We start from the raw sequence: 114,334 nt of genomic DNA, 5'->3' as shown, positions 1-114,334 counted from the left end.
CCATTTTGTTGTGTTGTGTGTATTTAATGTCCTCTATTGTATTCATAGTACTGTTCCATTGTTTGTATTAATTGCCCTTTCCACTTTATTGTATTTATTCTATTTCATTCTACTGCATACTGGCATATGGCTAGAATAGCAATAAAAAATCTCTAAACTAAACTCTAAAACTCTAAAAACATACCAGATAGACACCGGGATGTCAATCAAATGTACTCCTTCAGTGTGAGGTCCGTAGAAGGAAACAAATTCCACTTCACTATGTAATTGTATATGCTACATATATCAAAATATATTAATGTAGAAATGAAAGCAGCTGTAATCCAGATCACATATTTCAAAATAGTGGGCCTCAAGTCAGTCTGGGATTCCACATTCCTGTCATCATACAGTTAAGAATAACGAGATAGCTATATTTCTCACTGCTCGAGGAAAGAATTTGGGTTAGGGTTAGGGTATATAAGTGATGCTGGTAAGTGTCATTTTGTTGATTGTGGGGGGGAAAAGTGTTACTCTGAGGGTTAGTTCTTTCTTGTTCTCTTTATTATTATTATTATTATTATTATCATTATTATTATTATTATCCCACTTCCGACAGGCTTTAAATCAGGCATTGGACTTCCCATATGTAAAATTCCCCTGGAATTCCTTTGAAGATTGAATTTGAATTCCCTGGAATTGTGAGGCTATAACACTGTGCCATCCTGCCAATGGCAGTGTTATGGCCTAATAATTCCAGGGAAACCTGCCAATGCAATTTTAGGACATCTTATGGGCTTTATTCAAATTTTTATAACGGTGCCATATGCACTTCAAGTGAAATTCTAGACTTTAAGTGTCTTCCACGGCAGTCTAAGTGGGAATGTCCATGTATATTCATGGAGGACCATCTATAACCTATGATTACCATAGCAGTAATTTCCACACCAATACCTCAACCTCACTACAACAATACAGATTAGCATGACGTAGTATGTAAGGAATAAAACATGATAAGGAATGTGTGTTTACCATCTTTACATCTGTTACCACCCCAATCCAATAACGCCATGTCCTGAGTGATTTATTCCTCTTATATCAAGTCTTATAATTGTTTTATGTAGTAAAGAATAACCCGTCATACTTTTGATCCATTTATAGTTACATTTAATGTCTGCAAAACAAGTTCCTGCTGGTGTGGTATAAAAGCTGTTAACTCTACATAAGGCAGTTAAGTAAAACTGAAAGTTTATTTAATTGTAAATGTCGTATATAAAAGCTTATGAATATGTTAAACATACATGAAAAACAATATTGTTTACATTTCATAATTTTTTTTAATACAATTTCTGACCTTAACCTAACAAATTCTTATCAGTTAACTAAATGCTGAAACATGTGGCCTTAAGAGAAGCCATACTGAGTAGTGGTTCTAGTTATGGAGTGCTCAGCACCCTGGTTGCATATTTTTTTTTTTTTTTAAAAAGAAGAAAAAAGAAAAAAGAGAAACAATTTCACTCATATACTCAAGTACACGAAACGCTATACAGACTGGAATCATAAATGAAAGACCTTTGGAAAGTGTGTAGTGTAACATTCCAGAGACGTCAAGTGCACTGTGATTCAATATCATACTAAAATAGTTTACTTTTCAACCTTAAATGGACATATATTGTGGAATTTTGACATTCTTTTATGCAGGACTAGAAGGTATAATAATCAGACTGATGACAACCTACTGGAAAATGGCTGTAAGTGTTTTCCAAATTTGAAATACAGGTATGTAACGGAGGTTTCAGAGGTTCAATGGAAAGGAAAGACTTTCACAACTTTCCAAATGTTATACATGTCATACATTTAAACAGGCATGGGTGCTCATTGGATTGAAACCAATTAATGGAGACTATAGGGTTAAGGGCTGGTAAATATTCATTCATTCATACTTAACATTTCTTCTCATGAACTACTAGCCTACGACTGACGCATATGCATATTCTGTGGATAATTTCCTTTCTCTGTTAATCCTGAGCTGTAGCATACATACAAAGTCCATTACCCTCCATAATACAACCATTTTCATTCTAGTCTATGGAAATTTTTATAGATACACAGACGTACAGCTGTGTAGCTGGTTTGACTCCCTGGCAGTACTTAGGCAAAATTCTCTAGTTTGGAAAGAATTACACAAAATTCCCTAGTTTTTGAGCTTCCTAGGCAGGATCTTCCCATTAACAGGTTTTTGGACCTGGGTGGTATCTTGCTGTGGATGTGGGAGCTCTGGTTCAGGCTCATGAAACTGTTTGAGAAGCACCGTCTGATCCTTGGTCTCCCGTTTGGCCAGCCTCAGCAAACGCTTCAGGTTCTTCACTTTGTCCCTCAGATGGTTGTTGGCTTTCTCAAGAACCTTAACCTTCTGAGAAAGTGTTTTAACCTTCTCCTCTTCCTCAAAGAGAGCTCTCTGCACTGTGGAGCACAGGAGCTGTGAGACAGGAAGAAGAGTAGATGTAAACATTATGTAATAAAAAAAAAAAAAATGAAGCAAGTGAATCACCAAATGTGAACTGCAAATGCTCACATCAACTACAAAATAAACTAACACTACATAGGATTATGTAAACAAAACTGGGCAATTTAAAAACCCAAAGACAAATGGCAGACTATGATGCAAATGATAACTGAATAAAACCCAATGTGTACTTTTATATTAATATAATCACTGACAAGGTGGTGTGATACAGCCCAGCATGAAATGGAGTTACTAGTACCACCCTGAACTTGGTTTTCTATAACAGCACATGTGTTTTATTCCTCTTACACCACAGCAATTGACCAATGCTAACCAAATGTTATTTATTAACGAATAACACATTCTATTTTTTATCCATTACATATAATGTTGTGGAACATCAGCAAAACAAATAAGTTCCTGTTATCGCGTATGTTAAGACAGCTATCAACAGTTGTTTCATCACCAAACTCTCTTTTCTCTCTCTCTCTTGACGTTAATAATAAGAAAAAAAAAACGGCAGTTTGTCATGTTACAGAGAAACTACAAAGCGCAAATCATTGTGTCCTGAAGACTTTCGCATGTTGGAAACCGTAACATTACAGTTCAAACAGGATTTACTGCAAGTTCGGTTGGTAGTATTCAGGATAGGACTTTATGGCTGCTCATTTTGGCTGGCCAATATTCATGCATCTTAACCTAAAACTGAATTTCCATTATGAGGGTTAACCAATATTATGAGATGTCGTTTTTTTGCCTGTGAGGTGCAATTAATGAAATGCTTTTAATAAATGGCATTATTTTATGTTTTAGTGAAATATTTGCAATCCAAATCCCCAGGCAGCTTCATGACATCATGTCTCTAACAGAAATTAAATCTGGAATTATGTCTCAATTTTTATTGCAGTGTTTGCCTTTATAGGCATCAAGGTCATCTGAATACAGCACCTTAAGCACTTTGGTTAGTAAAAGGTTTTATGAATAACTACTGACAGTATTTCTGTTTTACTAAACTAGCATGGGAATTGTGGTATTGTGGGAAATCTTGATGAAGCGAGCAGGTTTTCCTAATTTACATGTATCTGTCTCTAATTATGAACAGTCTTTGTTTGAGTGAGTGCAAGTCACTGCTGGCTTTGATAACCAATTTGACCACAACTATGGCAGCTCTCCCTAATTGTCTGCGGCTACGGAATGTTCCGTACTTCAGGGAAAGCACAGCATCTACACACATTTTTCCAACCTTCTCACAGCCTGATCTAAATGCATCAAAACTGTATTTTGTTTTAACTGGCATTTGTGCAAGAACGAGAATTTAAGAAGTAGAGGATTGAAATTTGGACTTTTTTTTTTGGTAAGTATGGTCATACAATCATGATCGTTCCAGCAGTAATACAGCGCTACTTCCTTTGACCTTTTTAAATTACCTTATGTTTCCAAGCAGCTCAATTAGCATAAAAATACATGCAGCTATTCTGTAAAAATAGACGTAAGACATCTGGTAAAAAGCAGCCAAACATTGTTCAGTTGAAACCACTGCCTGAAACAGGGCTACTATAACATTAAATATTCATTAGATCACTGTAACTGATCAGCAGATAACATTGCTGCACCAGATCAGAGTATGCAGAATGTATTAGTAGAACAGACCACTGTGGTAGCTCAGATTATTATTTCATCATAATTGGTTGAATGAGTACATCAGATTACTACACTAGACTGTGCAGATCAGATTAGTATATAACATCACTGTGCCAGATCAGATTATACTGACTACATTAGTAAAACACCTTACCGCTGTAGATCATAACGTGTAGATAACAGTAGATCACATCACTGTAGTAGATCACATTCATAGATCACATCACAGTGTTAGATCACATTATTTGATCTCAAATCACTGTGATAAATCAGATTATGTAGATCACATTAACACTGTAGATCAGGATGTGTGTATAACATTAGTAGAATACATTACTCTGGTAGCTCAGAACATGTAGATCACATTGGAAGACCACATCAATGTGGTAGATCAGAATGTATAGGAAACATTATTATATAAATATTACTGTAGTAGATCAGAATTTGTAGGTCACCTCAGTAGATCACATCACTGTGGCAGCTCAGAATAGATTGCATTAGTAAATCACATCACTGTGACAACTCAGAATGTGTAGGTCACATCACTGTGGTACAGAAATATGTAGAAATATGTGTCGATCACATTATTTTAATCTCCCATCACTGTGCTAGATCAGAAGCTGTGGATCACATTTGTAGATCACATCACTGTAGTTGATCAGAATGTGCAGATCAGATTCATGGATCACCTCACTGTGGAAGATCACATTATTTGATCACCCATCACTGTGCTAGATAAAATATGTAGATCATATTATGTGATCTCCGATCACTGTGCCAGATCAGAAGGTGTAGATCGCATCACTGTAGTAGATCAGAATGTGCAGACCACATTCATCTAACACATCACTGTGTTAGATCACATTATTGGATCTCACACATAATAATAATGATAATAATAATAATAATAATAATAATAATAATAATATGTTGATCACATTAGTAGATCACATCACTGTGGTAGATGAAAATATTTAGATCACATTAGTAGATCATGTCACTGTGTCTCATCAGAATATGATTACTTTAGTAAATCACATCACTGTGATAACTCAGAATATGTAGGTCACATCACTGTGGTATGTAAAATATGTAGAGCACATCACTGTAGTAGATTGGGCAGACCACATAGATCACATCACTGTTAGATCACATTATTTGATCTCATATATACTACTACTACTACTAATAATAATGATGATAATAATATGTTGATCACATTAGTAGATCACATCACTGTGATGGATCTGGATATGTCAATCACATCAGTAGATCACATCACTATAGTAGTATATAAGGTGTAGATTATATTATTACATCACATCACTGTGGTAGATCACATTATCACATTACTTTACTGTTCTAGAGTAGAATGTGTAGATCACATTAATAATAATAATGACTGTTAAAAATAATAATATCATCTTGCATGGTTTTATGACACCAGTGATATGTAGATGACTGCAGCAGATTAGCATAAATGTTGGCCTTTCATATGCAATTGTTTAATATATACTGCAAATCTAGGTGAAAACATTTTTAGAGTAAGGTGAACTTTAAACCTAGTCTCACATGATGCAATGGCCATTCCTACACTCAGAGATTTCCTTTATAGCTCTATCTGTATTGCAACCATATGGGTTTTTGTGTAGCCATGATGTGAGCTATGATCTGGAGTATTATGATATAAATATGTGACTTGGATAAATGTGAACCATATGTAGGTGGATGAAGCAGTGTGCTTATAGCATTCTGGTCAATGTGTGGTATGGCCAAACTACACAACACCACTATGCAATAACAAAAGTATAGAAGACGATAGACAACAGCTGCATATGTGCACACGTGTATATCTCCGAAACAGTATCTAATTCCCTGTCCCAAACTCAGCTAGGTAACTGTCAATTGTCATACCACTATGCTAGATCAGAATATGTAGCTCACATTAGTAGATCACATCACACTGCTAGCTCAGAATGTAGATCACATTTGCAGATCATTTGCAATGTAGTAGAACAGAATGTGCAGATCACATTCATAGATTACATTACTGTGGTAGATCAAATTATTTGCTCTCATCACAGTGCTAGATCAAAATATGTAAATTACATGAGTAGATCTTGTTGCTGGAGATCAGATTATGTAGATCACATTAACATAATATACCAGGATGTGTAGATAACATTAGTAGAACACATTACTGTGGTAGATCAGAATATGTAGAGCACATTGGTAGATCACACCACTGTGCTAGATCAGAATATGTATGTCAGAAAGTGTAGATCATGTTGTTGTAGTAGATCAGAATGTGCAGATCACATTCATAGACCACATCACTGTGGTAGAGCACATTATTTGATCTCACGTCACTGTGCTATATCAAAATATTAGTAGATCACATCACTGTGGCAGATCACCCGGATGTGGTAGATCAGGATATGTTGATCACTAGTAGATCAGATCAGATCAGAATGTGTAAATTATATTAATACATAACATAACTGTGGTAGAACAGAATTTGTAGATTATATTAGTACATATCACTGTTACAAGGTTTTATGTCAACAGTGATACGTAGATGACTGCGGCAGCTACATTTTTTCTCTCCGAAACTATTGGAGGCCAGTATATTTGTTTCTGCTGTAGACTGAAGACATTTCGGTTTGAGATCAGAAGAATATGAGAAGAGAGTTTAGATTTTCAGCTTTTATTTCCTTGTATTTATATGTAGGTGTTTAACATCATGGAACATAGCACATTTTGTATCAGACAACCAAATTTGTAGGTGAGCAAAAAGGGAGAAACCCCCTGAAACAAACAACACAAATCAACTATAAGAAGAGAAGCCTGGAAAAGCATCATAACAGATGATACCAACAATTTGGTCATGTTAACTAGTCCAGGAAATCCCAAATTCTCGTTTAATATTCATCTTTTGATCTCAAACCCAAATGTCTTTGGTGTAGAGCACAAACAAATGGATCGGCCATGCCGTTCTAATACTTTCTGTATATTGTAAATCTAACTGAAAACTTTTTAGAGTTATCTGAATTTTAAATTTAGTGGTTATACCTATAATCCAAGATTTCCTACATGGCCCTTTCTGTATTGCTACCATCTGGGTTTTTGTGTAGCTATGATGTGAATCTAGAGTATTATGATATAAATATGTGACTTGGATAAATTTGAACCATATGTAGGTGGTTGAAGGAGTGTGCTTGCAGCACTGTGGGTAATGATCAGACTACACAACAACACTGTACGATAATAAAAGTATGGAAGACGACAGACAACACAGCTGCATAAACACACATCTGTATATCAGTGAAGCAGCATCTAATCGCCTGTCTCTCATATAGAGTATATGGACACTGTCCACTGCACTGGAAACAAGGCCTTTTTGTACAAACACAGCTGGGTAATTTTCTGTGCCATGCACTGCTGCTGTGCACCCAATCTGTTCAGTGACCTTCATGACAACCTGTCTCACAGGTATGCAAACATTTCAGAAAACATTCTTTTTAAATAGGAAGCTATTTCCACTGGCGATAGACATTTCTCTGTGCTTATGTACTTTCCCCTCCCTTTTTTTATTAGAAGGACTGTGGAAACGCCATTTGAAACTTAAAAAAGGTAGCAAATACTTTCAGATTTTTGTCATCAGTATCAATTAAAGCAACTTGGACGTGATTAAAAGTTTAAACAAGGGACAAGAGACATGCACTCAAAACTTCCTCAAAACTTGGCTCCGACTTCAACAAAAATATGAATGTAATTACATATGAAAGCAAATGATGTCTGCTGTTCCCCGTCCTTCCATACGATCGCTGATACAAACCGAGACCAACTCATTAACGTAACCTAATCCGCTCTCATTGCTTTGCCATGACAGAAAACTTTCACAAGAGCTCAGGACCAGATTGAACCCAGCTCCCTAGTAAAAAAAAATCCCAAGGTCATTGGAAGGAACACCATGATTTAAAAAAAAGAGGAAAAAAAAGACAGCATAGGACATTAGAGCATGTGGCTTAGTGTTGAGGTAGCAAAGTGATGCTGGTGGATCTGAGATGAAGCGTTGCAAAATTACACAAAAATGCACAACTACAGCATGAACTAATGTAAGCGAAAGAATGCAGGTAAGTGCCTGTAGTATGAGGTTTGAATATATACAGTGCATCCGGAAAGTATTCACAGTGCTTCACTTTTTCCACATTTTGTTATGTGACAGCCTTATTCCAAAATGGATTAAATTCATTATTTTCCTCAAAATTCTACAAACAATACCCCATAATGACAACGTGAAAGAAGTTTGTTTGAAATCTTTGCAAATTTATTAAAAATAAAAAACAAAAAAAGCACATGTACATAAGTATTCACAGCCTTTGCCATGACACTCAAAATTGAGCTCAGGTGCATCCTGTTTCCACTGATCATCCTTGAGATGTTTCTACAACTTGATTGGAGTCCACCTGTGGTAAATTCAGTTGATTGGACATGATTTGGAAAGGCAAACACCTGTCTATATAAGGTCCCACAATTAACAATGCATGTCAGAGCACAAACCAAGCCATGAAGTCCAAGGAATTGTCTGTAGACCTCCGAGACAGGATTGTATCGAGGCACAGATCTGGGGAAGGGTACAGAAACATTTCTGCAGCATTGAAGGTCCCAATGAGCACAGTGGCCTCCATCATCCAAAAACGGAAGAAGTTTGGAACCACCAGGACTCTTCCTAGAGCTGGCCGCCCGGCCAAACTGAGCGATCAGGGAGAAGGGCCTTAGTCAGGGAGGTGACCAAAAACCCGATGGTCACTCTGACAGAGCTCCAGCGTGTCTCTGTGGTGAGGGGAGAACCTTCCAGAAGAACAACCATCTCTGCAGCACTCCACCAATCAGGCCTGTATGGTAGAGTGGCCAGACGGAAGCCACTCCTCAGTAAAAGGCACATGACAGCCTGCCTGGAGTTTGCAAAAGGCACCTGAAGGACTCTCAGACCAAGACAAAGACTGAACTGTTTGGCCTGAATGGCAAGCGTCATGTCTGGAGGAAACCAGGCACCACTCATCACCTGGAGAATACCATCCCTACAGTGAAGCATGGTGGTGGCAGCATCATGCTGTGGGGATGTTTTTCAGCGGCAGGAACTGGGAGACTAGTCAGGATCAAGGGAAAGATGCAGCAATGTACATAGACATCCTTGATGAAAACCTGCTCCAGAGTGCTCTGGACCTCTTCCAACAGGACAATGACCCTAAGCACACAGCCAAGATAACAAAGGAGTGGCTACCGGACAACTCTGTGAATGTCCTTGAGAGGCCCAGCCAGAGCCCAGACTTGAACCCGACTGAACATCTCTGGAGAGATCTGAAAATGGCTGTGCACTGACGCTCCCCATCCAACCTGATGGAGCTTGAGAGGTCCTGCAAAGAAGAATGGGAGAAAAGCCCCAAAATAGGTGTGCCAAGCTTATAGCATCATTCTCAAAAAGACTTGAGGCTGTAATTGGTGCCAAAGGTGCTTCAACAAAGTACTGAGCAAAGGCTGTGAATACTTATGTACATGTGCTTTTTTTGCTTTTTTATTTTTAATAAATTTGCAAAGATTTCAAACAAACTTCTTTCACGTTGTCATTATAAGGTATTGTTTGCAGAATTTTGAGGAAAACAATGAATTTAATCCATTTTGGAATAAGGCTGTAACATAACAAAATGTGGAAAAAGTGAAGCGCTATGAATACTTTCCGGATGCACTGTACGTAACAATGATTTAAGAGAATAACATACTTCTATGAGAAGGGTGGCAGACTCAGATTGATTGTTCATTACTTCAAAAGCTCCACAGACCATGACCCAGACATAAACTGTAAGGTCCCCCCCCCCCCCCCCCCCCTAAAAGCTTTATGGAGTGCCCATGTTGGATCAACATACAACCAGCATGTGATATGTCTCTGCAAGCAAAAGCCACAGGCATGAACATCAGACAAATTCAGAGACTTGAGTTCCACCCTGTCCTGGTTTTGTTAGTCATCTACAACCCACAACCTCTCATTCCTCATCTCGAATAGAAACCTGGTCATGAAAGGATGCTCACACAAGCTCAGGCACATGCATGCGCTCAGAGGTATTGAAGTTAGCATGTTGCATAGAATGCACATCTCACCTGGAATCTGATCAGCAAAGTGTCTTAGAGATTAAACCTTTTTCATGCCTTTAACGAGACATAGAATAGTAAAACTTTATTGGCTATATTGTAATTAATCTACTTAATCAGGCATGTTGTAATAAATTAACTCGAGCATGTCAATGGGAATGCTGATTGAGAAACTGTTGATTTAGGTGCAACTGCTGTTAATATGGATAAAAAAATGATGAAATAATTCACGTGGACAAATTTTGACATTTGCTACTTATATAGCTAGTTCTGCAAACGAACCTTTCTGAACTGAAATATGTTTCTGCATGATTCTCAACGAGAAGTGCAATTCTAGGATTCTGATATTCTAGTAAATTGCATTCAAATGTTCATTCCTACTCCACTGAACGAAGTCCTGCTTACCTCTACATTTATAACCCATGGAAAAATGAATTTACTGCTACCTTTGAAAGAACTGAAAGTTTACAAGGTGAAATTAATCACATCTGGGTCTGTCTCATCACTGGAGGTAAACGTTATTGCGGCATTTAAACACGTGCCTCTTGTTTAAACATGTCGTCTCTTCACTCCACCGATCTCCGTCAATGCTAGCAACGATTTGGAAATAATTGTGCATTCATTTACTCAGTGCTCTTCTGTTATTAAAGTCTTTTTCTTAGGTCATTTAAACCTTTTTAAGTTGTCCACTGTTGTCTATACTGAGTGTGTAAGTGCTCTTCTCTGTTTTGATGATGATGTGAACGTGCAGGAATCTGCTCAGGAATCCAGTATCTGATTACAAATCGAATTAATTAGGCGTATAGTATTTCCATTTCAATGTGGCATTTACTTATCCAAAAACATCATCAAACTGTGAGGAAATCACACTTAGCTAGCAAGGTTTTAGACATTGTAAGAGCGAGACCGCGAAGTGCATTTCAAAGAGTATGTCGAACTCAGTGTGGGATGAGGTAGGAGTAGGCAATTATGGCTTTGAATGATATAGACTCAATTTTCCTGAATGACATGAGATCATCTTAACTAATTAGAGAGACTAGATTATATGTTTAAGGTAAACGTGCATGTGGGTTTTATTATAGCTTTTGTGCTCCAGTGCATTTCATACTCATAATTACGGGGTTGAATGTTTGACAAGGGCTTACCCGGCTGTCCTCCTGCGCCTCCCACTCGGGGGTATACGTGTGGACCTGTGTCCCGGCTGTACAGTTGGAGAACTGGAAGAGGCTGGCAAACATGCGGTGGTTTTCCGGTGTGTCAATGAAAATGGGGTCCTGGAAATTCACTCCATGAGGGATGATGTTATAGTTTTCATCCATCCTTTAAGTGGGTGGGGGGGAAAAAAAAATAGCTTAGACATGGGTGTCAGATCACAATGGTGGAAGTCAACTAATAATACCTATGAGGTAAACATAGGTGTGTGTGTTGTTTGTTCCGTCTCCACAGCAACTGATTTTGTGACTCTCTCATAATGTAGGTCATATGGTAATTCATGCATGTCTATTAAGGATTTTTATTTATTATCATTTTTTACATTTTTTTTATTGGTGGCACACTTTATGAAGAAGAAAATAATCCTAGGCATTATTAACATGATGTCATAACATGTCAAAGCCAATCAGATTATAGTATCTTTCTTCTTTCTTTTTTGGATGTCCATTGAGCTAGCTGTGTATAAATACTGATTTAGTCCCAAGCTGTCCTTTTTAAAGAAACATTTCGCACGCACACCCAAGTAGACTTTCTCAGCATCAGGGAAATGAGGAAAGTCTGTTATCAAAGTTCTTAATGTGGCTGGATAAATATTAATTCCAAAACCATGGTTACATTGGCACAAGATAGAAAAAACGAGAAACTCTTTTTATTTTTCCCTCGATTAAGGTCTGACTCTTTATATTCTTCCTGTGAGTTTTGGCAGGCGGCCATGAACAGACACCGGGAAACTCGCCCTACATTTGTGTGTCTCTATGTGTGTGTGTGTGTGTGTGTGCTCTGTATGATGACAAGGATGACAGTGTAATCATTAAGAAATGCACTAAAAAAAGATAAGCATATGGTTTTCCTATTCAGGTCATTTGCTAATATTGAACCACAAACATATTAGTGTGAGCTCTGTACAAATACGATCAAATGTGCTTACTTTTAGGAAAATGTATGACGTTTTTTTTTGCGACAGTTAAATCTGTACTGTCTTACTTTGTCCTTGGCAGATGACATCTTACCTCAACTGAGAAAAATGAAGCATACTGTGAGATCTAATTGTCATGTTCAGTATCGGTATCATCTGTGTTTCTGTTCGACATACTTTGAAAATATTTTCAGAGAAACTCTTTATTCTGTGGTATGAGCAGCCATGCATGGTCTATTCATAAATCAGCTATCAAATACAATGGAGTCCAAAAGGTATCACTTTCCAGTCCACCTGACGCACATGTGACTAAGTGACTATGTGTGTGTGTTTGCTAGAAATGTTTATGCATCCGGATCCTGTTTGAGCTCTGGAGGAGCATCAAAAGCTCTAAGGTTATAGCTTAATGTTTTTAAAGTCAGTAATCCATAGTTTGGTTGGCAAAAGCTCAGACTGAATCCCAAATGAATCCATAGTTATATACAGAGTTTGGTCTTCAGCCAATTGAACTTGAGTCTTGCAGGCTTCTGGGTCGTTCAATGCTAGATTCATACATTTGCTAATTATTTAAGGAATAAAACACTTGAGGGTATACTATTATAGGAAAATAACGAATGGACATTATTTATTATGTTTCCTCTTATACCACAGCTATTTGCCAATAATTATTATTTATTAATAATTAAAGAATGACATCGTACCTTTTATGCTTTTATTTTTCACATTTAATGCTGTGGAATGTACACAAAACAAGTTCCTGTTATCAACTATGGCACCTGTAAACCTTTATTCTCTCAAGAGCTTCACACAAAACAAAAAAAGTAAAAAAACAACAACAAAAAAAACCCCCACAAAACGTTAACATGTTAACGACCCCATAAAGTGTAAACTCCTTCAATCCGGAAGACTCTGACATGGTGGAAAACTTAAAAAGCTTTAAACAAGACCTCTGACTGCTACAAAGCGCTGACACTGGAGACTCCTTCCAAAAATGCTACAGTGTATACACAGTCGGGTCCAAAAATATACGGTCAGTGACACAATTTGTGCCTCTGTACACCACAACAATGGATTTGAAATGAAGCAATCAAGATGTGACTGAAGTGTAGACTTTCAGCTGTAATTCAAGGAGATTAACAAAAATAGTGCATTAACCATTTATGAATTACAGCTATATTTTTTATGAATTACCCTCCATTTTCGCAGGCTCAAAAATAATTGGACAAACGAAAATAATTATAAATATTAGGACTATTTTTAATACTTAGATGCAAATATTTTGCAGTCAATGACTGCTTGAAGTCTGGAACCCATGGACATCACTAAATGTGGAGTTTCCTCCCTTGGATTGCTTTGCCAGGCCTTTACTGCAGCCACCTTCAGTTGCTGCTTGTTTGTGGGTCTTTCTGAATTCAATTTTGTCTTCAGTAAGTGAAAAGTATGTTCGATTAGGTTGAGGTCAGGTGACTGACTCGACCTTAAGAACATTTCATTTCTTTGCCTTAAGAAGTTCTTGGGTTGCTTTCGTGGTATGTACTATAAAGCACCATCTTATCAGTTTTGTAGCGTTTGACTGAATCTGAGCAGAAAGTATAGCTCTGTACACTTGCTGCTACTTCTATCAGCTTCTGTGATCATCACATCATCAATAAACACCAGTGACCCAGTTCCATTGGCAGCTATACATGCCCATGCCATAACACTGCCTCCATCATTTTGGACAGATAATATGGTATGCGTTGGATCATGACCCCTTACTTTCCTTCTATATACTCTTCTCTTCTGTTATGTTACTCTTGGATTTGTCTGTCCAAAGAATCTTGTTCCTGAAGGTTTTCTAGCAACGTATAATCTGGCCTTTCTGTTCTTGAGTGTTACCAGTGGTTTGCAGCTTGATATAAATCCTCTGTATTTACATTCATGAAAGCGTCTCTTGATTGTAGACTTTGACAATGATACGTCTACCTCCTCGAGAGTGTTCTTGACTTGGCTAGATGTTTTGAAGAGGCTTTTCTTCACCAAGGAAAGAATTCTGTGCTCAGCCACTTTAATTATCTTCCATGGTCTTCCAGGCTTTTTGGTGTTGCTGAACTCGCCAGTGCATTCCTTCTTTCTAAGAATGACCAAATTGTTGATTTTTACCACTCCTATGTGGGGTGTCCATCTTGCTATCCCTATTAGAACAAGCACATGAATATAAACCTTGAAAGCACTGAATCAATATTACAACTTCTAAAATGAACTGATAAGCTACATTAAACATGGCTATGATGTGTAAAAAGTCAAGATGATACCTAGGTTTAAAATTTGTTCCTACTCTTAACATGAGAAATATGTGTCAGAGCATGTGCCATTGATTTACTCTGAATAAAGACACGTGGAAGGGGCTGTAAGAATTCTCACATGACTCACTTACAAAAAAAAAGGTTCTAGACATTGTGAGCCAAATTATCTTGACAGACAACAGTTGAAAAGCTCAAGTACAAATACATCTGTTTGTAGAACAATTTGAAAGATAGAGGATGCTGAAAGAGAAAGACTTCTTAACGTTGATTAAAGAACTAAATTCTTCAGTTAGGGATGTTCAGTGTCTTTGTGAATGGTAAGTATTCAGTAAGCATATGCCTTATTAGAAGAGAAAGTTGGGTCGCCAATGGGGTTTGGATGTATTTAATGTTTTGATAAGATGCCACTGGACTGGATTTTTGGTCTGCAGCTTGGTGTAATCACCATCTGTATTACATATGCTGCAAAGGATGATGACAAAATGTGTTGCGTGACAAATAATATTGTTTACTTAAATCCTGCTTTTTCCTTTCCAAAATCTATTAGAGTTTCACAAACCTAATTCCATGAATGCTAGATTGAAAACTGTCTTTTCAGGTATGCGCTGGTAAAGAACTCTTCCTGATGCGGGTCATGGCCTCAAATTCCCTTAAAACTCTCAATCATCACTCCCAATGACCTTGCACCCTGCTATATATATATATATATATATATATATATATATATATATATATATATATATATTTCCTCTTGGAAAGTCCTGCCAGGTTAAAAGTTGTTTATCTGAGCATCCATGCTGATTCGATTAACATTTCCACGCTGTGCCTCTCTGGCTTCTACACTTTTTTGATGGTTTCACTTGTGAGATTTGTCCTGTCAAACTCAATCCAGCTGGATGCTTAGGTCAGTGTTTGGCATTTTAGTTCACACACACACACACACACACACACACACACACACACACACAATATTTTAGACATTACAAATGTAATTGGCTGCTCAGTTGTTCATTATTTATTAAGGCATGGTTATTCCACAGTGCTACTGAATTCTCCAATCTGATAGGTCAGAAAGTGTTGATCAATTTTCTGAAACAGCAACCCTGACAGTAGTGCTTGGTTTAATTCAGATCAGATCATTCGATCATTGGCGACATTTGTATATAAGTCTCAAAATAAGACCCAAAGAAATGTCAATGCCAGTAAAGAACAGCAACAATACTATCAATTTATGGTTAGCGTTAGGCTTTTGAACTGTGTGTATATCAGAAGAGGCATGACTACCAAATTCTTTAAGGTTCAATGCAAGAGTCATTTTTAGATAAGGGAAAAAACATGAGTCTTAACAGCCTATGCAATATATTATTGTTTCAATAATGAATAAGATTGCTCTGTGAATAAACTTAGTTGAGTTACCATGATGACCATACCAAGACAAAGCCACCCTAAAATCTAAATCTGCCCACAATTTAAACTTCCAGGACACCTTTTATCCCGCAGTCATGGTGGAGTTCTTGTCCAACCTGAAGCAGAGTTGAATGTTTAGCTGTCCAGAACATACATATGTCTCATTCTGGAGGTATACTCCCCCCCTTCTATCTCTTGGGTCCCATCTGGAGCACCATGTCTGGTGATTGATTGGTGGCAGGCTTTGCCAACTGAAGTTTGGAGTGTTTCAGGAAATGAAGAACCCAAGAGATCGAGAGAGAGGGAGAGATGGAAATCTTTCCACACTGGTTTGCTGATTCAGCGCCGACATGGCCTTAATGGGGTGAAATGTTGAAAACAATGCATTGTTTTATTCAACGAGTTCACCCCCTTCCTTTAAAACTCCTTGGAAAGGGTTCTGTGTACAAGAACGGTATGTAGAGTAACTTTGAGAAGCCCTTGGGTCTTCTCCACTATCTCACTAAAGAAAAGCATCCCTTTGGACTGTCTGATTGTTTACACTACATGACCCTTTCAGATTCAAGGGGGAATCGAGAATACGAAAGATCAAGAGTGCCTTTGTGGTCTCCTTATGATATCAGAACATGGATGATTAAGAGGTCACAATATAATATGCATTCCTTGGACTTAAATCTCTGTTGATCTTGGGCTGGAACTCAAGTGCAAACCTGGGATTTAGCTGTGTGACCAAGCTCACCATAAAGAAAGGAGGAATTGCTTGAAGAACAACCAGAGAACCTGGCTCCAAGGCTAGTTTGGCTGAGAGAAAGTGGTTCATGCATTACTCTGTCAAAAATAATGAGTAAAACAGTTGTCATTTCAGTCCTCTTACCACATCGGCCCCCAAGGTTTTACTTGGCTGAGGGCTTGGCTATGGGTTTGCCGGAGGTGATGTGGCTTGGAATTCCTTTGATGGAGGTATAAAGCAAGTGCAGTGTTTGTTATCTGCAAGGTGTTGAAAATGCAGGGGATCTTAACCTGCCTGCACAAGCCTGTTTGTTTAAACGCAATTATTTGATGTAGCTTGGGTGGTGGTTGAGTGGCACAAACATTATGATGCGGGTACGAAAGCTTATTGCATAGATTCTTCCCCAGGAAAGACAAGCAATTGACTAAAACATGGGACTTTGGTTCGTACTCATTATACCACTGATTACAAGCATTTCAATTGAGTCCTGCCAATTCTAAGCTTGACTTAGACTCTAAAGCCAAATCCTGCAGTGCCTGCTCAGCTTAATTCAAACCACCAGAAACATTACGATGGAAAATATGACATCAGATTATATTTGTGCTTCCTCTTGATGCAATTCCTTGTTTTGTGAAGCCTTTAGGCTGTCAGGAGCTGCTTGTACTCTGTTATTAAATTAACCGGAATGCCACAGATATTTTCTTTTTACTGTGCTCTTTATGATCGTGAAAGGATCTATATTAATGTGTCCCTTATCTTTATGACATCCAGGGGAAGTTATTTTAAATTGATCCAGCTGTTATAGTCAGGCTAGAAACTTTGCTTCATCCCAAAACTACCAGTTCTGTGTATACAGAGCAAAAAACACAGCAGTTGTCAAAATCAAGCGGGAGGCCAGGTTTAAGGTCCTGCTTCTATGGCTTAGTGCTTCCTGTAGATACAATGACGGGTGATCAAAGAAGAAATCTGAGCCGCTATTACTGTATCTACTCTGGATTGTTTTTGTTGCATTTCTGCAATTTCGGACCAACTGAGAAAATAAATCCCCCCCCCACAGTGTCACCTGTTGCTCTCATATGACGATTTATACAGAACCTTCATGCCTTGCTGACATACTAACCTGATTTAAGTTCTATGAACATGCTACAGTTACATAGTTTAATTGCAGGGATAAAATACCTAACAGTACAGCACATTTGGAGAATGCATCAGCATTTCCTTAATGACTTGAATACTTGGCTTCCATGAATCTGAAGTCACACAGCCGACTGAGATTTTCATGTTATATTAATGTGAAACATTGGATGTTTCACATACAGCTGTTTTTCATGCACATCGAGCACAGCTGCATTTTTACACTCAAATCAAATGGCTGATAAGCTTCAGTAATTTCAATATGTGTTTGCCATAAAAAACAATGGAGAAGTTTGAGAGACACTAGGCAGACTGTTACATGTGGGAGAGAAGTATCACTCACTTTGAATTATTGGACCTTTGAGTGGATCTACGATGCTGAACACAACAAAACAGTCTGGTTGTTAAGATACACAAATATCCACTGACAAAATGTACATCATTTCCAACAAGCCTGTGAGAACTGAATCACTATAGCTATGACTGAAGACCTAAAGGAATAACTTGCATATACTTGGTTTCTTTCTGTCTCTTCTAGAGATGTTTATAGATGTTTGCTCTCTTAATCCAATTAATACACTCTATAAGGCATAACAAGGTTCTTTGGCTTGGTTCTTTGGCTTGTTCCCCTGTGGGTAGAACTTTACAACAGAGAGTTCCTCTTTCATGAAAGGTCCAAGTAGAATCTTTTGAAGATTACAATCTCTAACCAGCCAAAGAACACTTGAAGAACTCCTTTTTTTTTCTCCTAGGTATATATAGAGTCAAATTTTGCATTGCACAAACTGATAATTCCTATGTAAGGAGCACAAAACATACATAAAAACACTCAAGTATCCTTCCCACTATGATTCTTTCTGTTTTCATTTAAAAAATAGTCCAGGTTGAAGCTTTTGAGAAGCATAGAACCAAAAGCCATCTAAAGAACACAGGAGGAAGCCTTATTTCTAGGTGGATAGTATGGAGTTACTGACCACTGACCATCAGTCAAATCAGCATTGCACAAACTGTTAATTCCCCAGACAAGGATCCATATAAGGAACACAAAACATACATTAACAAGCAAAAATTTCCTCCCACACCCTCTTTTGTCTTCTTTTCAATTGTGAAAATGGCCCATTTAGAACATGTAGAGAAGGGTAAAAACATTAAACATTCAAATAAACCTTGAGGAACTCCTTATTTCTAGGCAGGGGTCACTACTGGTCAATGGTGGTGATCTTAGTACATTTGGGAAATATCCTTCACACCCTCTCTCTATGTTTGTATCCAGGAAATGGGCCAAGTAGAACCCTTTCAGAAAGGTAGAACCATTTCCCATTCAAAGAACCCTTGAGGAACTCTTATTTCTAGATAGGGGTCACTAATGGTCAATGGACATCAGACAGAGCATTGCACAAACTGATAATTTCCCTGATAAGAATGCATATGAGGAGCACAAAACATACTTTAGAACACTCAAATATCCTTTCCATCCTCTCTTTCCAAGTTTCTATCAAGGAAATGGCCCATAGAAGACCCCTTCAAGAATGGTAGTACAATCAACCATCCAAAGAACCCTTCAGGAACGCTTTTTCCATGTAGGTATATCTAATGGATAATGTGCATCATTCAAAGCTTTGCACAAAACTAATGATTCCCATGACAAGAACCCATATAAGCAGCACAAAATATAAAGTCAGTCAAATAGCCCTTCCTGACTCTCTCTCTCTACATTTCCATTTAGGAAATGGTAGAACCATTTGAAAAGGGTAGAAATATTGAATATTCAAATAACCTTTGAGGAACCTTTCTGGAAAGGTATTTTAATCAATGGCACAAACATATAAGCATTGCACAAACATATAAGTATCATGATGGAACCCCACACAAAAGAACAACACCTTCTTCATCTTCATCTTCCCTCTCTCTTCACTCCCTTCCAGCATCAGGCGGGCTGGTCATACTCCCACACAGCTGCTTCAGTTTAGTTGCTTGACCTCCTGTCACTTCTCTGCCTGTTGGATCGCAGTCACTCTAAACAAACCAAACCTCATGCTGGCCAGATACAACTAATTAATGCTGATATATGCTGTACTCCAACAATGGGGTATGGGTTCTCAACTTCAATCATAGAGGCTCTCTGTACTGCAGAGTTTCAAGTTTTCACTAACACACCCGATCCAACTTACAGGGGACGTCATGATTAGCTCATGACTTAGGTTAGGTGTGCTTGGAAGCAGGGAAAACCTGACACTGTGCAGGGAAGTGGGGTCCAGTTACTAGATTTGTGAACCCCTGCATTACAGTACAGTCAATTGTAGTGAAATATCATTATGGAACTTTTCCAGACTATATGGGTTGAGTGCTTCAAGTGGGGAAAAAAAAATCCAGTCATGGCGTTCCTCAGCCCTGCAGAACTTTGGATTCAATCTTACACTAAAGAAATACTATGTTATGTACAATGTTTTTCTGTATTGTGAAAAGAACAGAAAAAGGGTTTAAACTGTCTAGGGAAATTGCTGTTCACATTTCATCAATAAACCAAAAATATGTGCCCAAGTACTGCATATTCAAACTACTGTTTGAATCCAACAATAAAGGTTTTATAATGAAACAGACATGTCTTACCGGCGCTGTTATTTTATCTGACTTCCCAACACATTATCAATTTCAGTTATCTACATTTTTACTACAGTGGTTACCCATGGCCATAAATCCCTCCCTCTGGAAAAGTAGTCCCACCTTTCAAAAAGATGAATTCTACAGATTTAGTGCACGAAAGTTTACTGACATTCGAACAACTGCCCCTAGACTTCCATTATAAGTGTGCTTCCAGATTCATGTTCATTCCTCAGGGAAACTTTTTGAACTTCATGTCTCTGGTGAATGAACATACACTGTAGATGCGATAGAGATTAAGCTGAGAAATGCTGGAGTATTCCTTTAACACACCTGATTCAACTCATCTGTTCATTATTAACACTTCCACAAATATGACTAGATTAAATATATTTGGCGCACACAAAACTATAGTTTGACACTTGTGGTGTCTATCTAACGACTCATGAACAAGACCAATATAACAGGAATCTGGAGAACCCTTGGTCTCCCATCAGCTCCTCTTTATGTCATTAATCCATGACTCCCCCAAAGACTTTCATTATGAACTTGTTGAAATTCTCATCTGTAGTAGCATAAATTGACCCGGACTATAGATGTGGTAGATTAAGAGATTAAGTTGAGAGACGCTGCAGAATTCCTTTAAAACACCTGATTCAACTCATCAGCTAATTATTAAGGCTTCCACAAATGTTTGTAGAGCTGTGGCTCACAGAGCACCACACTTGTCTGAGCAATTGTAAAATCTATCTATGGAGCATCAAGCTTTTGATGTGATTCCATGCAAAACCTGTAAACTATACATGAAAAGTTGGATCATGAATGTGAAACACGTGCGCAATGGACTGGCACTGGACATATTTTGCTATCTGGAGTCCCCTTGGTTCCTGGTCTAGAACACCTTTATTGCACTCTGACATCATATCTTTTCTTTACCTCAAAAAGAAGTAGTAGTTGTTATTCTCCACCACGCTGTATGAGTAGCATGGAAAGTAGCCGAGTCCGGTGACGTTGAAGCGCGAGCCGGCGGGCACCTCCAGCATGCTGCCCCACGCCTGGTCGCACAGCAGCTCGATCTCAGCCGAGAAGAAGAGCCCGGTTTCGTGCTGCCATGGCAGGTAGTTATACGCGCCTGCGTGCGCGTCCTCGTGAACAGCGAGCACCCTGGCGAAAACGATGATCTCGGCCAGCTCCGCGCGGCACGCTTCTGTCTGCGGTCTCCAGTCATGGGGAAGCTGGCATCCGCGCGCCGCGATCACGCACAGCGCGAGCAGAGACACGAACGCCGCAAGAGCACGCATCGCGAGGAACCGTGTCCAGGGCGCGCGAGCCTCCAAAAGCAGCCCTAATACTCGAAACCAGGTCTAATTACAGCATGCATCCATGTGCATGGAAACGCTTTGTGGGTGAAGAAAGTTATTGCAACAAAGATGTCACAGTGTAACGTTTTAACCTACAACATCAGTGCATGTGTGTATGTGTGTGTGGCTGAATGCTGATTTCAAACTGCTGCTTTTCTTTTCTCCATCCTGTTCCGTGATGTGCATTACGCACGGCTCGTTTGGACTCTGGGTTGCCAGATCTGATTTACAATCTCAATTCCAACACAGGTTTATAACCCGCCCCGGTTCACTACACTAGACTATATCCCAGACCACAATGTGAGCTAACTTTGACAAATGCATTAATGAACCAACCAAACACACAAAACACAGTAAGCGAAATGAATCCAGTGCGTCTTTGCATGCCAAGCTGCTTGCTACTGTAAAACTGCATTTGATTTTATCATGCATGCATTTTCTTACACTTCTGCAATACATAAGTAAAAAGCAATGACGTAATACACGACAACATTCATGAAACACTCTCCTAAATATAAATGTCTGTGTTTAAGAACTCAGTGTGTGCTCAGTTTCTGTGCAACTCTCAAGGCCATTCATTCCAGATGTGTGAACAATCCGAACAAAAGCGTTATGATGACCACCCATCATATCATGTAGGTTTATATTCGATTTTAAACTGAGATTAGGGCTAGGTTTTATAAAACTTAAGAGATACCTTGAATTAGTGTGGTGCATTTACATGAATAAACAGAAAGTGAGGGAGACGGTTAAAAGTCCTGTTTTATAATGACATGGGGGCAAAAAAAAGTGGCACCATGTAAACATCTTGAGAGTTGTAAAGAGAGGTCTGTTCCTTGCTACTAAATGAGCAGACATATAAGGACATTATTTGATTAGCTTTAGAGTTCCTCTAGTCAAGGAATTTGGCCAAAATACACGATATGGCCAAATGTTTGTGGACACCTGACGATCACACCCACGTGTGGTTCTTCCCTGTTGCCACTGACACTGTTGGTGCAAAGTCGGAAGCACACAATTGTATAATATGTAATTGTTTGCTGTAGCATTACAGCTTCTCTTCACTGGAATTAAGAGGCTCAAAGATGTTCCAGCATGACAGTGCCCCTGTGCACAAAGTGAGCTCCATGAAGACATGGTTTGCCCAGGTTGGAGTAGAAGAATTCAAGTGTCCTGCACAAAACGTTTACCTCAACCCCAATGGACACCTTTGTGATGAACTGGAACGTCGACTGTACCCCAGGACTCCTCACCCAACATCAGTGCCTGACCTCAAAAATGCTCTTGTGTTTGAATGAGCAAATACCCACAGCCATGCTCCAAAATCTAGTGGAAAGCCTTCCCGGGAGAGTGGAGGTTATTATGACAGCAAAGGGGGACTAAATTTAAATCCCAAAACCTTCTGCTATCTAGTAAAGAGTGGTTGTGTCCCACTTTCTACAGGTAGTAGGCTGGACAAAGCTTGGCTCAATGCCTTTAGAAATGAATGAGATATTTCTCTTCGGGAAAGAGGTTAAAACTATACACTCTATACATTGATCAATACTGTAAGATGGCCACATTATTGTTGTTCAAGTCTCACACGTAATCACACAACCCTGGATATAAGTAAGCTACTATTAATAACATTTAAAAAAAAGAAGAAAAAAAAGGGTCGACATCTCCAAACGTAGCACTGTGCAATGCAGAATTCAGTATTGCAGTATTGGAACATAATGTGGTGGTGCTCCACCTCTTTTCATTTTGTCCCTCCTCAGTTAGTTATAATTGGCCTTCCTGATGATGTGAATCAGGTTTGTTTGGAGCAGGGGGTCAGGGCTGGAGCAGGACCTGGCACCACGAAACATTCATCACTAAAAGTTGTGGGCTAATCAGATTTACCAACTGGCAAATCAGTCAAAATGTAGGCGTAAATTCGGCTGTACATTTTCACTTAACATGACTGGGCAAGCATAGTTTAGCCATGAAGTCTCTGAGGAATGTTGTCTGTTAGTACTTCAACCTTTGACACATGACTTTCTGGCCATACATAGTACTGGAGACTGTGGAGTAAACAACAAAACAACAACAACAGCAACAACAACAACAACAACACACACACACACACACACACACACACACACATGAGAGAAGCTCAGATTTGAACCTCATGTTAAGCAATGAGAGCTGCTTGAAGGGTCACTACTGTTCCTTGTTTACTCCCAAGGCTAATTAGGTAATACTAAAAAAAACACCTGCATGTCTGGGAAAAGTGTGAGTTATTCATATTATGGATGTGTTTAGGATTTAAATATTAGTCCTCATACCCCCCCCCCCCCCCCCCCCCTTTACACCACCAGCAAATAAAGACATTCCCCAAGGATGGGAATTATTGATGCTAACAATACTAATGAGCGCTCTTGGGTGGCCAGGAGAATTTTTCTTTTTGTTAAACATTTTACTGCCATCTAGTGGTGTTTAATCAGTTCAAAGAAATGTTCTTTGTTGCTGGGGTGGTACCAGCAAGAGGACAGGATTGTGGATGTTTTGTACCTTTAATATACTTTTATAGAATTTATCCTTAAGGTCCAGTTCTGTAACATAAATTATTATGAAAGGTTTCCAAGTAAAATCCAGGTTCATATTAAAACATGTCAGCTTGATGGTACCACCCCAGTGACAAGAAAAGGTCCATTTTGGTTTATTTCTGAGACTCCTTTATTGTATTTATCCACATTAAATTAAATGTAATAGTTGTAAGTGTCTATATACTGTAGGCATTTATTTAGGTATAACATTACAAGAATGCTTAATAGATCAATTCCATAGGATTGCATATGCATTGCTTAGTAAAGCTAATTCAACTAGAAGTAGTAGACCTAGTAGTCAAATACAATTTCCTTATCAGGTGCAGTATAGTATAAAGGCAGGGCTGTTTCTAGTTACAGTATAAGCAACTGCTTAAGGCCCCCAAGCCACTAGGTGGCCCTGTAAGAATGCAATATAACTGCAATGTACTTCAGTAAAAAAATAGTGGATGTATTAGAAATTTAAAAAATCCACATACCCCCTCAGCACAGATTTATACATTATTTATTCTTTACACTTTTTTTTTTTTTGATTATTATTCCTGAACTATCCATTCACAAAGCACACTACATGTTTGGCCGAGCTGGTAAATAACTATAAGAAATAATTAATAAATATAATAACTTTGATAATGGTGGGTTGTGATTTCCACCACTGTAACAAAATAACAATAAAAATGAAAAACAAACAAATACGGTCCCCTGTATACAGTGCCCTACACTAATATTGCCACCCTTGGTAAATATGAGCAAAGAATCCTGAAAAATTGTCTTTATTGTTTAACCTTTTGATCTTTTTTTCAAAAAAAATTCACAAACATACTCTGCTCTCATGGATATCAATCAATTGCAATCACAGCACAGGTTTATAAAAATAAATCTTTGTTAAATATAGGTGTGCAAGAATTATTGGCACCCCTATGAATTCATATGAGAAAAATATATTTGAAGTATATTCCCATTGTTATTTTACATTCTTTTTAGTACACCTGGGTGACTAGGAACAGGAAATTGTTCAACCATGACTTCCTGTTTCACAGGGGTATAAATATGAAGTAACACATAGTCCAAATTCCCTTAGTCATTCATAACAATGGGTAAGACCAAGAAATATAGCTGTGATGTGCGGCAAAAGGTTGTTGAGCTTCACAAAATGGGAAGTGGCTATAAGAAAATAGCACAAGCATTGAAAATGCCCATTTCCACCATCAGGGCAATAATTAAGAAGTTCCAGTCCACTGGAATTGTTATGAATCAACCTGGAATTGGTCGTATATTTATATCGTCTCAAAGCACTGTGAAGAGGATGGTTCGAGTGGCCAAAAAATCTCCAAGGATCACAGCTGGAGAATTGCAGAAGTTAGTTGTGTCTTGAGATCAGAAAGTCTCCAAAACTACAATCTGAAGTCACCTACATCACCACAAGTTGTTTGGAAGTGTATCAAGAAAAAAGCCTCTACTCTCATCCAAAAACAAACTCGAGTGTCTTCAGTTTGCCAGACACTACTGAAATGGGATCGGGTCTATGGTCAGATGAAACCAAAATAGAGCTTTTTGGTAATAAACACCAGAGGTGGTTTTGGTGCACGCAGAGAGGTAGCCATATGGAAAAGTACCTCATGCCCACGGTTAAATATGGTGGTGGCTCTTTAATGTTTTGGGGCTTTTTTTCTGCCAGAGGACCTGGACAATTTGTTAGGATAGATGGCATCATGGACTCTATCAAATATCAACAGATATTAAATGAAAACCTGACTGCCTCTGCCAGAAAGATTAAAACGGGCCGTGGTTGGATCTTCCAGCAGGACAGTGATCCAAAACATACATCAAAATCAACACAAAAATGGTTTACTGACCACAAATTTCAAGGTCCTGCTTTGGCCATCCCAGTCCCCTGACTCGAACCCATAGTAAACCTGTGGAGTGAACTGAAGAGGAGAGTCCATTAGCGTGGACCTCGAAATTTGAAGGATCTGGAGAGATTCTGTATGGAGGAACGGTCTCAGATCCCTTGCCATGTATTCTCCATCCTCATTATAGGAGAAGACTCAGGGCTGTTATCTTGGGAAAGGGAGGTAGCACAAAGTATTTTTTTTATAATTGTTGCACACCTATATTTAACAAAGAGTTTTTTTGGATAAACCTGTGTTTGTTTGCAATTGTTTTATATCCATGAGAGAAGAGTATTTTTGTGACTTAAAAACAAAAGATCAAAAGGTTAATCAATAAAGACATTTTTTCACACTCTCCTTTCCTCATATTTACCATGGGTGCCAATATTAGTGGAGGGTACGGTATGCTTCATGGACTGCTGGGGGACCCAGGCCCCATGTTCAGAACCATGGATATAAACAACAGTGTGCAAAAAATGCAGGTGTTTTATTTCTTCCACAGTATTGCTTTCACAGCCCTGGTTTTCCATAGGCTGCTCCTGTCCTGCCTCCTTGCTTGGCTCATTCCTCAAATCGTTGAAGTGTGTCGGCTCCCACGCTTCGGCCTGGCATCGCCTCATAACCTGCTCTAGTGGTCCTCTAAATGAGCTCAGCATTCTGTCACTCAACCCGTGCGAGACCACAGATGCGTTCATCCTCCAGGAAAATCTGCACGACATGCAAAACCCCAAAATGCTGACTTCTCAGCTACAGAACCGGGTCATTGTGTAGTCGAAGGATTCGTTCTGAAAAGCACTGGGCAACACTTATGCAAGATGTGTAGCAGACAGAAGATGGCAGCAGACACCAGATAAAAGATAATAAACACTACCAAGAAGAATGCATTTCCAATCAGATCTTAATTAATGTCGCTTTGCACATCAGTGGATGCGAGGATTGATCATCTTTACATGACAGGTTACAAAAAATAATTCAGGATAGCATTGGAATAGCTTATAATAGTTTTTATGATGTGCTCCTTATATCAAATGCGAGATCAAGGTCGCGGGGGGGGGGGGGGGGGGGGGGTTACTTATGCAAGGCACTGTATCCTTACAAAATTAGAAAGAACAAATTGTGTTAACATATTGAACAGGTGCACTGAAAAAAAATTAATCAAAACCAGAGGAAATATTTACTATATTTATTGAACACTTTTAATATTTCATTCATTAAGAAGGAGAGATATGAAATAGCTTAGATGATATTAATAGAGAATAAAATATAATAGATACATTACCCATATTAGTTTTGTAAAATGGTTACAAATCTAGTTACTGTACATTGTATTGTGATCATTTATCAAAATTCATGCCATGGTGCAAGACCCAGACAAGACTGTATGAAAGATATAAACTGAGAAAAGTGAACAATGCCAGTTGTTTTTGCATTTATGTAGCTTTAGAGTCATATACCTACTCTAGAGAAACAAGTTAATATGAATCGGAAAAGAAAAATCAGCAGCATTATATATTTATTTATTTATTTATTTATTTATTTATTTATTTTTACAAAAAGCACCAAGATTGGCAGCACCTTGTCTACATTAATGTACTTATTACGAGAATCTTATCCATGTACTTCAGGAAAAAAAAAAATCATATCCTGGCTATAATGCCAACCAATATGTATAATATTAATTATTTCTAATGTAAAATTAGGCATATTAGGTTCAAAGTCACTGTGTTTTTAATATGTATAGGTATATAAGACTTTACGTTTGCTATGCTTTTTTTTTTTTAAACATATAGTAACATATTCTCAACCCGCTGTGTGATCCATTGGCGTGCGTGTTGGTATTGCATGTTGAGTGTTGCTCCTTACATCCAAAAGCGTAGGGCTTTCCTGGTCAGGTTCGCCTCAGGCTCACTTTCAACTTTTACACACACAATTTCTGCCTCAGGGCTACATACCTGAACCTTCCTGCCTGGAACCTCCGAAAGGGGCCTGAGAGACAATGAGAGAGAGAGAGAGAGAGAGAGAGAGAGAGAGAGAGCGAGCACATTACATTATGCAATCATGTAACTTAAGCCATTTGTGCCAAAAAGGCACAACTGAATTGAATTTGAACTGAGTATGATGGAGAGCTAAGGTGCTAAAATGTGTTATGAGGTGACGTTTCACTGAAATGTAGCGGGGCTGAGGTAAACACTCAGTGGTGTTTTTATCACATTCCCTATTTTTAGTTTACCTGAAGATCACCTGATAGACAGGAAGTAAATGAGCCCATATGTAACTGTAGCTGTCTAGGCTGCCATTATAGATACAAACACACTAATTTTAGCTAATAGCTTAATGCTACATACAAATAGGGTTGTGTTTATTGTGTTTAGGAGAAAATTCCCCTCTATCTTGAATCTTTATGACTTAAAAACACGAAATAAAAGTTTACGTTTCCTAATTGAGCTGCTCAGTATTAATAATGACCAAGCCGTTGAAACTTTGTTTAGCAGTCGATGCTAAGTGTAATTAGAGTCTCATTTCAGCCACAGAAAGCCCATTGTAAGTAGTTTACCAACAAAACTGAGAGAAATGTTGATATTCCTGACAGCTTTTCCTTGTTTCCTGTCAATGTGCTTTCACTTTGTCTGTCATAAAATCTTAATGGCTTTGTGCTAGCTAGCCAAATACTTAGCCTCAGTTAGTTAGCTTATGCTGTTGCCTAGCAGCAGCTCTGATGTTGTCTTGACTTTAACCATAGCTGCCAACATTGCTAACAGGAAAATCCAAGACAGCAGAGAGAAAGAAAGAAATTTTTTACCAGACCATAAAAGTGAATAATGTTCATTGTTTTTGCTTTAGTACCATATCTGTACTATGGACGCACAAGTTTATCTTTTCATGTCTGTTATTTTTTTTATCTTTATAACCAGAGTTGCCAATATTGCTAACAAGAAAAATCCTAACTGGCAGTGTATATCTGTGGACAAGATGGCTATTTTTTCCCAGTTGTGTGGCAAGCAACAGTAAGAAAACATTGAGGTAAAAGTCTAGTGTAAGCTCTATTATTTTGTTAATACTTCATTTTCACCTGCCGATTCTCACCTACTAGCTAGCTACCCTTTCTCTGTCCCCTTTCTTGTGCCCTTGCTACTTCACAGGGCAGCTGTACACACTCAGAGCAAAGCGTTAACTGCGCTCTTTCGCATACATGAGTTCACAGGCATGAGTTTAGTGTTATGCCGAGTGACAGGGTAGAGAATAACACTATCCCTTCCAATCAGAGAGCACGGCCAACTTAACTCTTAACTCTTGTCATATTGTCAGGATTCAAACTTACAATCTCCTGAGAACTTCTACATAATAATTAGCAGCTCCTCCTTTTGTTTTTAAACCAACAAAAGAAAACAGTCCTGGCCACTTGGTTTCATATAATGTCTCACAAGACTAAGGCTCATGAAGTTCACTAGAGAAAACTGGCATGAAGCGAATTCTAAAGGGCGAATTTTATTTGCGTTAGATGTCTGCTTTAACAACGCCAACGTATCTTGGGTACGCCTTCTGATAATGAAAGCACAAATTCACAGGTTACATTTGAACGCACCATTTGAATAAGTGTGTCCAAACCTTTCCACAAAGGGCCAGTGTCACTTAAGTCTAACTTCTTTCCAAGTTTCCAGATCCCATAAGACCTGGTAAGCTGAGCTGGCCAACCTGGTAGACTAAGACTAAACTGCGTTTTTTTCAGCAGTGCATGAGATTTATTGTTGTTGTTGTTGTTTGTGCATTATGACTTCCACATATTGAGAGCAAGCAGGAGAAAGAGTGCATGCAAATGCTTGAATGATTAATTTATTGATTTAGTTAGCACCTCCATGCTAAAGGAAGCGTACTGAGTATAAGGTGTGAGAGAGAGAAGCGAACGACAGCAAGAAATGGTGAAAGCGAGACAGAGCAACAAGGGATTTCCCTGAGGGCAGATTTAGTTACAGGCTACTTTTCACGTAATCACAGCCGAGAGGTGAGCAGGAAGAAAGGGAACAAATAGTCTTCTGCGCCTCTCAGATAGAGCACCAAGTCTTCTCAGTTTCTGAGTGAAAGTGTTACAGCACAGTACATTTACATTTACGGCATTTGGCAGACGCCCTTATCCAGAGCGATTTATATTTATCTCATTTATACAACAGAGCAGTTGAGGGTTAAGGGCCTTGCTCAAGGGCCCAACAGTGGAAGCTTGGCAGTGCTGGGATTTGAACTTACGACCTTTTGATCAATACTATTAACCACTGAGCTACCACTGCCCCTACAGTACACTTATAGCACAGTATGTCATAATGTAGATCACACTCTAAGAGCAGTGCGTGCAAAAATTCAGCTTATTTCAGAGAATATGGTCACATTTGTGTCTACATTTGTGCACTTTTCTTCAGGCATGCAGTGTCTTACCTTGAGCACCCCTACTTGTGATCCACCTGGAAAGAGCATCTTTGAGTTCTCTTGCTCCTAAAACAGACATTTAAACTGACATTTAAACATTTTCATTTTTTTTTTTTTACATCACATGAAAAATATCAGCAGCAAGTAAAATGTACAAATTCCTGCTCATTTTCTTTCATGTGTATATTCACATTAAAAGCCAATAAACCAAGGCATGAAGTGTTGACTGCCTAATTCTGAAGTGCTGACTTCACGCTTAGGACTGAAATATAGTCCCGAGGAAGTGATCTACTTGTACACTGGCTCATCGCAGGTTAGAGTTGGTTTTGTGCCCAGTGATGTAAGCCACACTGCCAAAGGGCTGCTTGTAAAAGCTTGTAAGTGTGTGCCCGGTGTTGCAAAACACACTCACGTAATCGGAGTTGGCCTCCTCGGACTCGCTGTTCTCTGAGCTGCAGTCACCGTTCACACACCGAGCGGCTCTCTTCTCCCTGCCGGACCTCAGAAAATCGGCGGCCGTAGACCTTCTGAGCAATGCTGGGGCAGAAATGTCCACTTAGTTATTAGTATGGTTTTAAATGAGTGGTTTCAACCAAGAAGTCCACTGAACTTATGAAAAAAGTACACCACAGCAAACATGTTCAGCTCTACATATTTACCGATTTGTGTTTTCCAAAAAATTCATCATATGAAAGCTTTGATAATTATCTGATGAGTAGAAGATGACATTTTAAGCACTGGATTTGGGAACATCTGATATACAGCAAACATTTGATCTGTAATACACACTAATGATCCACTTTCCTTCTAACCTTTGTGTAAAAGTTTCTATAAGTCAATATAAATAGTTTTATACTTAATATCATCTTATTTTTACAGCACATTTCAATATGAATTTATATTGAACTGCTACTAATCGGTACTTTGAACATATTTCAGTCACACTGTATATACACGTACTACTGCTTTTGTAGAAATTAAGTATATTACTCAACGTCACCAAAATAAAATATAAAACACATTTAAAAACATGCTTAAAATGATATTTCTAATAATTATATAACGGGGCGGTTCAATCACCCAAGTTAAATAATGCAAGTGAATAATACTGTAATAATAGTACTATAATAATGCTATAAGAATTACTCTATAGTATGCTAGTTTACTAAATGATGTATTTTTTAAATATGCATTACAGATAATAAAAGATATCAGTACAACTTAAAAACCATAACTGTACAGCTGTGTATGCAGCTGCTTGGTCTAATCGGAGTAATAGGAAATAGAAGAGTTATCCTTAATTATACTTAACCGAATTCTGAATCCCTTTGCTCCAGTATTTTCATAACTGTTATGTACTGTAGCAATTAAAAAGTGTCTCCTCTCCTCTAGTCACTTAAGTATTTACTGGAAGTAATAACTGCTTAAGAAAATGGCTGGTGAGAGTCCACTTTAGCAAGTTCATATCCAGTTCTGCTTAATTGAGCAGAAACTCATTAACGCTTACTCCCTAGGAAAACAAATATGATTACATTTTTTAAACTTTAAACTCCATGAGACCTATAACATTGGATTACCTGCTTCACAGATGTAGGCCATGAGTACCAGGATAAGCAGAGATGCAGCCAGCACCCCCTGTCGTCCCATCTCTTCCTTTTTCCTCAGAGTGCTCGTACACAGTGTCCAAGCTCTACAATTTTGTAGCGTATCTATCCACCAGGCCCCACCCATTCACTACCTATAGGGGTGTGTCCTCAAGCATCTATCCCTCTGGTACACCTGCAACTGTGTTGTATTTCCATAAACCCACCCACTGTCCACCAGGGCATGCGGTTTGAGGTTCGAAAGATGATTTGTATGGTATTTAACACGATGACTAGGGGATATTGAACACCAAGCACTAGCCAAAGACATTCAATAGGTGCTGGACATTGTGCTTGGGTTGGAACCATATGCGATGCATGCAAGGTTGTGCGTTTTCAGCAGGTAAAATGCCAAAAAAAAAAAGCCCTGCATGTTAGAGGAATAGAGGGATTTATAGGTTCTTGGTGGTCTCATAGTTCTCAAGGCAAGGAAGCTTTATTAGGGTGAAACATCTTCAAGACTATATTTCCAGTGCCCTAGTACAACATTTGAGATGCTTTTATCTGGAAAAACAGTGACCTTAGTATTGTAAATTTCTACCTGAATTAAGAATAAATGACAGATAATGATTCTGTTTTTTCGTTCATCTTCAGCAACCTTTTTATCCTGGTCATCACCATCTATTCCATGATCTGGGTGTGAGAAGGGAATACACCCAGGATGGGACACCAGTCCATTATCACCTAGGGGAAACTTAGAGTAACCAATCCACCTCTCCACTAATGGGCCATGTTTTTGGGAGATGGGAGGAAACTGGAGAACCCAGAGGAAAAACAGGTATGATTAAATCCAAGAAATATCTGGTTAAAGGCAATATCAAGGGCCCAATTTGGTGATTATCTAGCAGTTAGTAAATAATGTAACGTGTAGAACATTTAAGCATTATTTCTTCAGTGTAGATCCCTTCAAAGTTCCAAACAAAAACCTTTTCACAAAGTGAAACTCCTGTAACTATACAAAGAACCCTTTACATTTTAAATTAAAAAATTCAAAGAGATTTTTCCATGATATTTATTAGACTTACTAGTTTTGGTTGGGTGTCTCACTTGAATGTACAAAGCATCATAATTCATGCACTTGTGTGCCATTCAATGATTTTAAAAAAAAAACCTCAACTTGAACTTAAACTTTTTTTCTAAGAGTGTGGGTTTCAAACTCTTCCAATTACTGGCCCAAAGCCCTAAAAGATGCTCACATCATCCCAAGGTGGACTTAATCTCTCAACCTTTTGGTTAACAGCTGAAGGTAACAGCTGACTGTGCCAAGTAGACATATTTCAAATGACCTGAATGTCTGAAAACCATCATAGTCAGGTAGAAAATGGAGCTGTCAGTGAAGCTGTCGGATGAGTCGGACTAAACACCTAGGAGTATCTTTTCCTCTTTAGATCACACACCTGTTCTGTATCTGGAGCTCGATGCGGTTCGGTTACCTGCTCCAGTTCAGGTCCACTACTTCAGCCGTGCCATCATTCAGTTCAGGTTCAGCGGCGTCCCACCTCGAACAATTTCTCCTTTGTTCACCAGAGCACGACAGATCGGATCCTGAAGATTTTTCGGGATTATACAGATTGAAGGTGGATAGAGTGGTTGCATGGACAAAGGGTCTTGTGATTTCGGGGGGTAGTGTTACCTGCGCCTCTAATTAAGAAGTCATCGAGAAGCTGGACAGGAGGCAAAGATGGAGACATTCCATGGAAGAAAAACAGTCCATGGAAGAGCCATTAGGATGAAACTGACCATGATAACCCCTCTACAGGAATCTGGGATGTGCCAGGTGTAACACTCTCGCCGGTGTATGTTTGCAGTGTGTGCTGAGGCTGCTGCTTGAGATGACTCTTACAAGCCCATTATTCTCTATGGTTTCACTTTGGAGGCTTGTGAAATTCCCCATTCAGGAAGCTGTGATTCTCAAGTCTTGCACTGAGGTCTGGATGCCTGGCAGTGTTTAAAGAGAGTAGTTAAGAGTGCAACTGAACTCGATAGCACATTGTGAAATGACTGGTTTGACTCAGTGGAACACATTTTGTGTGTATGTTCTTTCAGCTATTACGGGAACAAGTTTTCATTAAAAAAAAAAATGAAAACAATAAAAAATAAAAATGGAAACAGCCTGTGCTATAGTAATACTTTTAGTTTATTTTATATAAAGTAATAACACTTTGTCACTATATTACAGGATTGTGTGCTAGTCTATGTGCCTTCATTTGTTGATAACAATCAAAATGTCATTGATTTTGATTATTTAAATGTACTGAAATGGTACAGAACAAAAAATGTCAGTGTATGTGTTTGATGAACCAAGATTTTACAACATAAAAGCATAATAATAATAATAATAATAAACATGATTTTAATATTGATTGTTATTTAACTGTAATTTATGTTATTCAAAATGTTTTTAGAACTAGTAAAAGCTATATATATATATTTTATATATATATATATATATATATATATATATATATATATATATATATATATATATATATATATATATCCAAATTTTTAAATCCATTTTTCTTTTCAAAATGATCTCAGCCGTGACTAAAACATCAGGAAAAAAAGGAATAAAGAAATAAAATCTTTATACTGAATGTTTTCTATATACATAAAAGTTATGGTCAGTTTAATCTAGAGTGCGAATTTGCTTCCTGATTATCCTATTATGTGATTTTAATAGACAGTTCTTGCACGCTCGCTCTCTCTCTCTCTCTCTCTCTCTCTCTCTCTCTCTCTCTCTCTCTCTCTCACACACACACACACACACACACACACACAAGCCATGCTGTTATGTGATACATCATTAACTTATATGTCACATAATTATGATGAGTACATATAGTGATATAGTGATTGAAATGCAGCAACAGTCAGGCGCTCTGCCCGCATGGTCTGTTCTGTAGTTCTCACAAAGGCACGGAAAAAAGAGCAGACATTTAGGCATCACAACACACCTGTCTTGAAAAAAAAAAAAAAATCCTGGGTTAACACCATCACAGACCTGCCAACCTTCACACATTTTGAGGAGGAGATTCACATTGTAACATCACACGATAGCAGGAAACTACGAGTTATCACTCAGAAATCTGCAAAAACAGAAGTCTAAAAACAGCAGACGAGCCAGCCAACATGTGAATCTGTTATGATTGACAGTTGCGATACGTGTTTTGAACACTCCAATATTAACTGACACTCCCTGGAAGCCCTGGCCTCTTTCCAATATTAGTAATGTTTTTGCCTTTTCTCAACCTGACTTTGGAAAATTGTCAAAAACGGCACTTTTTGGTTTTTGGCTGAAAGAGAAAAATGGGCAAAAAAGTTTGTCGGTAAAAAATTTTTAAACCTAACATTTCAAAAATAATTTCAACGGTCAGTGCTCAGACACATTTAAACAGTTTGAGCAGGAAATCAACAGCCACGCGGAACCATTTCGCAGTTTCTCCGAGGGAAATTAGCCAGTCCCTCTAGGATTTAACATTTCTGCAATCGCAGACATTAACGCGAAATCAAGCAAACTCCGCAATATTCGGAGGAGCTTGCAATTTTTCTAAATAACCGCAGATTTGCAGCAGATTTGCGTTAGACGCATCATGTGACGTCATCACAATGCACATTCGATCAAAGCCCTCTACGATTCACGTGCGTCGAACATGAGTACAGTTAAAAGGTCTTGTTTACCAACAAACATCAGTGGGAAAGACCGTGCCAATTCAAGTAGTTTTTCCGCATAAAAGCACAGAAAAACTCAGCAAGCTGCGTTGCAAATTCTGAAAAAACCCACAGCAAAATCGAGCATTTTGGGTTGCAACAATCACAAAAAAAATCCCCCCAAAATCCTGTACGGATTGATTAGACAAGAAATCTGGAAAAGCACTATATCAAATAAGTTTTTTTTTTTACTGCATTTTTACTCCACCTCCTTTTGCGAGTCGATGCATTACTCCTCTTCCAGGTAGGCAGGTCTGCCATCACTGATTCATTGTGATCTCACAGTAATTAGGATACGGTCCGATTTTAGCAGACACGTGCACAAGCGTGCAGCCTTGTAGATATATTCACATCCGAAGTGAGAAATGTGATTCATTCCATTTATGAACAAAAGTGACTTGTGCTGATTGTTATACATCAGGGAAAAAAAACAAACAAACAAAAAACACTGGCTGTGTCCGAAATCGCGTACTATGACAGTACCTACTGCATTCGATTCAGTACCTACTGCTTGGCCATTGATACAGTACGTACTGATCAGAATAAGTGGTAAGCATGAATACAATCCGGACGTACTACGCAGCCCGGATTCTGACAGCTCTTCTGTGCCAGTCCCACTGCATTATGGGACAGCGCAGTATCCACAGTGTCCAATGGTTCCATACTGAAGCATCAAGGCCGAAGCAGTAGGTCATCTGGGAATTTCTCGCCTACTGTATAGTAGGGTAGTAGGGATATTCGGACGCAGCCATTGTATTTCAGCCATTGATTCCTCAAATGTCTTGGATGTGCAGTGCACTTGGCAGTTGGGAATCCAATGACATGTAATAATACTGATTGTATACGGTATAAAGATCTGAAGTTAGAAGTTAATAAAAGACATTCTAGTCCCTCTGCAGAGAAACACAACGTCATTAGAACGTTCATATCCAATGACCACGTCTGTCTCAGAATAAAAGACTTTCAGAAAATGTCTGAATCCATCAAGACAATCTCAACTCAATTTATGTCCTTTTTTCAGCTTTGGAGCTCTATCTTCTGTCTTCCATGTTGACATTAAGGTTCTGGTGACACAAGTTTTGTCCAGCAGGAACATATATTTGTGTAAGACAGAGAAAGTGAGAAAGACAGAAAGAGTGAGAAAGAAGCACACAGATCTGTTGTGATCTCATCCTCTACACCTCTTTCTCTCCAGTGCTCATGAGCGATGTTCTGCGCAGGTTCTCCTTGACCTTGATGAATTCAGGAGCACTGCGAGAGCACTCCTCCTGACGCTCCTGCTCTTGCTCCAACTAGGAAACACATACAGGTACACTCTTAGAAAATGATAAGTATAGATTCTTTCTGAGTTGGTTCAAGTTCAGACCTTCTCACATTCTGTTGTATGGTTCTACCAGAAGTCAATCAGTTTCAATTCATTTTGAACGTCGATCAATGCTGTGGCTGTGTTCATTTTTTTTTTTTTTTACCATGAGTAACTCCCAAGCTAGCTAGCCTAGGTAGTTATAACAGCACATGAAGCGTAGACTCTCCAGAACTTTTTTACAGTCTCCTCTGAAAGTATTGGAACAACAAGGCCAATTCTTTTGTTTTTGCAGCACACTGAAGACATTTGGGTTTGAGATCAAAAGATGAACATGAGACGATATGGCTTGCCTTTCTCCCATAGACAGCTCGCTGGTCATCATGTTGGTTTATCCTTTTTAACGACAAATCCCGTCTTCACCGGTGAAACCCAGGGCTCAAACCAAGTGTAGATTTTCAGAGCTATTATTGTTTTTAAAAAATCAATCTCACAGGGCACACCTGGTCAACAAGAGAAAACCTATCAGTCACATGTTTGATCCCATGAAAAATGGGCGGATTCAAACAAAAGGTGCCATGTTCAAGTCTCAAACCCAAATGTCTTCCGTGTATAGCAAAATCAAAAGAACCGGCCTTGCCGTTCCAATACTTTCAGAGGGGACTGTATATGGTTTGCAAAAAATTATGAATTTTTTCAAGAGGAGAAATCTCTCTTGAGATGGTATAAAAAAGACACTTTGAATTTCAGGAGGTGAATTTCACAGGAATTTCACCTCCTCCAGTTGTTTGTGCCTCTTGAGAAGCTCTTGCTCCAGAGGTGAGATCTTCTTCCGAGCCTCCTCCTCTTGCTTTCTCTGTTTGATCATCTGATCTCTCTTCCTTTGCTCCAATACACGCTGGAGCTCTGGTTTATTCTCCGCACCCCTGTGAAAGACAGATACAGAATTACAGAATATCTGGAAAACCTCAGCTCTTTCAGGAGTGCCTTAATGCTGATGTAAAAGCACACTCTACATCACACCCTTTGAGTGAGTGTGCATAATGTATTCCATTTTGCTGTGCTATTACCTCTGGAAGTGATCGATAGATATACATATTAGATAAGTGACCTAGATAAGCTACAGATTGTGCACTACTACTGTACCAGCAGAGCATAATCCCTAGAAGAATGCTTGAATTGATGCTCTGTAGCTTGAATTGATTTTTTTAGAGGCCAAATTTAAAGGTTTTTTTTTTTTTTTTTTACATATATGGCAGAATTAATTTTTTTTTTGTGCATATAATGCACCATGATGCATATTTTTATTATAAAAAGTAGTCTAATCTAGAGACTAGACTACACAGCTAGCTTATTTTAACAGAGGAAATTGGCTAGCTAAGTCTGGCAGGTAGTTAATTAGCTAATTATCATGAAAGTAGCTCATGAAACAAGGCTGAAATTCATCAAACAAGTAGTCTAATCTACAGCAATTAAATACAACTTTAACGCAAATATACTTGTGCATGAAATGTCTTGCCACAGAGCTTAATTTTTTTTAAAATAGTCAAATAAGTAGTCAAATCTAAGCTAACTAGCTTACTAAGTTACTAATAATGCTAGACAATTCATGTGAAAAAATAACTACACCCTATGGAAATTGTTGGCTTTTTTGACATATTTGGACAAGCAACCATTTGATCCTCTTTGAAACAGCGCCTATTAATAAAGGTGATGCACTCTATCAAATGATATATAAAACCGACATTTTGAAGCAATTTTTCACAACTGAAATTAACAACAACAACAACGAAAAACATCAGTCACATGGAAAAAGTAAGTACACCCCAACATTTATCACACCTTCAAATCCATATAATTAGAATCAGGTGTTCAAGATTGGGTGCCAGTGATTAGAACCTGCTTAGGGAGTGCAGGTAGAACTGGTCTTACATCATTCCACTGTAAGTAAAATCATCACAAACGGCACAGATTTCCAGAGATGGAAAGCCATAGAAATCCTTTTTTTTCCCTCTTATTTTTTTTTAATGCAGTAATGTTTCTCTTTGTTGCATTGTTTGATACAAAAGACATAAATATAAAGACATTTATAAATATATAAATGTTTCTAATTCATTTAGATAGACACCAAATGGTAGGCATTTGAGTGTCAGAAATATATCTCACATTGTCCCACACAAACTTACTACATATCCCACATTTGGTCCATGTGCATCTGGTCACCCTACTCTGAAGGGCACTTTGAAGGGAGAGTAATCGAGCTAGTCATGCTGTAAGATTGCTTCAAACTGAATTTCCAATAAAAATGACTTAAAAATTGAGAATTATTTTTGAGCAGTACACCTTTTAGCTCTCCAAAGCTCTCACAGTGGATGGTAAAGAGAAATAACTATTGCTAAAAATACAACAGAGACTTGACTTGGACTCCACCTCAGAGACTTGTGACTTGAGGAGGAGCAAAGACTTGAGGCTTGACTTGGACCTCAGGGACTTCTGAACATGTCTGCAGATTTCAAACTGGTGGTGTCAAAGTGCATGCTTCTACAATCAGAAAAAAATTGCATAAATTTGACCTGCGTGGGAGGCGTGCCAGGAAAAAGCCATTGCATGATTACAGTTTGCCAATGAGCATATAGGAAAAAGACCAGGCCTTTTGGAATAACGTGCTCTGGACAGACGAATCAAAGATAGAGTTGTTTGGCCACAGAAACAGCAGACATGTTTTGGTGCAGACCAAAGACAGCTTTAAAGGAGAAGCACCTCATACCAACTGTGAAGCACGGTGGTGGAAATGTTATGGTTTGCCACAGGAACTGGACAGCTTGCATTCAGTGATTCAACTATGAATTCTGCATTATATCAAAGAGTGCTTGAAGATAATGTGAGGCCATCTGTCTGAAAGTTGAAGTTGAACTGAAAGTGGACCTTTTCACAGGATAATGATCCTAAGCACATGAGCAAATCCACCAAGGAGTGGCTCAGAAAGAAGAAATTGAGGGTTATGGAATGGCCTAGTCAAAGCCTGGATTTGAATCCTATTGAAATGTTGTAGGGGGATTTGAAACGGGCAGTACGTGCCAGAAAACCCTCAAACATCTTGCAACTGAAAGAATATTGATGGAAGAGTGGTCAAAAATTCCAGCAAGCCTGGTGGACAATTATACAAAACTTACTAAAAAATACTAGCTTCTGAGGGTGTACTTCCTTTGAAAAAGCTAGTTTTCCTTGTGGTATTGTTCAAATATATCAACTTCATTAACAGGCGCTGTTTCAAAGAGGATCAAATGTTTGCTTGTCCAAATATGTCTAAAAAGCCATCAATTTCCAAATGACTGTATAAGCTAGTATCAGTTACTTTTGTTACATTTAAAGCAATGAAATATCACTTTTACACAGATATTTACATTTGAAAATGTGTAATCCAATCTAGAGGTTTATATAACTAGCTTATTTTAGCAGAGAAAATTTACTAGCTAATGTTTGAAGCTAGCTACCTTAGCTAATTTAAGTAATGCTGGACAATACACACACAAGCTAGCATCAGTTACTTTCATAGGTTTTAAAATAAAACTGAATAAACATGACATTTCTTGCCACAACCTTAAAAATTGTTTTGTTCAAGGAAAATGGGGTACACCTTAGCATTTTCAGTATATCTACCATTTTTGTTTTATATCTACTGCTCTTTTTCCTGCAGAACTATCAGTCAGCTCCATTAATAGCTTTATATATATATATATATATATATACATACATACATACATACATATACATATATATGTGTATGTGTATATATATATATATATATATATATATATATATATATATATATATATATATATATATTTGCTTGCATTCACTTAGTAGACACTATCTTAACCTTTTTATTTTTTATTATATAATTATATATATATAATTAAAAAATAAAAAGGTTAAGATAGTGTCTACTAAGTTAATGCAAGCAAATATAACAGAGTATCTAGTGCTGCTGAAGAGAAATGATTAGCCTTTTATTATTTCTCCAATAGATGGCACTCAAGTTATATTCTATGAAGGTTGAGTGTTGAAGACATCAGCAAACATAGATTTATAAGAAACATTAAGGTGCAAGTTTACTTGATAATGAGTCTTTATTGGTCACATATATAGTAGAGCACAGTGAAATTGTTTTCTTTGCATACCCCCAGCCTGTTAGGAAGGTGGGGTCAGAGCACAGGGTCAGCCATGATACAGCACCCCTGGAACAGAGAGGGTTAAGGGCCTTGCCCAAGGGCCCAACAGTGGCAGCTTGGCAGTGCTGGGGCTTGAACCCCCAACCTTCTGAACAGTAACCCAGAGCCTTAACCACTAAGCCACCACTGCCCCCATTGTCTGACTCTTATATCTGGAGAACTCACAGAAATCAAAATAAATTAAAAACATTTCAATTGAGGATTTTTAGGATGGGGCTGCCCTGTCTATTCCTAAATCAGATTGAAATTACTTAGTGTCTTTTACTTTTATAATCTGTGAGATTAGTGATGGTTCCCAGGACAACTCTGATCTCAGTCAAAACCAGATGTTTAGATGGTTAGGGATCTGCTGAACAAGCGGACACAGACACACTCCCTCGCTGACTGCTAATTAAATTAGGTGTGAGCCTGTTTCCTCCTCAGGGAGAAGGCTTTCGCGTGCTTAGTAGTGGAAAAGCAGTTTGCGTGTTGTAATTAGCATCCCTCCTAATTTATATAGTGTCCGTCAGGCGAAGGAGACATGGAAACAGCAACAACAAACAAACAGAGCTGCGAGTAATGAGGCAAGTTAGACATGCAGCCGCCTCCAGAGACGCCTCCCTGAGACCCCGAGCACGGACTTGTGCTCACACAGACACCTCGATGGTACATTAATTCAAAAAGTGTAGGCAGAATGATGGTGGAAAGACAATCATATTGTAGGAAACAGCAATATTTTCCTCAGATATCTTGCTACATTTTTAGAAAAAGACTTCGCTTGACCGGAATTACACTGCAATAACGCTTAGCACTGACTGTTAATCAATCTCTCATAGGCTGGCTCTGCCATATTGAGAAAGGCTAGCATTGTTGCAACTTGTAAACTCCAATCGATCAGAAGATTTTGACTTCCAAAATGGTGACTAGGATAAGTTTAGGTTGTTCATAAGAAATCTTTCTGTAAACATGATTAATAATGTCCCTCATTCAGCATAGTTTTCTCTAACTGGTGAGTTTGATGCTAGCTATAGAGAAGGATGCTAGTTAGCAGGCAGCAGATAGCATGATTGATTGATCTTTCACAGTTTACTGCAGACTCTCTGTGTGTTTTCTAGCATCATGTTGTATTTTCAAATCAAGTTACAGTATTCACAGTTGAGGTCATAAGTTTACACACCCCTTGCAGAATCTGTAAAATGTTAATTATTATTATTATTTAAATAAGAGAGATCATACAAATTGCATTTTGTTGTTTATTTAGTTCTGCCCTGAATTCGCTATTTCACATAACAGATGTTTACATATAGTCCACAAGACACAGTAATAACTGAATTTACACAAATGAACCAGTTCAAAAGTTTACACACGCTTGATTCTTAACACTGTGTGTCGTTACCTGGATGATCCACGACTGTTTTTATGTTTTGTGTTAGTTGTTAAACTGCCCATTGTTCTTTAAAAAAAGAAATCCTGCACATTATTTGCTTTTCCAGCATCTTCTGCATATTTGAGCCCTTTCCAACAGCGGCTGTATGATGTCGAGATCCATCTTTTCACACTGAGGACGACTGAGGGACTCGTACACGACTATTACAAAAGGTGCAAACGTTCACTGATTCACAAGAAGGCGACACGATACATTAAGAGCCGGGGCGTGTAAACTTTTTGAACAGAATGATCGGTGTAAATTTAAAAAAGTTATTTTGTCTTCTGGGAAACATGTAAATATCTTACATAGCTTCTGAAGAGCAGTACTAAATGGAAAAAAAAAAGATCGTTAAACAAAATAATCTTTCAACTCAAACCTTATCTATGTGGGACCATTTTGATGCCCGTCCCAGTTATCATGAATGATACAAATTACACTATTCCCAAAGCAAGTAAAATGAGTAGAAATAAAAGGCGACACTTTGTTGACAAAGTGAGCTCTACCCTGTCTCCGTCTTCTGCATTCCCTCGTTCATTGTCACTGTTTTTGTCTTCTGTCTCCATACACTCTAAAGACCCAGGCCACATAAAAGCTTATCTTCGGAGGGTTCAAAAGGAGAGATGGGCACCGTTTAGTAGTGACCCAATTCTTCTGCCACTTAAGCTAAAAGACTATATCCTGTTGCTGTTATCTCCTGCTTTCTTTTCCCATCCCTGTGGAGTGCCCTCACTGTGCTGTCTTAAGTCTTCCAGGGCCAAAATGACTTCAGGTGCCAGAAGTCCAACCAGATACCTGCCTAATGGCAATGGTGGCTCAGTGCCAGCTTAGTTTTATGTGTCCTCACCTCTTGCAGCATGGACATGGACGATATACACACACCTACACAGAGTACCATCCCAACTCAAAGTCCCATTCACGCCTGTCACACTGACAAAAGAGTAAAGAAGAGAATCTTTTTGTAAACTTTCCACTCTTTTGCGGTGCATCAAAATCTATCCTTTAAATTGCGCCTCAAGAATGCAAATAAGACCCAAGAGACTTCGGTAGCCGAGTGCTGTTCCAGAGACACTACATAAGCATCGTTTTAGATAACAGCTTCCGACCCAAATGCAATAATACAAAACAGTGGGAAAGTACGAGCTGAACAGAGCCACTGTGCTTGCTCTTGTCTGGATGACTGGAACTCTTTTAAAATGCTGCTTAAAGTGTCCGAGAGGGACAGAATGGCAGGATAAAGGTGCCTATGTTGGCTAGTTCGGAGGCGCTTTAGTTGTCCTTGTCTCCGCACAGAGAATGACTGTGTTGTGAATGTGCTAAGGCTTGGAAGGGGGTAGGCGTTGTAGCGTGTGGTTCCCAGGCAACTGTGAAACTCGTGTCAAGAACGCTTATTCACAGAAATAGAAAAAAACCCCAGCTTTTCCTAGGGTCTCAGAATTCCTCATGCAGCCTTGTGCCTTTTTTTTTTTTTGCTTCGTATGACGTCGTTTCATTTACAAAACTTCTAAGATTCGTCAAACTTCAACATGACAGCATAAAATGTAAAGATAAACATCTGTGTATCTTGTTCTTTGGTGGGAATTTAGCCATCGCTTATTGAGCAGTGTAAGTTCTGAGTAAGTTCATTCCTTTGGGAAGCTGTAGTGAAATATGTAGCAACATGTCCCCTGGGTCGGTGGGTGTTGCTGTTGTAGATACAGCTGTTAGGAGGAGCAGGACTGTTTCTACAAGGCTCCCCTACTGAGCTGTTCGGATATTTTATCAGCTGCGTATCATGTCTTCATTTTGGTATATCTTAGTCACCATCTTTCAACCGGTACTGAAGTCCTACAGAGCATATTGCTGTCTTTACACTCTTAATAAATGCTGGGTTATTTTTCTACCCAAACACTGGGTTGAGACTTTAGGGTCATTTAATTGGGTTATTTTCTCAGTCTTGGGTAGTTTTCACAATTAACTCGGCAGGCTGAACGAAATCCACATTAGGGGAGGGAGGGAGAGAGGGAGGGAGGGAGATGGTGTCCACCTGGTTGGAAAGCTGCTTCTTGTTATACACCCTGATGGAGTACATCACGTCGAGCCATTTCAGATTAGCCTTGATCATGGAGAATCTCCCTTCTTTCTCCCACCATGATTTTCCCTTTCTAAAAGGGTCTCTTGCACACTGAAAAAATCTGCTGCATCCATTGATTCGGTCTTTGCGTTCTGTCATGTAATGAGGTTTTGGACGGATGCAATCGCAGTTAAGAGCTATATTAAAGAGCATATAATCCAGAGGGGTAAGGCAAAAACAACAACAAAGACAGATAGCGGTCAGTCGAGCAGGTAAACAGGCTAGAGCGGGTAAGGCAGAAATCAAGGTCAAGGGTAAAGCAGAATCATAACCGGAATAACAACACAATAGAAAGGCTTGGTAATCACCAGAAACTATATTGACTGAGCATATTACTTCACATAGACGTAGTGACTGAACAGTCTCTTATATAGTGTGGTGTGATTGTGAATGTGATTGGGAACAGGCGTGTGTGATTAGTCTTCAGGAGAAGATGATGTGCCTGTATGTTAATCTGCGATTTGTAGTTGTCGTCTGCCATGTTTGTGGTATTCTGGGAAATGGAGTCACTAGTGACCACATGGATCACCTGACTCTTATATAAAACATCTCAATAATTAAATATAAATATCCATTAAAGTGAATGAGGTTTTCATTACTTGCACTGTTCAGGTAAAGGTGTCAGGTGTTCAAATACGCAGAGTTTCAAAGTAATCTATTCATATTTTATTTTGAAAAAAAGAAAAGAAAAGAAAAAAAAAAGCCAAATCTGTATTAATATAATGTAAAATATGAGTATTAATCGGCATACATTCACAAATTCCCTATGGATTGTTTATATAAGATTTAAGGAGTGTATTATTTAGACACCCTTACTAGTTGTGAATAAATCAGTCCTCATACCGTTTGTGGTTCATAAGCAGCTCTCGGTGAAGCTCCTGGTGGCTTTTGGAAGCTTTCACTGGATTAATCAGCTTTTTGGGCTTGATGAGATCCTCGTCCCCTTGCGCATAATCAGGATGAGGGGCGTAGCTGGCCACAGGAAGGATATTCCTGCGTGGGCATCGCAGTGGGTCATCGTATGTTATTTCAGGCTGATGAGGCTGTTCCCATTGGATATCTGCATATGCTGAGGCTGGACAGCAAGAGAGAGAGAGAGAGAGAGAGAGAGAGAGAGAGAGAGAGAGACTTAATTACATGATGCAATAACATAACTCAAGCCATTTATGCTAAAAAAAAAAAGGCTGATGGATTAAATTTAAATTTGAAATCTTAAAAAGACAGCGATTCGAAAATGAGCATGTGAGCTCTAACCTATAAGTTCATGCTTGATATACTGTACATGTTATAGTAATGTGCTGCTTGGGAGAGGTACTGAAAGACAGTTCAAATTGATAATCATCTTTAGTTACTGTATAGCGATCAATCAGTGCCTTTATATGCAGTGCTTAGTCAGTTTCCATCAAACGCTGGCACGTCCTTCCCTTTAGTGTGGTTCGATTAGGCAGATGACAACACAGCAATCGGAAACTCGAGCATGGTTCAATTACAGTGAGAAAGGTTCAGACCCACCACACAATGTGAATCCAAACATCGTGCATTTTGGTTTGCTGTGTTTTTTTTTTTTTTCTTTGTTTCTTTTGTAGATGCTAGCTACTAAACTGAGCCCAAGGAATAGAGCTGTAGCGCTGCAGAAACGCCATGTGTTCTTGATAATTGGACTTGCAAAAAGACAAAAATAAATAAATAAATAAATAAATAAATAAGAGCTGGATGTGATAAACAAAACCTTTTAAACTAGTTATTTATATCATTTCAAAATAATTTATTGAGCACCAGCTTCATGTTCTCCATGATCTCATTATCCATGTACACTTGGCAACGTGTTGCTTTGTGTTGCTGTATTTCTGACCAATGAATGACGGAGATTTATGACTGTTTTCAGGACACAGCGAACGCTTTTTCGTTTGTTTGTTTTCTGCAAACTGACTAATAGTTGTGAAATATGAGTACAAATATTACTAAGTACACTATGTGTATTTGAAAACTAACCCTACCCCAATCCTAACCTTTACCTTTGTAACTTTTCATAAATTATGAATTTGCAAGTGCAAGACCAGGATTACTAAATACCGATTACTAATTACCGTTGTGGTACTCCTAGCATTTCTATGAGAATAAAAGACATTCATTTAAAGATATTAATTTAAATTAATTTAAAGATCTTTTCATTTTAGATCTTGCTACATAGACGGGGGTGGTGGTGGTGCTGGGGGTTGGGGTTCAAACACACTGGTTCTGGCCTTAGGCATTTCTATAGACATAACTATAGAGTGTGAGTAATTCCATATGAGAAAGATTGAGAGAAAAACAAGATCTTTCCAGAAGTAGCAGGTTTTTACATTTTAGCCTTTTTTTTTTTTTTTTGGCTGTTTATGTTTCTTTGGATTCTGGAGGAAATTCCTGAGATCCATTTCCTGTCTGCTGAACCCAACAATTTACACATTCAAACAAGAACAGCAGGGCTCTAACATGTCGCCGCAGTACCTGTTATTACAGACCGATGTGTTGTATTTAAGATAATAACACAAGAGCCATGTGGTTTAAGTTGAGAGCTTAAGAACTCATTTAGATGTGAGACTACCACTTGTGCTTACTGGTGATTTGTGCTTACCAAGTCTGGTCTCAGTCTCTGACGCCACGCCCGCGACTCATAGCCTCACGGAGTGTCTGGTACCTTTTGTACACTTATCTGGTCACAAGCTTCAGAATCCTTACCTGGTCCTTGCCCTGTTATAACTTAACCACAACCACCCAGTCTATCCACACTGTGTTATTTATATCATGTTATACGCTCTAGGATCAATTCTCACTATCAAAAGGGTCAAAAAGTGTCCTTAAGGCACTTAACAAGACAAGATTATACTAACAAAGTATGTGAAAGCAATCGATTTCCATCACATTTAGCATATTCCTGCCCTGCACTCAGTATTTTCCAGAATAGGTTCTGGATCCACCACAACTCCTGGATATTGAAATTGGATAAGCTTTTACAGATAATAAATGAATGTATAAAAATATATCCCGGTCCTCATTTGCTGCACTAGATAAAGTTACGTATCTGAATGGTTCCATTTCAACCACAGGCGTACTCATTGATTCAGCTCGACTTAAGGATAATTCATTTAAGGAGAGCCCTACAGGCCGCAGAGCACCACAGACTCCTTCAGTCCTCAGTGGAAGGAAGATATTAAAGGTGAATTGATCCTTAGCCGAGTGACAGTGGAAAAAGATCGGGTGTCATATGCTCTGAGGCCAGATCTGAACAATGGCAAGGGTTTTGAGGAGGAACCAGAGACGATCTGCGCTATTCAATATTAAAACCAGAGCACAATGGATTCTGCAGAAGGGGCACTTCTAAATCAAAGCGCAGGATGATGATGGACGTCTCATAAATGCTGTATCCGGTAAAGGCTTGTACTAAATCCTTGCAGTGTTATCAGTGTTATTCGAGTTTGGTTAGTATATTAGACGCTTATAGCAGCATTCGTAAATTGTTCGAGGCCTGAGGACTCAGCGAGAGCTGTGGTCATGTGAGGTCTTGTTTTGTTCCAGTTAACCACTCGCTGTGCATTCCTGAGGACAGCATGTAAGCCATAGTTGCTGACTTTACAAATTGGATAACCACAGTAGGACAAAGCTAAACTACTAACAATGTAATCATACATAATCAGACAAAAATGTTTTAATTATCTAATACAGATATCTGTCCTAATCCACAAATAGCTAGCACCAACACTCCTGATTATCTTAATAACAGCTCACTATGTATAAGGACCTAAACAATCTATTCAAACACAGAGTGATAGATTTCATCCTTTCACCTCAGGTGTAGTCAGTTAGTGAAGATATGTTTGGTGTCCTGTGTTAGCTTCTTTAGTTTTACACTGGAAAAACAAGGCTAAAGTAGCTAACAAGTATGGAAAGCCTATAGCTAACATGTCATGCCGTCAAATGTACATATGTCTAATACTCAAGCCGGAAGTACAATTTTTTTCAGCCATAACATTAAAACCACTGACAGGTGAAGTGAATAACATTGATTATCTCACCACAATGGCACCTGTCAAGGCGTGGGATATATTAGGCAGCGAGTGAACAGTTAGTTCTCAAAGTTGATGTGCATCACAGTGTGTGTCGTGTATGGGGCTGCGTAGCCGGAGACCAGTCAGAGTGCCCATGCTGACCCCTGTCCACCATCAAAAGCACCTACAATGGGCACATGAGCATCAGAACTGGACCATGGAGCAATGGAAGAAGGTGACCAGGTCTGATGAATCACGTTTTCTTTTTTAACATGTCGACAGACAGGAGCATGTGCGTTGCTTTCCTGGGGAAGAGATGGCACCAGGATGCACTATTTGAGGAAGGTAAGCCGGCGGATGCAGTGTGATGCTCTGGGCAATGTTCTGCTGGGAAACCCTGGATCCTAGCATTCACATGATGTTACATTGACACGTACAGTACCCTTTACCTAAACACTGTTACAGACCAAGTACATTTCTTCATGGCAACGCTATTCCCTAATGGCAATGGCCTCTTTCAGCAGGATAATGCACACCCTACCACACTGCAAAAAGTGAATGAATGGTTTGAGACACAATATTAAGCAGGTGGTTTTAATGTTGTGGCTGATCAAGGTGTGTGTCTCTTGCTTGCATTAATGTCCTGAGGAAAATAAAAGTGATTCAATGTTGAAAACCACATAAGTAATAAGAATTGAAATTCTGTAACATCTCAACACAGTTTGAGCTGACCGTGATGACGGGTTGAAGTAGTTAGCAACATTAACCTTTGGAACTCCAGTGAAAGACTATAGAAGCAAACTTTGGACTGCAATCCAAAGTAGTCTGTGACTACATTGCAGATAAATTTGTCTAATTGACTACATTTTGTTCATGTTTTTTTAATTAATTTATTTCCAGAAAGTTATGCAAATGCCATTTTTAGCCAAACTATTACCGAATTAATCACTGTGCTGATCTTCCAAGAGCAGGAAAAGATCACCCAGCATGCCAGAGTCGACTCTTTCTGTAAAACACGTGGAATAACATCTATCTATTTGTCCAGATGGAGTCATACTTACAGTATTAGGGCTAATGTCACTGACAGGAAGCCGTCCCTTGTAACCTTCCCTTAAAAGAGCTTGGTCATTTCCTTTTTATTAAAGGTCATGGCTAATGACGGTGTGGTTTTTCATGAATGTACTTCTTCTAATGTGGACCCTGTGGTAATGAAAAGAGTTGTTGTGGTGTGTGTGTGTGTGTGGCTATATTTTTTTACCTCAGTGGTCCCCATAATGATGGGAATATGCAACAGTTTTGCCCTTGTGGGGACATTTGGCTGGTCCTCATGAGGAAAATTGCTTTTTGTATAAAAACTACCGGTTTTATTGGAGTGCCTACTGAGTTACCGAGGTTGAGGCTAGGTGTAGGTGTAGACATTTAGCTACAGTAGCATGCAAGTCAGTTGAAATACCCGACAAAATACTTAATTTGGAGTCGGTGTGTGTCACGGGGACACGAATGGAGCATCGTATTTCTCCGCTGAGTTCAATGCTTGTAGAAAGAGTTGCTGAGGGTATGTGTGTGAGAAAAGCAGCATGTAAGCCAGCATGAAAGATGGAGTTATGGAAATAAAAAGGAAGAGGAACAGAATGGAGTCACAGGATCTCCCAGCATATCGACTGCGCTTTCGTGGCAGGATCTGTCTCCTCATTGATTAGATATCTATGTCATGCAGGGCAGAGGCGGTGAGTTTTCTGCATCTGTTCTGAAAGTTAATATCCTTCCATTTTATGGCCGTAATGCATTTAGCTGCCTCCCTCAAGACCTTAGGAGTCAGTTAACGTGTCCAGTAAAGGAAGTCTGCTTCCACGAGTCTGCTTTCAGGAACAGACGAACGTTAATTCAATTCCACATCTGTGTGACTATGAAACACAGGTATGACTCTGAAAGCTAGACCTACTGCAGACCTGCGTCTCTGAAAAAATGTTTGTCTGAATATGAGTCATGTGTTATTCAGGGGGGAAAAAAAGCTATCCGTAGGCGCAGACAGATTTCTCAGGGTTAAACTTGTTCTGCCCTTTTACTGTCACTTACTGCGAGTGCTGTTCATGCTGTGAGAGGTGATTAAGTATTATTTAGCACAGAGTTGTATCACTGCTGTTTGACACAAGTGGGTTCTTTAAAGACTTTCCGAGCACTTTATCTCCACCTACGATTGTACACAAACTGGGCTGCTGGCAACTGGCTGTTGTCATGGGGATGCCCAGAATTCATCCTCCCAAGGGAGGGGGATGATGAGGCAGGGAAGTGCGTATGTATGTGTGTGTGTGTGTGTGTGTGTGTGTGTGTGTGTGTGTGTGTGTGTGTGTGTGTTGGAGTGCAGCAAAAAGTAATGGGGGTGGGGGGTGGGGGCGGTAGCTTATTTCCCATAATCCACTCCAAATACTGACCTTTGGCCAAGCACAGAACTGGAAATGACCTTTATAAAAGATCTGAGCAAAACAACACCATCCACAGCTAGTTTTTTTTTTTAAATAAATAAACAAACAAACAAACAAACAAATGAATAAATAAAAAGCAAAAAATGCTGTTTTAAAAAACTTTTTAAACTGGCTCACAGAAGTATGTCGTCAACTTACATAATAATTTTATAACATAATATAAGTTCTCTCACATAATAGACTGAGATGGATATTGCCATGTTATAAAATGAGTAGTTTCGGTTCTAAACTCTGATTGGCTGAGCCTCTTGGTAAAATCCTCAGCGCACACACACACACACACACACACACACACCACACGTGCACACACCTCTGATTGCATCACAGTAACTGAATAATTCTGTATTAAACCGAACAAATCATTATACTTAAGACATTATTCTCTCCACAGAATACTCTAATCTTTGCCTCTTATGTTGCGTAGCAACCAAAACTTCTTGTTAACAAACTGCATTGCACGGAGGAAGAATTGTTTACTGCGATTATTATTAATAATAAATTAAATGATTTATTCAACACTCGATTTTAGACGACTGTTTCTATCTCTGATTACGTGCCTGCTTTCTGCCGAGCCTAGGAACACCCTTACCCGTGATAAAATCACTGTCACTCACACTGTCTCGTGGCTTACTGCTTTATTCTAACACTATTAAGATGCATTTGGGCAATTATACAATATTCAGTACTATTCAATCTAACATATTATTACCACGGGTACTTTGCTACCAAGTACCCCTCTGTTCCATTTAAAAGAAGGAAGCATTTTTAATTTTTGTTTTTGGAACGTTTGCGTTCCTATAAAGAAGCCCAATCCACTGGAAAGCTAGCATAACAACATCTTTCTTCTAAGGTTCCTTATATTGGACAAATTTAAAGAAGCATTGGATAGAAAGTCAAAAACACGTCAAGTGACTAGCAACTAGCAACCCATTTTAAACAATATGCTAACACTTTATTATTGCTGAGGATTAATAGATATTCTATACACTATCAATCTGTGCTATTCATTTGGAGGGTCAAGTTGATTTACATTAAAGTTTAGTAGCTGACTATCGAATTGCCCCGTTTCTGTTCACTCTGCGCTCACCACTTTCTAGATCTCGATGTTTAATAGATCATTTACAGATTATCAGCTCATCCCTAGCGCAAGCGATATTTCACAATCCGTTTCTGTGGACACTATTGACTGATTTTATGACATGATGTTGAAGTAAGGAAAATAATCAATGGTGTGGTGTGAGCCGGTCCAACGTAACGCAGAGATACTCACTCGGAAGTTGATCATTTTCCTACAACAGCAAATCCTGGAGTGGTTTTTTTTTTTTTTGCCTCGGAAACCACAGAATATTTTTTAATTTTATTGGAACTTCAACAAAACAAGTACGTTTCTGTTGTCAATTACTTTCTAGCAGCTATAAACAGTCAGTCCATCACCAGCATCTTGTTTTGATCTTATTAACTTCAAGAAAGACAGAACTAACAACAACAACAACAACAACACACACACACACACAAACAGACTGTCACGTTCCCAAAAACTCCTCCAACCTGAGGATGTTCCCGTGTTGGAAAAAAGTTTCCGTGTTGGACTTCTTTTCCGTGACTGTTACAAAGCACTGACCCTGGAGACTCCTTCCAATAAATGTGAAATGAACATCTCCTCACAGAAAACGCCATTATATCAACAATCCCACACACATTTCAAATTCGTTCATGTGGCGTGTTCACCACACAACTCCGTATGTCATTAGATCAAGTGCATTCATATAAATAAGAATCAAGAATTCAATAGTGTTGTGGTCTAAAGATACATATTACAAATAATATGATATGCTGTTGACAATCAGTCGATAGACTGCTTAATGACAGTCTATAGATGTATAGAAGTTTGACCAAATGACCAAGTACAAGCAAGTAAATCAGTTCAACCAATAAAAGTGGTTGATTATTTAATTATAAATCGAAACGGTGATAAAATATGTAGGCATTTAGGAAATTTCCCAGTATGAAAGTTTAAATCCTAAAATGATGATCTTCAAATGTCTTGGCGCAGACAGGCGCACGGGTTGTGTTATTGTAAGGCGTGTTAGCACTGAGAGCCCTTCCAGATAGCTGTGCAAATATGCTCAGTGCAGTTTATTAGGGCCACCCATTGCCTGATAAAGCGGGCTACGTGGACCTTGTGCTTCTTCTACAAAAGCAAACAGAAGAATTACACTTTAATAAACTGTTGTGCTAAAAAAAAAATAATCTCTCCATGTTAATGTATACACATCTTCTCATCTCTCATGCATTTTGTGCGAATCATGTAGTTTGTGTGTAATAGCTCCGGGAAGGCATGCATGACCTCCGTAAACCTTTCTGTGATGTTTTCACATGGATTTTAATGATTAACTGTTCCCTCATGGACTCGCCGAGGGTTTTAGTGACACAGTGGCCCAGAATCTCCACGGCAGCAAAATCCAAAAGCTAATATTTGCCACATAAAGCATTTCATCTTAAACGCATTCTCATAATGTTTGTTGTGTTCTGTTATACTCTTAAGACCGTTTGATCGATGGGAATCCAGCATCCTGTGCTTGTTGTCAGTCTCATTTCCTGCTTGCGCCCATGGGGAAATGATCATTAGTGCAAGTGAATACTGCATAAATGTTCAGACTTCTGAGAACAATCAATGAAGAAGTTTGAATGAATGATTGAATGAACAAGTGCTTATGATCCTAATATACATATGTATGTTCATAAATGACTCGTAAGTATTTCTATAATCCACAGTGATTTAAGAGCAATCTGCTTTAATTGGCTTTGCTGGAGTTGTGCATGAAGTCCTCTCACATTGACAGACCCAACAACTCAGTAAACATCAGCATACGCTTTTATACCTCAGACACATAATTGCAAATTTGCCATCCTTTTAGTATAATTGTATGATAGTGAAGCTGTTATTTTCCAGTAGATTGTCTTACCTGATTTGACCAGCACATCTCTGGGTCTGCTGGGCGGACTGTCGGGATACCCACCAGCTCCTAATCTCTGATCCATCCTTATGTTTCTGTTTTCTGCGTGAGTGTGTGGGTGTGCATGTGTGTGTGTGTGTGTGTGTGTGGGGTGCTCAGAGAGCCTACATGTCTGCGTATGAGTGCGTATGTGGGCGTGCACAGGCCATTTCTCCTGCGCTGCTCACACACTCGTGCCTCTCTTCGGTTTCGTCTCAGATGTAAACAGTCACATGACTCGCTGGGCATTCCACAGCCAGGGCCCTCCCTCTCCTTTTTTTACTCACACAGCAAAACACTCTCTCACTCCCCCCGACTCTTGCTTTCTCGCTCTCGAGTCTTTTATTTTCAGCCTCCTTTCTCGGTAGGGGTCTGATACAGAAAGGGATTATGGGAGGATTAAAACTCTCTCCCTGACTTTCTCCATGAGATCTCATCAGCAGTTGACCATCAGGATTCCGTTGTTACACACACACACACACACACACACACACACACACACACACACACACACACTCAAACACTTGCACATGGCTGTAGAAGTTATGCAAGATTCAGGAATTTTTGGAAAAAGCTTCAAATGCATGATGTGAACCTATAAACATGCTTTTACGCTTAAATATCAATTGACATAATCAGTATGAAAAGCTACACAGGTTAATTTTATGAGACGGGCAGTGTTTGTCTCCTCGTATCATTTGTATGAACTGTCCAACCACATTGCCGATAATAATTTTGTTGATAAATAATTTATGATATAATTATTTAGGAATTAATTGGAATGTGCCTCCTGGACAAAGTGCAAAAATTGTCACAGTCATGGGGCAGCTAAAAATGTGAAAAATCTGAGTTGTTACATCATAACATCCATGAGCCAATCATGTTCTAGTATGCAAATGTGTTCTGTTGTTCTGAGTATCGGAATATTGATTCTGGAATTTGGAGTTCTTGATAGGCATGCTACTCTCGCTTCTTATTTATTTATTTATTTATTCATTATTTATTTATTTTGTTTTTACTCATAATGCATTATTTAGTATTAACTAGTATGTATTAACTATAAATAATACGATTTCTGGTGGAATGCGATTAGCTAAGGACTTCATAACACTGTGGTGAAACGAAACCATATTAAACTTATGCAGGAATACGTACGGTCCGGATATATGAATATTTAAAGTCCAGTTATTAGTTTTAAAGTATATTAATCAGTAATATTTGCAGCGTGTTTTTGTACTTACAGTATGCAGCTATTTATGAAAGCCAGGCAGTTCTCTGAAACTTGTGTGCAAAGAGGCTGTGATAGCAGAAAATTATGATTCAGTGGGCCCAACGTATACCGCATTGCAAAGCCATTATTGTTCTGGAAGAAACAGAAGCACGGACTTACCCATGCCATTCACATCCTTTCCGCTTTTCACACTCTGCTGCTCAATGTTATATGCCTTCTGTTGGTGTGAGAGAGAGAGAGAGGAGGGGGGGGGGGCAGCAGACTCTGGTCAAATCACACTCTTTAAAAAGTTCTAGCATATAACTTGTATATAACTTTCAAAGAATTTTTTATGTGCCAATATTGAACTGTTCATCTCACACAGTAACTGTCAAACATTTTTCAGCTCTTTACAATATTATCATTATATTTAAGCAAACATTTACCCTCGTGGTTCGTATGTATATGACAGTCTTTACCTCTGGGGCACAAATTCCACCACAAATTGCTGCCTAGATATTGTCAGAAATTCTCCCTTTTAGGGCATGGTGTAGTTCCAAGTGGTGCTTGCTCTTGTTAATTGAACATGTGCTTTTGTTTATAGTTTCCTTTGTTTTTGGTTCTAGTCCAATATGTGGTTTGTTATCCTAATGTGAGAACCTGTTCTGTGTTTATTCCTTAATAATTTTGTCTAGTTTCTGTGTTTCATTGCAAAGTCTTATCATGCTTTTTAGTTCAAAGCTCTGTTTAAGTCTAAGCTGTGTTTTCCCTTGCTTCATTGTTTCATGTTCCTTGGCTTTGACTCTCACTTTTTCTTCTGTTTATGATTATGAAGTATTATAGGTTGATGTTTTTTTGGATTACCCACAATAACAACATATGATCATTTTACACAATTATATCCTGCCTGCTCTCACAGCACGGTTCATCTAAGCGCACTTCCTCCCAAATGTCATATGGACCATGATAACAATATTGTATGTTAAATATCATGCTATATTGTGTAACTGATTATCGGTATATACCCACGTTGATCTCCAGTTTCACATATCTCTTATCCATAAGCACAGGCTTTATTTAAAAATCCCAGCTGTTACATTAGGAGTTAATGGTCCTCTCTTATGCTACAATTCAATTAACTGTTACATAATACCTCCATAATAGGATCTCACTGCCCTTCCACAGTGCTCTGTCATTGTGCAAGACTTTAATCCTCAATTTGTAATGAAAAGATTACATGACATCAAGGCATTACATGACGTTATGGCTCTGTTAGAAGGTTCCCTGTAGAACAGTAAATTGTTCAGCCAGTAAGTGATGAATCTGTGTAGTCACAAATCATAGAACCCAAAGTGGAGATGGCATTTTATTAAAGAGGCTCTCAGATTACCCATTTCACCAATAAAGCCTCAGTGTGGTGCTCCCTGAGCGGATACTGATTTTCAATGTCCTGAAACGTGTGGAAGTTATGAAACATGATGTTACTGCCAGAACACAAGAGCAGTTCTGAAAAACTGGTTTGTAACCTTAGAGCAACAGTACACCGTGGATGTTGTTAGGCCACACTTTATTCCACAATGCTGTTGAATGATTGATTCTGATTGGTCGGAAGGTGCTGGTTAATTTTCTATAACTTTCAGTAGTGTCCTCGTTGTACTATGTTATAATGTGTAGGGTAACAACTTACACAGGGAGTATAGTGGACACTGGTGGAGTCTCCAGTGTCAGAACTTTGTAACAGTCAGAGGAAAAGCTGTAAATTTAAGTCTTCCTACATAGGAAAGTGTGAAAGTGAGAGAATGACGTTGGGTTTATAGCTGCTCTAGCATAAGTGATAACAGGAACTAACTTATTCCATAGACATTAAATGTAACTATAAACAGATAACGTTCTTTAATAAATAAACCATTCTTTGCACCAGTGAATTGCTGTAGAATAAGAGGAAAACACTTTGGGATGTTCCATTATTAGAAAATAATCTTCCGGGGGTAACAGGAACTCTGCTTTTTGTTGGGCCACATCACACACCAGCGTCAATTGTTATTTTGTGTTTTATTCCTTATATAGCAAAGTCAATAGGATGGATTCATTGAAGGTCTATTAGTAGTAAGACAAGCTGACTGGATTTGTAGTACAATTTTGAATCATCATCTACTAAATGAAATTTCTGGGCATATCTGTAAGCAAGTACGTGACATGCTAATAGGCTGGATGAAGCTGCACTTCATTTGGGTTACTGTGCATGCATTTTTCATTATCAGTTACATGCTAATGTTTACATCCCTCCTGATTTCTGCTTGGAGGATAGAGAAGAGGTTGGTGGCAGTTATAAAAGCAAAGGGTGTTCACCAAAATAATACTCAAATCGTCATCTCTGGACCATGATGTAACTAACCTTAATCGCTTTTTTGTTGTTGTTTTTTTCCTTTTCTTTAAATATATTGATTTTAGAGCTCCATGATTGGAAAAGCTGCCTCAGACTGAGGTTTGGCCTTGAATTCCAACAAACAAAGCATGCAAAGCATGTTCTTCTCCTTCTCTAAACACCCCCTACCTCTTGCTTTCTCACACATTCTTGCTATATAAATCTCAAGGCCTCAGGGCCTTAGCTGGAGCCTGGAACACACTCCTTTAGATAGCCAGCATGAATGGATATTGTTGGTGCTGCTTAGCAGTTGCTATGGGAGACCTGCTCATGCTTGATGTCTCTGCTACACAAGGCAGCTACTGTCTTGTATTACTTCCTTTACTCCCTGTAAAGTACGGTTAGAAGTTTGGGGTGTGGCGTATCAGGACACTGCTATGTTTACCACATTGTAATATTTGAATGAAAGCATCCTAGCAAGTAGAACTGTGTGCTTGAACTGAATTTGGAATGAAAACACTAATATTATATTACATGTAGTCGAAGGTCTTGAAGGAGTTCCATGAGATGGTGAAAGGATGGCAGGGTGTTTTGGCAAGATGAGGAAAATCTGGTTGATGTGTGATTTTCTCAGGTTTTGTTATGCTGTAGTCATATGTAGTTGTCAGCATGTTTCTGCTTTTCTTTACTTAAATGGCACACTAATATAGTGCTTTTATCCAAAGCGCTTTACACTGTGTCTCATTCACCCATTCACACACACACTCACACACCAATGGTAGCAGAGCTGCCATGCAAGGCGCTAACTTGCCATGGGGGGCAACTTGGGGTTCAGTGTCTTGCCCAAGGACCTTTCGGTATGTGGAGTCATGCGGGCCGGGAATTGAACCACCTGCCCTACGATTAGTGGACAACCCGCTCTACCACCTGAGCCACAGCTGGCCCGTCTTACTTACAGTCAGTACGTTTACATGGACAACAATAATCCGATATGAACCCGATTAAGACGATACTCTGATTAAGAAACTAGCATGTAAACAGCGATTTCTGATGACCTTAATCCGACTAAAGTCATACTCGGAGTAAACACAAATGGAATTAAGACGTGTGGAGTATTCCTGTTTTATTCGCATTATCGACATGCGTTACAGACATGTACACACCTTAATCACACTATTAACATCATGTGGGAGTTTTCACCGCATTTTGCGACAGGACACGTACACACACGGCTGTACTCAACCGTTTTACGGCATACAAGAGAGAACGGCTTCGTCTACTACTATACCTACTATATTACCTACTTTAGTATACATATTTCAACTACTATATAGTAGGTAAGAATGCGGTTTGGGACACAGCCCACGGCTTCAAGCGGTCGTCTATTTGCACGTATAGCATGACAAATAATTACCCACACTTGAAGCGTTCATAAAATTAAAAATGAAACACAGTTCTTCTTCGTTATGGGACCGTATACAGTTTTGGGTATGTCGATACGTGAAATTCCGGCGGGAACGTCGGATGGCGTGGGAAGGTAATGACGTGTGCTGTTAATCGATCTATCGATCTACATGTAAAATGGGAACATGAAAGGAATATTCTAAAAGCGACTCATGTAAACACCTTAATCACAATATTGTCTTATTCAGAATAAGGGCAATAATTAGATTCCTGCTGTCCATGTAAACGTAGTCAGTATTCGAAATGTAGAATAACAGACACCAGTATGGAATTAGATTTGTGCCAAAAGTGTTGAATGTAACACTTCGAAGAAATGAACAAAAATATACATTGAGAAAGAAGAAAAACACTCTGCAAATGAACACAGTGAACTCGCTAATTATGGTTTTGCCAGAGTTTTCATTTACACTTTCAAACTGTTCATTTATGCTCTGCAAGTTTAGGTTCACCATTCTGGCACAAATCTCACATGTGGGCGGGGCTTAACAGTGATTTACTCTCATCGGTGGTGTGATTTGAATCGACGGCTCCCTGACCTGGAAGTAGAGACTTCAGTGTTAAGAATTTTGGAGAGCGTTCTGGATGTGGTTCTCTGTATAGTTATAGTGTTTGTACTTTGTAGTGGAAATGACTTACTTACTTAGTCAGTGGATTAGTTCATAATTAATATTTGAGCTTTCGGGAGTCTCATACGACTATTTTTCGATATGAGCTCTCAGGAGCGGCACGTAGCGCCACCGTTATCATCATCATCATCATCATCATCATCATCATCATCAACATCCTTCTCAGCTGGACACTTCAATCTGTCAATCCAAATCTCAGTAGCCAAGTGTAAGTCGCTGTTAAGCCCCGCCCACACGAGAGATTTGTGCCAGAATGGCGAACGTAAACTTGCGGACCGTAAACGAAAACTTTGAAAGCGTGAACGAAAACTCATAAACCATGATTAGCAAAAACGAGGCTTAGAAAACTCTAGTTCACTGTTTTCAGTTTCAGCGTGTTTTTCTTCTTTCTCATTGTATATTTTTGTTCATTTCTTGAAAAGCTACATTCAATACTTTTGGCACAAATCTAATTCCATACAACCACACAATGAAAGATTACAAATCTAAATATGTATTCAGAGCGACTTAAGTCCAAGTGTTACATCAATATTTAAGCTGAGAAAGTTACTCATATTCATTATTTGGATTATTTCCAAATGAAAAATAAACAAAGACTAACGCAAAATGAGAGGCAACGTTGAGGCTGCCAAAGTGGGGTAGCAAGCTGCATAGAGATCTATGTACCTCGTCGAGCCCACACTTGGAAAATCCATCTTGGCTTCTTTTGGAAAATTTAAACGTGAATGCCTTCTTGTCAAAGACAATCCCAGATTAATGTTTACCAAATGATTTTTTATGACAATTTGACTATTATGTGACAATCATTAATTGCACCAATTGAGGAACTAAGCGCATTATTTTATAATGTTATAATCTGCTTTAATAGGCAATTATAATGATATGAAAATTCAATATCAGTACAAGCTATTTTTTTCTTTCTTTTCCTGACTCAAGTACATCTTATACTGTACAAACAGCAATAATCACACCGGAGCCCCAGGCAAATATTTACCACCTGCAAAATGTAACAGGCAAATAAAACCTATTTCCTCTAAAAAAAAAAGAGGCCCTGATTCTGAAATGAACAAACACATTATATTAAAATGTACTCCATTTTCTGGTGTTTAAACAGGATTTGCATGTTTTCTCAAGGCTCTGAGCTGCATTATGAGCATTGGAGGCTAGCTACGAGGGCGTAAGATCCAAAGCCTGCTCTAATAACCAGGCAGTCGAATTTCAATGAAGCTTACAGGCAACTGAGTGTCGATCTGTATTTAGAAGAGCTAAGCGCAGCTCAATTGAGAGGAGCCGAGGCTGTCACAGTGCAAATGAAGATTTACGGTATGCTCTGACAGATACAACACAACAGCCGATTGATTTCCTCTGATTCAATTAGAGCTGGAACATGTATCGTATGCTAGGTTTGCATCCTGTAATCGGCTTTACAGTATAAATCCACATTTATAGCATGCATAGTATGGTGTGGAATATTATGGTATGGTACGGTAAAGATAATTTACATTTGGAAACAAGTGAGAAGGTGCAGAGTGTCAGAGATTCGATGAGCAGTCGCAGGCTGTCAATCAAAGAAGTGAGCAGAGATGGAAACAGTAAGTCATACTAGTTGAAAGTGCACTTAAATATCCCCGCCAGCTTTGATGTTGTAGTTTACAATACTAGGCCGCTTTCACATTCGGCCGTTTGTGCTGATATGAAAAAGTGGCTTATATGACAGACACACTGTAACTATAACCCTGCTATATAACATATTATTTTATTTTAAGAAACACATACTGTATAATCAATTAATGTCCTGTTTTTTTGTTTGTTTAATAAAGCTAAATTTGTACAAACGTGCTATCTAGATTTGATTTGGATCAGGCAGAAAGTAAAGAGAATTTAAGCTGCTTCTGCGACTGCGACTTACTGCAGTTAGTGGGTCGCGTACAGGTGAATGTCCCAAAAATAGTTGTAAATTTGAGATCTATTTTAAAATTGGAATACTGGTAATTAAATATTTTTGATTGAACATGTAATAAATCTTCTGCAATGCTAATTTTTTCACCAGAAAGTGGTCTTCCATGTTTGTTTTCCATGAATTCCCCCGTCTTGATGTATGGCATGGTTTTGAGCATGACACTCCTACCTGCATTTCTTTTTATTTTGAGTGTGCTTTTGTTTATATTTCCATGTGCCTTCGTTTCTGCTCTAGGCCCGTCATTGGTCTGTTACCTGATTGTGTCCACCTGTTCTGTGTTAGCTAGTCTCTCTATGTACACCCTGCTGTTTCTTTCTCTCTTTGTGAAGTCTTATTGTGCATTGATGACATTAAGTCAGAGCTGTTTTCCAAGTTTCCATGTTCAATGTTTCCTGGCTTTTCCATGTTTTTTTTTTTTAACTTATGGATATTCCTTTTTTAATGCTTCCTGTCTGTTCTTTGACCTTATAATAAAGTACATGCTTAGATTACACACTTGCATCCTGCCTCTCACTTCTACACATTACAGTTTTTCTTAGCCCACCTGCTGTGACTCGATGGTTATAAAGTATTGTTAAAAAGTGCTTGACGTGGCACTGAGCTTTTCTGATTTTCTTCTCAGCTGTAAATGAAAAAAATTGCCGATGGCAATGCTTTTTTAAAGGCACCTGCATTTCGCCTTACTGCCACTTTCCATAGGATTACATTAAAAACATGTGCTTGAGGGTTGAGGAAAAAACAGAACGTGTATATATAATACAATATATTATATACACACATATATGTAATATAATAATAATAATAATAATAATAATTTTATATATATAAATATATATATATATATATATATATATATATATATATATATATATATATACACTGCTTATGTGAAATCAAAGCTGCTCTCTGCTATCAGAAGCTGCAGAATGAAAACCACCGCCAAAGCAATCTCAAGTCTCCAAAAACGGTGAGGCGTGACGGTAGCTAGAACACTCATTGTTCCTCAAGGCAACCTAGATGCTACAGCCCACCATCTAGGGTCCAGTTACAAGATGTTGTGGCCACCTGACCTTTCCTCTCCTGTCCCTGTGCGATCTTGGCCATGTTTTATTTACTCTGTTTGGAAACTGGCATTAGCAGGCGACATTGCATCCCGCTAATAAGTAGCAAACAAAAAGGCTTTTTATAGATTTCAGCCATGCTCCGGCGCTCTGGTCACGATCTGAAGGTTCTCGGGTTTCTCAGACAACACGCACAATTAGCAGAGGCCATGCAAAGGCAGGGAACGCGGCCGGCTAATTACTCACGGATCCGAACAGAGAACACGAGCACGGATCAGTGGTTTAGGTCAGCATACCTGAACCTGAATTGTACTAATTGTAGTGCAATGATGATATGTATGATACCTCATAACTCATGCGTAACTCATGTCTGCGTTGGCTTCCCAATTCCTCACTGACTTCAGACCATCCTAAGATCACTATATACACACTGTACATATCAAGGCTCTAATGACAAAGGAAGGTAGGACTCTCACCCTAGCAGACACAGACAGTCCCCCAAGTCCCCTGGTGGGTGTAATGAGTTTTAAAGCTTGTCTGTGGGGGAACGTCTCGGTCAGGAGAGGAAGGACAGAGTCAGTAATGATCTCTCCTGATGAGATGAAAGAAGTGGTAACTTTCATGCACGTCTCCAGGCCATGACATCAAATGAGGGGTGTGTGTGCTCTTATATACACAGGATGTTCATGTGTAGCTTTGTGGATTTGTGTGTGTATGTGTAGGTTTGTGTTTAAAGAACCACTAATGGTTGTCTTTTGCGATGCCCACAGCGTTTGAATTAGAGTTGTCATGGTTAGTCATGGCATATGATTCAATGGTTACCTCACGGACCATTGAATTTTTTAAACTACACTTCCATTCATTACTGTCTACACATTTGTTTAGTTTTCACAATCTCCATCCTCGGCACGTTGACTTGGTGGTAAGCATTTTCCTTCACACTTCCGGGGTTAGGTGTTTCAATCCTGCCTCCACCCTGTGTGTGCGGAGTTTACATGTTCTCTCCATGCTTCGGGGGGTTCCTCTGGGTACTCCAGTTTCCTCCCCAAGTCCAAAGACATGTTGTAGACTGATTGGCATTTCCTAATTGTCCACAGTCTGTGAATGTGTGTGTGAGATTGCGCCCTGCGATGAGTTGCCACCCTGTCCAGGGTGTCCCCTGCCCTGTGCCCCGAATTCCAGGCTCCAGGTGCCCCCGTGACCCTGTGTAGGATAACCGGTATGGAAAATTTATGGAATCTCCGTCCTCTGTCTCGACTCTCACCAAATCATACTACACATGACTGTACTGGTCGTGTAACTTTGCTGCCACTTCTAGCTCATTCCTAATTTTATCAAACATAGTCGCTATCAAAGAACAGAGAAACACGGCATTGCTGAGCAGAACTAAATGAAATGACTATTTATTTTTGGCATAAGCAGTGATCCACAATGCTGCATTAGTTAGAATAATTTTTTCACTTCCTCTCAGCCACTATGTCTTTCAGCTAATAACAACAACATGATAAATACTGACTGTGTATTGTATCGATTGCATGGAAAAATCATTCACAATAACCTCTTTCCAAGAAACTGGCCAATTAATACAATGATACCGTAAAGCTGTGATATTTTTAGACCAGGTTATCCATCCATCCATCCATTTTCTGTACCTCTTATCCTACACAGGGTCACGGGGGAGCCAGGAGCCTATTCCAGGGGACTTGGGACACAAAGTGGAGGACACCCTGCTGCCAGCCCATTACAGGCCACACTCACACACTATGGACAATTTAGAGATGGCAATCAGCCTACATCGCATGTCTTTGGACTGGGGGAGGAAACCAGAGAACCCAGAGGAAATCCCCAAAACACAGGGAGACCATGCAAACTCTGTGTACACAGGGTGGAGGCTGAAATCAGCACACTATCAAACACACGAAAGACCAAGTTCACTCACACTCACGTTCCGTAACTACTATACAGTGCTTGAAAGTTTGTGAACTCCTTAGAATGTTCTAAATTTCTTCATAAATATATATGACGCAAAACATCTTCAGATTTTCACACAGTTCCTAAAAGTAGATAAAGAGAACACAATTAAACAAACGAGGCAAAAATATTATACTTGGTCATTTATTTATTGAGGAAAATGATCCAATATTACATATCTGTGAGTGGTGAAAGTATGTGAACATTTCAGTATCTGGTGTGACCCCCTTGTGCAGCAATAACTGCAACTAAACGTTTGGGGTAACTGTTGATCAGTCCTGCATGATGGCTTGGAGGAATTTTAGCCCGTTCCTCAGTACAGAACAGCTTGAACTCTAGGATGTTGGTGGGTTTCCTCACATGAACTGTAGAGATAATTATTCATGCTTTTATTACATCTAGATTGGACTATGGTAACTCTCTTTATACAGGACTCTGCCAGTGGAAACTGTCCCGCCTACAGCTTGTGCAGAATGCTGCAGCCAGGCTACTGACTCTCAAAAAAAGAGGGTGCATATTACTTACGTCTTATCATGTCTTCACTGGCTGCCGGTTCAATTCAGGATTGATTTGAATATTTATTACTTGTTTTTAAAAGCAGCACATAACTTGGCTCCAATAGAAATAAATATTTTTTAAAAATTGTGTTGAGTTGAGTGCATAAAATGAATCCACACCTTCCGACCAATCAGATTCAAGAATTCCTCTGTGCTGTTGTAGTACGTTTAATACAGACCAGTGTGACGCTTCTAATCTTTGTGCATAGAGCCATGTGGCATGGTGCTGGATTTGGGACTATGCTTTTACACATGGATACAAACATAATAAGAAATGATTAAGAAAGTGAAATGTTCAAAGGGTGCTTAGTAGACAAGTGGACTCTACAGAACCAAACCGTTTAAGGATTTTCTATAGAAAATATATATTGTTGTTCTGTATTTCTACTCACTTCTGAGATTCCGTTACTAAAAATATTTCTTCGATATTCAGCAATTGCACACATGGTTTGAATATTATGAGGTTTAGTACTTCATGCTGGTCCTGAGATGCACCCTTGCTACCTAGGCCAACTCTGCCCCCTTATGGACAAAGTTCGCTTTGATTCTACATTTAAAAAAAAACAAGAGGACAAGCTTGTAATGGTGGATGTGTGCAAGCTAATTATAGAAGTTAATAGAATTTAAGTAACTAATAGAAGTAAAGCAAGATTCTGTTTTCTTCCTGTTCGTGATACATTTCTGATTTAAAGTAGTCATGATCAGGAATCATGGTTGGGTTAAAGCGATTATATCTGCTATACTTTCCCTGTTGTCAAAATTCATTTCTTGTCTGCTGTGTCAAAATTTTGTACATTTGATTCTTCAGATTATTCGTGCTGGAAATGAAGAAACGAGGCCTTGCTAAGCAAAGCAAGACGCTTTAAAATCATAATATCTCGAACAATGTTGCTTTCTGCTCTACTTCTGATCATTGTTGCTCTATGATATGCAGGAATGTGAAGCACTGACTGTAAGTATTCTATGCCTTTAATTTCACTTTATTTTATGCCCTTTAGTAAGTGCTCAGATGTCTGTTTAGAAACGAATAAAACATGATGTTATCAGAAAAATACTCACCATATCTGATCATATCTGAGGTATTTTATTCTTATACCATAGCAATTTGCCAATAATACAAATTTTTCATTTATTAAAGAACGGCATGTTCTATTTATCCATTCGTAGTTTAATGTGAAATAATAACGTATTAGGGCAAGGGGATTAATATAAACCTGTGACAAGCTTCTGGTGTAGAAAATTAATCAACACCTTCTAACCAATCAGACTTGTAGATCATTATACGGTATTGTTATTCAAAAGCTTTCATGACACTGCCATTGTTTGTGTGTGTAAGTGTTTGTGGGTGATAGAACACACCAACTGTGTTAGTTGGGTACAGCTGGCTTGTGACAGTGTGTGCGATGGTGAGAGGGGGAAAAAAAAATCCCTAAAGGATTCTACAGTGGGTTAAACCTACAGCATATTAGATGTGTGTATTCATGATTGTAGCACTCTAAACTAAACGCATGTCTTTGAAATACAGTGTGTAATACACCAGGTGTTTGATCAAAAATTTTTTTAAATGAAATCCCGTGTTTTGTAAATAACAGAACAGATCAATGCAGTGCTTTGTTTGACAAAATGAAAATGTTCTTAATGATACTTGTAGTCTTTGTTTGAATACAGTCTTTGTTTGAATACACTATGATAATGATAGCAGCTGTTATTACACTTAATGCATTTTTCATTAGAGACGCTTTGTTTAAACAACACGAAAGAGTGAATACATCTCTGATGATGGGCTTGTACAGGAATTCAAGTTAGAAGAAAGCTCTGTTTAAATACAAAATCTTATTTGAGATATTGAAGCCACTTATCTGTTGCTATGTAAATATCGCCGCGTGATAATATGGAAGCAAGTTCAGCCTCCCGCTGAACATTAGAAAAGCAGAACAAAACACTTGGAGAGGTGGAAACCAAACGTCCACATCCCAGAGTGTTTTATTCCACTTATAGCAATTTGGCAAGGATTACATTGTTGAAGCCATGTCATAGTAGTCGCATTAATGTTTGCATTAATGTAAACACGCGATTTAGCTTGCAACCGCAACTATTGTCAGAGCTGCTGTTTGTAGAAAATGAATCAACAACTTCCAGCCAATCAGATTCACAGATTCAGCAGCATTGTTGTATAAAATATGTATATCTTTCATGATGCATTTTCTCATAATTACGATGAGTAGTCTGTATTGGACTCGTATGCATAGTACTACTAGATTATAGTGAATAGATTTTAATAGGGTTACAAGACAGGGTTATTTCACTTTATTATATATTAATCCATGATTGGTTACATTTCTAATCTTAAAATCCGTCTTACTTATAATCTTAAAAAAAACCCCAACATATTACTTCTAAATTTTTGCTTCTAACATTTTGTCACTCTTCCTAATGTGTAATTGCAGTGATTTTTTTTTTTGCTCAGTGAAAAAGCACAATCATTTAAATAGGTTATAGAGATGGCACTGATCTGATACCCAATATCCGTATCGGGCTGACACTCACAAAAAAAAAAAAAAAAAAAAAAATAGTGGGGGAAAAAATAGAAAATATTGGATTTGGAAAAGATTTGTTTTGTATCTGGTTAGGTGTACATATAAAGAGACTTGATCGTATTTTATTTTAATTTTTTTTTTAGGATTGAATTCATTATCCTACCATGCATGTCCGACAATAAATAATTGTGTGAAGAAACATTAGGGGACATGCTGTTAAAGAAAAATAACCAATGACAGGGTTGTCTGTTGTGGCCCGAGCCACTATTGCCTATTAGCTACTAAGTTAATTAAGTAAGGTTGGAAAGTCTGCACACATTACCAAAAGTTTATTACTGTTTCATTATATATATATATATATATATATATATATATATATATATATATATATATATATATATATATATATATATATATATATATATATATACATCCATCCATCCATCCATCCATTTGGAGTCTGTGGCTCAGGTGGAGCAGGTTGTCCACTAATCGTAGGGTTGGCTTTATAGACCTTAGATCTCAGACTTTGGACCCAGGGAGGAAACTGGAGTACCTGGTGGAAACCCCCATAGCACGGGGGGAGGACATGCAAATGCCACGCGGACAGGGCGGGAATCGAACCCCCAACCCTGGTGGTGTGAGGCGAAGGTGCTATCATTTTTTTTTAAATATAAAACAGAGCAAATTAAGTTTATTTAACACTATTTTAGGCATGTACACATGTACAGAAAATATGTGGTTTTACATCAGCTGAAGCAAAATGTAATGAAACAGGATGTTAAAATGTATTTCAGTTAATATAAGTTTTCGAAAGGAACTAGAACAATAAATACACGCCCGTTTTAAGTAATGTATTATGTATAAACCGAGTATTGATTCTTGAAGAATAAAAATCATTAAATAATAATGTTTTTGGTACTGGATCTTGAAGCAAAATTTAAACTAATGTTCAGACTGGATAATCAGATGTGTTTAAATTTCATGAGGGTTGATCAAACAATAACGTTTTTTTGCTCCGTTTTAAATCATGCATTTTTGAATAATACATTTGAGCTTGGTGAAATATTCATAACTTTTGAAATGAAAAAGTCCACGTTAGCGGACTCAGATTTCCAGCATGACTGTCAGATTATGTAAGTGATAAGTGATGAAATTAGACCTAAAGGTTTAATAATATATTAGGAATGAAAGAAACAACCACATTTACTGTATTACACGTGCTTACACAGGACTTACTGTAATTGCAAGTGATTTGACAGAGAAAGGCTGTGGCAATTCTATCTGTGTTCTAAGAGTTTAGAGTGTAAACACTTATTCCTTTAAGGTTACAGGTCAATATTTTTAGCTTGGATCATTTGGAAAGGATTTTGATTGGCCTAATCTGCTTCAGGGCACTTGATCTTGAGTGTAGGAGGCATTGAATTGATGTTAAATATAGAAGGGCAGTCACATGCTATAATTTCCATCACTGTACCAAGAATTTAATCATCTAACCATTATAATTTTACACTGATGTAAGAATAGTTATTTCTAATAATCCCATAATGGTAGCCCAATAGCACCTCACTGTGCTAGTGATCAAATATTTTGTGATACCACTGCCAGTACTCAGGTTTAAATTTGGATTGGATTAGCCAAATGAATGAATGTTAATAAAGTATACATTTCTGTATTGACTCTGTAGCATTTTTTGCTGCTGCTGTATTTATAAAAATATTGTTTTTAATTTCTTGTCACTATTATACACTTTACCTGGCTGCTACCACAATAACTGCTAGGTCCATATTTGGTATAAGCTTTTCCAAAAAAGCTTTTTCCTATGTTTACAATCACAGCGTTTTTAATTATATTGTTACTCTTCTGCACCTATCTTTTGCACTACCTGTTATATCGGTTATATATTATTTTGTTTCACTGTGTACTGTACCAGCTGTATATGGTTGAAATGACAATAAAAGCCACTTGACTTGACTTGGCTGTTTAGGGTTTGGGTTAAAGTGCAGCATGCAGGCCCTGAAACAGTAGAAACAGAGCAGAGATGTGGTTCTAGAGCTTTAGTTTCCTGCAGAGTTTAGTTTCAATCCAACTCTCCAGCTTTGTAGTCTGGACTCGACACAAACTTTTAGGCTTGGTACTCTGGACTTGACCCAAACTGTATGTCTTGGGTCTCTGGGCTTGGCTATGACAGTATGAGTCTAAAAACACAATTTGGCTAGGGACTGAGGACTCAACACGGACTCTCTGGCTTGGTACTCTGGAATCCACCAAGACTTGGGGTGCTGGACTCGACCCAAACTCTATAGCTTGGGACTCTGGATTGGACTCTCTGGCTAGATATGATATTTTCATTTCAACTTAGATTGTACGGCTTGGGACTCTGGCATCAACTTGGACTCTATGGCTTGGGAATCTGGCCTCAACTTAGACTCTGTGGCTTGGGAATCTGGCATCAACTTGGACACTATGGCTTGGGAATCTGGCATCAACTTGGACTCTATGGCTTGGGAATCTGGCATCAACTTGGACTCTATGGCTTGGGAATCTGGCCTCAACTTGGACTCTATGGCGTGGGAATCTGGCCTCAACTTGGACTCTATGGCTTGGGAATCTGGCATCAACTTGGACTCAATGGCTTCCGAATCTGGCACCAACTTGGACTCTATGGCTTGGGAATCTGGCACCAACTTGGACTCTATGGCTTGGGAATCTGGCATCAACTTGGACTCTATGGCTTGGGAATCTGGCATCAACTTGGACTCTATAGCTTGGGAATCTGGCATCAACTTGGACTCTATGGCCTGGGAATCTGGCCTCAACTTGGAATAAAATGGCTTGTATCTTTGCACTAAACTTGACCTGTATGGCTTGGGACTCTGAACTCAACTTGGACCCTACAGCTTGAGTCTCTGAATTCAACTTGGACACACCATGCGTACTAGCAGAAAACTTGTTACATACACTTGTTTGAAAGCTATACACTACAGTATGTATACATATCCATTTTATGAATGTGCAGTTTATATAATATGCTCCCAGATAGGCCCTGTTTTAGCCATGCATGAAACAGGTGATGGCTTGAAATTCATAAACAATCATGAACAAACATAAGTGATCACTGTAGCTTCTATTGATGGTTAAATGGTACCTACACACAAAAACACGGATGAATTGGTCTTTTACTTTTAAGAGATGGCTGGAAAATTGAAATGTTCTCCTGAATAGTTGAATAGTTTGTTGTGCTGATATTTTGGACTCTGTAATTGAGGCACAGGGAGTGGGGGTGGGTGCCAGCACTGTCAGGGGTAGCTGAGTTATTCAACTCATGCCAAGCTGCCCGGAAGCTGGCACACAGATGAAATTACAGTACTGACATTTCAGCTCTGTAGCACTACTCACTCTCTCTGTCCTTCTCACCTCTCTCTATGCCTCACTCACTCACATTATTTTCTATTTCTCTCACTTTTTGTATGTATGGTTGCTTCTATTTCTGCTGCTCAGATGCCTACTAAATCACTCTATCTGCCTTATTCTGTCGTATCAGTGAAAAACCTTGCACTCCCACAATCTGAATGGCTACAAACAGCTATCCTAAAAACATCTGAATAGTTTTGCACACAAAATGGTCATTTCAGCAGTAGTAAAAAATTTGATATAGGAAACTCAAGTCTCAGACTTGTGACCTGAATCCTTAATTTTCTAATTTCATGGTTAGCCTAAGCACTTGTTAACAAGCTAATACAAGTTAGTGTGCTACCCAGGCTATATAATCAGACAAGTTGAGGTTATGATTCAGTTTGCTAGTTAAATATTACATAACTAATATTATAAGCCAGACCTCTAGTTTTGCTAGAAAGTCTGGTATGTTTCATTAATGAATGTGGCTAAGAACTGCCTACTTTCACCAGAAGTGACTGACATGCCAGATGATCAATCACATGAGAGTATCTTGTATCCTGACTACTAAGCGTTTCCCACAAAACTCTTTAATGTTTTTTTAAATCCATTGACTAGTTCTTGCTTCAATAAGTCCATTCCCAGCAAACAGGGGATGTTCCTCGGATGTTGCGAATGTCCACTTATTTAGCATTTGGCATTAATTTAGCATTTAGCATTTGGTCAGGTTTATAACGTTCACTGGCGGACGTTCCGAGGACGTCAGACGATATCAAATCATAACACTACTGAATGTGTTCATTTCAGCGAAAGTCCCCTAAGCGTCCAGAATGGCCGCTGGACGTCCTGTGAACATCCCCTTGAACATCTGTAGGACGTCAAGGGGACCATACACATGGGCGTTCGGCGGACGTGCATAGAGTCCATTTAGGGGACGTCCTGGGGACCTTTTTTTGTCAGCTGGGTTGTGCTGCAATGGAAACCAGCATATGCACGTGCATATACATGGTAGTGCAGAATTCCAATACGATTGCAAGCTTCAACATTCTGAAGGTTGTGACCAGAAAAGTGTATAAAAAATATCAGATGGTCAGTATGTCATTAGTGGAGTATCTGAGGCTGATACCCCGACATATGTAACAGATATATTCCCATGTTTTGTCTTGTTGGATTATCTTCTATTTTACACTACCACACTAGTAATCTTTAGCTGTATTTTGGCTGAATTATGTAAGACTCAAAATGCATTGAAACTTTGGACTCAGTTGAGATTCTAGGGCTTGGGACACCAGACTCTCTAGGTCACACTCTAGGAAGTAGGGACTCTGGACTCAGCTCAGGATCTACAGCTTTGGACTCAACTTGAGCTCTTCAGCTTGGCATTCTGGACTTGACTCTGACTTGATGGCTTGAGATTTTGGCCCTGACTCACATCTAAAAATATATAAGGCTTGGGCCTCTAGACTTGACCTGTACCCTATGGGTTGGGATTCTGGCCTTGACTTTAAAGGCTGGAACTTGACTCTATGGCTCAGAACTCTGGAAGTCATCAAGTCATCTAAGACCCATGAGTCACAATAGCATATGACATCAAGTATGTCATGATGCACGGTTCAAATAAAGAGTTACCCTATTGTTTTTTTTTTTTTTTTAAACATATCACTAGAAGTTCATCTTTTGTTTAAACTGATGGTTGTGATTCAGTTTTATTTTCGCTTTGTCAGGATGACAAAATTGTTTTCTTTAATACCACAGTTTCTGTATAGTAGCAGTAAAGAAGAATTCATTCTAGCGTTTTGAGTCACTCATAATGGCCAACACAGGGTGCATTTCTGAGGCGTTTCTTAAAATATGTATCCATTTTACCTAGTGTTTCAAAACACATTAGTTCAAACAGACATGCATAAAATCCTCACATGCTCGGTTGTGTTTGTATTATGCTTTCCCGTTCATTCTCCATAAATATGCATTGAAATCCTACACGTCCTCTTTATGAGCTCTATTTAAAATAATTATATATAATGTCATGATTGTGCGACCTATAGCCACAAAGTGTTTGTACAACACAAATATAGTGTTGACTGTCATCATCCCTCATGTCTCATGGAAAGAATTACATGTTAAGTGCTGTTACCATTCAGTCATGTTAGTTGCTAATCTGGATCTTTGCAAGCTAGGAATTGGATCTTCCTGGACTTTTAGTTTAAAAATTAGATTAAACCAAATTTCCTTCTGGTTTAAAGTGTTGACAGCTACAGTACATTAAGAGTTGACTAAGATGATTTAATGTGTATATTACTATATCCAGTCACAATATGCACAAATACACTTGTGCAGTCCTGCTGTCCTTCTGAGTGATTTATTTATTTTTTTTTCTTTCTTTCTTTTTTTTTTAGGATGCCTCATTTGCAGTGGCCTGGAACAGCCTCGATCCTGGAGGAATGTGTAAGTGGATATCAGTACTGCTATCGTTCTTTTGACTAGCAAAATTCACTTGCTGAGACATGATTGATTTTCAGAAGGCAAAGAAACAGTCTGAGAGTATCACAGCAAGAAGTGTTCAACTGATATCAGATCAACAAGCTGAAACTAGATTTATTTTGTCTACCTATGGAACATGCATTTTTGCCCAATATGAACTGGAAAAATCAAATGGGATCTAATATTTCCAGGTAACAAGAAGCCGCTTAGACATGCCATAATCCTTCAGTAGCCCACTCAAGAGCAGCTGTCAGCTGTCACATGCAGCCCTCAGCTCTGAATCATGCTCTGAGAACGTCACACCCTGCTTACACACTCAGCCCTCCTCATTGCTCAAATAATTGTGGACTCTGATAGACATGGTGGATGTTTCCAATGCAACAACCAAGCACTCAGGTTTATCAAGTGTGGAACCGAGGAGTCAAATATGGAGAAATAGTGAATAATAATAAATAGTGAATAAAAAGAATAATAATGTATTTTGTTAAAAGGGCACTGATTAAATGAAGTGATTAAAAGTGCAGCAAAAAAAGTAATTTATTATTATTATTATTATTATTATTATTATTATTATTATTATTATTATCGTAGTCATAGGAGTAGATCTTGTTAATATTGAGATACTTGCAATGTACATTTATAATAAACTCTTGGCTATTTAATGATGCAATTTTTTATGTTCATTTTAATTTCTAGCATATTATCATTATTATTATTATTATTATTATTATTATTATTATTATTATTATTATTATTATTACCATACTTGGAGTAGTAGATCATATTATGTTAAACCATTTGAATTTTGCATTTATAGTAAACATTTGGATATCTAATGATGTGTTTATATTTAGAATGCATTCATGCAACATTTTTATAAGCTTAACATAAACATCAGTTGCCTTCTGTGTTTCCATGTTATGCATACATACAGGCTACAGTTAGCAAGCTAACTTCTTCCATTAACAACTACATAAACAGACTAGATTAAGTCTCACGCTCACTTACTTTCTTTCCATGAGAAGCCCCCATGCTGGGCTTGCTGCCTGAGTCAGGTGCTCCTTGGCTGGGTCTCTGGCTCCCAGATTTTCCCTTGTGTATTCCTGTACCGCTCTGGGATGAACAGATCAGATATGGGAGGCAGGGAGGGGGGAACTGAAAGGAGAATAGATTCTTCTCTCTGCCCCCTGGCACCTTGTCAGCAACAGGGGATTCCAGCGGGTGGATATTTACAGCGACTTCACGACTATTAGGGTACGGTTCCAACTTGGTAGGAGGGCTCTATCTCCCCAGCAGGTCAGCCTGTATTGCACTGTTTATACAAGATTTAAAACAAAAAAGGGAAAGGGAGAGAAGAAAAAGAACTGCACAGCCAATCCAACCCTTGTGAGCCACCTGTTGCTATAGTTTACTCCCCTCTTGTTCCCTTAAGGACGTAGCCTGTTCAGATTATGCTAATTGCTAGTGACAGAAGATGAAGTCTTAGGGAGTGTGCATAGTGGAATGGCCTCAAGGTGACAGCCGGTGATCTAAAGTCACTGGAGTTTGGTGTCCGCACTCATCCATGATTAGCGAAGCACTAGGGAGATTCGCAGAGGACTCCGAAGACTCCCCTCTAGAGTATTGGATTGGTGCCAAAGCTGGATCAAAAAGGGAATAGTGCAGTTCTTTTGGGATTTAGGCTGCAGAAGATACTATATGGGCAACTGGCCCAGGGTGATGAGAGTCTGGCTTTTTAGATTATTATGGTCAGTTTTAATTACCTGTCTCATTGGTGTATTTGTTCAGGTTTTGTTCAAGACTCTCATTGCTGAAGAAGAGCTTTTGGCACATGGACCAGAATTTTGCAGTATTTGTTGGATGTTCCAGAGCTTTAGCAACCCACAAGACTGTGTATCATTCTTGAATATCACCCCAAGCTTATGAAGGTATTTAATAAAAATGAGGCAAAAATGTTCTCCAAGGGAATTTTTCTCCTTGTGGAATAGTGCAACTTGTGGAATATTTCAAATACTTCATACGGGTGAGTTTGTAAGGGCAACAGGGTTAATTGTGGGACTAAAATGTAGTAAGAAATCACACATACAGTTAAAAATAAATACCTATATTTTCTTTACTCTTATTTAAGTTATTCCTAGATGGTAAAGCTTGGTCCCATATGATCCCAGTGTACAATATGAGATTACTGAGGGCAGCCAGCTTCTTAAATGAATGTAGAGTTGCTAAATATTTTCCTTTTCACCTCTATATAATAATTTATCTTTGTTTTAGCCTTGACCACAGTGTTGCATCTGGAAGTTTTGGTCTACTTGCTATAAGGCTTGAGGACTCGAATCCGGTTTCATTTTCTTTATTGACTTGTACTTGGAATTGTCTTGGTCATTGGTCTTGCTAAACATGGTCTTGCTCTCGACCGAAAGTGTTGTCTTTTGTTTTTGCATGCACAAAGTTTGAAAAGAAGCAATTCCTTTCCAGTATGACTATGCACAGGCTAATTTGAGCTGTAAGGTAAAGTGAAAGGAGGGGCCCTAAGCCAAGTATTGGCTTGCGTTTATTGGTTTAAGTTTCGACAAGGGGCGGGAACTATTGGTGCAGACTTTTGATATCAGCTAGCTAATTGTCGCAGGACAACAATATATATAGCTGTAAAACACGCAAAAACAAAAACAGGAAAACCATTTGACCTGGATTTTAGTCAGATGCATTTTCAGTGACTTTACTGCAAATAAACCCTGACAACATAGCTTCTTATAGGTAACTTTACCTTTCTGATAACAGTCTAGAGCAGGGGTTCCAAAACTTTTCCAGGGCAAGGCCCCCCAAATGGCATTAACATTTGACCGAGGCCCCCCTTTTGCAAGATGTCTTTAAAACACATTAAAAATACAGACTTCTGAATATCCCCCACCACACTTTTTTTTTTTTTTAAATTAATAATTACATCTTACATCTTTACATTACATTACATTAGGAATTGATTGTGTGTGTGTGTGGTTGTCTGAGAGAATTTATTTTACACACCAAATTGTTATATATATATATATATATATATATATATATATATATATATATATATATATATATATATATATATATATAGAGAGAGAGAGAGAGAGAGAGAGAGAGAGAGAGAGAGAGAGAGAGATAAAATTGGTTTCACACTGCCCACGTCTTTACATTTTTTCCTACATTCTTTTGAATGTCCATGGAATAAAATAAAATATTAGATGCCATGAGTGTACCTTCTACCATTACTTGAATGGCCATGTAAACGAAGTATATCTGATAACATGACATTAAAAATGACTTTATATGGCCATGGGCATTGTTTCAGCTCAGGACAGCTGTCATTTGCTGCTAGTGTAAGTGTAGTAATGTAGTGTAGTGCTAGTGCAACTGTTCGACGCCATACACAACAATGCTTCCCCTTCACGCGTTCGCTGAATTGTTGAGAGGCAGGAATTTGGCCAATAGTTGCTGCAAGCTTTTAATAATCGACTAATTAGTGTGCGAGAAAGCGGGAATTACAGAACGGGGTTTAAGCAATGCAAATATATGCACACATGATGCAGCATTAGCCCATAAGCACACGAAAGTAAAGCCGAATCCCGGACATTTTCTCAAATTTAGAAATCCTGGCCGGACGCTGTTTTAAGGTTGGAAAAAGAGGTCATATCCAGCATGTTGGCATTTATCAACAACAGGCAGGACCGATATCTTTCTGACATTATAGCCTATATCGTATAAATTCGTTAGCTTAATCACACGCGTTTCTTCATGGTACTTCAAGCAGGATCGTAGGCTAGCTAGTGGATTGAAAAATTTTTTTTAAATCACCCTAGTATTGGTATTATCGGAGGGAGAGGACAGGCTACTTGATGACTTGAGAGCTTTCGGGTACTCCTCCCCCTTCATCACCTAGGAAAAACGGCTCCCGGCCCTCTGTCCGATGTGTCAGTCTGCAGAACAAAAGGGAGAAAAAAGTCAGGAGAATGCAACAGCTGGCCCCCTGGCACCGGATCTGGGTCCACTGGGTCATATCTGGCGCATCAGTCCACAGCCTGGTGACTTCTGAAAAATGAAGTTAAAACCTATAATAATAGCCAGCCAGCCCCAAGATCTGCCTCACCTCCTTTTTGGTTGTTGGTTTTATACAGGCTGCAATTGCTGCTGTCTTGTCAATTTGGGGACGTCCCTGTCATTCGTCTGATATATTTAGATACTCTACTTCCACCCGTCCGCCTCCTTTCCGTCCTCCGCCAGCGCTCGACCACCCCTCTGCTGCCACATACTCTAGTACATTTTGTATTACTGGCGAACTTTTTAGGTTATCTGAATTTTATTCCCAGTACAATACAATAATTGCTTTGATGTTTGTTCATCATATTATTTCCAAACAAACACATTTGTTGATGTTGTGTACACCATATAGGATGAACTCGGTACTAATGCAATGATAATCCTGACCATATGCTCCAGGTCAGACTGTGTGGATCTGCATTTAGAAAACTGTAATTCACGCGATCCAACAAATAAAGGCTTTTGTTCAAACCAATGGGTGATACCTTACTTAAGGGTAATGAGTCTTTATTGGTCACATATACATATGCACAATGAAATTCTTTTCATCACATACCCCAGCATGTCAGGAGGTTGGGGTCAGAGTGCAGGGTCAGCCATGATACAGAGCCCCTGGAGCAGAGAGGGTTAAGGGCCTTGCTCAAGGGCCCAACCGTGGCAGCTTGGCAGTGCTGGGGCTTGACCCCCCGACCTTCCGATCAGCAACCCAGAGCCTTTAACCACCAAGCCATCACTGCCCTGTAGTAGGCATTAGACCGACATTATGGGGAACCAAACCTGCAGTAATGAAAAATAAATATATAAACAAATAGATAGATAAATAAAAAAATGTAACAGGAAAATAAATAAAGGAATAAATGACTTGATAAAACAAATATAAATCATTTTAAATTGAATTAAATCCTACATTTATTTTTGTATTACTTTTTCCCTTCATTTTTATTTTCTAGATTTATTTTTTTTATTGACTTTTATTCTTTTTAACTTTTATTTATTTATTCTTTTATTAATTTTTTCCACTTATATTTATACTTACTTATTTATGTGTTCATTTATTTTTATATGTATTTATTCTCGCATGTATTTATTTCCATATTTATTTATTTATACATTTATTTATTTTTACTTTTCCGGGCACAATATGGAAATGAGGGAGGCGGTCCCTGCGTAGCTCCAGCGCATCATTGGTTGATAGCAACAAGCTAACATCTGCAACATATTCTCTGCACTGCCTCCGGAATGTACACATGAAGACCTGCACAGAATGATTACACTGTAATATCGAAATTATGTATATTTTCTCTGTCTCTTAATAAAACTGTGTTCCTTATTTATAAGATTTTTATGAATATTTATGACAGGATACTATTTTGACACCATAATAATGTAAGGTATGGTGTATCTGTTTTTGTTGCTTTATTATTATTATTATTATTATTATTATTATTATTATTATTATTATTATTACAGATTCAACAGTTGGTAAACAAGAGTGAATGTGTGAGTGCTGCCATCTCATGGAGATGGCCCTTAACAACACACGTTTACCATGGATAGAGCTGTCTTTATATGAAAGAAAACATGTGAACAATTTACAGAGCTTTGGGCTTTAGATTTTAAAACCAAGCTTAAAAAATAACCCGAATACATGATCTTCTCATCAGATCATAGACAAAAGGCATGGGTATAGGTTGTTAACTCATCTCATCTTCATATTGTAAAATTACCAGTTTGCTTCTTTAGGGCCTGTGCGATGGATGGAAGGATGGAGCTTTTTTGTTGTATAGTTGATGTTGTATAATGTTAGCCAAAACAACATCTTTCTCAAGAAGACTTTTGTTCCATACGAGAATTTTCCCAACATCTACATGTACGGCGGCCGCCAATAATATTGGCACCCTTGGTAAATATGAGCAAAGAAGGCTGTGAACAATTGTCTTTATTGTTTAAACTTTTGATATTTTGGGTATCAGAGCAATAATTAAGAAGTTCCAGTCAACTGGAAATGTTATGTTATAAACCTGGAATTGGACGTGTGTCTATATCATCTCAACGCACTGTGAAGAGGATGGTTCGAGTGGCCAAAAAATCTCCAAGGATCACAGCTGGAGAATTGCAGAAGTTAGTTGAGTTTTGGGGTCAGAAAGTCTCCAAAACTACAATCCGAAGTCACCTACATACCACAAGTTTGGAAGGGTTTCAAGGAAAAAGCCTCTACTCTCATCCAAAAATAAATTCAAGCATCTTCAGTTTGCCATAAACTACTGGAACCTAAAATGGGATCGGGTTCTATGGTCAGGTGAAACCAAAATAGAGCTTTTTGGCACACACAGAGAGGTAGCCATATGGAAAAGTACCTCATGCCCACGGTTAAATATGGTGATGGCTCTTTAATGTTTTGGAGCTGTTTTTCTGCCAGAGGACCTGGACATTTTGTTAGGATACATAGCATCATGGACTCTATCAAATATCAACAGATATTAAATGAAAACCTGGAGTGTCCACATAAATGTATTAAATGTTGATATGGTGACGTTTTCCGTGTAAGTTGTTACTTTAGCAATGATAACATATTCGAATGAATGCATTAGTTTAAAGCTGTGATTTGAATTATAGCCGGAACTAATGTCAGAGCTGCTGCTATAGAAAATTCATCAAAACCTTCTGCTCAATTAGATCAGAGAATTCATCTGTGTTGTGGTATAATGATTAGTAAAGTATACTGAAGTTTGATAGATAGATCCATGCAGTCACATGCAGGTAGACATGTTTATCATGGTAGAAAATGGCTGTCTTACATTTTTAAAAATTTTTCTTTCAATCCTTTCCAAAGCAGCACTTTTGTAAATAATTGGTATGCCTATGCCTGAGAAGTTACCCATCAAGTCACTTTCAAAATGAAGCGATAACAAGGAGAGTAAGCAACATATTAAAAAGACAAAAAAAAAAAAAAAAAAAAGGATACACACATGCAGTGCAGCAGCTAAATCCAATTAACACAGCTTGGATTTACTTTGCCTTTTTTTTTTTTTTTTTTTAAATTAGATCAGAATAAACGACAACCGCCATCAGTTATTTCTATGTTCTCTCTTTAGCAGGGCGTAGAGCTCATATCACCTGAAGATACAGCAGCCAATTAAAAAGGTGCAATTAAAACAAGCAGGTGCCATGTACTCATTTATTTTCTTGTGACACTTACGCCTAGCTGTTAATTACGCAATTTGTACGAATAGACAAAAGACAATAAAATATTGACTTTTTTTGTAGCTGCGTAACGTTTACAGTGTTAGAGTTGTCATGCAATGGATGCTGAGACGCAAGCACATGCAGGTATTGCCGTTTTAATGAGAATTAACAGTCCAAAGGGCAAGGCAAAACTAAAAAACAAGGACAGGCGAAGGTCAAACGATCAGGCAAACAGACTAGAACAGGTAAGGCAGATCATCACAGTCAAGGGCAAAGCTGAATCAAAACCAGTAATACCAACACATTAGAAAGGTAACGACAGAGACTAGGGCAACTAACTGACCGTATACTTTGCTAACGTGTAATGTGTCTCTTTTAAAGCATGATGTCTAATTACTACTCCGGAGAAGGTGACCCTGTCTGTGTGTGTGTGTGTATGTTTGGGAGGTGTAGTCATCGTCGGCCATGTTTGTAGTCTGCAGTGCATTCTGCGAAATGGAGTCGCTGGTTTGCTGTGATATGACAAGAGTGTTACAAGTCATTTTATTATATTTGTTGGTTTTCTACTATTGTTCGATTAATGCAGAAGTTGGAAACTTTTTAAATAATAATTTACAAAACAACAACAACCCAACAACATGCAAGATTGTTGCTATTCATTAGCTGAGATAGTACCATGGTTGTGTATATTATTACCTTATAATTACACATCAGTTTAATTTATTTTCAAAAGTGGAGTGTTAATAAAGCTTCATGTATTGTGCTTGAGAGATCTGTTTAATAATCTTGTCTTTTGCGATTGTGCTGTTTTAGTATTTTATACCGTCACCTCTGAAAGTATCAGAACAGCAAGACCAGTTATATTAATTTTGCTATACATTGAAGACATTTGGGTTTGAGATCTTTTGGTGGCAGACCACCCAATGTTTAGGTGAGCAAAAAGTATAGGAACAGATAGTTTTCAACTAAATTAAAGTAAATAATACTTTGGTTGCATATCCCTTGCTTGCAATAACTGCATCAAGCCAGTGGTCACTGGTCACTGGCTTGCTTTTCTCCCATAGACAGCTCTCTACTCTTCATGTTGGTTTATTCTTTTTAACAACAAATACAGTCTTCACAGGTTACACCTAGGGCTCAAATAAAGAGTCGACATTCAAAGCTGTTAATTCTTTAAGCAATCAATTAAACAGGGCACACCTGGGCAGAAAGAGAAAGACCTATCCGTCACATGTTAAAATATTTTTGATTACTAGAAATTAAGTTGTTTAACACATCTGGATGTAAATATCAAGAAATGAAAGCTGAAATTAAATTGACCAATACTTACATATTTTTTTAATTAATTAACAAGTGGCACATTGTACTTTTTATTTGTTCATAGCTTCATTGAATTTTGTAGAACATCCGTGAAACAAATGATCACTTACAATATAGCAGAGTCTAATGTTTCCTTGAAGTTTACTGAGGAAAAAAATAATAATAATAAAAAAGAACTAAAACAAAAAATAACAGCTTGGCATGTTACAGAGAAAATCTTAAAGTGTAAAGTTACAGCTTTACCTGACTGTTACAAAGCACTGAAACTGGAGACTCCTTTAAAAACCGTTAATAAACACCTCCTTTACCATAGCAACAATTATACACTTTATTTTCTTAATCAGTTTACATGTCCCTGTGTAATCTGCTACTATAAAAATGATAACTTGGTGGTTCTCAAACATTTTCGGGGAAAAAAAAAATCCCACTAAATGAATGAATTAATTGATGAAAGACTTTTCTGTGACCCCAAGCTTTGGCCACCCTACATTTTTTTTTACCTCCAGATTTAAGGTATAGGGCTATTGCAACGTGAACATTTTATGACGTCAGTAACATATCTATGTGTAACGTTAGCGACTGATGTGACCGAAGGAATATTCCTTGCACTGACTTGCCAGTCTGTGTAGCTGCAGACTGGTCAGAGTGCCCATGCTGAGCCCTGACCACTGCTGGAAGTGCCTACAGTGGTACATAAGCATCAGAACTGGACCACGGAGTAATGGAAGAAGGTTGCCAGGGCTGATGAATCACATTTTCTTTTATATCATGTGGATGGCCTGGTGCATGTCCGTCACTTACCTAGGAAAGATATGGCACCAGGATGCACTATGGGAAGAAGGGAAGCCAGTGGAGGCAGTCTGAGGCTCTTGGTAATTTATTGCTGGGAAACCTTGCGTATTGTAATTCATGTGGATGTTTTACCTACCTAAGCATTGCTGCAGACCAAGTACTTCATGGTAATGGTATTCCATAGTGGCAGTGGCCTCTTTCATCAGGATAATGTGCCCTGCTACACTGCAAAAATAGTTCAGGAATGGTGTGAGGAATGTGACAGAGAGTTCAAGCTGTTGACTCAACCTCCAAATTCCCCAGATCTCCATCCAATCGAGCATCTGTGAGATGTACTGGACAAACAAGTCCGATCCGTGGAGACCCTACCTCGCAACTTACAGGACTTAAAGGATCTGCTGCTAATGTCTTGATGCTAAAGTAGGTACCACAGCACACCTTCAGAGGTCTTGTGGAGTCCATGCCTCGAGGGGTCAGATCTGATTTGGCAGCACAAGGGGGACATACACAGTATAAGGCAGGTGGTTTTCATCTTATGAATAAATGTAAATGTTATGGCTGATTGATGTAAATACTGACAAAAAAGCCCCAGGATGCTTCACAAAGATAATCACACAGATAAGTTCACATTTTTGCATGAAAACTCATTTTTATTTATTGAATTGTGAAAGTTTAGAAAATATAGTCTCGACATAGCCAAGACAAGGTTAGAAATAACAATTACAACTTTATAGACCTTCTGGCTGTTAGTTTAATGAGGTAATCTGCAGAAATTTCAAGCTATGCTTCCTGAAGCAGCTCCCACAATTTGGATTGGCTTGATGGGCATTTTTTTTTCATGACTATTTGGTCAAGCTGCTCAATAGCATTGAGATCGGTGATTGTGCTGATGGTTACAGACAGAAATCCAGCTGACTGCTTCTTCCCTAAATCGATCTTGCATAATTTGGTCATTCTGTCCAACACACCCCCAGGCCATAACATTTCCTCCACCATGCTTGATCTTTTACCCATTTTAATATTTTCCTTTAATTGGCTAGTCATAGATATGGATTTTTTCTTTTTAAAGTAGAAAGCCAGCATCCCAGCATCACCTCTTTATCGCTGAAGATGACACCGGTGTTTTGCAGGTACTGTTTAATGAAGCTCCTAGCTGAGGCCCTGTGAGATGTCTGTTTCTCACACTAGAGACTCTGATGTTTTTATCCTCCTGCAAAGTTGTGCACTGGGGCTTCCCACTTTGCTTTCTGTCCTGGTTAGAGTGTGAGTAATCCACACCTTTTGTAAGATCTCTTCAGTTTCTTGGCAATTTCTCACATGGAATAGCCTTCATTTCTCAAAACAGCGCTAGACCGATGAGTTTCTTAAAGAAAGCTCTTTCTTTCTGGCCATTTTGAGACCATAATCGATCTCATAAATGCTGACACTCCAGATTCTCAAGCAGTCCAAAGAAGGCCAGTTTTACTGCTTCCTTAAATAGCACAATGATTTTCAGCTGTGCTAACATAATTGCACAAGGGTGTTCTAATGATGAATTAGACTTTTAACATAAGATTAGCTAACACAAAGTGCCATTGGAACACAGGAGTGATGGTTGCTGAAAATGGGCCTTTGTATGTAGATATTCCATTAAAAATCAGCTGTTTCCAGGTGTAATAATCATTTACAACATTAACTATGTCTAGACTGTATTTCCGATAAGTCTAATGTTGTTTTAATTGAAAAATCATTTTCTTTCAAGACAACAAGGGAATTTCAGTGTGATTCTTTGTAAACTCAAGAAAAAAAAAATGCAAAACAGTTTGCAAAATAAAACACAGGAATGCATTGTCTGTTTTAATTTACTGCTGGTGATAAGAGTTATATGCCTTATAAATGAACAAAATGAAGGAATATCAGTGCTGGGTGAATATTTTTAGCTGGCGTTTTCGGAAGACGTGTAAAAATCGCTTTCAAATTTAGGGCCATGACATTGAACAGCAACATTGCGGAGCACCAGGAAGTTCAGCGCCTACTCTATCTCCTCTCCAACTCACCACACTTTTAATGGTGCTATCAAATATACTTATGCAAATAACCATCCTCTTCCATCCATCAGGTGTGCTCCGGCTGATCCGTGACTCATTTCATTTGTCCTTCGAAGAGCACCTCGCTTTCTCTGTCAAAGCTAATACACTCCATCTGGCCAAGTGTTAATCGACCAAATAAATACAATGACGCACGGGGAAGCGATGACTGTGTTAAAGAGGCAAGGCTTCAAATTAATGGAAGAAGGAGGACATGTATCAATCCTTTCTTCCTATCCAGATCTCATAAAAAAAAAATCTGTACTAATTTAGAAGAGCGAGAGGAATGTGATTAGATTTCGCTCGAGTTCCTATGAATGAAGCTGCCAAAATAAAAGTATCACTCTGCCTATAACTGCTCCACGTTTAATGATTGATTTAGTCAAGTAATAAGGAAGCTGGGAGATAATTTAGCAACTTGTTAAGATGGTCTACCAGCCTATATTTTGACAAGTTGGGTTTTTCAGCAGGCAGGTTTAGCACAAAATGCATACTAAATCTAAACTAAAAGTCACCTAAACTAAATCTTCGCCCACAAACATCCAGAACCTCATGCTTCGCTAAGTGTGGCAATATAACGTGTGCTAAAAGCTAACTAGTGCATAATTAACAGTTTCACATTTACAGCCTTTAGCAAACATCCTTATCCACAGCAACTTAGGCTGTGGACATCGATATTTTTCTCTGCATTTTGGTCTCTGGTTTACACCAAAACAGCATTTTGGTTCACTGTAAATGAAGCTTTTCGAAAACACCCACCGGTCCCTCTAAAGTAGAGGAAAATGGAAAACTCTAGAGCAAACTTTTATCAAAAATAAATGGTGGCCATGTTGATGTTTTTCCACATTTTGCCTTCTCTATTGAGCATTTCACTCAATACGCATGCTTAGAATTTTTTGGTAAAAAAAAAAAAAAAAAAACATGCTTGCAAAAATACCCATATACTTGTTGGAGCACCCTTACAGAAATGCTTTGTAGTCTCCGTAAAAAAAACAACAACAACCCAACAACATACAGTCATGCTTGCATAAATAGGTCAGTGTCTAAGAATATGTTAAACCTCTTAACTCTGTATTTCCGACCTTGACTAGGAAAAACACCAAAACCCAAAGAAAACAGTCAGCTTGTAACTCCTACTCGTAAAATTGGTAGAGTTGGTCTCCTCAACCCTGAGTTCAGCATGTGACCAAAACAAAATGGCCGCTCACCGCATCAACAGTGAACAAAGTTGCACTTTTTACCTTTAAATGACTTATAATGTACTATATATACACGTATTTGCTTTAGATCAATCAACATGCAGCTTGTTAAATCTGTAGCACTGACTATACAGTGTGTAGTTTTGAAGAGGTAAATATACATCACCCATCACAGATAGCTAGCTAGCTTGTTTTTAACTAAAGAAGCACATGGAGGCATGAAGGTTTTTTTTTTTTCTTTCTTAATTTGTAGCTCAAATGCACTGAGGTTGAAAATGAAGTAATGAGCTCCAGCTTCCCACGACAGAAATAAGTCAAACACAGCAGTGCTATCAAGCTAAGACCTTGTTAGAAAGGAATAAGAGGAGAAAGAAAAACAAGTCAAGGAATGTATTTATTTATTTATTTATTTATTATTAATTATTTAATTAGTGCTCATTCATATGCTTTTACTTCTGCGAAACCATTAATTAAAAACTAAAAAGAGCTTTTCTATCGACATAGGCATTTATCTCAGATATATGTACAAAGCTATGGCATCGAATAATTAGCTTTGCTGAGTCTTTATTGCACAGATTTCCTTTTGAAAGCAGGAATTAAAACATTAAACATATTGGTCTTGCTCTTCTCTCCAGTCATCCAGCGTCTTTATGGCCTCCTGCTGGCTCACACATTTGCTGTACTTGACAGGTTCTAGTTTTATGGAGCTCCAAGGTGCTGTAAAACAGTTGTCCATTACAAACTTTTATAGTTCTCATTTGAAAGCCTGGGGCTTGTGTAGAGAATTGATGGTAGCTTTACTGTCCAGGCAAACGGGTGTAGCTGAAACTGACTTTTCTCATGGAGATTCTCCTATCTGAGCATGGTAATTGGAGCAATCCCCAAGGCTAAGCACTTGATTTTCAATAAATGTATGCATTCACTTATCTCCTATGAATTATGCTCAGTGAGTGTTGGGAAACTCGAAGGAAATCATGTTGAAAGCTTTCAAATCTTATTTTCTTCTTCCTTAAAGAGGTGTTTTTCTATTCCCATTTCAGCAGAGGTCTGCTTTTATCTCTTGTGAAAGTGCTCTAATAAGGTTGAAAATACTAATAGAAAAACTTGAATAACACGGAGGGGGGAAAAACCTCTTTAGCTGTTTCAGAAATCATCATGAATGAGAACATGAGACTTATCGAAAGCTTTCCTGACAACTCATAAATCTACATACTCATTTATAAAGGCTTATTCAAACTCCAGGCTTTTTCCAACCCTAGATATCAGCTGTCATAAAGCTAAAAAAAAAAAAAAAAAAAAAAAAAAAAAATTAATGTCAGGTTGGCAGTCATTTATTTTAAATTAATAAAGTTTAACTTTTGTCAGGTAAGAATCACATACTGATAATATGCCCTCTACAAGGATCAAAACCAGAGATCGAATCTCAAACTCAAGCTCAAAACCAAACTGAAGTGTGAAAAAGCATACACAGACGAAAACCAAAAATCAAAACCAAACTCAATGATCAAAAGCAAAGATCAAAGCCAAACTCAAAGAACAAAGCCAAACTCAAAGATCAAAGCCAAATTCAAAGATCAAAGCCAAATTCAAAGATCAAAGCCAAACTCAAAGATCAAAGCCACACTAAAATATCAAAACCAAACTCAAAGATCAAAGCCAAATTCGAAGATCAAAGCCACACTAAAATATCAAAACCAAACGCAAAGATCAAAGCCAAACTAAAGATCAAAACCAAACTACAATATCAAAGCCAAACTCAAAGACCAAAGCCAAACTCAAAGATAAAAGCCAAATTCAAAGATCAAAGCCAAATTCAAAGATCAAAGCCAAACTAAAATATCAAAAACAAACTCAAAGATCAAAGCCAAAATCAAAGATCAAAGCCAAACTCAAAGATTAAAGCCAAACTCAAAGATTAAAGCCAAACGAAAAATATCAAAGCCAAACGAAAAATATCAAAACCAATCTCAAAGATCAAAATTAAAAATCAAAACCAAATTCAAAGTTCAAACCCAAAAATCTAAACCGATCTGGATTTGCTCCAGGTTGACCTGGTTAAAAAGATGTGATGCAAACAGACTTGAATCTAGATCAAAACACCACCCTTAATAAAAGTACTGAACAAAACTGTATTTGACTTGTATTAGTCATGAATTACAGATTGAGAAATATAATTCAACAGCATATACTAGATTTCTATAAATATTGAAATAACCACAGTTCTTGGTTCTGGATTTTGACTTTCTGAGAAAGTGAGAAAGTAGAACTGTTTATGTTTCCAGGCTCTTTGTAGATGTTTCATCACCCTGGTGCTTTGAGAACATCAGTGTACATTATGTGTAGACTGTTTTTAAATTAATGATGAAAGAGCTTCATGTACTGATCATGTCTGTATGTTTTGAGCTATCGCTGGTTGTTTCTTTAGTCTTTTCATGCCCTGTTTCTCCAAAGAGTGATAAAACAAGGCTTTGAAGTATCAAAGTTCCTCTCTTTCTCTTTCTTCTTCAGTCCTGTGGGAATGCACAAAGTCCTTTATTTTAATTGCATCAAGCAAAGGAAAAAATTTAAAAGTGCACAGAGAGGATTTCACACCGTGCATTCTTTAAGGGAAGGCCAACCCACAAGCAAGACATAGTACCCGATTTGATTCCTCATGAACATTATCCCTTTATCTATGAGCCGGTGTATATTTTGGCCATGAGACTGAGGGGTTATTTCTGTACGATATGGGTCGACGGGCCTTATTGAAATGTCGTAGTTTCTCTTCATGGCACAACAACTTGACTTGAATTAGGATCGTTCGTCATTCGGAAAAGTTGCGTGGGTGACATCTCTCACCCGGTGAGGGAGAATTATCACATCATGAAGTTGTTAGCCTGAAACGAGTGTGGTGCACTATGTCCTTTGAAATAACACTGAATCAAAGCGGCGGTTCAAGTCAGGGTCAACCACGACGGGGACCACCATGCTCTCTTTTTTCTCCTCTTTGCAGATTCTCTTTTTATTCTTAAAACTATAACTATAACGAATTATACATATTTAAGAAAGACACCCATCACCCTTATTTATTTATTTATTATTCATTCATTCATTCATTCAAGCTGTAATACCCTATTTTATATGAGATGCCTTGTGCGTACTCTGACCAATTTGTCACGGCTAGGTCATGTTGGGTCACTTAGGCATGCAGTGCAGCAAAGCGGCTAATAGTAGTCTGTCTCTAGCTGTCACATTGCCACAGTTCACCCTGATTAGTCTATGGAGGACAGCAGCTCTACCCAGCCAAATTAGCGCTTATTTATTTATTTATTTTTACAAACAGAAGATGAAAAAGTGAACAGCTTTCACCTTTGTCAAGTCTGTTTGTGTCACATCTTTTTAACCAGGTCAACTGGAGCAAATCCAGCTTTCCTGACAGCCATTACTGAGGTGCCGCTGGTGTGCATATTGGCATTTTGATTGCGTAAACCTTTCACGCCATGCTTACTAGCCCCAAACATTCAAACTGTTTCTCCAAGGCCTTGCTGTGATATTTGCTTTACAAACAAGCAGGCTGGATTTACTTGAGAAGGATGTATGTGAGCCATTTAGAGTAGACTCTGCTGCAGTCTGTTTAAAGGTGGGATTGGATTTAGCAGGTCTGTGCTGTAAGGCTGTTTTCTCTGATCAGTCACTGAACCAATCACACCTGCAGGGAGTACTATATCCGGTATTACCTACAGTTGCAATTAAAATGATTCGACCCCATTGCAAATCAGGTTTATTGACAGAATGTACAGACATTCAGCTGTTTGCAATGAACAAATCAAACAAAAGGGACTGAAATAATTCAACACGATGAATGATTCTAGTGGTTTCCCCAAATTCAACTGAAAATGCAACTTATAATGACTTCTCCAGTCTCAAAATTATTCAACCCCTTCATGGCGAGCATCTTTATTACTTAGTAGAGCACCCTTTTGCTGTTATGACCTGCTGCAAATGAGATGCAGAGCTTCTCGCAGCGTTCCTGAGGAATCTTATCCCATTCCTCATGAGCAATGGCCTCCAGTTCAGTAATATTCTTGGGTTTGCGTGCTGCAACTTCCTTCTTCAAATCCCACCAGAGATTTTCGATGGGATTCAAGTCAGGTGACTGTGATGGCCCTGTAGAATCTTCCAGGACTTCTTCTGCAACCAAGCCTTGGCGGAATTTGAGGTATGCTTGGGATCATTGCCCTGTTGGAAGGTTTTTTTTTTTTTTTTTTTATGCAAACGGTTGTCACAACAAATATTGCCTTTGTTTCATTCATTACTGTTTACAGCTCTTTGTAGTATTTTTTTAATGGAGAAACATTTGATTTCATTATTTTTGAAGACATCTTTGCTCTATGGCATTTCTTTGCATGTGCCTGATACTTTTGCACACTACTGTAGATTCTTGATTAATAATATCCTAGTATAACATATAGTATATTACACATTAAAGCAACAGAGTCTAACTAAGCAATTATGTTTGCAGTCCCCATTGACATGCCCTAAATAATTCATTTGTTTGTGCCTCATTAAGCTTTCTAATCACTTAGAACAGCCAACACTTTAAATGAATGAAAACAGGCTTAAATTCTCAATTCGTTGTGAGTAAATTGAGAGGCAACAAAATCAGGAAGAACTATCACTTATCCTTAAACAAAATATATACATAACATTTCATCAAGGGACATTACTTTAACTTACATTAATTGTCATGTCATTTAATGTTCACCATTACAAAGTAAAGGTATATAAACTTTTGCACTGGTTAACAGTATTCGGGTATTCAGAACATTTTCGTACATACACTCAAGCAGTGGTGTAGTTACAAATGATTTAACAGGTGAAGTAGTGCAATTTTGTTGCAAGTACAATGAAAGGCTAGAGGAAATTCCTCTTTGTTCCAAGCATCCAACTGTAACATTTTAATAGAGTACCTCAGCCACATCCTGACATCTAACCTTTGATTAAGCGCATGTTTTCAGGCCCTCAGGAGAGTTATGCAGCTGTTTGCAAGTGCTTTAGCTTGGCTTTCCATATATCAGTGCTATGACCACACGGCCCTCAATGAATCCAGGCTTTACTTCATATTAAAGATTTTCTTTTTTTGCCACATGATTCAGAACCCTTAATGTACTAAATTTCCCACTCAAGTGCAAACACGAGTACCAAAATATGAGGCTGATTTCTTAACATTGAACCTCTCTGCCATGACGGTCAACAAGTTTAATACTCAGAGTTCACGAAAGTACAGCATTTACTTAAAGAAGTTGTCATATCAGCGCAGGAATCTGCATCAAAAATCTAGTCCCTAAATTACTTCACGGGTTTACAAACATGGCCGCCTCGAACTCCAGTTCCCAAACCACGTCTCACCCTACAACGAACATAAACAATGTAACTACAGGGCAAAGCTAAAGCAAAAAACATCCGACAACAAACATATCTTCAGTGACATGTAAGGTAAATACATTTTGTAAATATAATTTTTGGCCAAACTCCTTCTGTAATGATCAATGTACCCATATAACTATATATAACTCTCTCTCTCTCTCTCTCTCTATCTCTCTCTCTCTCTCTCTCTCTCTCTCTATATATATATATATATATACATATATATATATATATATATATATATATATATATATATATATATATATATATATATATATAAAACTCTCTCTCTTTATTTATATATATATATGAATATATTCATATCTATCTATCTATCTCTCTCTCTCTCTCTCTCTCTCTCTCTCTCTCTCTCTCTCTCTATATATATATATATATATAGAGAGAGAGAGAGAGAGAGAGAGAGAGATAGATAGATAGATAGATATGAATATATTCATATATATATAAATAAAGAGAGAGAGTTATATATATATATATATATATATATATATATAGTTATTCATTATTGATGTCCTATTTGAATATAGGTATATATATATATATATATATATATATATATATATATATATATATATATATATACCTATATTCAAATAGGACATCAATAATGAATAACTAACCAATTCAGACTTAAATCTGATTGTGGAGATCCTTCTCTAACTAATATTTAGCCTCTGTTGCCTTCACACACACACACAGAATCTCTCTCTCTGACTCCTTCGTCCACTTCACTGTGGGTTCTACAGAACAAAATAATCCTGTTAGGGTATAATATGAACCAGCTCAAGTGTAAAATTGGAATTATAAAAGAAGAAGGAGCACTTGTGTAGAGAGTGTTTTATAGTGAAAGGGCAGTGGTCCAGGCACTGTGTTAAAAAGTAATACACTGAGTAAGTAGATAGATGATTGAACTAAATGTAGCTGACACACGGATAGCCCAAAAGACTATATATATATATATATATATATATATATATATATATATATATATATATATATATATATACATACAGTGAGGGAAAGAAGTATTTGATCCCCTGCTGATTTTGTACGTTTGCCCACCGACAAAGAAATGATCAGTCTATAATTTTAATGGTAGATTTATTTGAACAGTGAGAGACAGAATAACAACAAGAAAATCCAGAAAAACGCATGTCAAAAATGTTATAAATTGATTTGCATTTTAATGAGGGAAATATGTATTTGACCCCTCTGCAAAACATGACTTAGTACTTGGTACTGGCAAAACCCTTGTTGGCAATCACAGAGGTCAGACGTTTCTTGTAGTTGGCCACCAGGTTTGCACACATCTCAGGACGGATTTTGTCCCACTCCCCTTTGCAGATCTTCTCCAAGTCATTAAGGTTTCGAGGCTGACGTTTGGCAACTCGAACCTTCAGCTCTCTCCACAGATTTTCTATGGGATTAAGGTCTGGAGACTGCCTAGGTCACTCCAGGACCTTAATGTGCTTCTTCTTGAGCCACTCCTTTGTTGCCTTGGCCGTGTGTTTTGGGTCATTGTCATGCTGGAATACCCATCCACGACCCATTTTCAATGCCCTGGCTGAGGGAAGGAGGTTCTCCCCCAAGATTTGATGGTACATGGCTCCGTCCATCGTCCCTTTGATGCGGTGAAATTGTCCTGTCCCCTTAGCAGAAAAACACCCCCAAAGCATAATGTTTCCACCTCCATGTTTGACGGTGGGGATGGTGTTCTTGGGGTCATAGGCAGCATTCCTCCTCCTCCAAACACGGCGAGTTGAGTTGATGCCAAAGAGCTCTATTTTGGTCTCATCTGACCACAACACTTTCACCCAGGTGTCCTCTGAATCATTCAGATATTCATTGGCAAACTTCAGACGGGCATGTATATGTGCATTCTTGAACAGGGGGACCTTGCGGGCGCTGCAGGATTTCAGTCCTTCACGGCGTAGTGTGTTACCAATTGTTTTCTTGGTGACTATGGTCCCAGCTGCCTTGAGATCATTGACAAGATCCTCCCGTGTAGTTCTGGGCTGATTCCTCACTGTTCTCATGATCATTGCAACTCCACGAGGTGAGATCTTGCATGGAGCCCCAGGCCGAGGGAGATTGACAGTTCTTTTGTGTTTCTTCCATTTGCGAATAATCGCACCAACTGTTGTCACCTTCTCACCAAGCTGCTTGTCAGTGGTCTTGTAGCCCATTCCAGACTTGTGTAGGTCTACAATCTTGTCCCTGACATCCTTGGAGAGTTCTTTGGTCTTGGCCATGGTGGAGAGTTTGGAATCTGATTGATTGATTGCTTCTGTGGACAGGTGTCTTTATACAGGTAACAAGCTGAGATTAGGAGCACTCCCTTTAAGAGTGTGCTCCTAATCTCAGCTCGTTACCTGTATAAAAGATACCTGGGAGCCAGAAATCTTTCTGATTGAGAGGTGGTCAAATACTTATTTCCCTCATTAAAATGCAAATCAATTTATAACATTTTTGACATGCGTTTTTCTGGATTTTCTTGTTGTTATTCTGTCTCACTGTTCAAATAAACCTACCATTAAAATTATAGACTGATCATTTCTTTGTCGGTGGGCAAACGTACAAAATCAGCAGGGGATCAAATACTTCTTTCCCTCACTGTATATATAAAAGCGCTTACAAACTGCGATGACATTTTGATATATGCTATAATCCTAATTGATATGACACAAAATAAGCAACTAAGCAATTCTTGTTTCTGATTGGTCAGAAGTGTATTTTTTTTAAAAATACATCAGTGGCAGATTGCTGTGGTTTAAGAAGAATAAAACAATATGGATGTGCTTTTATTGGGAAGTAATCAACTTTTCAGCATGTTCCAACGTGTTTTATTCTTCTTATACTACAGCAGTTTGCCCTTACATGATATATTCCTGGGAATTGGGACTAAACTTCATGAACCATCAGCCCCGGCACATCATATGACCATGTCACATGTTCCACTGATCACTCACACCTGTTCTGTGTTACTCCTAATAAGCACCCTTATCTAAGTTCTAGTTTTTCAAAACCTCATTGTCGCGGGTGCGTCTCAATCAGTTCCGTAGTTCAGTAGTCAGGGCACTGATCAGGGAGTCGGCCATTTTAAGGCGTCCTTGAATTTGCTCAATCGCAAAATCCTTCCAGTGTACTGGAACGTTCGCTCCCACAATGCCCTACAAATACCAGGGAGCATCGATGCTCACTATGTTCCCTTACTGGAAGTGACGTCATGTTTTGTGAAGCCTCTCAGCTCGAAAAAAATGGCAGACAAACTCTCAGTCAATTTCCTGTTACAAATATAAGTAGCATGTTATCGTTGTCGTAGCTCTGGAATGATTACTTACGTTAGCGATTTTTAAGTTTATTTTACGTTCGATATACGGTTTGTACATGTCTTTTAATGTCTTTTAAGTGTTTAGTGATTTATTTATTTATTCGATCCACTAGCTAGCCTACGATCCTGCTTGACATATTATGACAGAAATACATGTGATTAAGCTAGCAAATTTATATGACATATAAAACGTAAATATTTGTAAGGTTTTAATTCTTGGTGACGTTTTACAACGTGAGTACGTAGTCAGTTCACCAGAAATTCAGTTACCAGTGTCCTGATGTGTAGTGAGTCAGGGTCCGAACTCATGTCCATGATATACTGATTCACTACCTACTGAACTAGGGGGCTGGTAGAGACATACCCAAGCTTTTAATGTTGCTGTGCAGTCCACAACCTTGCTATTGGTATCTGGTGTTTAGTTTTATATTTATGGCTCTGGTTTTCACACTTTTGGCTGTTTTGTTGTGCACATCATAAAATAATATCTGCATTTGCATATGCCTTTGCTTCCCAGTCATGACAAGAGGTAAGTTTGGGATTGGTGAAGACATGTTTTAAAGATAGAAAGTGTGTGGGAATAATTATGTCTCACAGCTGATATGTTACACAGAAAAACTGCAATTACTGAGAGTTACTAACCTTGACACATGGACAGTGAATATAGTGAATGTGTGAAATGTGCCTTTGCGTGCTGGTACAATTAATTAAATCTATCTATCTATCTGTCTGTCTGTTGTCTGTCTGTCTGTCTCTCTCTCTCTCTCTCTCTCTCTCTCTATATATATATGTATATATAAAATAGAGCCACAATATTTTTCCTGAGCAAATATCTGATGTGAAAATGGCTCATTACAGGACATGCACTCTTGATTTGGACCACTGTGCCGAAACAGTGAATGTTTTCCCGAAATAGCCTCGTGTCTCTTTTCAAACTGTATTCTGGACAGAGGCCCAATATAATCTACCATAATCATAGTAATTACACTGAGGATCTCTCTGAATCAAAGCGTGTGTGTGTTTTGGCATAATGGATGGACACCCATCACAGAGGCTGTGCAGATAAATTAGGCTGCAGTCCTTCATCTCGCCGGTCTGGTTCTTCTCCCTCCCTCGCTGTATCTCTCTCTCTCTGTCTCTGTCTCTCAAATCTCCAATGCCATCACACATCAGCCAGCCCCAAGATATTTCAATTACACACCCACACATCTCAGCTACAGTGTCAAGTGTCCATGTGTACCCCAGCACAGCTCCTGTACTAGCTCTCGGTCATACGTTATGCAGTAATACACACCCGGACATTCTGTCCCTTCCCCCAGGAGGTCAGAGCTACCATTTTGTCTAGCACTGTAATAAAAGCTTTGCGCATTACTCTCCCGCCGAAAAACGGCGCCGACGTTTCACTGACAGGTTATTGGTCCCGCTGCGTGAGAGTGTGAAAAGCCTCGGTGAATCGATTCTCTGCAACGCTCTGGAACTTTCCTTACGTGTCGCCTCAAAGACTTGATTTTAACAGCAAAGTAAAGATCGCAAGGTCATCATCCTCCCACTCTTCACCTCCCAATGGGATAGCATATGCTCCGTGGTTTGGTTCTAAAGCATCCTTCGCTTCGTCGGATCTAGTCCTCAAAGACCTCTCTTTTATGTGCTAAACGGTTTAAATTTAACCTAAGAAGGGTAGTAGGTAGTCGTAGATGGCGGTTCTTTATGTGTTCTCAATTATGCTCAGGTTGAACTTTGTGTAGATGGAAACACTTGAGAGATATGATGGCAGCGTCAAAGCTCCTTTATTTTGTTCTGATCTGTGAGTGTTCATTCAAGTACGCCTCCTTTGTTATTGCGCTTTAGCTTTTTAAAAGACATCCACTGCACTTGCTGACTTCTGTGTTGTACTGTAGTTGTGTTTCAGTGCTTGATATTCCACTACATTTATTCACAACGCCGTACGTTTACCGCATGATTCTTTGTTGTTGGTTTTTTAAAATCAACGTCGTATAATGGTATAATGGTACGACGTGACATTGATGTGACAGCTTGCCATTTAAATGAGGGTTAAACTAAAATTGAACAAAGGTGGCACACTGAACTTGACACTTGGTGGTAAGATTGACATGAAAACCTGTGACATAGCACTGCTACATTCTCCATGCTAATGCAGTGACAGAGTTGTTTATTTTCTGTCTCTTAACTCTTTTTTTTTCCAGAGGGCAAAAAAATGGAATTTCCACCTGTTTTGGGGCGTGCCCATGTTCAGCATTGTATTTATTTTTGATGTCACACTTCACAGTAGTGGTTAATGGCTCATATGAAAGTAGACACTCAGGGTGTTAAGAATTTGCTGTTTTTCCATAAATATTTCTTTTTTTACCTAGCCTACTAGATTTCAATTTTATAATTGTATTGTGGCAGTTGTATACGGTGCGTTACTATCCAAAAAGTTTTAGTTGTGCTGTCTGTTTTATCTCTGTACTAGTATTATTGTGGAGAGGTGTGAATTGTTTGCCCAGCAGGGGGCTCACACTCCTCCTCTTTCCCCGTCACCCTGCTCACAGGCAGCTAATCATAGAGTCATGATACTCTACACACAGGAACCCAACAGTGTCCTGACTAATCTTATAACAGACATAGAGTCATGATGCTCTACACACAGGAACCCAACAGTGTCCTGACTAATTGTATAACAGACTTCCATCAATAAAATAAAATTAATTGTTTTTAATTGCTTCTAGAAATGGTAAGGTGACCTTTCCTTATGTCTGCTTGTAAAAGTGCTATGAATACTTGTGACAATGCAATAAATTAGACTTACTTACTGTTACTACCCAAAAGTGGATTATTTTCTAATAACAGCTCATCCTGAATTGTTATGCCTGTTATACCACAGCAACTTGCCAGTGATGATAATGATTCTTTATTAAAGAACCACAATCCATGCTTTATATCAGTTTCTATTTACATTCAGTGTTGTGGTGCATTCACCAAACAAGTTAGTTCATGTTATCACTTATTTTATAGCTGCTATAAACTATCTCTATTTTGACAATAATAACTAGCGTGTCATGTTACAGAGAAACCAGAAAGTCCTCCATTCCTTGAAGTTACCTCTGACTGTTACAAAGCGTTGACACTGGAGACTCCTTCCAAAAAGAAACTCTCTTCACAGAATTTTTTTTTTATCCGTTTATGTGAATCATCCAACATACAAGTCCTTGTGTAAGTTGTTACCATAAAAATGATAATGTATTAGAATGTACAAATCTTGAAGCTGGGACTAGAGGTCGACCGATAGAGGATTTTAGTGATAATTAAGTTGGGCAGTACCTGCCGATAACTGATAGTTAAAAATGGGTACAGAATGAAAACATAACACTCAAAGTAAAATATTGCTGAACTTTATTACAAAAATAAACAGTACTGACTGTACCATGAAACCATACTGTACTTTTTAAAAACAAATAAGTATATAAATATTCATATATATTAACTGTTAATAAATATTAAAGTAGTTAAATGATATACATCCAAAAAGTAACACTCCACAAAATATAAAAATAGAGACTGCCAAAATGAATAAAAAACACTTCAAATAGCACAACAAAATTTGTCAGTGATAGTTTTCATTTCGCCTCTAGAGGCCGCTCTTGTGCTGTATAATGACAGGACAGTTCTCAGCCGCTCAAGTTAAAACGATCAATTGGTCAACCTCTAGCTGGAACTATTATTTGAGCTGCAGTTATGGAAAATAAATCAACACTTCCTGACCAATCAGAATTGAGAATTCAACAGCGCTGTGGTATAAAATTTTCAGCTCAGAAACTGCCATAACACAAGCCGATGTCTACAACAATAAACATCACTTGACGCAGGTGTTATGTCCAGTTGACAATAACACTCTATATATTATTTGATGCTTATTAGAATATTTTATATAGGTTTATGTAAGTTATTATGAAGGGGAGGTGTCATGTAGTCCAATGAATGCTACTCTTAAGTAGAGTTTTAACAGATTGTCATAGACTAATTAACCTGCATCACACATTTTCTCCAAGATAGACCATGTGCTCAAGATTTTGCAAGGTTTAATTTTTAAGATTTTATAATATAATCTATTTCTTCCATTGCTTTTGCTTACTGGTGGCTTCGAAAATTAAAAAATAAAGGCAGTCATTCAGAAATCATCCATTTAAATATATAGAGAAAGCTTTGTTGTCACATTTTACTTAAAGTATATTGTCGTTACATGATTCCTCTTTAATTAATTTTTTTAATAACAATAAATCCGCCCAGGAGCAGTAGATTAACTTGTGCGCTTGGGTGGAGAAAGGCCATAAAATGGAATTACAGTCTGAAATTTAGCTGTCTTAAACAGTTTTCATGGTAAACATTAAACAGAACCACATTAATGAGATGCATGGTTAGAATGGATAACAATGGGAAGCATTAGCTTGGGTTGTAATTACTGAGCTGCAGCCAGTAAACATTATTCACCGGCGAGCTTTTCAGGCTGTTAAAGCGCAGCATTTCGGCTCGCCGAGATATCCTTTCAGCTTTGGTCTGAAGGTCATGTTCTCATTTTAAAATATATTTATCAGATATGCACTCTGAACACACATTCATCGTTGATACCTGGAAGAAAGTGCTTGATAACTGTTTTTTTTTTTTTTTCATTTTTCTTTTGCCTGAAACTAATTAATTCACACACATATGTAAATAATAATAAGTACATTAGAACATGTCTGCAGTGTATGTCGTGTATGGCGAGTGCAGATGGATGCAAATGCAGTTAAAGGCTTTATTGAAGGGCACGGAGACAAATCCAAAACGACTGGCGAAGGCAGAATCCAAAAACAGCCGTGGGTCAGGCGATAAAGCGAACACGAGAAACGAGAAACAGGCACGAAATCACAAGCCCGGAACTAGAAACACGAGACAAGCGGCTTGGTAATGTACCGGGTGAAAACACAATACTTCGCTAAGTACAAAGATACACGAGGGGTTTAAATATACAAACTAATCAAAAGGGGTAACAAGGAGCAGCTGAGACTGATCAGGACACGTGAGGGAAACAACCCATAACATGACAAGAGTGGAGACAGGACAGAAACCAAAATAGAACACACCTGTGAACATAAACAAAGTCAGTGACAACCCGGAAGCGATCTGACACTCAGCACGAGGGGAAATACCTGACAGTGTATCTGTTAAAGATTTACTTAAGACATATTGTCATGTAATGAGATTATAGACGGATGCAAGTGCAGTTAAGAGCTTTATTGAAGAGAGAGAGGCGGACAAATGCAAATCGAAAGGCAAAATACTTGGTCATAAACATTCAAAGTTCAGGCGATCGGCAGACAGGGTATACCAGACAAAAGCAAGAATGAGAAACACGCAGACGTAAACAGGATAAAAAACCACAGAGGTAGAAACGAGGATGAATGGCTTAGTACGGGTCTGGCAATAAAAACACAGAAACGCACAATACTTCGCGTTGAACACACGAGGGGTTTAAAGAATACACGTAATCAAAGCTAAAACATAAACAGCGGTGAATAACGATGACACGTGAGGAAGACATCCAATAACAATCAAGCATGGAGACGGGACAGAAACCATCACAAAACACACGTGTAGAAAGTAAACAAAGTCAATGTCTCTGAAAACCCGGAAGCGTACGCTGTCCCGAGGGGAAATCCATGACACATATAATGTCAGTTAGATTTATTTATTTATTTCTTATTCTTTTGGAAGACACAGTCAAGGTTTATATTAATTTGGTTTAATGCATTATCGTTTCTATAGCAACAGATCATGCAGAGGGACTTGTTTGGAAGTATTTGTGAAGTATTTAGCTTTTGTGGAAGGAGTCTCCAGTACCAGCACTTTGTAATAGTCGGGTAATGTAGTACGGTAGCATGGGTATTTTCACAAAGTCTGTGCATTCTCTGGAGCGTACAGAATTTACAGCTTTTTCAGCATTTTGAAAATACCCCCGTTTACCGTACCTTGTCACCACGTGACTTGTGAGCCCAATTGTGTTCGCAGAGAAAAGCAAAACAAAAAAAACAAAACAAAAATCTCATTCAGTCTAACTAATATCTCACGAACTCATATCTGTACAAGTGGAACTTTGCTTAAATGTGGCTCTTTACTGAGGAGACGTATTCACAGGGCTCCATTATGCCTGCATGATCCCAACACGACAGCCAGCATTAAACTTGATAAAAGTGCCCACTGAAATGAGGTAGTTTCGCTCAAGAACCAGACATCTATTGTAGAAAATTTGAAGAAATGTTAACTCAACTGGTCAAGGTTGTGAATTCTTAACAGGACTGCCAGGGAGCTCATTTTTTTTTCTTTTAATAATTACCCTTATCCTCAAGTACTCAGATATTGCAATCTTCCTCACATACACGTGATTAAACACAGACATTGCAGCATGTATTTCAGTCTGGAAAGGCCACTCCAGCCTCACCGTACCTTTTCTCCTGGCCATCTCTCTCTTTCGTCTTCGTCCATTTGGGGGAGCCAGCAAGCCACGGTTCGACTTTTAAAGCTCAGATAGCAATCAGGCCCAGGAAGGGTGTTACTTTTCTTTGCTTTTTTTCCCCCCTACTCAACCACCTCAGAGCCCTGGCCAGACAGTTATTGAAAACGGCAAAATTAAGATGCAGGCTGAGCTCTCAAAACTCAGCAGTAAGTCTGTACTGATACCCATCCTGAACAGGAAAAAAAGAGGAAAAACAACTCCCAAACCAGTGGGTTGGAATTAGAATCGGATGTGTTTTAGGTGCATTTTTAACATTTACTAAAAGGATCTAATGTATTAGGGTATTATATTTCTAAAGAATGCGCTTTTTTCCCTTCCTCTTTCTTGTCAGACAAACTGACAGACACATGCATATATCTATAACAGATTGCTAAGTCGCTTCTTAGTGGAGTGTCTCTCAACGTTACGTGCAGCCGGGAGACAACAGTGTCAGCATGACAGCATCTTTAAGAGGTTTCAAAGAGTGTTTACCAGCCAGAGGCAGGTTTTCATTTCTGAGTGCAGTGAGAACTCCTGATTTGCAGAAACAGGGTTTCTGCAGTGCCGAAATGGCAAGAGAATAAGGAAGTGTGAAGTTGTGGTTTCCTAACTAGGGAGGAACACAGCAGGAATGTGCTGTTTAAACATCGACAAGCTCATTAAAGCAAAAAATAAATAAAACAAAAATAAAAAGCTGATCTGTCACCGAGGCTCTGAAATTCTCGAACGTCTACTCGGATATGCTGCAGCTATTAGGATTATTATGGCTGCAGATTTTGTATTAAAGATGTAAATCATAGTGACAGACTAGTGATTAAAGTATCTTGGCATCTTGAAGTGTCTTGAAGTCAAGCAGCCTTGCTCAAGGGCAAAGCAAAGGCACAGAGAGCATGAGAATTTCACCGGCGGAGATTTACTGCCTTCCACGGCTTCAGAGCAATCAAAATGAGCTCTATCTCTCCACTGTCTGTGGAGGGCTCTCTCGCCCTCGCTGCCTCTCAACACCCCGACTTCAAAGGAGTGCTGGCTCCTATACAATTATAGCAACTTCCCCCTACTTCCTGCATCCTCCTCATCCCGTCTGCTGTTTGTTTCAACAATAAAGTTTTTTTTTTTTTTTTTGCCCTTTTTTTTGGGTTGGGGGTGGGGTGAAGAAGGGCAGTGCCTATTTAGAATGAAAAACAGTGACCTAATGGATGTTGTGTATCTGGGATCAGATTACAGGGGGGTAAAAAAAAAAAAAAAACATGAACCAAATCGAATTCAAATCCACAGAGAATAAGGAGGAATGAATTGTCCCAGAAAGCAAAGTGATACCCTTAATGCTGTCGTTTTAACCCCAAGTAATAATCACTCACCCTAAAAAATAAAACACATTTCCATTCTCTCATTTCCAACTCCCTGTGCCATTATTAATGTCTTAATATTTGCGACGCTGATAACAGTCAACACTGGAGACAGAGAGGAAAAAATTATTGTTAAGCGATTCGCCACATCAGATTAGTGCCTGGCCCAAACTCTCGCCTGTACACAGTTTGAGAAGAGTAATGAGATCGGGTGGCACAGGGGGAATGGGAAGCATAAGGTTATTAAGATGGCAGTGGAGATATGGATGCAGGCATCCTTTAAGCACCGAGAGTGCACCTAGGTGACAAACAGGCCAACATGCTAAAGAAATACAGCAGCTCTTGAAAACAAATATGAAGGTGCACAAACAGAATCTGTTTCAGGATCCTAAGTGTAAAAGAAGGAGAAAGTTTCAAGACATGAATAACAGTGCATATAGTTGCATCCAAAAGTTTTCCTTTACATGCAGGAACAGCTTTACTGTCATTTTATAGTAAATGTCTATAATATTTAGTTATGTGTAGCGCATGCTGTTACGCTGTTATCACTTTTTATTTGTTATATACAGTAGCAACATATACAACGGCCAGCTATAGCGTTAAAAGCATGGACACGGGACGTGAATAACATTGATTATCTGGTTAAAATGGTACATGTCAAGGGGTGGGATATACAACCCCGATTCCAAAAAAAAGTTGGGACGCTGTGTAAAACGTAAATAAAAACAGAATGCGATGATTTGCAAATCTCATAAACCCGTATGTTATTCGCAATAGAACATAGAAAACATCAAATGTTTAAACGGAGGAAATGTACCGTTTTGAGAAAAAAATTATGTCATTTTGAATGTCTTAAAAAAAAGTTGGGACAGGGTAGCAAAAAGCTGGAAAAGTAAGTGTTACTAAAAAGAAACAGCTGGAGGAACATTTTGCAACTAATTAGGTTAACTGGCAACAGGTCAGTAAGATGATTGGGTATAAAAAGAGTGTCTTAGAGAGGCGGCGTCTCTCAGAAGTAAAGATGGGATGGAATCTGATTGGAAGCATATGTTGCTCTAAAAATACATTTCAGCATTGATGGTGCCTTTCCATTCCATGTTCTATTGTGAGTAACATATGGGTTTATGAGATTTGCAGATCATTGCATTCTGGTTTTATTTACATTTTACACAGCGTCCCAACTTTTTTGGAATCGGGGTTGTATTAGCCAGTGAGTGAACAGTCAGTTCTCAAAGTTGATATGTTGGAAGCAAGAAAAATGGGAAAGTGTAAGGACCTGAGCGACTTTGACAAGTGAGCCAATTGTGACGGCAAGACGACTGGGTCAGAGCTCAAAAACGGCAGGTCTTGTGGGGTGTTCCCGGTATGCAGTGGTAGTACCTACAAAAAGTGGTTCAAGGAAGTGAGCCAGTGACAGGGTCATGGGCGCCCAAGGCTCAGATGTGCATGGGGATCGAAGGCTAGCCCATCTATTCTGATCCCTTAGAAGAGTCCCAGTAACTGTAAGGTCTCAGAACACAGTGCATCACAGCGTACTACATGTGGGGCTGCATAGCCGCAGACCAGTCGGAGCACCCATGCTGACCCCTGTCCACTACCAAAAGTGGCCTTTTTCAGCAGGATAACGCACCCTGCCACACAGCAAAAACTGTTCAGGAATGGTTTGACGAGCATGACAAAGAGTTCAAGGTGTTGAATCGGCCTCCAAATTCCCCAGATCTCAATCCGATCGAGCATCTGTGGGACGTACTGGACAAACTAATCTGATCCGTAGGGGCCCCACCTCGCTACTTACAGGATCTGCTGCTGACGTCATGGTGCCAGATACCACAGCACACCTTCAGAGGTCTTATGAAGTCCTTGCCTTGATGGGTCAGAGCTGTTTTGGCAGCAGAATGTGGACCTACACAATATTAGGCAGGTGGTTTTAATGTTATGGCTGATCAGTGTATACTGTAACTATAAGCAGTCGTCCCCTCACCAGGCTCTCTTTGTACTCTCTCTTGAAATTAATAAGACAAACAAATGCAGCTTGTCATGTTACTGAAACACCTAAAAGTCCTCTGTCCTGAAGACAGTTACAAATTACAAGTAAACCTCTGACTGTTGCAAATTACTTACACTGTACTTTGTATTTAGACGCTTTCTTTCAATAAATGCTTAAAAAAATAAGGGTTCTGAGGTACAACCGCATGTCACTAAAATCCAGTTGAGTTTTAAGATCAAGATGCAGAGAGAGTTGAGACAAATCCAAAACAGCTCTGTACTCAGAATATTAAGGCAAGGGTCAGACATATTTTTCACATCAGGTATGAAATAACCTGATATGAAACCAAGGGATAAATTCAGTAAATGAGGCTAAGTTTCAAAACACAGCAAATGCAGTAGAGGGGTAATGTCCTGGGCTGGTGTTACAGTATTAAAGGTACATCTACGGTATAAAAAAGCAACATTAAGGATCACAATTGAGCTCTAAGAACCAATATTCTACCATTGAAAGTACATTTATATTGTAACTAGTTGAACATAATTGTACATGTATGGTATGTTTCTACAGACAGTGTACTGCATGTTATACAGTGGATATATATATATAAGTCTAAACACTCCTGTTAAAATTGCAGGTTTTTGTGTAAAAAAAAAAAAAAAAAAGACTGAAATCAAGATAAATCATGTCCTTGCTCACAAAAAACAAAAACCTTCCAATCCAGCCTGAATCACCCCAAACCATGTGGCACAATGTGGTATGATGTGATGAAACCAACGTAGAAAATTTTGGCCATAATCCTTAAAGGCACAAAAACAAGACAGCTTTTCACCCATAGAACACCACACCTACAGTGAAACATGGTGGAGGCAGCATCATGCTATGGGGCTGCTGCTTTTCAGCTTGGACTGGGGCTCTAGTCACGTAAGAGGGAATCAGGGATATCTTCAAATGCCAATCTATTTTGTCACAAAACATGCCTTCCAGCACAATACCGACCCAAAGCACAATTCAAATCAACAAAGGATTGCATTTTAACTGCAATTTTAACTAGAGTGTGTAGACCTTTTATATTCACTGTATGTAGGCCCACAAGTTGAATGTTCCAGAGCTGATTTGCCAAGTCATATTCTCGTGTAACTCCCATGGGGAACATGCTGCATGGCGATATACTTGCATGGCAATAAGGCTTGAAATGTTTGATGATTGATCTTTGCGACTAAAACAGTTGAGTTTGGAGTATAGTTCAAGATGGAGGTTCATGTTCATGCAGCTTTCTGCCTGATGATGTAAGCAAAAGTGGTGCTTATGCTGGTGGACATGATGACCTCAACATGTCTTTCTGATCATCAGAGCCTTCAGAATATCTGGGGAAATGGAAGTAGGAAGTGGTGACTCAGTGAGTAAGGCCACTGCTTGGAAGATTGTGAGTTCAAATCTTAGCAGTGTCAAGTTAACCTGGTTGGGTAAAATAATTGACCCTCAACTGTTCAGTTGTATCCTGGCTCAATTGTATCTTCTCAGGAAAAAAGGGTACTACACTGTACCTTTCCTTGTTGCTGAGGTGGTGCTGTCATGGGTAGATATCTTAATGGCACCTCATTATTTTTAAAGGCACAAATTTCCAAATGAAAGATATGCCCTTGAGTGTACCATCTCAGCAACAAGGAAAGATAAAGGTCAGTACTTTTTTTTTTTCTTTTTCCAAAACAGCTATTTTAAAATTTTATATGCAACCCCAATTCCATAAAAGTTGGGACACTATAGGAAATGCAAAAAACAAACAAAAAGAGTTATTTGAAAATTCAATTAGGAACGTACTATATTGAAAACACATTATTAACACATTATTTGATGTTTTACTTTGTGACTTTAATTTATTTTTGAAAATATACACTCATTTCAAATCTGAGGACGGCAGAACACTCCAAAAAGTTGGGACAGTCGATTGTTTAACACTGTGTAACATCACCTTTCCTTTTAATAACACTTATGAAGCATTCAAGCACTGAAGACACCAGTTGGTTAAATTTAGTAAGCAAAATTTTAACCCCCATTTTTCTTCATTACGCATTTCTTCAGCTTCGCAACTGCACGAGGCATTCATTGCCTTATTTTGTGCTTCATAATGCGCCACACGTTCTCAATCGGAGACAGGTCAGGACTGCGGGAAGACCATGCTAGCACCTGGACTCTCTACTTACGCAACCATGCGCTTGTAATCCGGGCAGAATGTTGTTTGGCGTTGTCCTGCTCATGATGGCAGCATATGTTGCTCCAAAATGTGTACATATATTTCTGCATTAATGGTGCCCTCACAGACGTGCAAGTTACCCATGCCATGGGCACTGACACACCCCCATACCATGACAGACGCTGGCTTTTTAACCCGACGTTGATAACAGCTTGGATGGTCCTTTTCCTCTTTGGGCCGGAGAACACGATGGCTGTTTTGTACAAAAACTCTTTGAAATGTCAACTCGTCGGACCACAAAACACGATTCCACTGTGCTACTGTCCATCTCAGATGAGACCGAGCCCAGAGAAGTGGGCGGCGCTTCTGGACAGTGTTGATGTATGGCTTCTGCTTTGCATAGTAAAGTCTTAACTTACACCCATGGATGCAGCAGTGAATGGTGTCGACTGACAAAGGTTTACCAAAGTATTCCCGAGCCCATGTCAGGATCTCCATTACAGACTCATGACGGTTTTTAAGACAGTGACGTCTGAGGGATCGGAGCTCATGTGCATTCAGAAGTGGTTTTCGGCCTTGCCCTTTACACACCGAGATTTGACCGGATTCCCTGAATCTTTCAATTATATTGTGCACTGTAGAAGGTGAAATGCCCAAAATCCTACCGATTTGTCTTAAGGGGAATGTTGTTCTCAAAGTGTTGGATTATACGCTGACGCATCTGTTGGCAGACTGCCAAGCCTCGACCCGTCCTTGCTCTTGAAGGAGTAGGCCTTTTTTGGAAGCTCCTCATATACTCTGATTAGATGAATGCCTCACCTGTTTCACATCACCTTCTTATTTCAATTTCACATCGCTATTAGTCCTAAATGGCCCGTGTCCCAACTTTTTTGGAACGTGTTGCATGCATCAATGTCAAAATAAAAAAACATTTTTAAAAACTATGCAGTCGATTAGGTAAAACATCAAATACCCTGTCTTTATACATTTTTTGTTTAAATACAAGTCAAAGTACATTTACAAATGTACTTTGTTTTTATTAGCATTTTACATACTGTGCCAACTTTCTTCGGAATTGGGGTTATGAAATAGGGGCTTGGTGGCTTAATGGTTAGGCTCCTTGTGTTTTTCTCAGGAAAACAGCTACCATGACTACCATTAAAAAAGAGTGATATTTTACAGACAGTCTGCTCTTATATTGCAGAAAAGAACCTCATCTGATAACTTTGACATCTTCAATTCAGATGCACAAGGCATTTAATCTAAGGAAGTAGTTTACTGAAATTTTGGGATACGATCGAGAAGTATGGTAGCAAAAATCATTTATTTTTCACTTCCTAGGTCATAACTATGAAGTCCCAGGAATAATGACCCACCAATAGCTCTTAACCTTTCCAACCTCCTTCAGCGTTCATCTCTTTTATATCACCGGATGGAAGAGAAACAGTAATTCAGTTTCTTTGTCATGCGAACTTAAGGAAATAAAAAAAAAGTCATATTTTTCATATGTTCTGAGCCTCAAGTCAAATCCTTGACCTCAAACAATAGCAGTGGTCCAGATGAGGCTTTTCAAACGCACTATACCGCATCAATAATTTATTTTTATTCTTTGGCCCATGCCTTATCTCTGCCTGTGACAGGAGATTATTACACAGCAGAGAGGACAGTTTATAACATACAGCAAAAGAAATGCTCGAGTCTCTCAGCATACAGTATTTGTTTGTGAATTTGACAAGATAATAACCGTGTTGCATGCTAGAAATGCATCATGTATATTACAACAATACAAGGTATTAAAAATAAAGACGCTGTAACAGTCCGCTTTGATGCCGTCGTTATCAAGAATTCAGACGGGTGGATAAATCTTCTGAAAATAAACTTGTCACAATCAAGAAGGAGAGTGGAGTGCAGAAACTAATTAGAACGGTCTTTATTTTGCCGAGACGGGACGGTGAACTTTAATTCATGCTGGCTGGAGGAGGAGCAGATTCATTTATTTGGGTAATTGAGGATCCTGATTAGCTGTCTGCGACAGAGAGAGGAGAGAGAGAATGATTACTCTGAAATCCAAGCTGAGTAACAAACCCAATCTCCTTCTTCCACTTTCCCCTCATATAGCTCTTTTAATCTCAGCCAACCATGGCTATTGAGAGAGGAAGAGAGAGATAGTGAGGCAGCCTTTTGGTTGTGCGGTATATAGAACCAGTCTCTCTTTTTTTTAATCATCTGTATTTGATTTGTATGTATCTGCGACGATATTCATATGAGAGATCTTTACAATTTACCCTACATTACGGATCGTCACCTCTTCAATGATCACATGCTAAGTCCGAGTCATCGACGCAAGAGAAAGATAGACACATGTCTAATACATATAATACATAAAGTGTGCCTGAATGACAGGAGGCCTTTACTGAATGCTAACTAGGAACATCAGAATCAAGGTCGGTTTATGAAACCCTGAGGTTGAAGAAACATGCAGCTGTGCAATCATGTTTTTTTTTTTTTTTTTTTTTTTTTGAAATTCAGGCTTAATATGTGCTCAAATCACTGAGCAGCAAACAAAAAGCATCCTACCTAGTATACAGGATATAAAAGATGATGGAGAGGGTGAATGTGTCTGTGTCCTTTCAGAAATGAACAATGCCTCAGCCCATATGAAGAGATGATATGAACAAGTAAACGAGGCCAGACCACATCTGAATCAAACTGTGTGCCAATAATAATAATAAAAAAACTTGAATGGTAAAAGATGTGGGTAAAGAATAGACCCTAAGAATTTTATAACCTAGAACAGAAATGTATGTAATTGGGATTAAATATCACAAACCTACTGTACACAAATAATACATAATATTGAACTGGGGGACAATCAATATAGTTTGAAAAATTATTTACAAAAAATGTAAATAAAATTGTGATTACTTAAATATTCCATCCTGCTGCAATAGATGTCATCAGAAGTCTCATAATTAGTTGAACGGAGTCTACCTGTGTGCATTTAAAGTTGCGTTTGAAATCCAAAAAAAATGTATACTGTGGTTCCTGGAAGAGAGCATAGATAAATAAACAGGTCACACTGAGTGAAGTGTGGTAAATGCCGCACTTATATAGCGCTTTTATCCAAAGGGCTTTACACTGGTTCTCATTCACCCATACACCAATGGTAGCAGAGCTGACATGCAAGGCGCTAACTTGCCATCAGGAGCAACTTGGGGTTCAGTGTCTTACCCAAGGACACCTCGGTATGTGGAGTCATTTGGACCGGGAATCAAACCACCGACCCTACGATTAGTGGACAACCCGCTCTACCACCTGATCCACAGCGGCCCGGTGTTAGTAGCATCATGTTGAGCATTACATACAAACTATTGGTTGCTTCTCTGACTAATGCCCTCCTTACCCAGTCACTTAAGGGTGGAAGGCCTTGGTGGTCATGCCCGTATTACTGAAATAGACTCTAGTTCTAGTGCAACCCTGATAAGGATAAACTGTTTACTGAAAGTGAATGAATGAATGAGAATTTAGCTTGCTGGCATTACTATTATGTTCTGTCCAAAAATCACATGACATCAGGACTGCCCGATTTGATCTTCTTCACCCTGGAGATGAAATGAGTGAGACGAAAATCCACCATCACTATTGTTTAATCATATCATTACTCAAAACTCAAAAATTTCTGCATTTAATAAGTATTTATTGGGTGGTTGTCACTGTTGCTATTAACATCAAATTGACCATTAATCATCTTTACTTCATTTTGATTTCAGAAATGCACATTTGCACAAACAAGGGTACCAATTTGTACTTTTTCTTGTCACTGGGGTGGTACAGAAATGGACCTTAAGGACCTCTGATATATCTTAAAGGTACACCACACGCACCTTCCTAGGTGAAAATAAAGGTCCAAAACATTACCACCCCAGCAACAAGGAAAAGAACAGTTTGCTACCTTTATTTCTGGGAGAGTACAGTATTAAAAGTAGCATAAAAAGAAATGATCCCATGATAAGTTTTTTTGGGGGGACTGACGCGACATGATAACAAGGACTGGTTGAAAATGAAATATCTCCTTGATTTGATGCTTGAACTTCTCCAAATATGCCTCTTTGGCCATGGACTTTACCTGATTGGAACAGACATCGGATGAAAAGATCCCTGCAGATGTAGCTCTTTTCCACTATCACCCTTCTTGCTCAGATCCCCGAGGCTGTATCTCAGGGGGGAAGGACTATAAAAGTTATCAGAGGATTCTATCGCAGGCACTCCGTCTGGGGCCTGATGAGATTCTAACTGTCCTCTGTGAGAGACTCATAAAGCCTCCAGTACAGTTTAAAAGCCACAGTGGTATGGGACACCGATAACCAGGATACACCTTCCCTGTAATAACTTTAGCGAGATGCCTGACAGTAAGCCTGCAGATTAGAGAAGTGATATCCTGGAGGAGACTGTCACGCTGCCACGAAATGCCTCACTGTTTCATGGTATTGGGATTGTGCGCTTCGTAACAGGTTGATGAATATCAAGACGAGGCTTTCTCTGGGTTGCATCATGCAAACGAATGTCTTTGAAAGAGCATTTCCATACAATCTGGAGAAGTGTATGACTTTATTATTCTGGGCTAAATTCATGTATTGTCCAATCAGAGGCAGCATGAAGGATGGCTTATGTAATATGCTCAAGGCTTCTTTTCTCTCTCTCTCTCTCTCTCTCTCTCTCTCTCTGTCAATAAATCACTAAAGATTTATTCATGTTGAGGTTGCAGTGCAGTCCAGTCTACAATAAAAGAATCATGGCAAATTAATAAAAAAAAAGATCTGGAGAACAATGGGAAAAGTGGTGGATGATAAATTCTGAATCCTTATGTGAACCAGTGTGAATAGTTTTAAAAGGAAGTGAGATGGAACCTTCTTTAGATTTCAGACCAAAATGTATTACTGTGTGTGTGTGTGTGATGAGATTATTAGCTTTGCACAAAGAGATTGGCATTTAAATATAAATTGAAACCAACAGAGTTCAGGACAGTAATCATCAAAAATCATCCAGTGCTGGAGCAATTCATTTACATGTCTTGAATTGGCAAGTACTAACCGTCATAGCAGAGAAACAATACACCGTTTTGCAGCCGAAATTCGCAAAGTGAAGCCGCTGCAGTGCCAATGAATACTCGTGAAGATTTCATTGCTTAGAAGTAATTGAGACGCAACCTTCTTTAGATTGAACACCACAATGTATAATTAAATGTGATTAAAAAATGATTATCTTTGCACAAAGTGGATTTTTAAAGATAAAAAGAATAATGAAAACCATCCAGTGCTGAAGTCTCGACAGTTGGCAAGTAGTAACCGCAGTGTGAGAAAAATAAAGTGCCTTTTTGCACGAACATGTTGCTAAATAATGCTTCTAACAATGTTTTTTGTTCCATTAAATTTGGCTTTAGGTGCTTGTTGAAATAGTGAGTCACTTAGACACTAACAGCACTTTTGCCCCCCCCATGTATGCCACTTAAGGATATTTTGCTTTTGTTTTTGGATTAATTCGCAAAGCAATGGCTTTGTCTGTGGCAGAAATGCTCAATTAATTACTGTCAGCTCAACTCTTTATCAAGAAGACCTTTTTTTCCTCCGCCAGCATGCTTGGCCTGGGCGGTGAAAAGCTCCTTTCAGATGCCTCGCTCCTGGTCTGACATTAATTACTGTATCAGTACTGTTTGCTCGGTCTACATTCACTGGGAGAAATCAGTCATTATGAAGATCTCATTATTCAAAGAAGTGCTTCCTCTATTTCCACCATCACAACTGATTTCCTTTGATTGGCCTCACACGCTCGCAGCCATGTGGACACTTTGCATTAAGCAGGACTGAATCCGGTGGCCTTGAGTGGCCACCACACAAACAGAAAGTGTTTAAGGGTCGATATATTTGTTGCAGTGAGGCAGACACAGTCAGATACCACTGCATGCTGTTTATTAAGTAAGGCAGTCTGAATTGGTAGGCAAAAATGTAATCAGACCTGGCAAACAGGGCAATGAAGACATTACCGTGTTCCTCATGTCAAAGAACCTCTTTATGAGAAGTGCGAACATACAGTAGGTATCTGGGATTGTGACAACTCCAGCTCATTCTGGAGTCATGGTGGTTCCTGGATTGGCGCTGGATTCAAATGTGACATTACAATTGGCTTGGGATCCCTTCAAGAAGTACTGGAATCTATGACTTGGGATAGAGAAGTCTGGGCTGACGTTCGCAGGCCGCTACGAGGAAAAATACAGTGATAATATAACCCCTATACTATGCTGTATAAATATTTAGAAGTATCTGTAGCATAGTATCAGAAGTAAGCAGCAGGTCCTCTATTACCATTAAACATGACAGATTAAGAACTATGTCATTAAGTCATTTTTTTTTTTTAACGAGGTAAGCCCTCAGCTGTGAAAGAACAACTTTAGAAAGAAATGGTGGTTTTGAAATGAGCCAGATTTATTTTTTCTTTCAAATCTGTTCTTTTTTTTTTTTTTAAATTTAATTTATCTCTTTATTTT

The 114,334-nt window shown here is 38.6% G+C and overlaps 2 protein-coding genes and 1 long non-coding RNA gene across 5 annotated transcripts; all 3 read right to left on the bottom strand.

Annotated features, from left to right (window-relative positions):
- Positions 1-1,215: 1,215 nt before the first annotated feature.
- ccdc3b (coiled-coil domain containing 3b) lies at positions 1,216-22,520 on the bottom strand. The gene is made up of 3 exons (XM_053653447.1): positions 21,498-22,520; positions 11,422-11,596; positions 1,216-2,458 (listed from the first exon to the last, which is right to left on the bottom strand). Exons 1-3 carry the CDS (start codon positions 21,860-21,862, stop codon positions 2,174-2,176), a joined length of 825 nt encoding a protein of 274 aa, XP_053509422.1. The 5' UTR covers positions 21,863-22,520; the 3' UTR covers positions 1,216-2,173.
- Positions 22,521-27,611: 5,091 nt separating this feature from the next.
- LOC128625202 (uncharacterized) lies at positions 27,612-31,722 on the bottom strand. The gene is made up of 3 exons (XR_008388895.1): positions 31,210-31,722; positions 30,807-30,863; positions 27,612-28,367 (listed from the first exon to the last, which is right to left on the bottom strand). It is a non-coding gene; the product is annotated as an uncharacterized LOC128625202 (long non-coding RNA).
- A 3,565-nt stretch (positions 31,723-35,287) lies between these two features.
- si:ch211-236d3.4 (protein FAM107B) lies at positions 35,288-75,932 on the bottom strand. Of its 3 annotated transcripts, XM_053653076.1 has the most exons (6): positions 56,099-56,145; positions 55,950-56,005; positions 54,679-55,080; positions 46,048-46,279; positions 38,230-38,380; positions 35,288-37,443 (listed from the first exon to the last, which is right to left on the bottom strand). In XM_053653076.1, the coding sequence occupies exons 3-6, from the start codon at positions 54,752-54,754 to the stop codon at positions 37,327-37,329; spliced, it is 576 nt and encodes a 191-aa protein (XP_053509051.1). In that variant the 5' UTR covers positions 54,755-55,080; positions 55,950-56,005; positions 56,099-56,145; the 3' UTR covers positions 35,288-37,326. The 3 variants fall into 3 exon arrangements, with proteins under 3 accessions (XP_053509051.1, XP_053509049.1, XP_053509050.1); XM_053653074.1 differs by lacking the exons at positions 54,679-55,080; positions 55,950-56,005 and adding an exon at positions 75,345-75,932 and having other exon boundaries at positions 56,099-56,156; XM_053653075.1 differs by lacking the exons at positions 55,950-56,005; positions 56,099-56,145 and having other exon boundaries at positions 54,679-55,394.
- Positions 75,933-114,334: the final 38,402 nt, after the last annotated feature.

This window comes from Ictalurus furcatus, chromosome 21 (assembly GCF_023375685.1).
Source record: "Ictalurus furcatus strain D&B chromosome 21, Billie_1.0, whole genome shotgun sequence".
NCBI classification, from domain to species: Eukaryota; Metazoa; Chordata; class Actinopteri; order Siluriformes; family Ictaluridae; genus Ictalurus; species Ictalurus furcatus.
Note: the sequence above shows the minus strand (reverse complement) of the source record. Positions and strands in the feature narration are given on the sequence as shown.

What these genes read in the sequence shown, in the direction of transcription:
- ccdc3b (XM_053653447.1), bottom strand. Translation starts at nt 21,862, where the DNA reads ATGCGTGCTCTTGCGGCGTTCGTGTCTCTGCTCGCGCTGTGCGTGATC. An exon ending in AACTACTACTTCTTTTTGAG is followed by an intron (nt 11,597 to 21,497) that starts GTAAAGAAAAGA and finishes ACCCACTTAAAG; the next exon opens with GATGGATGAAAACTATAACA. An exon ending in AGGCGCAGGAGGACAGCCGG is followed by an intron (nt 2,459 to 11,421) that starts GTAAGCCCTTGT and finishes CCTGTCTCACAG; the next exon opens with CTCCTGTGCTCCACAGTGCA.
- si:ch211-236d3.4 (XM_053653074.1), bottom strand. Translation starts at nt 75,368, where the DNA reads ATGGGGGCTTCTCATGGAAAGAAA. An exon ending in AAAGGATGTGAATGGCATGG is followed by an intron (nt 46,280 to 56,098) that starts GTAAGTCCGTGC and finishes CTTGCTGTCCAG; the next exon opens with CCTCAGCATATGCAGATATC. An exon ending in GGCACAAACAACTGGAGGAG is followed by an intron (nt 37,444 to 38,229) that starts GTGAAATTCCTG and finishes TGTGTTTCCTAG; the next exon opens with TTGGAGCAAGAGCAGGAGCG.